This window comes from Diadema antillarum, unplaced genomic scaffold (assembly GCF_040938485.1).
Source record: "Diadema antillarum isolate AM-2024a unplaced genomic scaffold, OU_Dant_1.0 seq00001042_RagTag, whole genome shotgun sequence".
NCBI classification, from domain to species: Eukaryota; Metazoa; Echinodermata; class Echinoidea; order Diadematoida; family Diadematidae; genus Diadema; species Diadema antillarum.
Genome location: NW_027271873.1, coordinates 182,389 through 326,567, shown reverse-complemented (window position 1 = coordinate 326,567; position 144,179 = coordinate 182,389). Strand labels below are relative to the sequence as shown.

Sequence of the window (144,179 nt, the reverse complement as noted above, 5' to 3'; positions counted from 1 at the left end):
CGAAGGTTAACCGAAAGGGTTATTAATTGGAACATGAAAAATTATGTTCGCTTATCCAAATGTGGAGAAACAAGTTAACAACTAAAATCCTCCAATTTCAAAACCTCATAATAACTGTTTTCACCTAAACGAATATCAGGCCCATTCCACTTTTAGAAGAACGGACCTAAAAATAATGATCCTTAATATCTATTTTTCGAAGAACATTTCTAATAACAAACCTCCTAAATTAACTACAATTTTTTTTCCCATTTTGGAATAACAAACCTTTGGACATCGGAGTAACGAATCTTTGGAAGAGCGAACGTATTAAAGTGCAACCTTAAACCTATTCTTAATCATTACTTTTTTTAAACATGTGTTTTCAAAGGAAGCACAATAGCACAAACAAATTGACGATCTCTCTGTCTCTTAAATGTAAAATGAAAAAAAAAATCTTGGAAAAATTACAAATGAATATTGCTTTTCATTGATGAGTATAAAACAACACCATGTGATGATAAGCAGAGGATTTGTGTGTTTTCATCAGACAATAATTGTATACTGAATGATTTTTGTTCGCTTGTGACGGCATTTCGATGAATAAAAAACAAAACATAAACAAACAAACAAAAACTTCTCCAGAGGAATTTGGTATAACGGGAGTGCACTGACAATTCTTTTCTCTGTGTGTTGGAGCTCGATCCCTTCTCTGTTTCTCAGTCATTTTCATTCAACTGCTTCCACGTCCTTTTAAAACTTTTCCGTTTCTTATTCAACACATGCTCATTACAGACTTTTTCCGTCATTATCTTGAATGTGATTGCGTAGGACTTTTCGGATTTGTTTTGGTTTGTTTTGTTTTGTTTTTGTTTTCTGTTTGGTCGCAGCATGTTCAGGCTACTGAGGGAATGAGAGAAAATCGTCATGAAGAGAAAAATAACAATGAATTAAGGCATTTAATATCATGACAATTACAGCGAACGTCCGTTATGGAGACCAAAACTGGATGTGTTCTGTTTGAGACGGCAGCTACCATACTCAAAAGATAAACACTTAGAGCACCTGTCACTAAAAAGTGGCACTGATCCTCTTTCTCCTACTATGTAATCCACTGACTTATTCAACCAACGAACATCCGTGAAAAAAACGTTTTCCGTTTGTTATTACAGGTAAATTGAGTGCTGAACGCTATTCACTTTCGGGTATGAGCGGCTCGGTGATTTGGTAATATTTTCAACTAACATTAATCTTATGTGCAGGGATATATCTGTAATTGTCAGAAATTTCCTTTCTCGGACAGAACGTCCGTGAGCGAAACTTTCAGAACCTGTAACAGTACAAATTGTCTCCAGAACCTCATTAGAAAGAAATTTAAACGCACAGAAATTACAGATTACGCAAAATTCCATTTTCCTATAACTTTGTTTTCAGTGTTTAGCTGTTTTTTGTATAATTAGAGGGCAAACAAGCGTAAAATTGCGAGTAAATTTTCAATTGTTTGTTCATCATGATCGCATAACGCCTTAAAAATTCTGAAACTAACGTTCTAAACTCATTTTCTACTTTGTAAAACTTTATTTGTCGCTATTCGAGCCAAAAGTTTTAAAGAATACAGGACACTTTCGGGACAAGTTATCCCTATCGGAGGGATTGCATACGTCACGGACGTTCTCTGGAATTATCACGGACGTTCGTTCTACTACTAGGGTCATGTTCCAGGACGGATAACTAATCGGCAGAGAGTACCTAGCCTTCCTAACTCTTTCAAAAATTTGAAAATGTATTGTCAATGCAAATTATAAGAAATTTGACATCCTTACAACATATGTATTGCTCAGAGGGGGATCAGGAGGTGAATTTTCAGAGAAAATATTAATTATTTCCTTGGTTTTTGGTGAATTGCATGGTCCAAAAACTGCAGACGAACCTCAGTCCGCTCCAAAAATGGCATGCAGCTCCTCGGCTAGAGAGCCAAAGGTAAAATGCACCTTCGCCATCAAAGCAAGATGGTGTCCCACTCGAAAACGTTTTAATCATCACGGACGTTCTTTTTTTCTTGGAGGTTCGTCTAAAAATGTAATTTCGGTTCCTATTTGACAACGGATGGACAGAAACTCAAAACAAACATATTATCGTGTTGCTAGATCTTAGTTGATTACGACTCAGAACAATATCGCCAATAACGTTTCATGGGCTACGATCTTTATTAGAAAATAGCGGAGGCACGTCCGTGACGAAAACTGAGTATAATTTTGCATAAAAGAATATTACGTCCCATGTACAGCCAGCAGACGTACAATTTTTGCAGGATATGTTCATTAGGTGGAACACCAAATTTTCGTATACGTTACAGTTGGGACAACAAAGTAGAATTTGCAGCAGCGATAGAAATAAAAGCATCACGGACGTTCGTCTGTTCAGGACTTTGATATTTTAATTGTTCTCTGTAATTTTATACCTGCTCATAAAGTTCTTATAATTTTGTGGTACATACCCATGATATGTCAGATCCAGAGCATGGTCAGATATTAGATGCCACGTACCATTAAAAATGCACATCATTAGTTTGAAAAACAAAAATTATTGTGAAAATAGCGTTTTTACCGTATTTTTACGCTTTAAGTCCTTGTGAAATGAAAAATATCAGGCAAAAGTCAACCAAACCATATATTTCCTGAAAGGAAATTTACCAATCTTTGAGATGACATGAAAAAATCTGGTTTCTTAGATCATCCTGGCGTGTTCTAAGGAAAAGAATGTCATAAGGTACGAAAATTGGCAATTGTACATCGTTCAAAATTCTCACCCATATATACAATTAAAAGCGAAACTTGTTCGCGGTCATTTGCCTTCTAAGATCATTCAGATTTTATCATAAAGGAATAAAGTTATCTGGGGATGAAGCAAAGAATCAACCAGTCCCCAAAAAGACAGCCAAGGCACTTCAGAAAGACTTTAGATGCATTACCGGGGATCGTAAAGGTCGTCCCCACCGTGATGACCAATGTGAAGTACTGGAGGAGAGGCCCCGGCCGTCGAAGATGGCTCTATATGGTCAGCTCTAGTGGGTTGTTTGAGCGTGGATTAGTCTCGTTGGTTGTATGCCCCACTAAGGCAATAAGATGCTCGGCATTCTGGGTCGTAGACTGGACAAGTAACCTGTAGAAGTCTATTAACTAGAGACATAAAGCATGATATCGTTCATAAACTTTTCCGCAATCTACATCTCACTACACTGATCAGAATCAGTATAACTTCTCACTTGAGTTTTTTTAGTTTTACTTTTTCAAATAAAAAGAAAACCAAACGGAAGTCGAGGATATAAATATGGTGGCACATGGTATGCAGTAGCATAGCAATTTTCTATATTTTCTGTCCGAAATATGAAATTCAAAAAACGAAGGCAATGAGAGCTTACAGCCAATACATTATCACCGCTTAAAACCGTATTTTGCTAAAATGATGTCCACTTGAGCTAACTGCTAGATTCTATAAATGGTTACGGAACCTGAATGCAAGAGATGAAAGAGATGAGTGGCATATTGGACACGCCCTATATATACCGCAACACAAGTGACACAATGTCATATTGCAAGCATAGATTTAAGAGACACAAGACTTAACTACACTGTACTAATGGCCCATTCGTGGCGGGTACAGGTGGACTGGTGTCTGCTGCCGGGGATGGCTCCGTGGTCGGTCCAGCAGTTGTCCGAGCTTGGATTGGTCTCACTGGCTGCACGTCCCCCATAAAGGCTGTTGGGACACTCGGCGTGGTGGGCTTGTCGACTAGCATTCACCTTTAATACGACAGGCATAAAGTAACCAGTTTATACAGGTTCTAAACAAACAATATTACATAACATAACTTGTAAACATAAAAAAGCATCAGATGCACACATTGTGTGTAGTTTTTTCCTCACTAAGACCATACATCTATATAGTCTACAGATATTTCATGAAGTAAATAAATAGAAAATAAATAGAGGGCTAAATGTGTTTTACTTATAACTGCTTTGAATGCCGGTACAAAGGATCCAAAGTAGACAGCTGCCCGACCCCCGGGAGAGATGATGTCTACGAAACGGCCGTATAGTCCTTCCCGCTCCTCACCGGCATGATGTCGGATGCCTCGCAGCAGGGGAAAACGACTCGTTCCTCAGCATGCACGACTCCTCCATGTAGCATAGACTCTCCTCCAGCGGTGATACAGGCTGGCCTCTATCCACGCTGTCCCTTTTAATTACTTTTCACCAGGGAGGTGGTCCCACCTCCCTGTTTTCACTGAATCTACCCCCTAGCCAATGATAGGAGTAAAAACTCTCTTCAACGCCCATATGAGAAAATCCCTCGTTTTCATTGGTTCTCACAAAATCAGCAGTTTCTCAATATATTCTGTTACGCGACCCAAAGTGGGTGCGGTTAACATTCCTAGTCAGGGATTCCAATCATAAGTCTAATTTCATTCAAATGTATGCGAATTCCCGCCAACTGATGTTATGTGGGGCAAACTATACTAGGAATAATACAAAAGGGGCAAACTGTCCACTGACTGCCCTATTGACAAAATACCGTGTCTTCATTGGTGCTACGAACAAAATCAGCTGTTTCTTAGGCTGGGTTCACATAGAAGTAGACGGTATACGGTAGACGGTATTCGCTATTCGTTATTCGCTATTCGCTATACGCTTTTCGAGTATGGAGGGTCACATAAGGTAGCACGCGTGTCCTACTTTGATGTTCTTTTGGCGCCGTCAAGTTGACCCAATTAGTCCATGGGCCAGGCCAGATGTTGGTACCATCTGAGGTGGCAAAACCTTTTTGGTGTCATTTTGTTTGTCGGGCATAGATATGCTTATCAAGCTATGATAGCATTTCCAAATGAGTAGCTTAGTCATAATAAATGAATTTTTAACCACTTTGGTCTCGTTGTTATATCCCCATGCTTCTGAATCGAAACTAACCGCTATACAAAGAAGAGCACTGTCTTCTGTATGTTCCATACAGCTGTAAAAATATAATGCAGCTCTATGGTATGTTCACAGGTGTTCTGTTGTAAATGCGGTGCGCTTAGTCTTTATTCAAGGCAGCGAAGGGAATATCCAAAGGTTATGATGTCCACAGCGCTTAGTCTTTCTTCTAGACGGCGAAGGGAATATCCAAAGCGTATGATACAGTGTATATCCTTTTAATATCTAAAAACAACAACAAAAAAGCAATTCCTCGTGAATTTTTCCGTATTTTACTATTATTTATAATTTTCCGGCGAAAACCCTACGGTGAAAACGCTAATACTACGCCAATGTCGCTTTATTTCCATCCAACAATATAAGATAATGCAAAAACAATGTAACGGTACACTACGATACATTATAATGAATAATATTGTAAATGAACAGAGTGATTTTTGTTTAAAACTCATGTATTTGTTGATAGGGTAGTATAAAAACAGTATAGATAATCCCTTTTATGAGCAACTTTAGATGATAACGATACATTGGTCTAGATAAAGACTAAGCGCACCGCGTGACAGCTGTGGACATCATAACCCTTTGGATATTCCCTTCGCTGCCTTGAATAAAGACTAAACGCACCGCGTTTACAACAGAACACCTGTGGACATATATACGGAAGACAGTGCTCTTCTTTGTATAGCAGTTAGTTTCGATTCAGAAGTATAGGGATATTAAAACGAGACCAAATTGGTTAAAAAATCATTTATTATGACTTAGCTACTCATTTGGAAATGCTATCATAGCTTGATAAGCATATCTATGCCCGACAAACAAACTGACACCAAAAAGGTTGTGCCACCTCAGGTGGTACCAACAACCCATTTTTCGGGTCTTGGCCCATGGACTAAATAGGTACACCATCACCCGCACCATCAACTCCCTATCCCATGTAGGGAGGATTTCTTCCTCCTACACAACCATCCCAGCAATGTTATTAGCGGTTTCTAAATTGAGATTATATTGGAACGAACCATTTTTGTTACAAGAAAGCTTTTAATTGAATATATGAATTTAAGAAAAAAACTGACCCAACTCCACTGGGGGTCATTTTGGGTAAATCAATTAAAACTGATTATCTTTTAATTTGTTTAATAACATTATATTAATTTTGATCATGATACACAACACTGCATCAGAATATCAGTCTACATGCTTATTTTTGCAAAAGGGCAAATCCAGACCAAAATTTTCATCATTTCATAAACGGGAGATGGTACACACTGCACGAAAATCGAACAAGCACGATTCCCACTATACTTTACTACACGCAGCTGTACGGCATTTTCGAATATTGCCCTCTTATGTGACCCGGTATTAGGAAATCCTATCGTTCAATTCAAGCTATTCGCGTGCCCTCGAAAATGTGCACCGTATACCCGAATAGTATACTCCCATGTGAACTCAGCTTTAGAGTAGGCCTGGCCTATCACACGAACCAAACTGGGTGCGGCTAACATTCTTAGTCAAATGATTCCTTTCAAAAGCTGAAATATATTCGAATGCATGCGAATTCTCGCTAACTGATGCTGTGTGAGGCAAACTACTACGAACATTACAAAATAGGCAACCTGACCACTCGATCGATGCCTTATCGAGAAATGCCGTGTTTTCATTGGTGCCAACAAAATCAGCAGTTCCTCAAAGTAGGCGTAGCCTATCACACGACCCAAACTGAGTACGGTTAACATTCTTAGTCAGTTGATTCCTTTCAAAACCTAAATCGTGTTCAAATGCATGCAAACTCCCACCACCCGGTGCTATGTGAGGCAAGCTACTACTAACATTACAACAGGGGCAAAGCGACCACTTCCTGCCCCATTAACAAAATACCGTGTCTTCATTGGTGCTATCGAAGTCACGCAGTTTCTAAAGAAAAAAAGTCGCAAACTGGGGGATGTTAACAATAGGCGTTTTCACATCAGCCCGATGTTTCGAAATAGCGCGCTATTTTCTGACTTGGGAAATTGGAAAATATCTCGAGCTTGGGTTTTTATCGGGCTGATGTGAAAACGCCTATCATCAAATAGCGCGCTATTTCGCTATCGGGATAATTTCCCAAGTCAGGAAATAGCGCGCTATTTTGAAACATCGGGCTGATGTGAAAACGCCTGAAGTCAGCCAAGGATCAAAACGGTACGGTTAACATTGCTAGTCAAGTGATTCCTTTCAAAACCTGAATCGTATTCAAATGCATGCAAACTCCCGCCACCTGATGCTATGTGAGGCAAACCACTATGAAGAATACAAAAGGAGCAAAATGTCCTCTGGTGCCCTACATGGACAATACCCCGTGTCTTCATTGGTGCTACTGAAATCAACCGTTCTTGAAAGATGCCTATCACGACGTCCGTCTGAGAGGTGTTACAGAAAAAAACGACAATTATTTAAACAATCTCTCCTTTCTTTTTTATACCCCCATATTGCTCCGTGTCGCTTACACGCAAGTCGCAAATCTTATAATTGCTTTGACCATGGACATTCATCACCCGTTAATTATAGTTTCTGTAAAAAGCGTTAAAAATAACATTTTAAACATACTTTCCTACAAGGATCCCATCCTAACCGCCGACAGCCTGCCTGGATAAAAACAAGGAGGCATTTTAGAGCGGTTTGGAACATGGAACACCAAAGCCAGAAGATGCTACTTTTTCAAGTGTCATGCTATAGAGCCTACGCATAAATTTGCACAATCGCGAAGAGATGTCACTTCTTTTCAAGTAACCACCTGTCTGCGCCACCAAACTGAGTGCGGATAACATTTTCTAGTTAAGCGAATGCTTTCAAAAGCTGAATTTTATGCAAATGCATGCAACCTCTGACTGCCTGTTGCTATGTGAGGCAAGCAACGGCGAGCATTACAAAGGAGGAAAACAAACAAACAAGTCTCTTCCTTCAAGACAAAAATTCCTTGTCGTCTTCAGTGCTAACAAACCATGATTACTCTTTACTCTTTATCGGCGCCTGTTGCCTTTGAGGCCAACTTCCTAGTGTAGACAGAACCAAAGGGGCCAGATGTGTAGACCTACTCTCTGCCCTCATGACAAAATCCTTTTCTTCACCAATGCAAATTGAATCAGCAGTCCCCCCCCCCCCCTCCATCAATTAAGCTCTTGTTCATCATAGCAGCCATATTGGAATTCAAAATGGCGGGCAAACCGTTCGTCAGTCACGTTATTCCATTTCCTCACCAAGCGTGTCATAATATTCATGTGCAACTAATTTCAGCGACATTCGTCATTAAGAACTTATAAGATAGGGATTTTCAACTTTTCGTCGAGGCGGCATACTGAAATCCAAAATGGCGAACATTCGATATGTTTGTGAATTTGAATTCAGCATGTCAAAAAGCCTTTGTGTACGAAATATTAATGCCACAAGTCATTTAGAAGCCAAGATAAGAACTTTAAGCCCTAATTGTTTCTTCATGGCGACCATGATATTGGAATTCAGGACCAGTGGTCATATCTCTCGGATCCGGCATTTAAAAAAAAAAAAAATTAATCAGCGCCCCAAAATACCTCTAGAAACCAGATGTCATACTCTTCGCCGATGCAAGCATTTCGACCAATCTTTACAGCTTTATATCTGCGCCATTACCAGTCTTATTATACAAACCAACAGCATGCATGAATTCCTAAATATAATTGCCTAATAACAAGCATGCTATGTTTGGTGCTTTTCCAGACACGAGGAGTCTGCACTAAACATTTGAAGCAAACACCGGTACCCCGTTTCTAATTGTCCATTTTGCTACTATTCTATTATTTCCATTTGCTATTTCGTCCATTTATATCGCAGTGTATTCAAGGGTTTGGAATAAATCGTTCCAGTATAATAAGTGACTATAATTACGGTACTTGTTTCATTCAAATAGCTAACAAATCAGCGATTCCGTGAGATTTTCCATTACTCAGCCCAAATTGCACATGTACACGGTATAACCCCCTGTCTGATAGACCCTTGCAGTGTCGAACGTCACTTATAAAAAGATTCTATACGGAGAATAAATTCTTTGATATCATGCGAAATCAATGCTCACTAATTCTTGGTTGACAGTATGTGAGGCACTCGTATAGACCAATTCGGTTTGCAGGCCCGTAACTAGGATTTTTATGGGGGTCCAAAATTGGACCTTTCTGAGCACCGGCGTAGCCAGGATTTGATCTTGGGGTGGGGGCGGTTAGTATGTGAGGGGGGGGGGCGTTTGAGGGGGTGTCCCACCTCCCACGGTGAGAACTTTTGCATTTTGATGTTGTAAATGGTGCAATTTGATACATGCTTTTCCGTGTTTTATCGACTTGAAACAGTCCCACTTGTTTAAGGTAGAAGTTTATTTTGATGTATATAATTATCGAACAATTTGCCTTTAAAATGGTATCATTTAAGTGAAATTCTTGTATCAATTCTTACAATGAATATCATGAACGCTGTCTGTTAAGCAATCAAACAGAAAAAGCACGCACACGAGTGTGTAGATAAGGGGCATTTCTCCTCCCATTGAGGTGATTTTGCATTTTCAGACCTGAAATTCGGCGATCTGGTGCAAACTTATGGTGCAATACTTAGAATTTTTCCAGCGCCCCCCCCCCCCCAAAAAAAAAAAGATAATGGAAATAAATCGGCCTTTTTTCAGGGAAGTGTTAGAATCACGGAATTTAGCTCTTATTCCGAGTGTGCATCATGTGTGTGTGTATGTACAAAGTCTAGTGAGATAGAACTTAGGGCGAGGGTGTGGGAAGGGGATTCCCCTCCCGCTCGACGGAGCTTCTGCGTTTAAAGCGATCTGAAACACACTCTTTGTGGAAAATTCGGAAATATTCAATTTCCGAATTTTGTCATTCCTCAAAATGTACTAAGTCTATACGAGGGGACCAAGCAATGTGAGGGTGGCAAGATACCTCTCCCATAATATTATTCGAGGGAGCTTGATTTTAAAACTGAAATTCAACAATCTGGCGCACACTTTTGTTGGAATATCTGGAACTTTGTCAATCAGAGATGTGTAGCGAGTCTGTGGAAGGAGACAAGGCAGAAGGATGTGGATGGGATATGCCCTATTTCCCCTTCTACACGAGGGAGATTCTGTATTTTCTGATTGCAGTCAAACGTTTTTGTGCACACATAATTGTGGCATATTTGGAAAATTGTCTATGTTCAAAGTGTAGCCACAGTCTTCGGGAGGGGGGGGGGGGGGGGAGCAGGGAGAAGGCGTGAGCGAGTGCTATCATCACCATTCCCGTACGAAGGAGCTTTTGCCTTTATAAAGTTGAAATTGAGATATCTCGTATACGCATATTTGATGGAATATTTGGGAAATAACAAAAAAGCAACTGATATGGGGGAACTGAGCGACGAAAGGGTTGATTAAAAGGGGACATTTTCCTTGTACATAAGGGAACTTTTGAGTTTTCGGAATAAGTGATAAGTCTGGTGCACTCAGAATTATTCGGATTTGTAAAAATAAAAATCTGAAAAGTGTACCAAGGCTCCTCCCAAGCACGAGAAATTTTGCATTTTTTGAATTGAAATTCAACGATCTGGTGCACACTTTGAGTGAAATATTGAAAAACAATTATGATCTTACTTGATGACAGGTTGAAAGGGAGACCCGCTTCATGTACATGCATACAGTATACATGCAATTTTTTTTTTCCGTTTCCGAATCCTCGGTCCAAATCTTAGGGGGCGACCGCCCCCATCGCCCCCCCCCCCCCTTGGCTACGCCAGTGTTTCTGAGGGAGTTAAGCAACCAAGAGGGCTAAGTTCTCACTCTGGGAGGGGTATTTTTGTTGTTGTTGCTGTTGTTGCTGTTGTTGTTGTTGTTGTTCCAGAGACTCCATACCCCAAGCACCTTCTGATCTGGAGATTCTCCCGCCCGAAACCCCTAGCAAACGGGAGACTCCAAGTTGATGTGTGCGAAGCGCGACGTTCCTAGGGTTCTAGATGTTCTCTGGTGCTATCTAAGGCTTATTTTTTCAACATACGATAGCAATAAGTAAGAAATCCTTTCCACCGGGAGACACAGGGTCAGGGCGGGAGAAATCAACTCTATACAACGGGAGAACGGGAGATTTTGCAAAAATGGGCTTTCGGCGGGAGATCTCCCGTCGAAAACGGGACAGTTGGAGTCTCTGTTGTTCAAGCGGCCCCTGCTCGCTAGCGGGGGGCTGGGGGCCGGGGGGTTCGTTCGAACCCCCTGAACCCCCCCCCCCCCCCCCCAATAGTTACGGGCCTGGGTTTGGGTATAGTGTCTTTTTGGAAATTTCTAACCGGGGGCTTCAAGTATGCCTGACAAAAAGATAATTCAACGCACCTCATCGCATCTCATAACCCATTGACAGTGCTTTTGTTCTTCTTTGGAAGTCCCCAGGGCCCCAGTTATGGCTGCCATAAGCTACAGCAACGGCGTAGCAAGGATTTGATCTTAGGGGGGCGGTTAGTCTGCGAGGGAGCGAAGCGAGCGAGGGGGGGGGGGGGGGTGGAGGGTGTGGGAGGGGGTTGTAAATGGTGCGATTTGATGCATGTTTTGCGCGTTTTCTCAAATTGAAACAGTCCCACTTGTTTAAGGTAGCAATATATTTTCATGTCGATTATCATTGAACAATTTGGCTATAAAATATGGTATCATTTGAATAAATGTCTTATATTCATTCTTACACTGAATATCATGAACGGGACTGAACCCGAGCGAGCGGAACGAACGGGGAGGGGGTGGGGGGGGGGGGGGTGGGTGGGAGGGGGTGTCCCCCCCCCCCCCTCCCACAGTGAGAACTTTTTGCATTTTGATGTTGTATAAATGGTGCAATTTGATGAATGTTTTTGCGCGCTTTATCGACGTGAAACAATCCCACTTGTTTAAGGTAGCAGTATATTCTGATGTAGATTATTATTGAACAACTTTCCTATAGAATGGTATGATTTGAATACACTTCTTGTATTAATTCTTTTCACTGAATATAATGAACGCAACTGAACCCGAGTGAGCGGAGCGAGCGAGGGAGGAGGGGAGGGTGTGGGAGGGGGTGTCCCCCTCCCACGGTGAGATCTTTTTGCATTTTGATGTTGCAAATGGTGCAATTTGATGCATGTGTTTCCGTGTTTTAACGAGTTGAAACAGTCCCACTTGTTTGAAGTTGCAGTATATTCTAGTGTAGATTATTATTGCATAATTTGCCTATAATATATATATATATATATATATATATATATATATATATATATAACTTTTTGTATTAATTCTTACTCTGAATATCATGAACGAGACTGAGCCCCAGCGAGCGGAGCGAGCGAGGGGGAGGGGAGGGTGTGGGAGGGGGGTGTACCCCCTCCCACGGTGAGAACTTTCTGCATTTTGATGCTGCAAATGGTGGAATTTGATGCATGTTTTTGCGTGTTTTATCGACCTGGGGGGCGTTTCATCAACGAGTTCGTCGGAGGTTTTCACCGACAAATTTGCTATCAGCCAATCAGACGCAAGGATTTACACTGACAACTGTTAAAAGCTAATGAAATCCTTGCAAGTGTATCAGCCACAGTCTACTTCTATGCGTGGGGGGGGGGGGGGGAGGGGTGGGCGAGCAGGGAGAAGGCGTGGGCGAGTGTTATCTCCATCCTTCCCGTACGATGGAGCTTTTGCCTTTTTAAGGTTTATACGCATATTTGATGAAATATTTGGGAAATCTTTAAAAAAAAAAAAACTGATGGGGGGGGGGGTGGGGACTGAGGGAGGAAAGTGTCGATTAAAAGGGGAAATTCCCCTTGTACATCGGGGAACTTTGACTTTTCGGAATATAAGTGATAATTAAGTCTTTGCACTCAGAATCATTCATAATTTTTTGTAAATTTAAAAAGTGTGCTAAGGCTAGGGAAAGAGGCACAGACGGGTAGGGTTTGGGAGGGGGATACCCCCTCCCAAGCACGAGAGATTTTGCATATTTTGAATTGAAATTCAACGATCTGGTGCACACGTTGAGTAAAATATTCAAAAATTATGATCTTATTTGATGAAAGGTTGAAAAGGAGACCCGCTTCATGTGCATGCATACAGTATACACGCATTTTTTTTCCGCCTCTCAAATCCCCGGTCCAAATCTTGGGGGGGGGGGGCGACCGCCCCCATAGCCCCCCCCCCCCCCCCCCCCCGGCTACGCCAGTGAGCTACAGTGCTCTGAAGTCAGATTTATCTATGACTATACTACTACCATGTGAGGCGGCTTGCCCTCGGGAGTGCTTTAACATCGCTATAAACTATCTGTTACGAATAATGTGGTATTTTTGGGCAGAACAGCAAGGCCAAAACAAGCAGACATTGGTAGAAGTTGAATCCAGAAATTAAAGAATGTAAAGCTTATGACTATCGAAGTTAGACAATATTGTTTGTGTCATTTCCATCTGAGGAGATGGCTGGATAGCCCATATTCAGCTGCAATAGCTGGTCTTCCATGGGTCCAGTTGGATGTGAGGTTGGACCACTTCACCGGGTTAAACACCCTGCTCTTTGCGATGAATGAATGAAGCGGGATCTTTTACGTGCATGAGTTGTTACTCTCTCATACACCGGACCTCCATTTTATGTCCTATCCGAGGGACATATTGCATTTTCCAAAACTGCAATGGCCATCACAAACACATTACTACTATGTGACGAGGACATCGTCATTGCCTCACAATTGATATCTGACTTGTTTGTTCATTTAAAAAAATATATCTAATAAAGTGTGGTTTTGTTGTTGTTGGGTTTTTTTTAATATCGACAGGGAGGTGTCACCTCCATGTCCATATTCACAATCAACTGTCATTGTAAAGCCGAATGCCCCGTCCTATTAATTGACGCACACTAATGCAAACTGATGTAAACGCAAACTCAATGCTAACCACTAATTAATGCAGTTTAATTAATGGAGTTTTGCGTTGAGTTTGCGTCAATAGGGAGCTTTAGATTTTAGACGCGCGGACGTTCAAAGGGGAAAAAACATGATCTGAGCGTGCGCAGCGCGGGTCAAGTTGACGCACGCTTCTGCGCACGCTCAGATCATGTTTTTTTCCCTTTGAACGTCCGCGCGTCTAAAATCTAAAGCTCCCTAATTTTAGGCGCCCAAGCAAAACGACTGACTGCGCCAAGACTACGACGATACCCCAAACCAATATTGTCGGAAAGTTTTGACTGAAATTATTCTCGACGATACATGACAATCGACGGAAGAACGTGACGTATTACTAGTGAGTCATATTATACTGGGCGATGCTATTACATAGCTATTTTGGCCATCAACGGGGAAAAAAAAAGTGGAGGAGGAGGAGGAGGAGGTAATCTCAGTCCCACATACTGTGATAGAAGTTAGCAAAACATGTTGTGCCCGAATTAATGCAATGGCCAATGCAATGCATGGAAGACTAGGCGAGCTAGCGACGTGACTGAGTAACGTTTTTAATAGTGAGTGAGTGCGTGAGTTAAGGAGAAAGAGGAGAAGGAGAATGATTTATTAGATAAATTCAAACATTGTTTTACAGTCAGTTAGTCCACCTTCCTTCTGTGAATTCTGGTGTAAAATTTAATATTGCGTGCTGTTATCCTTATTTGGCTGCATGGGCCAGCCATGACCACCGAACTAAAACAGTGGAATGCGTGTTCACCCAGGAAATACGCAGCCACCAAAACTTGCTACCACCGCCATTTTGCTAGGGCAATTTTTCCTTATATAGAATGCGGGCTGTGTCTCCGAAGCGCAAGACCATTGTCATGTACAAACGTGCATTGCCATTGTTACGTCGTAATCACTAGCCACTGCTGGACGGCGTACTCTTGCTTGCGCGCGTACCAGTGGCCCAGTCTGACCGCACCTAAGCGTGCACTCCATATAAGGAAAAATTGCCCTAGCAAGAGGGCGACGCAATACGGTAATTTGGCTGCATGGTCTCGTGTATGTTGGGAATAGGGACACGCATTCCACTATGTTTTAGTTCGGTGGCCATGACGCTGGTCAGCTGCAGCTCATCCTCAATTTACTGGTGGTAGTACTCTAGCAGTGGTAGGGGCAAGCATGATGGTATTACCGGACGCATGGTATTGCTGGACACGCACATTTTTGCGTACTACGTACTGACATTCTGTGCGCGCGAGACTTCGTAGATTAGCCTCACAGAACTTTGTGTGGACCGAAATCGCAAAAAACGCCACATAAAAATGTAAAAGCACGAAAAAATTCACATTTTTTAAAACCTCAAATTTATAGTTATAAGTTAGTGACCCGCACCTCATCATAGTTAATATTTATGCATGTTTGAATCACATTTCGCGACTAAAATTCTATGAAATCCCACTCACATGTGTCAGGAAAAATGCTGAAGATTCCAGTACAGTGAAACCCCGTTATAACGAGGTCCGTGGGACCGGCGATATTACCTCGTTATAACCGGTACCTCGTTATAACCGTACGCATCAAAAACAAAGAAAAACATAAGCATGACGTCATATACCCCAATGAAACTTAAGAACATATCCTTTGCGTTGTTATTACACAATTATTGAGCGTTATTATTGAGAGAATAAAGGGAAATTATTTGTGAATTAGACGAAGAAATAGGGGCTGAAATGATACGTTAATTCTTTATTGCAATTCTTGTTTGTTAAGCTTTTTCTAAACACCAGCGCAAATATAGAGTAACATACAGGCCTTGTTTACCGTAACTTGCTAGGTATTTTTACGCTGTTGGTGCCCAGCGGGAATGCGATGATTTCATGAATCATTTTGGCTGTACAATGTATGATCGTTGCGCCCAAATGGATTAAAAATGCGTTCTTTATTTTCTTCCGAAAATCTCTTCGCGTTTTGTACAACCGTTCTTGAAAAATATGCGACAGGATTGAATATGGGAGGTTGTCATCCTTTTTACGCAAATCTGTACCTGGTAGACCATTCTGAAAGAAAGAAAAAATCACCATTGTGAAATGCATTGTTAAAATTGTGATAATGAACAAACCCAGATCTATTCAAACTAATGAGTGCGTTTGTTTCTTTTTCTGATTTAGGTTAACATGCGTCATTCAACTTTTTTTTTACGCTACTGTCACCTGGCGAGATCGCTATGATTTCAGAGTGGTATACGTGCGTTGTTTACCGCTAACTTGCGAGGTATATTAATTACGCTGTTGGTGCCCAGCGGGAATTCGATGATTTCATGAATCATTTGGCTGTAATTTCATACAATGTATGATCGTTGCACGCGAAGGGATTAAAAATGCGTTCTTTATTTTCTTCCGGAAATCTCTTCGTGTTTTGTACATCCGTTCTTGTACTGTTGAATGCGTTTGTTTCTTTTTCCGAGCACCGATAAAGTAGGTTAACATGCGTTATTCAACTATTTTACGCTACTGTCACCCGGCGAGATCGCGATGATTTCATTAATTATTGCGGCCTTAATCATACACTCTCATATCTAAATTATCATTCGCTAAATGATAATGAACAAATCCATATCTATTCAAACTATAATAAATGCGTTTGTTTCTTTTTCTGAACACCGATTTAGTAGCTGAACATGCGTTATTCAACTATTTTTTACCCTACTGTCACCCGGCGGGATCGCGATGATTTCACTAATTATTTCTGCTTTGATCATACCTGGCGGCACACTCGTATTCAAATTATAATTTGTTAAATGATAATGAACAAATTCAGATCTATTCAAACTAATAAAATTGCGTTTGTTTCTTTTTCTGAACACCGAATAAGTAGGTTAACATGCGTTACTCGACTATTTTAACGCTACTGTCACCCGGCGGGATCGGGGCGATGATTTTATTATTTCGGCTTTAATCATCAAAACTCATATTTGCTCAAAACCAGCAAAAGAACTGGAAGTCGGAACTAAAATTTGAAAGGATATAATGATGAGTTGGACACGCATTCCAATTGTCCATTTTTGGTCACAATTGTCGCTACATGAAAAGTTTTTAAATGCGTTATCTATTTTTTTTTTCTCGTTGCGCTGTGGTCTGACCTCATATCACGCACGCGTTTCTCGCGAAAAAGAAAATCGAATGATTATGTTTAATGATTTAGTAGGAACATCAAAAGGTATTCCTGTGTCTTATCGCGTGATTAAGAAGAAAACATGGAAGGAACGGTTCTCTGCAAAACGGGAAAAGATGTGGATAGCGTGAATTCGGTTTTCAATGTTTCGTTTGTCGCGCATTTGAAAACGGCAATTTGGTCAAGAAATGGAACCTCGTTATATCCGATCAAATTGCTTATGTTTTTCTTTATCATGATTTACCGAAATTGTCCTCGTTATAACCGGAATCTCGTTATAACCGAACTCGTTATAACCGATTCGCTCTGCCATAGGTTTACACGCACAGGAAAACGGGACCGACGCGATCACCTCGTTATAAGCGGTTCCTCGTTATAACCGAACTCGTTATAACGGGGTTTCACTGTAGAACCAAAAGTTCACTGATCGATATCGGAAATTTGTAGCTATCGTCCTCAAACGCCAACGATGCGGAATAATTGTGCGCTAAGGGGCCCGCAACTCATCACCCATGCGTGCAGCTCCCATAGACAAAGCACGTAAACTAGAAGTAGAGTCTAACCAGTTGTCAATTTTCTCACAATGTTTTATTGCGTGAACTGTTCGAAATGTTCAAGACAGACATTTTACTGTAAAATACGAAATTTGAGCCTCATTTGCCGATTTTTTCTTTGTCATCCGCTCGGTGAGAATGTGTACGGTGATTTGTGGGATAAATTGTGATTCTGGTGCAAGGATTAGGTGCAAAAGATGTCGATTATTTCATTGCGAAAATCGTGTCCAGTAATACAGTATTCATCGCATAATCGGGCATCTGATAATCGGGAACCTCGCTTAAATGACATACGCTACCCAGAAACATTTTCAATGCATGTTATTTTCACTGGATAATCGGGCTGGGACCTCTGATAAACGGGATAATTTTTCTTCAAGCGATCTTTGATTTTGTTGATATTCTACACACAAAAAAAAAATATACCAAAATACCACAACAATATTTCAAAGATTCCCTATCAGTTGTCGTTTACATCGAACTTACAGGGCAAGCTTCGGACTGGTGTGTTTTGACCTCCGTCCATCCAGTACACGTACAATGTACATGCATAGCCACGAAAGCGCCGTGTATCGCCATTGTGAAACACATGCTTTCGCGAACATTCTTCTCCCCTACATAAGCAAAGCCATGTGCTCGCTTGCAATTCCTACTCACATCCAATAAAAAACATGCCTCGCTCACACAGCTCAGGCTGTGTACGTTGTTTAATCTCAGTCATACACTTTGAGGGCAAAGTCCAAATTCCTCGTCTCTGAGTGTTTCAACTTTCAATACACTGTGATCTGTGTGTACGTCACAATCTTCCTCAGTTGTGAATGAGCTAGAGGGTCGCGCCGAGTGGTAGCGCGGTTGTGTATTTATACATGTACAGTACGTCAGTATGCGTGTGTGTGTGTGTGCACTACATGTTTATGTCGTATGCCGTTAGTGTATGGTGAGTGCTTATCGCGAAATCGGGCACCCCGCTTAAAGGGGCCGTGTTTGCTGCTCCCAACCTGTCCCGATTATGCGATGAATACTGTACAATGCAATTTTGCACCGCGCAAAAAGATGACTTTTGGAGAGGGTTATGATTGAAGCATATTTTCTAAGAACTGGAGTGAAGCAATTGACATCAGTTGGCTGAATTCGTAATTTCCAGGAGTCTGTGAGTATGTGATGTTATTTTTAGCTGAAATTTCATCCTCTTAGTACGGAATTCAAAGCCACGAAAAACTAGTGTCCGGTAATTGGCTGTGCCACCCTACATATATTGTAAATGCCATGGTGCTTTAAAAACATAATACCCAACGAAGAAACATAGTCATAACTGGCATAAGGACTCTAACATTAGTACTCTACTATATGCAATGCTCACTGAGTGCGAGTGAAAAACAGATGCTCTCCCATTACCGCCTACTGGTGCAGTGGTGGATTTTAATATGCTGCGCGATTGCACATGATTTACACACATCTTGTTGGAACTAATCCCAAGCAGGGCAGGGACAGCTACAGTTGCACAGCCCACTTCTACCTTCTGCCTGGGCAGGGTGCTACATAATAACATAGCTTTTTTTTTACCACTTGCCCAATCAGGCAAGCAGATTTTTAAATTGTTGCAGAACACTTGCCCGAACATGAATTTTACTTGCCCAAATAGAAAGTACAAAAATATCAGAAAATGAAATAAAGAAAATCACATGTAAGTTGTACATCATGTACGTGTAGGTCCTAAGCCAAGCTAGGGCTTGACACATTGGAGAATCAAACTCGGTTCACAATTGAGTGTTGGTATTGCTTGCAAAATGTTGGTTAGTTGCTGAAATGAAATGTTAGTGCTTTGTATTGATCACTAAAACAGTCATTGTCCTTGGGCTTCTGTTTGGCTGGCTTCATGGGTTTGAAAGGTGGAAAAATGAAAAAAAAAAAAGCTGGCTTCAAAACATTCTGCTTTCCCTATTCAGGCAAGCATTTTTTCTCATTGTTCCTCTTGTTCATCTTGGAAGAAGGAGTACTGGAAGGCAACAGTTCTTGCAAAGGGGACTATCAATTTTTGAGTGTGCCCTCTTATACCCCTTTTGTACTGCCCACGACTTTTAGCTCGCTTCTGAGGCGAGCTAACTATGGCTCGGGCCAAGTCATTTTATACTGCCATTCTCGACCACCCAAGTTTACATTCGAGACCAGACCAAACACCCCACATCCCCCCCCCCCCCCCCCCCCAATCAACCTGTCCTTCCCACCAGCGCAAAATTCAACCAGTCATCAGCATCCTAAAGTGTATGCACTGCGCTGGTCTATTTTTTGTTTCTCAAGATTTAATCATGCCGTTTGCTAGTTCAAAGAGTTCACTAGGAGTTTTACCAAACAGCGAACAGTGACAGCAGTGTATAAAATACTATTAACACCAGTGCATGTGATGCGTAATACACAGCACGCCAGTGGCAACAGTACAGCAGTAAACATAATACATACTGGCAACCCGGAAGCACCATACATGATTTCTGGTCACGGGTCAGTGTACTTAGCCCGAGCTAAACTCGCGTACCTTTTATACTGAAGTTAGCTTGGACCTGAAGCTGACCTGATCCACCCCCCTAGAGCGGACTAACTTTAGCTCAGACTAACTATTTTTCGACCTTTTATACTGAGATTTAGCTCGCTTCAGGTGCGGACCTGAAGTGAGCTAACGCCCAATATAAAAGGGGTATAAGTTGCTGACTGGCACAGCTTAGTAGTAATAGTATGTTGGATAGTTGCACAGTCAGCCGTCTTATTACAAATATAAAACTTGGTTTGACTCGATGTAACACAGCCTCGCTTTGAGGAGCCATTGTTGCCCTGAATATGGACCTGATAGCTAATGTAGGCTCTGATTTGATAAAGACTTGTATCTCTTTGTTAGGTTTGATGCAGCAAAGTGAAATACTCAGTATCTTAAATCGTATGAATGCTCAGATTCTGCAAATGCATCACAAGATTGTGTATGGTCTAGTACAGACTGGGATAGTTCTAACACTATAGTAACAGTAATGATTTTCTTCTTTTTTTTCAGGTCCACGGAAAAAGAATGACATGGATGGAGAGCTACAATTGTATCTCTACTCTGTTGATGACTACTGGTTGTCGAGAAAAGCCATCATCCATGATCTTTGGTGGTCCTCCAGCTATCTCTCCCTCTTTGATTGTTCTCTTGAACCAATCATCAATGGATTGCCGCATATTTTGAGATTTCATTGACATTGGACCTTCGATGAATCTGAAACCTTATCTCTAGTTGCCATGGCAACATATATAAGTATTTTGCTTTAGTTTTCTGCACGAAAAGTTGCTTGAAGTGGTGACTTTATCAGCAAGACATTCGGGGAGATACTGGAAGTTGCAACCAATTGTGTTGACGAGAAGACTCTGCCATCAGTTTGGGAGCCTCTGATGACAACTTGCGCGCATTAACTCTCATTGCTGTATTGGGTCACATGTGTGCTACCAAGTGATAAATGATGCGCATAAATGAATATTTATAGAATGAAATGTGTTAGCATCCGTGTAAGTGCATTCTAAACCACATGTAGGGAGTGAGAAAAGTGACATCTTGAATATGTTCTTATTATCAGGATTGTAGCACTTGAGGGTTTAGGTGTGAAGAAATGCAGTGTACAAAAATGGTCGCTCGCCTGTGCCATTGTCTTGTCTGTAAACCAGTCTTATGGTGCAAGCAGCTAATCATGTCTTGTTTTTGCAACCAAGCATGCCGAAAATTTTTGCTGAAAGTCATGGCTGTGTATTCCCTCACTTTTTTCCTTGTTCTGCCTTTCTTCTTTCGTAGTCTCCCACTGACAAAATACTACAAATTATTCCATGATCCCCTGAAAACCCTTGATGAGGCAAGAAGAATGAATCAGGAGCAAGCTGACCTAGCTGAGAGCCAGCTGTTCCAGATGTCCAAATCAGAAACAAAAATGCTGTATGAAAAGTCTCGAGAAAACGCAAAGCTAAACCTTGTCATTGGGATTATAACTATGTCTAGGTATGAAGGGAGGGGAGTGAGACAAAAACATCCCAGGTATTTAACCCAGGTCATGTTAGCCTTACATTTAGCCCTTCAACAATCAGGGGGACTACAAGACACAACCATGTTCATATGCAACACCAATCGTGTGCCTAAAGACCACAAGGAAGCAATAAATCTGTCAGAATTCTTTCTCAGTGTGAATAAGCCCACCAAACTTGAGATAAATCGGTATGAGAGAGAGAAGCTAGATTACCAATTCTGTCTTTCTGAAGCATCAAAGTTTGATGCCAGGTATGTGTTACTGCTTCAAGATGATGCCCTTCCCCATCGTGACTTTTATTCCGTTTTGATGTACATCCTAAGAAATAGGCTTGAAAGCCATATATCTCAGGGAGATCAGCACGTAAGCAGCAATGACTGGTTGTGGTTAAAGCTTAACTTTCCCAACTCTCTTGCAAGGTATGAACGCAATTATTACTTCGCCATAGAATGGGTTTCCATCAGCCTTGTTATTACAGGTGTTGGTATGCTCCTCCTCTCAATTTACAGGGAGGGTAGAGGTCATCTCACGAACACAACTCTCAATGGAGGATCTCAGTCGTTACTAAATCACTCAAGTTACTATGATGTCTTTCTTGCCAGCTTTGTGTATGTTCTCCTGGTAGTTTGGTTGCTAGGGAAGCCATACATTAGCTTAGCCCGGACAGCATCCCCTTCCCTGTACACACTCGGGCCGGGTACCTCATGCTGCTTACCGGCCGTTCTCTTCCCTCAATCCCAAGTTCCGGGCATCCTTGAGTATCTCCAGGCCACAAAGCTTTCCAGTGACAATCCCTTAGACTTTGCACTGGATGATTACCACCAGAAGAGAAAGCTGCGACAGTACCTGCTCAGTCCAAACATTTTTACACACATAGGCTTCATATCAACGCTACATATGGTTCCCAGCACTAAGGAAGCTGAAAATTATGTGTTTGCCATGAAAATTCTCAAATGTGGCTTGATGCAGTCTTCTGATACTTCTGATAAGATGGTACAAACTCTAAAGAGATATCCCAAAAGTTATTTTTTAAAATAGACAATACCAAGCATATCTTGAAGAAATTATACAAAGTAATTCACTGTGATATCAGAGTTTCTTTACCTAAGATGCCATTTCTCAATTTTAAATTGCAATGGCTGTTTCAGTAGTTATGCTTCCTGTGTTTATGGAAAGAAGACTTTAAAGAATGTTTTCATTCAACACTTTCATGCAGCTGTAAATAGTAACTGTAGTGTAGAGATTACATTCAGTAATTCACAACTCTGCTTTCATACATGTACAACTCATTTAGCAGATCATCTATCATTTTATTACTCAGGTCATTTGCATACTTATAGAGTTTCATTATTTGTCTTTCTTATGTGTGATTGCATGATCAAACTCTGCTTCTTTTTGTTTTTGTTTTTTGCAACCGAATCATGTTCCTGTGGTGAATGTACTCTAATGGTGCATACTAAGCCAGGGGCGAGGGGAGGGGCAGGCAGCTCTGGATTTGCAATGAACAAACTTGGAACTAAAGTCATCAATGTACAAACTCATGGTATTAACTTTGCTTTCTAATTTCTGGTTCTAGAGCAGAAGATTTTAAATATTCCTTAATGTGGGGGGGGGGGGGATGGGACCTCTAGGGGCCCCTCAAGAGGGACATGGTGCCCATTTGAAGGAATTGAGATTCTATCCCCATAGGGATGCTACCTGCTAAGTTTGGTCAAAATTCATCATGAGGTTTTCAAGAAGAAGATGAACATGTACAATTCAGGCTCCATTACAACTGTAGGACTTCTCCCCATCCCTCTCCTGGGTCCCAAGGGGGGGGGGGGGGGGCACCCCTGATTCTGCCAAACCCATGAACAAACTTGAAACTACAGTCATCAATGTACTAACTCATAGTATCATCTAAGCCCTATCACTTCTGGTTCTAGAGAAGATTTTTAAAGGTTCCTTAATTTCAGGGGGTTTGGGCCCCCTGGGGACCCCCCAGGTGGGCCATGGTGCCCATTTGAACAAATTGAGATACTATCCCCCTAGGGATGCTACCTACCAAGTTTGGTGAAAATCAGACATGGCGATCTCAAAGTGAAGATGAAAATGTACAATTTAGGCCCCATTAGGACCCCTCCCCACCCCCTCCCCTGGGTCCCAAGGGGGGTACCCCTGATTCCCCCATGAACAAACTTGAAACTACAGTCATCAATGTACTTACTCATAGTATCAATTAAGCCCTATCACTTCTGGTTGTAGAGAAGAAGATTTTTAAAGATTCCTTAATTTTAGTGTGTTTGGCCCCCCCTGGGGCCCCCAGGTGGGCCATGGTGCCCATTTGAACAAATTGAGATCCTATCCCCCTAGGGATGCTACCTGCCAAGTTTGGTGAAAATCGGTCATGGGGTTCTCAAGAAGAAGATGAAAATATTAAAAGTTTACGCACGACGGACGCCGGACGAAGAGCGATCGCAATAGCTCACATGAGCCTTCGGCTCAGGTGAGCTAAAAATGTCAAATGTTCAGGAGAGCCAAAAAGCATGGCGGCCAAAGCACTATACTAAATGGGATAGCCTTTCCTTTGACATGTCGTGGTGGCTTCATTTTTTGAGTATGACAGTTGGGATTTGGGTAGGACATAACTTAACCCATTATTTGACCATTAATCAAAACAAGTCATTTTCACCAAAATTGCAGATACAAGGTCTTGTCACCCCAGCGACGATATAGTTTTCAAGGTCTTATTCAATTCAGCATGAAGTGAAAAGTATGGAACTGTACATTTTGTAATGAATAAAATTCACCTATTGTAGTGAAGTCATTTTTCAGGGATTCAGTAAACCTGGCATAAGTTGATATACACAGGATGGAAAAAATCTGTAAACTTATGTCAGTATCAAGTTACACGGAATTCACCAAAATAAGAAAAGATAAAAAAAAGATAGTTCCAGAACTCTCTTCTTGTGTCGACTTACATGATGTAGACTTACACAAGGTTAACTGTATGTGTAGGATTAGATAGCATCATCTAACTCACAAACAGGAGATTCACTTTACCTCAGATTTGATGTATGCATATGAGTGTGTTTGTGAAATAACCTCATGAAGTGTTTGTAACCTTTTGGTAGAATGTTACAGTCCTTCTAACACTCACTGAAGTATGGTGAATACAGTCAGTGCCTTAATGATGCTTGTGTGAACAGATTCATACAATGATGTGCAAACTACCTGGTAGATAACAGAAGGACATCATCTCCTTCAAGATCCCCCATCCCTGGGCTGGTGCAAATCTCTCGAGCTTTCACCCCATACCTAGCTGATATAGTCTCGAAGAAGGCACATGGTATGGAATGTAAACCTAAGCCACAGGGCCTCCACTAAATGCCTAGCTTTTATTAAGATCTTGGTATTCATCATGTATGTCTATTCAGAAAGTATGTACACTGAACTCGCGATAAAGCCTGAAATATGTATAAGGAGAGACTGTATTTCTCTCAATAAACCGTAACTGTAGACGGTTTAGTCTGAAAACATTCTATTATAACTATTGTTCACATTTCATATACATTGTATTGAACTTTTCTTAACATTAATTTTACCGATTCAAATGTTTACAGTGGTTGTTTCTATCCCTAACTCATATTTTAGAACTATTTTAAAGCACTAATGCTGGGTTTTTGTTTCATCTGCAAATGGTAAATTATGCCTTTCAGATGTCATTTTGTTCTTTGCATCTTAGATGTGAATAAGACCTTTTCGCCATGAAAGATTTCATAAATTCTTAGTTTTGTACACTTTAATTACGCTTTTTATGCTTGATTTCTCATTTTGAAAAGGACAACTGAAATGTGGATGTGAGTTTCTCTGTAACAACTTAAGCATGATGTGATTCTGTATCAGTGTATGATGCACATGAAAACAACAATTTTTTTTTCTCCTGTATTTATTAGTTGACTCAGATTTTTGGTTGGAGGGAGATTTTTTGTTGGAGGGGAGGTAGAAGGGGGTGAAAGGGGAGAGAAAGGCCATCTGATAGACAGCTTCTGTTTTTAGAGGGGAAATAATAGGATTGTAATTTAGAAATGAAAAACATGGAGCAAAATGCGTGCCAAGAAATGACATGCCAAAATTATTAAGAAGTTGATCCAGTGATGATTAGTTTATCTTTTAATAAACCATGTAATTTTTTCAGACCTATTTACCCTCAGGGCTTCATTTCACATTGTCATTACATTCATTCTTGTTTAAACATGCATGTGCGTGTATTTTGTCTTAGTGTGTTACAAGATATTAAATTGGTGCAAGTTGTATTATACTAAGCAACATACCACTTTTTGGTGATTATACCTGTCTTTGATGTCTTTAATAAATCATAAAATTATAAAGATTTTATAATTCTGAAGATATTGTTAAGCATACTTTGTACACACTGTATTGGTACACTGCAAATGCTAATGACAGAGCAGCTGAATTACTCTTGAATGTAATTGTAATGTATCAATAAATCCAGTGAAGAAACTCGATGTGATTTTAAAACTGGTTGATGTGACAGTAAATTTAGATCAACTCTCACACACATTTAGCCATCCACTCATCTTTTGTTTATCAATGCATGAGCATTGCTCTTTCATAATTTGAGGATGAAGGTGATGAGAGAGGGAGAGAGAGAGAGGGAGAGAGATGTTTTATAGTGAAAAAAATGGTCAATTATAATTTGATCCTTGGCAAACATACATATAACCAGCAAGAGCACTAAACTACTGTAAAAGTGGAAATTTTCGCGGTGTTCAAATTTTCGCGCATTTCGCGCAACCAGAATCTAGCGCGAAAATAAAAGCACGCGAATATTTTTGCTTGCCATATGTGCCTGTGCGTGATGTCTTGATTCCGCGGAATTAAAAACACGTGAAACTCTTCCGACCCGGCCAAGCGCGAAAATATCCACTTTTACAGTATTAAAAGTCACATGTACATTGTACTGTACATTGTAGGAAATGCAGTTTCTGAACAATTGCAATACATTCAAGGAATAGTTGCTAGAATTCCCTCTCATAATACATACATATCAATTGATTTTTATTTCTTCCCAATGCCATTCCACCTGTCTCTTGTCACTGACAGATTATAAGAGTACAAAGTACATGTAATTTCTCTTTATCAGCAGTAAATGATCATTCATCTATGACAATTTGAAGGCTGTACTGTATGCAGTACTGTAATTTGATGTTGATCAGAATGCTTTGTTGTAAAGGTGATGTGTACGGTGTACTGTACATTGTATATTGTTTACACATGTACATGTATTGCATTGAAATATGCAACAAGATACTAAGTAAAGCTGAATTCTCATTGTGTGAAAAAAAATTATAGAAATTGAATTAAAAATTGTATAGGTACAGTGGTGAATCATGTACAGTATCATAAATTTATGCTGTTGCATCATTACCACAATAAAAAAAAAAAAAAAATAGGTTCATTTCAAACAAGGGCCAGTATTACACATGTATACAGTGCACCCCCGTTATAATGAAGTAAAAATTTGGGCTACAATTTTATCCACTTTATGTATCTTAATTGTTTATTTGTTCGGTTATAATGAAATTTCAATACATGTATAATGAAAGAAAACTGTCAGTCTCGAGGACTTCGTTATTACGGGAGTCCACTGTACCACCATACATGATACATGTACATGTACATACTGTAACTCATTGTACTTGTACACACCATTGACAATGAAGTCCATCCACATCCAGTCGTGACTAAAAAATAACTCACACACAATGTTGGATTTGAGTATGCTATTCAATGTAATTTATTGAATGTGAGGTATAGACTGAACATCACATGTAGTGTACATCTGTACATTCCTGAAAGGAGCTTTGTTTTCATCAGCCAAAAACTTTGCAAATGACTGCACAAATTAACAAATAAGGGATGCATTACATGAAAGCACAATAGGCCTACACTGTACATGCTGTACAAAAATACACAAATACAATGTATAGTTGTACACTTACTCCTTAATTACGAGGGTGGGGGTGCATGGAACATACATCTCTGAGTCTTGATACACTGTACATGTATTGAGGTCATAGTGTGTATATTACGGTATCATGTATGCATGAAGTGCACAACACAGTTCCCTGCAGGTACAGTAGAATCCACAATGAACCCTGGAAGCTCTAGGGTTGTACATAAAGTTATGCTCTCTTGACCTCGTGTTGAAACATTTCACCACACTGAATGAGCTGTTACCCAACATTTTTTTCTTCTTTTTTTAACAGAAACTAGAAATGTCGCTATGGCGACTGGTATGCCTCCGCCATAATGCATGATTTTCCTAATAGGTCTAGATAGTACATGTGGACAGTGTGTGATTACATTTTCACAAAACTGGCAAAATATTGAAATGACAAGTTTGTCACAAATGTGTTGAATGTTCACCTCCCTTGACCTTGGTTTAATTGGATGAAAAGGAGAGCATGTATTTGGGGATTTAAGGACTTTAACTTGACTTTGACCCATTCATACATTTATGCATTGAGTAATTTTCATGGTACCGGTATGGAGAGAGAGTGCAATTTCTGTACTGAATAGTAAATTGTTACCATGTTCATCTGGCCTTTGACCCTAAAATTCATAAGATACTAGTAATCACTTTCAGGTAGAATATGCATAAATATGCAGTAAATTTCACGATAAATTGAGCCACTTCTGAGATATGGAGGAAAAGTTAGTTCAGCACTTTCACTTGATCTTTGACCTTTTGACCTTTGAGACAAAAAAAAAAAAAAAAAACTCTCCAGAGAATTTCAATTAGGTTACACATGCATACACCAAGTGTAAAAAAAAAAAATAATAATCCTGCTGGCATTGCATGAACATGAGGGAAATAGTAAAATTTTGAAGTGTTGCACTTGACCTTTGACCCCTGACCTTTGACCCCATGAACCCTACATTCTCTAGATAATCACTGCCAGTCAGTACATGTATATACTATGTTCCATGAAGATACCTTGAACAATTTTCCAATTTACAGAGAAAAAAAGAAGTTTTAATACATTTACTCGACCTTTTGACCTTTGACCTTTGACCTCATGACCCAAACTTTCACCAGAGAATCTAAATTGGGTAATACATGTATACACTAAGTTTCAAGAAAATATCTTCTGGCATTGCATAGATATGGTGGAAATAGTGAAATTTTATGTATTTGACCTTGACCTTTTGACCTTTGACCTTGAGCACGTGCACCCAAAAGTTGATAGGCACAACTTCACCCCCTAATACACATACATGCCAAGTTTCATTAGGATACCTCAACAGGTTTTGATAGTTACCTTGTCCACAAAATTCATTACGGACGGACGGAAAGACGGACGGACGGACGGAAGGACGGACGGACGGACGGACGGACGGACGGACGGACGGAAGGACGGACGGACGGACGGACGGACAACCCGAAAACATAATGCCTCCGGCACCACTTCGTGGCGGAGGCATAAAAAACAAATCTATAGTCAGATCTTCTGTATGATTGTCTCATTTGTAAGTTTCCCATTTCCAACATGTTGTCAAGTATTTGCATGGTGGTTAAAACGTTGCAACAAGATAAAACCACATCATGGACTACCCCAACCTACAGTACAGTACCTTAGCATTAATGCAAAACAAAGCTGTCATGTGACTTTGCCACTACCTGCATAATACTCCTACAACTACTCTGGCTTCATATGGACGACTACATTTTCTTTTAACAAAACTGCAAAGTGTATTTCCATGTTGACTATAGCCAAGAGAAATCCTGAATAGAGTACAAAATGTAATCAATCATCCTTGAAAAACAACTCAATATCATTCACTTAAACTACATTGTATTTCAAGCTAAAAAATATGCATATTATGCAAAATGGAAAAAGCAAAAAAAAAAAAGGGTAGGATTCATACTACAATGTACCTCTTGAACAGTGACATAAGTGGAATGGCTATTCAATTTTCTCCCCCACAATTTGTCCAACTTCTCCTAAAGCAGGGCTCGACACTAACGGTGGCCCGGTGGCCAAGGGCCACCAAAAATGAAAGTCGGGCCACCAAATTTCAAAAAAGGGCAAATTTGGTGGCCCGCCTCGGGCCACCAAAATTTTTTGAAAAGTATGTCAATAAATTGGAAACTTTTTGCGCCGGAAATTAGCAGTTAAATTTGTTCAAAGGATGGATGAAAAGGACTGAATGAATGCTTGAGAGTGAGTGTTGCAAGTTTGTTGAAGTTTGTTTATGAGTAGATATGTCCAACTTCTAATTCTTACTATCATAAATCTTAAATATTTGACTCATTTAAAAAAAAAAAGGACTTTTAATGTTTTTTATTGTTTTTTTTTTTCGGGACACCAAATTTTTCTCTCGGGCCACCAAAAATTTTAAATTTAAGATTTTGGTGGCCCCATCGGGCCACCAAACAAAAAAGTTAGTGTCGAGCCATGCCTAAAGCTTTTCTGATCTACTGCTTTGAATTGTTACACTTTGTTCCCACCCCCACCCTGCCCCCCAAACAGAAAAAAACATAAGTTTTTTGTAAAGGATTATTGCAATACTCATCATGTGAATTTCTAGCATCACTGAGAATGGTACAGCTTTGGTCTGCTTTCTGAAGCTGTGGCCAAACAACAGCTCCAACCACAATAAGACACTGTACAATGTACAGTATATGTACACTGTAGGTCGCTTGATGGTTCAAACGTCACTTACTGTAATTTGAGCCAATTCCCAATCTTGTTCATATCTGAATGTGGAAGGACAACATATGTGGGTGGGATTGTGCTAAAACTCACAACCTACTGGCACATAGCACATTTGCACAATGCATTTCCCATTTGGCTATAATGCTGAACACTACTTTGTAGGACAGGAATACACATTATCAGAACATGTGTTCATTGGTATCCCAGTAGGCCCACATTGAATTGCATTGGTTGAATTTGGCTGGGGTTAGAAGATATGGTGCATTTTAAACAATTCTGTTAATAATTTGAAAATGAATAGCAACCCCTTATAACTTATCATTTAGTCTCTAACTTTACTTCATTTAGTTACATGATGAAGTACAACCGCAATGACCAAGTCCTAAAAAAAAAAAAAAAAAAAAAACTCTTCATTACGATTACTTGTACCGTAATAACATGTCACTAAAATATCTATGATCTGTAGACAGAGTACATGTATGACCCCTTGTTTTATACACCGTAACCCTAAAAGGGCCGGGGCGGGGCGGAATCCGCCCCCCCTCGACGTTTCGCGCCATGCTATAATTCTGTTACGCGAGAAGGCCTCGTCGCGAGGCTTCTTGACTTTGTTTGTTCAAGTCTCGCGCAACTTTTGAGACCAAATTTGCGACGTCCGCACATACTTTTGCGAAGCCACGCCCATTTTTGTAACGGAATGTCGCCCCAAAACGGGCACAATTTTGTGATTTTGTGTACATTTCCTATGGAAAACAGTGCTCTGTCGTGAAAGTCATAAAAACCTGATTATTTTTACAATTAATCACTTTCATTGATTAGTTTTGTGCTAATTATGGTAGAAAAGTGGTCAGTGACAATTTCCAATGAAAAAACAAAGAAAAAACAAAAGTTGAAAAACAAGGAAATACATAAGAAATTCTGAAAACAATAAAATACATAAGAATTGAAATGAATTTTGGAAGTTTTTGTGATGTACAATCGTTGAATATGCTGAAACACATTTACAGACCAAAAATTAGACTCTCAATGCTTTTAATTAGGCTAAAATATGATCTTGAGCTTAATTTGCATAATTAATTAATTAAAATTAGAAATTGATTGTTTCAAAAAATCTTATGTCACAATCTTGTAGATTATGACACGGGTCTCACGCATACAAAATTTCATCGTGATCGCGCCACCAATGGCTGAGATCTCGGGGGGGGGGGGGGGGGGGGGGGGGGCGGAATCCATCCCCCCTGGCCTGATACTGAGCATAGCCAAAAAAGCCCGGCCCCTAGTTGTATGTACAATTGTGGAGCAATGACAAGGATCACAACTGAACTCTCAACACTCCACCCACATGGTATTTACACCATCTGTTAAAGTGGTGTGATTGGTGAGTTTTGCCTCCTGGATTTGGTTCTCACAAAAATCAATGATGTAAACAATAAATTACAACTTGCCTTTTCTCAGGCATTATATTTGAGAATATCAACCACAAATAATGCAAGCAAACATCAAGTGCATACACATGTACTGTAAGTTGATAATCCTGCTAATTTGATTTCCTACAGTTGTAATTTCTCAGACCACAATACCAGGTGCACAATACTGACATAACAAAAAGAACATACATTGTATGTCAAAAGTTCACTATGTATGAAATGAAGGCAAAATTGGGGGGGGGGGGGGTGACATGGAGACATATTCTTTTCAAGAACTTTCTACAATGACATGGCAGGGTACAAGTAACTACACATACACATTGTATTTACTGAGTGTCATTTGACAATTCTTGTTCAAAATGGTAAATAAACAACAACAAAAAATCTGTACAGAGTTATAACAAAATGTAAAAGTGGAGCACTCTCTCTGCCAAGATTGAAAAGCCAGGCACATTGTTTTGAGTCTCCATCAATAGCGGTACTTTGTTGAGTAGTCTTTTGGTGAGACGACCAAACCCCTTCCTTTTCGTGCTCCCCTGTACACCGTCTCAACAATGTCAATGACCTCCTGTTCATCATCAATAGGCCAGTTGATCTTGTTGTTGTTACCAGTCCCAAGATCAATCATTATGTGCTTGTTGCGGAAGAAAAACATCACAGTGCATGGGTCATACAACTCGTACATCTTGTTGAAGTCCGGCACTTCCGTGATGTCCACCAGATAGACGACAGCAAAATTTTTCACCTTGTCACAGATTTTGTACAGAGTCTCATCCATTTTCATACATGTGGGATCCCAGTCGTGGCCGAAGCGTATCACCACGACACGGTCTTCTTCTCCAAGGATGGCCTGGTCCACTTGCCAGCCATTGTGAAGATGCGGCAGCATGTACGACATGTTGGCGTCTCAAAACTTCCTTTCCCCAGAGAGAGTATGAAAGTTTGATCACTACTTTGACTTTACTTTCTCACAATGGCAAAAAATGCTTGACAAAACTGAACTGGTGTGCAGTCGCAGTGTTTCTTTGTTTTTATTTTGAAGTTCGAGCATATAAACAACGGCACAGTCAGTAGTCACTCACTGAAAATATTGGCAGTAATGGATCTACACTACTAGACTGGTCTGTCCAACGTCAACGAGGAAAAAGAAAGCTCCAACCGAGTAAGAGAACGTAGATTCCGAGGAGTTCTAGCTCAACATCAAGCAAGTCATTGACAATGTTAATCTATTACGATGACACGATGTTCACTGACATATTACTGCATAGGCCTACCCCGTACGTTTGCTTGCGTTTTGGTTGCGGTAGACTAAATAGTGGCGCCTATTTATTCCGTCCATGGACGACGTCGACGCGACGTGGTTCTGTACCGGACGGATGCCGGGGGAGGAATACACGTATTCAAGAAGAATGCCGGCCGGCCAAGGAGATGTAGATGTAGGCCTACAAGTAAATGCAGTGGTGGTGGTCAAATAAAAAGAGTGGTAAAGCTAGCACTCTCTGGTACATATACACGGGGTGCCGGTGGTGCAACGTCGGTGGTGGTTGAGCTCTTTGCAATTTGAGGTTGATCGACTGTTCGCTGTTTAGTATCAAGCTTGTTCTAAAAGTGTTTAAAATACAATATAATTTTGACATTATTAATATTCAAAACCTACTTAGTCTCATTTTGAATAAGTAAATACTATTTTTAATAAATAATGAACTATGAATTTGTATACATTCTGTTGGGTAATATTATCATGTTTTACTAAATTAATCATTACTACATTTTCGCTGTTATTGCCGATCAAAATGGCCGCTCTGGCAGCCACGAGAAAGGTGCCTTCGGCACGTAAGTATCTTATTTTCGTCCATATTCCCTGTTGTAAATCACTTTAAGCTAAGATTGATCACAACTTATACCTTTGTAGATTCTCGGTTTACATGTATATTTGTTATTCATGGAGGAGTTCCTCATACTTTGACTTCAAATGCTGAGTTGTTCTCGTTCATCGTTCACTCAGCTCACCAACGTAAATACGCGATTAATGATTGGGCAGTCCCCCGTGCGTACCCGCATAGACGCATGCGATGTGCGGCACCGCGGGCACCGCTCGCGAGCTATCATCAGCTATCCGCTAACCTATAGGCTAGACCTATGCTATACTATAGCTAGATCTATACGTTCTCTAGCTGTTACTGTTACTACCTAGATAAGTATGGTTGGGTGTCCAACACATCGACACCCTAATGTTTTTCTATCAATAGATAATTTAAAATGCGCAATGAAAATGCGCTTTTGGCCTTTGTGGTATATCATGTATATCTAGTGAGATACCCGCACCTCGTCAGGGGCCCGAATACCATCACCCCGCTTAAAATTCGCTTAAAATTGTTTTAAGTGCACTAAACAAAAATTTATGCCCGGGACTGTGTTCAGTACGCTTGAAACTTGGCAGGGCTACCACAACCTCAGTTCGGGAAACCCACTCACAAGGGGGGCCCCTCCTTATAAGTAATCCGTCCCCCTTATAAGTAACCCCGTCCCCCTTATAAGTAACCCCCGGGGCACCCCTTATAAGGAGTCTCCACGCTTTTTTGCAATGCAACGCGAAAATGAAAGGACTGCGGCAATTCGCTTGATTATGTCCATAAAGCTTCACAAGTTTCCTAGTTACTCACGAAATTTGAGCAAAATCGGTTTGAGGCATCATATCTAAAATCATGGATTTAAATGCGATGTCAAACGACCCATGCGAATGCTGAAATGCGAGCGATTACTGGCGTGAGTGTCGCCAGGCGCGGCGGCGCGGCAATGCTTGAGTGCAGACGTGGCGTGTACTCAGTCGCCACGTCTGCACTCAAGCATTGCCGCGCCGCCGCGCCTGGCGACACTCACGCCAGTAGTCGCTCGCATTTCAGCATTCGCATGGGTCATTTGACATCGCATTTAAATCCATGATTTTAGATATGATGCCTCAAACCGATTTTGCTCAAATTTCGTGAGTAACTAGGAAACTTGTGAAGCTTTATGGACATAATCAAGTGAATTGCCGCAGTCCTTTCATTTTCGCGTTACATTGCAAAAAAGCGTGGAGACTCCTTATAAGGGGTGCCCCGGGGGTTACTTATAAGGGGGACGGGGTTACTTATAAGGGGGACGGGTTACTTATAAGGAGGGGCCCCCCTTGTGAGTGGGTTTCCCGAACTGACCTAGACAGAAAGATCCGTCTGTCCGGAGGACTCTTTTATATTTTGCCATTAACGCTGTCCTCCGTAGACAGACGGAAGGTACCAGTACCCATTGCTGTGTGGATGTTCTTAACCACTGTCTCTATGGAAAATTGGGTGAGGTACCTCACCCTTCTCGATTGCGTCTAATTCACGGCCCTAGGTTGGCAAATTTAAGCTTGAATAGTTAAATCAACTATTCAAGAATAGACTACACTCACCAGATTAATGAATAATCCAATATTTCGGTAGAATTTTCAACGCAAAACACACATCAATCAGCCCGTTGCGTCGTCACGTTCAAACTGCAGAAACATACAGTATGAATCTATTAGCTAATCACATGCGAGGTAGTTTTTACGTGTTTTTTTTACTAAAACACGTACCTCGCATGTGATTGGTTTACAGATTCAAAATGGCGACTTACTGCCTGCGAACGGCAATGTTGCGATATGGATAAAATTTCTGCATTATAACCGAGTTACTGTGAGTATTTCGATTGCACAATGTGAAAAATTAACCCCAAATATTGCTGCATAATGTGTCATGTCATGTCAAACTTGTTTGAATGTAAAAAAGCTGTCAGAAATTTGGTTTATCGTAACGTTTGATCTGTGCGCGTTGCTCCACACAGGAGCTGGGATCATTGACTTCGGTCTGTATACGGAGGGGATCCGTGAAGCCAGACGCAGTCTCCACGGAACATTCCCCGACGGACAGATACAGACCGATCTTTTGGTCAACCACAACCAAGCAAATTGTGGTGAAAACCGAACAGTTTTTCGCGAAAATCTGAAATTTAATCGGAATATGTGTTATAAGTATCACCACTGTCCCCGCACGCATCTTTTACGTGTATGTCTATGGGAGCATCACGGTCACCCGCACACGTCTTTTACGTGCTTTGTCTATGGGAGCGCGGGTGACGAGTTGCGGGCCCCTTCCTTTGCGCGCAACTTTTTCGCATCGTTCACGTTTGACGACGATAGCAGCAAATTTTCGATATCAATCAGTGAACTTGTGATTCCACTGGAATTTTCAGCATTTTTCTTGTTTGTGAGTTGGGTTTCAAAGAATTTCAGTGGGGAAATGTGATTCGAATATGCGCAAACATTAACTATGACGAGGTGCGGGTCACCCAAGTATACACGCTCTAACTCCAAGACCAAGATATTAAACTGCTACTAAGCTGCTTTGAACACGTGGCCTTAGGTTGTTATTTTGATGCGCTCAGTTGCATGCACCCTACTTTGAAACCAACACCCCTACCCTCTATTGGCAATACGTGTGAAATGCACATAGTGCTTTTCCTATGTGCCATTTATAATCTATGGTATCATTGTTTTTGCTGTTGATCTTACAAAATTGTATATCCTTTTTTTCAGTAGTATTTTGACGTCATCAAATCCCCAGTGAAAAATGCAAAACCACTGCGCGAAGTCTCATGCATGAATGTTCGTCCTGTGTGCGCAATGCAGCGAATAGAGGTGGTCGGTTTCACTGTACAGTGTCGATGTGTTGGATACCTACTTATATACAGTCAAACTCGGATACCTTGACGTCGGATAAGCCGAATATCACTTACCTCGGGGGCAAAATGAAAGTCCCGATTGTTCCTATGGAGTTTCCGTGTATTAAAATTCGCGTAGCTCGAAAAAGATAACTCGAAGTTCGGTTACCTCGAAGGGAAATCTAATGTCCCGATCTTAATTAACTTATTGTTTTTCCCAGCATGTTGCTCGAATCGAAATTGCAAACATCACTCAGCATCTCCGATTAAGCGCGCGTGGACAGCGAAGACATGTCACATATGTTTTCACACTCGATTGTAAATATTCTGAGACCAGAACAATCGCGCGCCCAAGGAGAAATACTAGTACATTGTACGTTGTACCTGTACCCGATACACAGCTGACAAGGAAAATCCCCAACACCTACCAACACACGTACATGGTATGCACATAGCACCTGTGCCAATGGAGTGCTTTACGATAGCACTACGCGCTGCCCCATCATTTGCTTTTCTTTAACCACTGTGTTTTGATTTTTGATCGAGACAGTCATACCGTGCGCGTAGATTTCTCAACCGTCGGGGCGCACCTGCTTACGTTGACAGTTATATCTTTGCCATTAATCACGCTCAACTGTCAAAACATCAATCTCCCTCGTAGTGCCTTTTTTTAAACTTTTTTTTTTTTTCACGAAGTTTACTTCCCCGAGAACCCAAGCACTGAAACTTTTTTTTTCCAGCAATGCGATTATGAAAATCTGGAAGTATAGGCCGATCACAATGAAGAATAGAATACACAGGGCTCCGCACTAAGTTTTATCGGGCCACCAATATCATTGATTTTTATTTTCTGGTGGTCGAAAGTAAAATCTGGTGACAAAAACAAAAATCAGGAAAGATATTAGAAAAACTAAATCGGTCCTACTAAACATAGACAAATTAATATTAAGCATTATTGAAGTGATACAGATGCCCATGTCTAAAACAAATGAATAGAAAATTCAATCATCTTACTCTGTGTTTAAAGATTTGACAAATAGGCGTAGAGATTATTATAAAAGTTGATGTCCATATATTGAGGTCAAAACTTACGTTTGAAATGAGAAAATGGGAGCATTTGCTGACATTTGTTAGCATCCGACATTTGTTTTAGCATTGTAAAAAGCCGAAAGTTACCGTTATTCATTTTTAGATGTAAAAGCAAACAACTGATATTAATTTTAGAATCTTACGGAGCTGAATACTATCCTTATCCATTTCCAAACATAAAAGCAAACATCCGCTATTTGTTTTAGCATCTAACTGAGCGGATTAATACCATTAATCATTTCCAAATGTTAAAGCAACAATCTGTTATTTATTTTTGCATCGTACGGAGCAGAATATTACCGTTATTCATTTCAAACATCCGACATTTATTTCATTATCGAACGGAGCCGAATGTTACTGCTGTCCACTTCCGAAAGTGAAATGAATCATCTGACAATTTTTTTTGAACGTCAAGGCAGACATCAGACATTTTGGACCATGAAACGTATAGCTGAATGTTACTGATATTTATTTCGAAATGTACCGTAGCAAATATCCAATATTTTTTTATCATCGTTTGGGGCAGAATGTTACTGCTGTTCACTTCCAAACATGCCAAACGTATAAAAAGCAATCATTCGACATGTATTTTAGCATCTTCCGGAGCTGAATGCTATTGACATTTACTTTCGAACATAAAAGCACACATCCGGCATTTATTTTATCAGCGTACGGAGTTGAATATTATTGTGATTCACTTCAGAACATCAAAGCAAACATTAGACATTTATTTTAGCATCTTCCGGAGCTAAATGTTATTGCAATTTACTTTCGAACGTAAAAGCAAACATCCAGCATTTATTTCATCATTGTCAGGAGTTGAATATTATTGTTACTCTTTTCCAAACGTCAAAGCAAACATCAAACATTAATTTTACCATTAAACGCAGCTGAATGTTACTGTTATTCATTTCGAAATTTAAAAGCAAACATCAGACAGTTATTTTAGCATCATATGGACATGATGGAGCAGAATATTACTGCTATTTTCTTCCGAACATAGAAACGATCATCTGACATCTATTTTAGCATCTTCGGGAGCCGAATGCTATTGCTATTTACTTTCGAAAGTATAAGGAAACATCCGACATTTATTTAACTATCGTACGGAGTTGAATGTTATTGTTTTTCATTTCCGAACGTCATAGCAAAAATTCGAAATTTATTTCAGCGTCTTCCGGAGCCGAATGTTATCCTTATTCATTTCCGAACGCAAAATCAAATATCTAACATTAGTTTTAGCACCATACGGAGCTGAGTCTTATCGTTATTCATTTCCAAAAGTATGAGCAAACATCCGACATTCATTTTAGTATCATACCGAGTCGAATATTACCGTCATTCATTTCCACAATTAAACGCAAACCTCTGACATTTATTTTAGCATCTTACGTAGCCGATTGTTACCGCTGTTCATTTTCAAAAGTAAAGGCAAACATCCGACTTTTTTTTTTTTTTTGGTGGCGCGATCGGGTCACCAAAATCTTTATTTCTGAAATTTTGCTTTCATTTCCGATTTTCACTCAATTCATTCATATAAAAGTTGATTAATTCAATTCAGATTGACAAGCATGCAAACAATCAGTAGGCACTATAACAGACACCATGTTGAACATCAATAAACGTCGAACATCGATAAACATCGGATAAGTCGAAGAAAATTCGACGTACGCGTACCTCGAAATTCGCGTACGTCGAACCATTTTCTTCAGTCCCAACGAATTCGAGGTATCCGAGTTTGACTGTAGTATGCGTACATGTGTGTAGTTTAGTGGTGTGGCCTTGTCGCAGATAATCATGATTAAATTAATGAGCAAACAATCATCAACTGCGAGGGCAGTGGGCCGATGGTACAAGTAACATCGCCAAGGTGACCCGCGAGGTGCAGGTGTCTATCATCAGGCCGAGGCGAACACGGAAGGCGAGGGCTGAGTGATAGACAGTCAAGGCCAACTCGCTCAGGGCCAAGGATCACCATCAGCGATGTTGGATTGTATCCGTTGCCAGAGAAATGGGAGATGATTATTTGCTCTATAGCTATAGCCTATCCCACATCGATTTACAAACTTGAGATTTGATAAAAATGTATTCCATCAACCATGCAGATTTTTATTTTATAATCATGCTGAATGTGACAGCACAGCCGGCAGCCACAGGTAATTGCCACAGGTAATTGGGAGGCAGTGAGCCAGATTAGCTAGAAGATATAAATTTTAAGCAGGCAAATAGACGTACCAACAGCAGCTGACCAAGGACCCCTATTACAATATTTACCTTTTTTTGTGAAAAAAAAAGAAAAGGAAAGGAAATTGATGGAGCAGTGTTTTGCGTACTATATTCTAAAGAGAATGGAAAACGCCACTAAACACAAAACAACAAGAACAACAACGGCCTGAATGCGTTCAGGCTGGTCGCTTCGTGTTCGGGCTGGTCTCACCACAGAAAATTATGACCTTTAAATAAACTGGACTTTTAGCACTAATTGCTTGCCAAAACTGGTAATAACTCTCTATTGCCATAACTTTGATATCTGTCATTTAGTAACAATGCACTTGAGTGAAGATGATACGTATTGCTATTTTCAATGTTGCAATATTTCCCAGTGAGAATGGGTCTGTAATCTGAAGACTTTCCAAACTGGATTCTTTCAGTTTCACCCCTGGTTGTGCGAGTCAGTGCCTGTGGGCCATTGTGTGTTGAACCTCGGCGTTCTAAGGCCACTTACCACCACTCTCTGGTGCCCAAGGGAACAGGGGGCCGGTCTTCCTTCAGTGGAGTTGTTGCAGCCGTCTTTGGAGGAAATGGATTTCTTGGCAGATATGTTGTCAGTAGACTCGGTAAGAACCAAGTTTGTAAGTTTGTAATGATATTAAAAACATTTTATCTGTTAAAAGAGTGAAGACATTAAGATATGATGTGTGCAAAGGCATTTTCTATAAATTTTGATTGTAGTAGAAGGCATCAAGTAATATTTTTCTTTTTCAAGATACCTACAATGTACATTGTACCTTTGTAGAAAAATTAGTACCAAATTAAGTAAATGCAGAGAGAGATTTGACCATTTGAATTATAGTTCCCTATTTTAGTCATGAATCATGTCATTTTGAAATTATTACCTCTTGTCTGAGTAAACTATCAGAAAACAATGACATTGTAGATTACTAAACAAGAATTAGCTTGGTAAGAATTGTACTTCTGTAATGTCTGATTATGATGTCTATTAAAGAACATCAGAGTCTTGGAGCTTACTGGCTCAAATAAATAAGTTTTTAAACAACTTGTGTATGGTTTCAATGAGGGATTCAGCTGAAATGAAATGAGTGGCAGTGCAGTACATTTTGTAGCAAAACTCTGTACTGTTTATACAGGGCTCGACACTAACGGTGGCCCGGGGCCACCAAAAATGAAAGTCGGGCCACCAAATTTTTAAAAAGGGCAAATTTGGTGGCCCGCCTCGGGCCACCAAAATTTTTTGAAAAGTATGTCAATAAATTTGTAACTTTTTGCGCCGGAAATTAGCAGTTAAATTTGTTTAAAGGATGGATGAAAAGGACTTAATGAGTGCCTGAGAGTGAGTGTTGCAAGTTTGTTGAAATTTATTTATGAGTAGATATGTCACACTTCTAATTCTTACTATCATAAAACTTAAATATTTGACTCATTAAAAAAAAAGGACTTTTAATGTTTTTTATTGTTTTTTCGGGCCACGAAATTTTTCTCTCGGGCCACCAAAAATTTGAAATTTAGGATTTTGGTGGCTCCATTGGGCCACCAAACAAAAAAGTTAGTGTCGAGCCATGGTTTATAGTTTGTTGCAGGGTGCATCTATAGAGATGTGTGAAGGCATATCAAGTGTAGTCTTACTCTTGCACACTGTATAGGTTTATGTTATCTACATATCTCTTTATTTCTGCACCTTGAGCATCTTACTGAGGGGGAATTGGTGCATCATGAATTCTCAATAATTAGTATTTATTACCAGTAGGATTTTGTCTTAATTGAGATGAGTAATTGATAATAAGCCTATAGTTTAATGACATTTTACAGGGAAAGTGGACAGCACAGAGACTTTACATGCAAACTGCACTTCACCTTTAAGTGATAATTCAACATTTTATCTTCAGGGGCACTGTGGCATACTGTAAAAGTGGAAATTTTTGCACATTTCACGCAACCAGAAATTAGCGCAAAAATAAAGGCACGCAAATATTTTTACATGCCGTATGTTCCAGTAGTTGATGTCAACACGGGAAACTTGTTTTATTCGGCAGAGCGCAGAAAATTTCACTTTTACAGTAGTGGATAAGAGTCGTGACTTTCAATGTGAGGTCCTGAGTTCAAATCTCATCAAGTGCCTGTATGTCCTCATACATCCTTGGACAAGATGCTTTTACCCACCATATCCCTCTCAACACGGGTGTACAAATGGGTACCTGGCAATGCTAGGGTTGTAATAATGACAGGACCCTCTGGTAGAGCAGCGGCAACACTGAAGATGCTACCATGGACAGAGAATAGCATATTATTTATCATTGAATAACAATCTCATATTTGTAGGACGAGAAGGCTCTCAGATTGTGTTACCTCACCGATGTGACCCATACTGGGTCATGCCAATCAAGCTTATGGGAGACCTAGGACAAGTCATGTTCAGGGTAAGCGAGTGTTGTATTTCTTTCTTTCTCATTACTGCCTTCAGGGCATGTAACATAAGATATATTTCGCCCACTTGCCGAAATTGGCATCTGGGCAGGAACCCCAGTACTTAAAACAGGCAAGTGTCCATTTGCATATCACGTGCACAACAGTGAGTTTTAGTTGCCTTTTGCGGTCAGAATGTCATGTGATTTTCCTGTTTTCCAGTTTTCCTGTGTAGGCAGTAATCCTTGCAAAAATGGGGAAACCAAGTTCACATATAATATGAGAAGAAGGACAGTGCTGATGTCAATTTGATCGCTCTTCAGAATAGTTGATAACCAGATTAAATCTGTAATGTGACTTGCATGTAAAGTTATCTACTTTTTCATATGCTTTGAGTATGCAAGAAACCATTCATGTAAGAGGTCTGGAAAATCCATGCATTTGTCAGCTTGCCTTACCAGAAATCTTGCACAAAATCCAGGAGCAACATTGTGTCACATGGATTATTACAGGATACATGTATGTGTAGATTGTCACTGGTTAGAGCTGTAATCAGGTTGAGAGACTGAAAAGCTATCACATTGGCAATTTCAGTAGTCTATGACTTTTATGTCCTTGCCATGTTCTGATTTCTAGGTTTCCTGCTGAGGTTTTATTAAAAGCCTAGGCAATGCAGTTATGTTGTTTCTTGGTTTTGTTTCCCTCTTGTTGACCCGGTGTCTCGGTAGCAATATGAGCTGAGGGACCATGACCTAATCCGAGACATTGTTTCACACTGCAATGTGGTGATCAACCTACTTGGCAAAGACTTTGAGACAAGGTATGCCTTTCCGTCAGTGCTTGTCTTACACTAGCTTCGCAGTGCAATTCTATACCATGCTCAAATGTGTATTTAACTATTACATTGTAAGATAACAGCATCTGTACCTCCTCCAATTTCCAAATGAGGTCGATTCTAATTTCACTGTGACAACATGTGAAACATTCCATTTCACTTTCTCACGTCAGGTCTGATTGCCACAAAATCTGTAGACTTGTCTCTGCTTCTAGTCTTACTCTATTTATGAAAGCCAACTTGGATGTGGTGTTAAGTTTGGAGTAAAGTTCTAGGCAGTTGGAATTCTTGGTCATCATCAGTATGAAAATACTCGCCAACATCGGTTTTTTTGTTGTTGACACATACACATTTTCGTTGCATGTTAAAAGTTTGTAGCATCAAACTAGTTGAGAATGTTTGAGCAAGGATTCTGTGTGAACTTCTCTACTTCTTACTTTGATTAACATGATATGTACAAACTGTTCTGAGACAAGATTAATCATTGTCAGTGATGAATCTTTTCAGTGCAATTACATCAAAGTCATTTCCAATGCGACTGCAGCTGTTAAAATTTTGATGTCCTTTTCTCTGCTATCATGGAAGGCATTACACCTTTGAAGACGTCAACATCGAGGGACCACGGAATCTAGCAAGAATCTGCAAAGAGGCTGGGGTACCAAGGCTAATCCATGTGTCTGCCCTAGGGGCAGATTTGGCCTCTCCATCCAAGTTCCTGAGAACAAAGGTATATATTAAATGGGTTAGTCAAATACCGGTTAGTGATTGGCTGAACACCGTCACGTGATGGAGGCACATGGGTTATGTTCGCCCATGGGCAGAACATTTTTGTAATGTCCTCCCATGGGAAAACATTTTCACGTAACAAATGACAAACAATACCAAACGATTGAATGATGGTATTTGACTAACCCATATAATATAACAGATGATGACTTTTCTTGTCGGGAACATGTACCTAATGTTCCACCCTCAGGGTTTGAAATGCTCTTGAGGGAGGCAATAAGTCCCTCGACTTCGTCTCGGGACTTATAACCTCCCTCAATAGCATTTCAAACCCTGAGGGTGGAACATTCAGTATGTTCCCTCCCCCACCAGTCATCATCTATATAATATGTGTCAGTCTTATAAGAGGGTGAAGGAGGTGAATTTAACTCATTGTGAATTGAAGAGATCCTTGTTGTCATCCACATTTTCTTGTCAAACAGAAACATTTTAATTGCAGCAACAGTGAGAAAACAAAGCTAAAAACAACAACAACTTCCAGAAGACTAGTAACAAATTAAATATGTACGCCTGTGTAGGTAAAACTTGCAAGTATAGAGTGTCATTTGTGAGACAAAATTGTATTGATAATTTGGATGATGCCTCATGCAGACTCAGATGATTTTTGTTTCCCTTTTGCTTGTATATGTTATGTTTATTGGTATCCACGGAATATTGTATGATCCGAAATACTCTAATCTGATGACTCCCATCATGCTATTATTTATTTAGAAGGAATGGATCAAGAGGGGGAGTGGGTGCCATGCTTATTATCACAATAGATGTTTGACCTTTGCCCTCTGTTACTCTGTGACCCTTCACAGGCTGCTGGCGAGAAGGTTGTCAGGGAGCAGTTTCCAGAAGCCATCATCATCAGGCCGGCCCAAATGTTTGGCCGAGAGGACAGGTTCTTCAACCATTTTGCCAGTGAGTAGCAAAAGCCCTCAGTTTTGATATCATGATGCATATTTAAGGAGGGGTTGATCAGATCTTTCACACAGCTAAACACTTTGCTGCTGATAATATCTATTCATATTGAACCAGTCAGCAATTTTCCTCAAGTAACTTAGATACACATGATAAATTGTGATATTGCTGTTATATATTTCCTTTAGAAGGCAGTATGTTGCCACTCCATTTGTTGATATGAAAAAGAGATGAAGATTACAGAAAAATGTCAAGTTTTTGTAGAGATGTAAGGATGTATGAGCTGAATTCCATGTCTCTTTTTTCCCATCTTGAGCACCTGAAGTCAGTTAGCACACTGTACATAAGATCATGTGTGCACCATCAATCAACCTTTGAGTTGTGGAGTGCAATTGCTGTCCATGCTTCTGATGGCAGGATGCTTGATAAGAATGCTTCCTCCATTACACAGGGATGCACTCCAAGAACAGAGTGTTATGTACCCCTGGCTTTTTTTCCTCAAAACAAGCATGGTAATACAGTGTATTATCTCAAAGACTGTCATATTGATACCCTACTTGCCCTACACAGCCAGTAAAAAGTCTACTAGTGCAGTACCCTCATGTCAGTAGTTGGCTAGATTTTTAAAAACGGATACCGACCTGTTGTCAGGAGATGTATAGTTTGTAAATCATGTGCTATTTTTGTCTTTCTCTCTTCTCTTCCTCCCCTTCTCTCACTCAGACCAAAGGTTCTTTGGGGGTGTGCCCCTCTACCCATCAGCCAGGAAAGTTGTCAAGAGACCAGTCTATGTGAGTATATTTTCCTACATCTGTGACAGATTAATACCTCCACGAAGGAGGTTATGTTTTGCCGGCTTTGGTTTGTTTGTTTGTTTGTATTTTGTCTGTGTGCAAAATAACTCAAAAATTGTGAACGGATTTGGATGACACGTACAGGGAAAGTTTACAGTGACATAAGGAACAGGTGATTAAATTTTGGTAGTGATCTGAGAATTTTTATGAATTTTTGAAGGATTTTCTATATTTTGGCAGATGGGGTCAATGAACCTGAGAGTTCAAGCTGCGTGTATTTTAAGTTTGCATGCGCGCACTAGAGCGTGTGTTCTGCATGGGCAAAGTGTCGCGTAGCTAGAAGCTGATGATGTATACGAAGGGCTTCTATATTGTGAAATTGGGAGCTTTCAGCATGTATGTGTAATTGGTGGAAATGAGCCGCTTGGTGGAGGTCTGTGCTCTACGAGTGCTCTTGTAGTTTGGAGATGTGTTTCTCCTCTGCCTTGGATGGTGTCCTTTTTATGGAAGAATCCTAGTTTAAGTCCTTGATATTTCCAATTAAGTTTTCATGAAGTGCCAAGGTTGTATCCTCCAGGGCTAGAGTTACTAGGGGTGTAACGTACATGATCACAGTTAGCTCCAGCAAAGGGCTTTTTTCTATGAGGTGCACAAGCAAAACTTGACTGCTGGGCGATGAAATATAAACTGTGGAATCAGTTATGAATGCATAAAAACCAACCACCAAGATCTGTAGACTTGAACATTAACTGTGTGCCAATTGGAAGTAATGGTGAGCATGGCTCATTGAGGGATGATATTGTGTCTGAAAATTTGTGAGAGCTGTATTAGTTGAGTCAAAGTTTAGCAGTTCCAATTTAATGATCTCTTATGGCTCATTGTGATAAGTTTCTACATTCAATGGGGAAAATGCAGTGGATTAGCACTTTCCGTCATCTACACAAGTTGCCTTGCATGAGTGTTTATGGCATTTCCTTGTATCCATGTTGAACGAACACGGTTATAACGAAATTCCGGTTACAACAAAGTAAAAATTCAGACCTCCACATTATCCGCTCTATGTTTTTATGCCTCCGCCACGAAGTGGTGCCGGAGGCATTATGTTTTCGGGTTGTCCGTCCGTCCGTCCGTATGTCCGTCCGCTTTCGTTTACGCGATAACTTGAGTAATGTTTACTGGAATTTTACCAAACTTGGTCCATGTATGAAGTATGATGGGGCAATCAGTTGATTAGATTTTGGGTGAAATTGGCTAAAGGTCAAAGGTCAAAGGTCAAGGTCAAATCATGAAATTGTAACCGTTTACGCGATAATTCAAGACTGGATGGAGCAAATTTCACTAAACTTTGTTGGAGGATGATGTATGATGGGACAATTACTTGATTAGTTTTTCAGTGAAATCGGACAGAGGTCAAAGGTCAAAGATCAAAGTCACATCCGAAAATTTATCTTTTTACGTGATAACTCAAAACTGGATGAAGCAGCTTTCACCAAACTTGGTCCAAGGATGATGTATGATGGGACAATTAGTTGAGTAGATTTTAGTGACATTGGCAAGAGGTCAAAGGTCAAGGTCAAATGCTAAAAATGTTGCTATTTCCCCCATATCTATGTAACGCCCGAAGGTATTTTCTTGAAACTTGGTGTGGACATGTACTACTGCGTAAAGATTCTCCAGAGAGAGTTTCATGTCATAAGGTCAAAGGTCAAAAGGTCAAAGGTTAGGTGAAAATGTTGCAATATCACTTTTCTCGCAAATGGTTCAATGTATTTTCATGGAACTTGGTACATACGCATGTACTGTCTGGCAGGGATTCTCTAGGGAATTTAGGGGTCATGGGTCAATAGTCAGGGGTCAAAGGTCAAGGTCAACTCCTCAAAATTTTACTATTTCCCTCATATACTAGTATATGCAATGTTTGCATTATTAGTTTCAAAACTTAGTACATGCATTACCTAATGGAGATTCTCCAGGAAATTTCCAGCTAGAAGGTCAAAGGTCAAAGGTTAAGGGTCAAAGGCCAGGTTTCAATGCCCCCCCCCAAAAAAAAAAATTATTTTGTACCGTTATCACACTCTGTCTTCATACCTTTGAAATTACTCAATGCGTAAACTTCCCCAAAATTCCCCAAATATGTATACCTGCACTCTTAGAAAATTATGGCAAACCCAGTTCAAGACATTTCTGACAAACCTGTCATTTCAATATTTTGCCAGTTATGTGAAAATGTCATGGATCACTCATTGTGAAGACATTGTACCATACGCCTATTGGGAGAATCATGCATTATGGCGGAGGCATCAGTCGCCAAAGCGACATTTCTAGTTTTTTAAAGTGTTTATTTGTTCGGTTATATTGAAATTTCGATATAACGAAAGAAAACTGCTGGTTCGAGGACTTCGTTATAACGGGAGTCCACTGTATCAATTTGAGTCTTTTTTGTGTGTTTCCTTTTGTTACATTTTCATTTTTATGTGTGCATATTCCTTTGCCTTCTTGTAGGTGGCAGATGTTGCCCAGGCAATCATGACTCTCACCAGGGAAAAGGATATAGATGGAAAGTTGTACGAGCTTGCTGGGTAAGTATCAGGTTGTGGCTTATTATTTTTTTTTTTGGGGGGGGGGGGGAGTGTAGGGGAAGAAATGAATATGTCATATATGTCTTATCACAGTTTTGCCCAAGGTAAAGCCAAGTACAGTGTAAGCTGTAGGTACTGTAAGCTTTATTGAAATCTGATAGCACTACACTGTGAAATTCACAGGAGACTCTCTGTGTCAGTACGTATGAGAAAATTCAATTCAAATTCAAAATACTATGAGCTGTTCTGTTTCTTATTAAGTGAATGCATCAATGCTCTCACAATTATTGCCTGTGGCTAGAAAATGGAAAAGAAATATTCCACAGTGTGTAGAAGCATGTTAGTAAAACAAAAAAAAGGTCTTGAAGAATTGTTTTATTTAGTATCACCTAAGAAGTTAAAATGCCGTAAATTGCTTTTGCCTTATGTCAGTGATAGAACTAGCAAGATATTAAAGAGATTGTACAGTACTGGTTGAGGTGAGGATTCAGGTTTGTAACATTTTTGGGCGAGATAATGAGAAACCTCTTATGAAATATGAAAGAGCATATGATTTCAAGAAGGATTCAATGTTTATTTGATGAAAATTGGCCGTAAAATGGCTAGGATATATCCAAAAGAGCGATCCTAATAAAATTGACTGGCCACGACTTTTATAAGAATCTCTTTGTTTTTCCTTGCTTTTAGATATCTCAGTCATGTCAAAACCGATTTCATTAAATAAACTTTTGATTCCCCTTAGAATTCTATGCCCTTTAACATTTCATAGAGTGGTTTCTAAATATCTTGCAAAATGTTACAAGCTGAATCCTCACCTCAACCAGTACTGTACAGTCCCGTTAAGCTGTAATTTTCATCTCACTGTACTGTTTTTTGTAGGTGTTAGTTAATACTTGATTTTTAGCCTTTTCCTCGATGGTTTCCTCCCTCATCCTGTGCATGTCTATACCATGGACTCACGAGATGTGTTTTCTTTCTGTATGACCAGACCCAAGGGCTACCATCTCACAGAACTGGTGGACTTCCTCTACCGGGTCACACGACGACCGTACGTCAGGTATTACGTGCCCCGCCCGATTCTGAGGCTAGTAGCCCGTGGATTTGAACTCTCACCCTTTGACCCCTTCCTGACCCGAGATATGCTTGAACTGGTGAGTCACTTAACGCACAGACTTGCCTTTGTCATATGGTAAAACTTGTCATAGTGGTCACCTATCTTTTGTGGTCCCCTGCTCTTTGTAGCCACTAACAGTCCCCTTTTCAACAAGGAGTGAAGGCCCCTGTGCATTGAGACCATGAGTGTAAATATAGCTGCTGCCCAACCCATTTTGGCCACATGGTCAGTATTCGACGATGTATAGTGGTCACATAGAGTAACAAGATAACATTTGTTTTTGGTGGTATAGCTGAATCATACATAGCAGCCCTTTTATTCGGGCCAATGAAAATGTTTTAGAGCCACAAAGAGAAAATTATACAATTAATCGCTTTACCATTCACATTTGTGATTGTGCACCTCAAAACGAACATAAAGTCGCACACACTGATTTTGCGTGAGGACTGAAAATAAGTGAAATGGGTCAACCGAGCCGAACTTGACTTTTTCATATTTTCTGAAAGAGCGGGTCTTCTTTTACATTATGGTAAAATTTGGTATCATAAAACGGGCAGAAAAGTGTGTTTTTTTAGCAGTTTATCTCGAACATTGGTAGAATAGTGTGATTAGGTGTGTCTTTAGAATCCCTTTTTCATTTCTGAAAAACCTTGTCCACACTCTTCACTTTCAACTCTAATAACTTTTGAAGAGATAGTGCTACTGCTTTGAAAGTTGGCATTAATTATGGATAGAATGTGTTAATGAAGCATGCTTAATTTCAGTTTAATCTGATAATCCCTTCATTGTTGTTACTCTGGTGGTTTATTTCCTGTTTTTTTTTTTTTGTCCCATTCATCGCACAGCCAGCACGGTTTGGTAAAGATTAAGCGCTTGAATAGACACTGTACTTCAGAGCCTCTTTTCTCAGTTCACACTTTTCCTGAGTTTGTGCTTTCTTTCCAATATTTAGATAGGTTAGGAGAGTCCATTTGATTTGGGTTATACATCATTTTTAAGCTTAAAGTCTGCTCTTTCAGAATATGGTCTTAACTAAAAATTCATGTCTGGCGACTTTTTGTTTGTTTTGAGGTGCAGAGTCACATTTGTAGGACTATTTGTCAACGTTTAATTTTCTTTTCATGATTGCTTCCATGACAGAGATACTAGTTGCGTGGGGGCTTGCATACCTTGATGTACAAACATCTCTGTGATGATTTTTCAGGCTGTCCTGTACATTTTGCCTGACATTACTGTACAAACTAGAAAAGCACTCGGAGAGCACAGACCTCCGCCAAGCCAGCAACTCATTTCCACTCTTACACGCATGCAATTTCTCAAAATAGAAGCCTTTTGTTTACGTCATTACACGGTGCCTTGCCCGAGCAATACGCACAGCTTAAACCCCAAGTTCGTTGACCTTTTATGCTAAAATATGAAAAATCCTTCAAAAATCAGTAAAAATTCCTGGATCACTACCAAAATTGAATGAAGTGTTCCTTGTGTCAATATCGACCTTTTATGCAAGTTTCATTTTAATCCGTACACAACATTTTTGAGTTATTTTGCAAACAGACAAACCAACGCCAATGATCACTTTACCTCCTTGGAGGAGGTAATAACTAGCCTAGTCATGCAAGTTGATTGAAAAGTCTCATGAATCACATGGAAAACACTCAAAGTTCATGACCTCAACAAATACGATGGACGATGGCTATCAAAGTGCAGATTGAAGAATAAATATTAAGGAGTTGTTTTGTTTGTTGTTGTTGGGTTTTTTTTTCCAGTAAATAGCATGCTTACACTGAAAGCCATATTGTCTAAAGAATGTGATTTTTTTACTTCTTCTTGCATTTACTTCTCCGTAATAAAGGTACTCTCAGTAATCTTTCAATTTGTTTGCATGCATGTGGTCAAGTACCCCCTGTACTCACTCAATTCATATTTTCACATGCTGGGAGTTATATGCCGAGTGTCTGTGCAGAGCATTGCACGTAAGTACACAACTGCAATATACTTTTCATGCTGAACACCTCGTCCATTGGAATTTTGATTATGTCCTGTTTGTTTGTTTGTTTGTTTTTCATCTTCACATCTTCCAGCAACACACCACAGATGTCCTTCAGGCTGGCGTACCGGGACTAGAAGACCTGGGAGTGACGCCGACCACGGTGGAGTACGGCGCCATCAGGGGACTCAGAAGACACCGTGCCGATCGCTACTTTGATCTTGGAATTGACGAGGTGCAACCAGCCCCAACTGTGAATTAAGAGTGTATAGCTATTTGGGATTTAGATAGAATGGCCACACCCCCTTGAAGACCTATGATAAAAACAGAGACACAAGATGTTAACAACATATTTGAGAGAATGAAGTGAAAAATTGCAACTACTAGCTGTATGTGCTAAACCAAGGTATTGACTTGATGAAATCAAGTCAAGGACTATGGCTGCATAAATAGGGACAAAAAGGACAGGTTAGTCTCTCAACCTCTGGTTCCTCTTGCTTTTAATGCCAAGTGGATGAGTACTATTCTCTGCTTTCTCCAGCAATTGACATAAGATGGAAGATGTATTGATTTCATTGCTATTTCAATTTCTACATCCTGAATAACCACCCTTCCCCCTCCACGCACATGTTTTATCATTGATATACCTATTGCATTTTATTTAAGACTTACGAGAACTGTACTATAAAGAATAGCTACTCAAAAACAAACAAAAAACAAACAAAACTGCAGTGACTTCAACAAAAGGCTCACTGCTAACATACAGTTGTCTTGGTAGTTGCCATTGCTGATAATCTGTCTCTGCAGGTGGCTAGCAACTGGGCAAATCCATATGTGACATTCAGTATTGTGTGACATTCCTCCTTAAGTGGAATTTTTGACTTCACTAAATGATTCATCCTCTCATCATCACACTTTATTGAATTGCAGCAGAAGCCATTCTAAGAACATACATTCTCTGCAGTACATTGGTCAATCCTTGTAGTTGCCTTTTTCAGATAGGGTGCAAGAAATTTGTATTAAACCAAACTGATGCCAGCTGATGCCAAGTGCACCAGTGTTGTTACTATGGAAACAGCCTCTGTATCCTCTCATGGCCAAGTACAATGGTAACCATGGAAACCAGGGCATCATTTCATTATGAGAATGAAACCAAAGCAAGTTATATGTTACTAGGGAAACATAAATGCAGGGTATAGCCTGTGATTTTGATGTCACTCTTATCGATGCAATGTTAGGTTTTTTGAAGTGGTCACCACATGAATCTCAAAACGAAGACGAGTGTTTTTCCTGAGATTAAAGATGACATGTTGTACATACTATAGGAAAGAGATGATTTGTGAAATGTGCTTCACTGCTTAAGTGTCTGCCTCTGATGGTCAGCCACGTCAGAAAGCAAAATAAATTGAATTAAAAGAAGAAACAATGTGTTGCTGTTATCTTTCTTTAAACTTATTTCCTATAAAATATTTATTTTTTCTTTAAAATTTCTATGTCCCATCATAGACTAATAAAAGATGAATCTAGTTTTAGGGCACATGCAGCAGTCATTTTAGCTCATTGAACTGAGACCAACTTGACGTTAGCATTACAGATATCAGATATGTTTATCTTAATGCATTTCTGAGAACTTCATGAAATAATTGTCCAGAGTAGAGATCCGTTCGGAGTAAAATTTGCTTTTAAAGTCTTGCACAGAAGAAAGACAGGAGACTTCACTTGCATGGTGGGTGTGTCTGTCTGTCTGTCTGTATGTGCAATGCACTATGCTGTTTTTGCTGAGAAGTAGGAATGTTTCTATGTGTCAGAATGTGTGCATTCCTTTGCAGAAGTGTTTCAATTAAGAGAAAAAGACATGTGGGCCTCTTGACTGTTCAACTAGAACAAGGTTTTGAAATTGTGTTCAGGTTGCCGTTGTGATGCAGTAGGCTTCCTGTGAGTTGGAAGTCCTTTGGAGTGTAAATAGTAGGTAGGTATTTCAAGCTAAACATAATTTTGCTCTCACAATAGCAAAACACATTCCCACAATTCTCGTTTTGATACACCCGCATACATGAAGTGTATAAGGGGGTATATAGGAACATGGACGTAATATAACATGGACTATTCACGGTAGTCTTTCTTTGATGTAATGATCGTCACCGACACATGATTATGTGCATCTTAATGAGTACATTCAGGTGTCTTGACAATAATGATTGTGTAATCATGTATCGTCACTAACAAAAGAATCGTTTCCCTCATTTCAGTCTGGTTTCGCTGATGTGCCTTTTTTCAGACGGAAATGTCTTTGAATAAATACAGATGATGAGGAGCAGCAAACCTGAGATCATTACAAATTTTGTGTCAAAAGATGGGTAATTGCTGATTCGCACATTTTCGCACACACATATGACCTTGCCTAATGGCAAGATATATCTGTTCTCTACCATTACCGTCCCTTTTTGCTCTGGAATAAGCCGGAGAAAAGTGAAATATTGAGATCACAAATGACAATCATTCTTCCAAAATGTTAGCTTTCTTTTAAAAACTGCCTGCTTCTCCCAAGCGAAATTGTTTGAGGTATGATTTCCTAACATACACCACAACTGCACATTCACTTTACTTGATTTTTGCGAGTTATTTTCTTCTGCGCATATAGTTTTAGATTTCTCGAATCTCCGTCTTGTTCTTCTCCCGGCTTGCTGGCGGTGACGATCATGGGATCAAAGCAGTGAAGCATGCTAAAAATGTCTTTGTGGCGCTTTTGAGATGTACGGGTGCATGAATTAATCAACGATACGATGAATGTCCATGTGTATTAGGTCCATGATATGAATCAGCATGTGGTCGGTCGGTCGGGCGGTCTGTTGCAAATCTTGTGTCACGAACTCCTCCTACAGTTTTGAAGCAATGTTGATGGAACTTGGGTTACATGATGACATTGAGGTGTAGGCGTGCAAGACATGTTTTTTTTGTGTTTGTCGGAGAAAACGTTGCCATGGTAACCACAGTTTCATCAAAACCTTGTGGAGTGAACTACTTTCTTCAGTGTTTAAGCAATTTATTTCAAATTCAGTATGTAGGGCCTGTAATGATCTATAGGGGTAGTTATGCAAGACACTCTGTGTTTGTGCCCGATAAGGTGTTGCCATGGTAATTGCATATTTTCTTCAAATGTTGTGGAGTGAACTATTTCAACAATTGTGAAGCAAACTCACCAGGTACTCACAAGGTACTACACACATGTGTACAGACAGACAGACACACACACACACTCGTAACCTTTTATCAAACCCTGGTTCAATTCTTTTTCACAGGAATCTGGACTGTGGGAGCAGGAGTATTAATCACCTTTAGTGATACTTCTTATTTTTAGCTCACCTGAGCCAAAGGCTCAAGTGAGCTATTGCAATCGCCCTTCGTCCGTCGTCCGTCGTGCGTAAACTTTTTACATTTTCATCTTCTTCTTGAAAACCCCAAGACCGATTTTCATCAAACTTGGCAGGTAGCATCCCTAGGGGGTTAGGAACTCAATTTGTTAAAATGGGCACCATGCCCCACCCAGAGGGCCCCCAGGGGGGCCCAAACCCCCCAAAATTAAGGAATCTGTAAAAATCTTCTTCTCTAGAACCAGAAGTGATAGAGCTAAGTTAATACTATGAGTTGGTACATTGATGACTGTAGTTTCAAGTTTGTTCATGGCAGAATCAGGGGTGCCCCCCTTGGGACCCAGGGGAGGGGGGTGGGGAGGGGTCCTAATGGGGCCTAAATTGTACATTTTCATCTTCTTCTTGAAAACCCCAAGACCGATTTTCATCAAACTTAGCAGGTAGCATCCCTAGGGGGTTAGGAACTCAATTTGTTAAAATGGGCACCATGCCCCACCCAGGGGGCCCCCAGGGGGGCCCAAACCCCCCAAAATTAAGGAATCTGTAAAAATCTTCTTCTCTAGAACCAGAAGTGATAGAGCTAAGTTAATACTATGAGTTGATACATTGATGACTGTAGTTTCAAGTTTGTTCATGGCAGAATCAGGGGTGCCCCCCTTGGGACCCAGGGGAGGGGGGTGGGGAGGGGTCCTAATGGGGCCTAAATTGTACATATTCATCTTCTTCTTGAGAACCCCATGACCCATTTTCACCAAACTTGGCAGGTAGCATCCTTAGGGGGTTAGGAAGTCAATTTGTTAAAATGGGCACCATGCCCCACCCAGGGGGCCCCCAGGGGGCCCAAACCCCCCAAAATGAAGGAATCTTTTAAAATCTTCTCTAGAATCAGAAGTTATAGAGCTAAGATAATACTATGAGTGAGTACATTAATGACTGTAGTTTCAAGTTTGTTCACAGCAGATCCAGGGGTGCCCCTCTTGGGGGCGGGGGGGGGGGGACTGGGAAGGTCCAAATAGGGGCCTGAATTGTTCATTTTCATCTTCTTCCTGAAAACCTCTTGATGGATTTTCGTCAAACTTGGCAGGTAGCATCCCTAGGGGGTCAGGATCACAATTTATCAAAATGGGCACCATGCCCCACCCAGACGGCCCCAGGGGGCCCCAATCCCCCCAAATTAAGAAATCTTAAAAAAATTGGGTCCCTATTGTACATTTTCATCTTCTACTTTAGAATGCCTGGTCAAATTTTAGTAGAGCTGTGAATAATTTAGATTAGTGACTGCGTGAAAGGTAAACTTGCGGTGCGATACTCAGGTGAGCGCTAGACCCGCGGGTCTCTTGTTTCTCTTCATTTTCGAGATCATATACTAACATGTATGTGTGTTTTGTTTCCGTGTGTTCTTGCATGTTGCTGATTACTAAGCATGAATTTTGTGCACAATGGCCCAAATTCACGAAGGTGGTACAAATGAAACCATGGTTTAAACCATGGACAAAAACCATGGAGCGCCAAGTGTCGCATGGAATATTTTGTTGTTTTGAAATCAGTCATTTCGTCGATGAAATGATTATTTTGTCATGAAATGACAACATTTTGTAACTAAAAGTCCACGAAATGATAATTTCTTAAACCAAACGGTCATTTTGTCGATGAAATGACCAATTTCGTAACAAAATATTCTGTGTGACGTTTGGCGCTCCATGGTTTTTGCCCATGGTTTAAACCATGGTTTCATTTGTACCACCTTCGTGAATTCGGGCCTACATGTGTATGTATCCCCTAGAGTCATGTTGCTCAGACAGACAATGAAAATGTAAAGAAAGGAAACAATAGCTAACATGAATTTGTGTGTGTGTTTGTGTGTGTTACCATGCTTTAATCCCAGACTGTTGCTGTTTTGCCAGCCAATGATTACACTAACTGTAGTTCAGACAGCTGGTCACACACAACCAGACAGACCCATAATCCACCAGCAGTCACTGTTTACTTCATCCTTTTCATGATTCATATAAAAGAATACACATGCAGCCAGCCATTGTAATGCTATGGCTTGAAATGAAATACATGCATACAATGTTATATGAACCAACTGTTACATCCTAAGCTTGTGCAATGTAAGTCAATAATCTATTATTTCGATCAAACCCTACTAACATGGCACTTTTATAATTGTACATCAATCACAGAACAGCATGAAATAAAATATCTGCTGACTCACAAGTACACATTATACTCCACATATGCATTCAAGTTTATTTCCTACCCAGGAAGTAGAGGTGAACTGAGGCACAGGCATTTTTTGTAACCGATGGTGTGTAGACTGGAAGTTGACCTTGGGAGCTCATAGATAAAAACATGTTTCAAAGTGGCATTACGTTTATCTACTCGCAGAAGAGCAATCATGGTCTCAAACACGTTTCGAATCATCCTTTGAATGGCATTTCTAAACGCATTTATAAACACGGTTGCATTTTACCTATTGCCCATAAATATCTCAAATGTGTTTTATAGGATCATGAGCTTGCCTCAGAAAATTTTGAGATTAAACGGTGCGTACAGTTCTGGTCGAGGTGAAGATTTAGCGTTTAACGTTTTGCGAGATATTCAGAAAGCGCTCTATGAGATGTCAAAGAGCATGCAGTTCTAAGGGTATCAAAAGTTTATTCGATGAAAATCGGTTTTGAAATGGCTGAGATATCCAAAAACAAGGTGAAACAAGTATCCTAATAAAGTTGTGGCATGTCGCCTTTTATTATTAGCACTTTTTTGGATATCTCAGCCATTTGAAAACCAATTTTCATCAAATAAACGTTGAATCCTTCTTAAAATTACATGCTCTTTCATATTTCATAAGAGGCTTTTCATTATCTCACTTAGGAATGTTCAAAACATGAATCCCTACCTCAACCATGTACTGTACAGTCCCTTTAAATGCACCCTAAGCTACTGGATGACCTCATCTTGCTGTTGTCGGGACTGACTGAGGAAATGCATGCTCCCTGTAACAAGCCTTCCAGGGAGAATAGGAAGCAAGGCCAGCCCGGTCTGTGCCATTGTCGACAACACGACTGTAGAGACTGGCATTAGTGTCACACAGTTAAATCAAGTGGTGACCTGTCACACGCGAAGAGGAAGATGGCCCACTCGGCATGCTCCTGTAGAGACCTGCTGTATTCTGCACCAAATTAACCTCATAAATGCATTGTAAAGGTATGAATGAGCTATAGTGTGATGTGAAAGAATACTATTTACTGTAAAAGTGGAAATTTTCGCGGTGTTGAAATTTTCGCGCATTTCGCGCAACCAGAAACTAGCGCGAAAATAAAAGCATGCGAATATTTTTGCTTGCTATACATTCCTGTGCGTGATGTCTTGATTCCGCGGAAATAAAAACACACGAAACTCTTCTTACCAGGCCAAGCGCGAAAAATTAGTCGCGCGAAAATATCCACTCTTACAGTATATCATAGGCAAAAAATATTAGATTATCTGAAGTTAAGGGGAGAGATATGAACCTTTACGTCCTCACAATGAAGAACCTTTGTGTCATGGAATGTCTCTATCCAATGGCTTTTATATTTTACTGACGCAAGAATCTGGTTATACTGTTTGCTGTATGTTTAGAATAATTCCCATTGGTATGCATGTTGTCATGGGGAGTAGAGCGCATGCCAAATAGTGATACATCCATTGCTGATTTCCACTTTTAGATCTGAACAGCTGTGACACATACTGCTGTTCTTGAGCACCAAATAAATACATTATAGGTAAACCTTGTGCCACTAAAATCCAGTGTATGGCTCATCATGTGGCTCTCGACTGCACTGAAAATAGTCTCTGGAATAAACAGCTGATTCCAGGCCAAAGGAGCACTTTATCTCCAGAACTGGACATCAAGTGACAACGCTCTGTGTGTGCATGGTCCAGCATGATGTGTCAGTAACAATCACATACTAATCTCTGAAGGTCAAAGTTCAATAAGGGAGGATCTTGTCCTGTCACGTCTTCTGTTTCTTCTTGCTGCTAGGTATTGTAGACACCTTGGGGCCCTTGGAGTGGAATTTCCTCTTCTGTTCAGGATGGAAAGGAGCAGAAAGAATATTGGTATTTGACAAATCACCAGTGAGAGTTCAGAAGTAATATGCTTTATAACTGAAAACCTTAACTGCAGGCAGTTCCAGAGACTCCAACTCTCCGGCTTTCGACGGGAGATCTCCCGCCAAAAGCCCATTTTTGCAAAATCTCCCGTTCTCCCACTTGAGATTTAACCCTAAAAAGACTGGGGGGGGGGGCCTAAAAGGCCCCCCCCTCGACATTTCGCGCGATTACTCAGCAACACGCAATGCTCTCGCCGCGATGCTCTATGACTTTTTTCTTTCGAGTTTCCCGCACATTTTGACACCAAATTTGTGACGCCCGGGGGTACGGTTCTGAAGTTACATAACTTTTTGTACATGCACGTGAGACCGAAAATGGCTCAAAAATGTGATTTTGTGTACAAAGTCAATACAAATTGAGTTTTATCACATGGTTCATATAAATATGCTTATTTTTACTCTCAATGGCTAAAATCAATTTGTTTTAGTAGTATTATGCTTCAAAAAGGGTCTGCCACAAATTTTGCTGAAAAAAACAACAAAAACAAAATGTCGTAAAAACAATGAAATACATAAGAAATTCATAAAACAATAAAATAAATAAGAAATTAATTTTGATACCGAATTTTTTTTCAAGTACATTTGCTAAGAATGCCACAAAGAATATCTAGACCAAAAATGAACACTTTTGGAGCTTTATTTACTGATTTAGATCAAAAAGTCTGATTTCTTGCATAAATTATCATAATTAATCAAAATAAAATAAAAGAAGACTATTTTGGAAAATTTAAATGTACGATCTTGTAGATTACATCGCACACTACCATTGTGCAAATTTCCGCGGCGATCGCGCGATCCACGGCCGAGATCTTAAGGGGGGGCCCTTTAGGCCCCCCCCCAGTCTTTCGAGCTACCAAAATAGCCCAGTCTTTTTAGGGTTAACCCTAACTAGGCCGGGCTATTTAGGTAGATCATAGACCTGGGGGGGCTCCCAGGCCCCCCTCCAGATCTCGGCCGTCGACAGCGCGATCGTGGCGAAAATTGGCACACACATTGCCTATGATGTAATCTAAAGTACCATGAAGTTAGATTTTTTAAAAATTATCATCTATGCTAAATTATGCTAATTTATGCATAATGATGCATGAAATCAGACAATTTGGTATAAATCACTAAATAATGCTCAAAATGGGCACATTTTTTGTGTAAATATTCTTTTTAGTGTCCTGAGCAAATATAAGAGAAAAAAATTGTGCCATCAGAAAAAATTTCTTAAGTATTTTATTGTTTTTTGAATTTCTTAAAGGACAAGTTCACCTTCATAGACATGTGGGTTGAGTGAATGCAGCAATATTAGTACAACACATCAGTGAGAGTTTGAGGAAAATCGGACAATCCGTTCAAAAGTTATGAATTTTTGAAGTTTCTGCTCAGTCACGGCTAGATGAAAAGACTAAGTTAGGTTGTGATGTCACATGAGTACAACGATATAAAGAAAATTCAACATATTTCCATTTTTCTCGCATAACAAAAGAACACTCAACTTCTCTCTTTCAGAAGGCAGGGGGAATAATATTACCCTTAACATACGTCAGTAGCAAGTTGAAGAAATGTTTTTTTTTATTCAAAAAGTAAAGTTTTGTGAAATTCTCTTTTTATTTTCCTTATATAGTTGTACGCATGTGACATCATACACTGTAGTAGTCTTCTCATCCAGCAGTGACTGCGCAGGTACTTAAAATATTCATAACTTTTGAACGGATTGTCTGATTTTCCTCAAACTTTCACTGATGTGTTCTACTAATATTGCTGCATTCTCTCAATCCTAATGTATATGAAGGTGGACTTGTCCTTTAAGTATTTTATTGTTTTTTGAATTTCTTATGTATTTCTTTGTTTTTTCGACTTTATGTTTTTCATTGTTTTTTTCTATGAAACTTGTCCGCGACATTGTTCCGAAAAAGAAAATATGTTATTAATTGATTTTAATCTATGAAACCCCAAAATAATCATGCTTTTATGAAATTTGCCTGTAAGCACAGTTTGCATTGAAATTGTACACGAATTCACGTTTTTGAGCAATTTTTGGTCTGACATGCACATACATTTATGCGCAACTTCGAAACCGCGCGCCCGGGTATCGCAAATTTGGTGTCAAAAGATGCGGGAGACTCGAAAGAAAAAAGTCATGAAACGTCGCGGCGATAGCTTTTCGCGTTAGCGATACATTGCGCGGAATGTCGAGGGGATTGTATGTTCAAAAACAAGCCTTAAATAGCGCGAGAGAGCATCTAGAACCCTAGACTGCAAGGGACTTTGCGCTCGTGATGTGCGCTTTGCGCACATCAAGTTGGAGTCTCCCGTTTGCTAGGGGTTTCAGGTGGGAAAATCTCCAGATCAGAAGGTGCTTGGGGTTGGAGTCTCTGCAGTTCCACAGGGAACCCCCCACAACAAACAATATCTGTTTTGAACAGGACTAAGAACAGAATATGAAGGAAGGAAACACATAAGTCAAATTAAAGATTTTCAAAATGTAAACTCTGATGAATGGTTACAACATTATGACCTGGGCCCTGTTGCATAAAACCCTTACCGCTGGACTTACCGCTCCTTTCTAGCGGTAAGTCTTCAAATTAGCGGTAAATTCTATAATCCTTGATGCTGATTGGCTGTGACGCCTAATTTTGACGGTAGTTACCATTGAAATTCAATAGTAAGTTTTATGCAACAGGCCCCAGCTGGACATTCCAAATGTTTACTGATTTGATATTCAGGTTGCACATTTCATAACTGTGGTAAATATTGTTGTATTTGGCAGACAGAATTACACAATCAACAATGAAAATTATCATGCATATGAATTGAATTATACAGTACTACCATATCCCATCAAGTACATATTCAGGGTCTCCCAACCAACATGGTATTCACATGATATCAACCAGACTGGTATATAATCACATGGAGTGAATGAGTATGGGAATGGTAACAGATGAATGATCAAACTGTAAGACAAAAAGATCAGTTAAAAGTCATCATGCTTTGAGAGAATAAAAACAACAAAGGGAAAATTGTTTTAAACAAAGTGTTGTCATCTTTATACCTGTTTTATTGAAATTGAAGCAACAACAAAATAAAGGTACACAAAATCTGTTGGCTGTACCCATCTTCCAAACTGATACCATATGAATTTCATCCTTTTCCTATCACAAGCCCCCTCCAAACCCCCTGCCCCAAAACACTGATGTCTATTACCCTCCCTATACAAGCCATATCCCAGAGCCATTAATTGCCCAGTGGTTGTTCTCTTAGGATAATCAAGTACTCATCTAGAGGGGTCAAAGGTCAAAACATGCACACTCTTGACATTCTGCACTGACATTTAGTTACCTGGGACTGCTTGATTTTTGCCTTGAGCTTCTCGATGTCCATCTTACTCTCTTCCCTGGGAGCTGCCTTCTTCTCGGATGCAGCGGCTTCCTTAGGAGGGATGAATGGCTGTTGACGCTTGTCTTTCCGCCTTACTTCAGCTTCTGCCTGTTTCAGCTGTCATTGGAAGATGGAAGAAGTGTAAAGAGGTGACAGACTGCATCTAAGTGACATCTCAGCAACTTACCATGAAAGGAAGGATCTCAACCTGAACTTCATCATACTGAAGACATCCATAAATGCACACAAGTGTGGATTCTTCTCAGGGACAATTTGGATCTGGAACCACCTACCTAGTCAAACTGTGCATGCCACAAATCTGACAACATTCAGATAGGCTGTTAGAACTATTACATCTTTACAGCCTCTCATCCAGAGTTTACTCGCACAGTGCAGACTCTTATTGTCTAAATAAGAGATTTTCACCATGGAACCTCCCCATGACACAATATAGTTCATCTCAGTATTATAGATTCTTGGAGCTGCAAGAGGAGTTATTATTCCCCTTGCATTCCTATTTCATCAAGTATCTAGGAAGCATCTTATATGCTTTTGCAATAAATTGAAACATATCCACTAAGATGTAACATAAAGCCAACAATCACATCTTGGGGTCATACCCCTTACAAAAAAGGGGAAAAAAAGAAAAAAAATTACAGTGAATTCTACCCAGAGTTTTAACTTTTGGCAACAGCATTGTGATGGTGGCAACTGTCGGAACTTCCAAACTTAGAAGTGTTTTCCCATACTGAAAATAGCTTTGGTTTCATCATTGGCAAAAAACACTGTACAGTAAGGATATTACTCTGTACGCATTAAAACCATCTCACAAAGTGGTCTGCCAGAGTATGGCTATGGAGTAGCTACAGAATAATTTGGTATGCTTTGGCAGTATTCCTCTTCATTCTTTTGTGTTCTGTTTTGTGCATCTTCTGGTAAAGATGTGAAGCAACCATGTCCCATTTGAAGGGGGAAAGAAGAACTGTTCAAATAATGTCAATATTGACATAATGTGGCATAAACCATGTCATATATTGTGTAAAGGGGATAGGACTTACTCTCTTCTCCTCTTTTAACTTGGCTTTTTTCTGTCCTTCTCTCAAGAAGTATTCACCAGTGGCCAGCTCCTTGTCAACCTGCAATTTCAAGAATAATTGCAATATACATGGAAATCACAATTTTCATAAGCACCATAACATGTTTCATATACAGGTTTAAGATGCATTGAGCTCAAATAAAATCTGAGCCACACAAAACATTGATAATCAATAAAAAATAAGAGTGTAAGATCAATCTCAAAAAGCATTGAAATGTTGTGTTTTTTAAAGATGAACCAATACTCAAACTGATAATGCCTACGTGATTGAGGACAAGTAGGTATAAACATGCTATTTTTATCACATTTTCACAATTTGGCCAGTTTCTCCAACCAAAAGAGTGAAGTTTGCTTGCAACGATATGATTTGTATATCTATGTTTTAAACTGCTTGATACTAAAGCTGTACCTTGGTTTCTGGCTGAGGTGGAGGGAAGGGTGTGTACTCCTTCTTCTTCCTGATCTTTTGAGGCTGCTTCCGCTTCTTCAGGTTCTTGGACTTGAACTTTGGCAGGAACCTATCCCAGGATTCATTGCGCAGTTTCTCATCCTTCATTAACTCCCGCTTTATCATCAGAATCTGCCAAAAACAGACAAGAAAGAAGACAAGACATGACACTTCAATCATTCATGCCTCTGCTGCCCTAGCTTTGCAAAAAGGACGCAAGCCACAAATCATCCAAATCTGAGTGAATGCCAAAGGTCTGTCGAGATTTCAGAAGAGTCCAACAAGACGGGGCCTATTCCAATATCTGAGGCACTTGCATTTTCACTCTCGCCAACAAAGACAGATGTATCAGCTTAATACATTGGTTGCATGTTACCCACTCTCAAACTACCCCGACAGACTTGCAGATATCAAAGCTAAGAAAACCGCAAAAACAAATTCATATGATAGAAAAAACTATGAAAACTTGTCACTGGTTTTTATCTAAAATGTTTAATCATTACAAGAACCTTACTGAATTTCTAGCATTAAAACATTTTGAAATTTGATGTCTTTCTTTTTTAATGAAAGCTGTTGCAATGGCATCTAACACTGATCTATTCTGCTTAAATCTTTATTCTCTGGCAGGCTGGATTTCCTCTAAACTTAAAGCCAAGAATCAAGAAAACATGTTTATCTGGTGGTCAGGCTTTTTATCACTTCTACAGAGGTTTCTGAAAATGTACTGGGGAACTCATACATCATTAGACATCTTGGAGTTTGGAAATCTTAGAGATATCAAATCAAGAAAATTAATTTGGTGACATAATAAGCTCTTGCGGTGATGGGATGATATATATTTTATGTGCAGAGAATGATCTGATCCTGTTGTGCAAGTCTTACCTTGATATTGTAGATTGGATGGACGTTGTTGAGGGTGTCTGTCACAATCTTGTTGACGTCACGAAGGCCTCGGTGGGGTCCTACAGCAGCCACGGTGTTACCCTGCACCATGATGTAACACTTGGTAAGCAGCTCTATGGCCTGGAGTGGGAGAAAATCCAAAAGTGGGCGTTCCTTTCAATTTGTGACACTTCAAGTAGAAGTATAGTTAGAGTAACAATACATTCCACAAATGTTGACTGGGCTTTTTTGGCTATGCTATATCAGGGGAGGGGGATTCTGCCCCCCCCCCCCCCCTTAAATTTCTTTCACTAACATGCAAACATTATGATGGTTGATCATGTAAACAAACAAGATTGTGATTTTGGTTGACAGCAAATGCTCAAGCAGGCAGACAATGTCCTGGTCACATAACTTTAGTCACTATGAATTTCTGAAAGTGGACTGACAAAACTTTAAGTGGGACTTTCATTTCAAAGATTTCAGCTGTGTTTGTTTTTTTTTTGAGATATGTTTCTTTCATACCTTTGTTGTGATTCATTCATCAATTTGCATAGATGTCCTAAAACTAATCATCTGTGAATATAGGTTACCTCCTCCAAATCACTATAATATATCATAACTTTTGCATGAGATGGTGCCATCATTACGGGTATTTTGGTGTATGTTTCATCACTGCATTTCTTTGTTTATTTTGCTTTTTAGTTGTTTCGTTTTTGTCTGAAAGGGATAATTTTAAGCCAATAAAATAGCTTGGCAAGTATTAAGTTAACAGCTAAGTGCATGGGCAAATCAAAGTTAGACTTACTTTGAGAGTGGATCCATTAGGTCCAATGAGTCGCTGTCTCCTCTTGACAAACCTCTCTCGGTTCCTTACCATCCGACCGATCTTGATGACCTCCGCGGACACATCGTCCTCCAAGACACGAATAGCCTGTCAGTGTCATGAATATTAACACACACGAAATTATTGAATGGGAATGAATAGAGTACAGAGGTAATGATGTCACAGTCTTTTGTTATAGCTTGGGCTGGAACCAGGTGCTGCCTGCACAAACACTTGGGCCAGATGAGATTGTTTAGATCCCGTTTCCATAGAGATGAATGGCTACGACAATCACACATTAGTACTCCATATGGATAACAGAACCCCCTTCACAATGTCCTAGTATAAGTCTCCACAAATGTTTTACCTGTTGTTAGCCGCAACCACCATCTTTCTCTCTTGAACAGATATACTGTATACCCTTCCGATGTCAAGAGTTTGACACTTTACAACAATTGTCACAAGATTTCAAGAGTGGCCGAATAATATAATAAAATATAATAAAATAAAATAATTGAGAATCATAGAAAAGGAATGAGAAGTAATCATCCCTTGTCAGGAGAGCAGTTTGTGATTTCCCGACCTAGAGACGAGATATAGCACATATTTGTTATGGGAGACAATTGAATATTTGCATGTTGTAAATTTTGAGGATATCAGTCATCTCACAATAAGGGGGAAAGAGTCTGTTCTTGTTCTTGCTTACTTTATAGTCTACAAATAAACCTCTGCCTTTCAAATGCAGTCAAACCTGTCTAGAGTGGCCACCCATGGAAGACAAAAAAGCGGCCATTAAAGACAGGGTGCTCCCTGCAGACAGGGTCTTAACATGGTTTTTCTCTTGAGGGGAATTGTTTTAGCGGCTGCATACAGCAGATGGCCACTACAGACAGGTGGCTGCTATGGCAGGTTTGACTGTACCTGCTCATATGGAACACTCCTGGCAAGCAGCTTGATCATGTCTCTGGATTTGATGATGATAAATGGGTCCCACGTCTGTCGAGTTGTCTTAACAGTCATGCTGCCCTCTACGAGATCCAGGTTAGCCTTGATGCCCTGTAAGCCAAGTAGTGGAACGTGGCATGAAAATGATAAACTAGCTCTCTTCGCCATATATTACGCAAGTCTAATTTTTCGCAAATCGGGATGTCCTGACAATTTTGAGAGTGATTAAATTTGCAATCATTAAAGGACAAGTCAACCCTTCATAAACATAAGGATTGAGAGAATGTAGCAATATTAGTAGAACACATCATTGAAAATTTGAGGAAAATCGGACAATCCGTTCAAAAGTTATGAATTTTTGAAGTTTTTGTGCAGTAACCGCTGGATGAGAAGCTACTGCAGTGTATGAATAACTTAGATGTCACATGCGTACAACAATATAAGGAAAATATAAAGAGATTTTCACAAAATTTCATCTTTTGAAAAAAGTACACATTCCCTTGACTCGTTACCGACATATGTTATGAGTAATATTATTCCCCCTGCCCTTAGAAAGAGGCAAGTCAAGTGTTCTTTTGTTATGCGAAAAAAGTGAAAATATGTTAAATTTTCTTTACATTTTCTTTATACTGTTGTACGCATATGACTCATAAGCTATAGTAGTCTCCTCATACAGCGGTTCCAACACAAAAATTTGAAAAATTCATAACTTTTGCATCGATTGTCCAATTTTCCTCAAACTTTCACTGATGTGTTCTACTAATATTGCTGCATTCTCTCAATCCTTATGTTTATGAAGGTGAACTTGTCCTTTAAGTGTGTACAGTGGACTGCCATCATAATGAAGTCCTCGGGATCGGCAGTCTTCTTTCATTATATCGAAATTTTGTTATAACCAAACAAATAAACAATGAAAATACATAGAGTGGATAACGTTGCGGCCTGATTTTTTACTTCGTTGTAACCAGAATTTTGTTATAACCGTGTTCGTTATAACAGGAGTGCACTGTACAGTAATATAGTAAGACATGTACACGTGCACATCGCATTCACGCTGAGATCAGTGTTAATAATTCTGTGTATTGTTAAATTCGCGAAAAGCACCTGATTCATGAAATTTGCGAAAATAAAAACCTCACAGAATAAACAGCTATACAGTAAGCTATGGGGACTTGTTTGATCTTTACTGAAAGAACTATTACTGAATACAGAACCTACTTATAAATTTTGTCTCACATAATATTCAAATAGGATCATTGTCACATGCATACTGCTCTGTCAGAAGGAGTCCCATGTCACGCTAGGAGCTTCCACATTATGGGCGAGAAATTTTGTAAAATCACTTCCATAGTTAAATTGTCATTTCCGGGGCAACTTTTCATTTATAACCTGTCTGAAAAAAAGAATGAAAAGAAAAACAAAATATGACATGAACAGTAAGTCTTTATACAACTTCTAAAAAGAATGTACAATGTAGCTATCTGATTGGTCAATTGCACATCATGTGACATGCAGTTAGAAGTACTGACATGCAGTTAAAAGTACCATTGCCCACAGTTGCTGTCAGCCGGCAATTCTGTGCAAGAAAAATGGATATGGTATGGCTGACATCACCAATTACCATTGACTCCCGTGTTAAACTCACGATTGACTCAAAGTTTTTGTTCCATTGCATGGCTGTGATGTCACAATATCTCTGTGAACGCAACAATTACAAGCATGATGCTTATAAGTGTGTATTTTGTCACTCAAGTTTTGTAAACAATTTCAACCAGTTGGTTTCGGGTACATATGTGTACGTACATACACGGCTGACTGTGACTGTGGTGCAGCTACTCATTCACCTTTCAAGGAAAATGATTGCCATTTCTGTGCTAAATTCAAGTATCTGTGTGGATATGTCTATTGACGTCCTTGAGGTGTTGAGGTGAGGTGTTGAGCTGTAATATCAAACAAATAGTGTATGGTCTTTATTCATGCAATGAAACAAGATTTCGCATTCGGTGAAAGATGAGTCACACTTTTCAACTCAGCTTCACATCGTTGAATAGAGCGCCTCTATCTTTCACCTCATGCAAAATCTTGTACCATCGCACTTGTGACCATTCGTATATTATTACACAGCTCTGCTGTGCCACATTGGATCAGGATAACATATTTCACCTGTTGGTGAAGAGCTCATTTTGCTGTACACACATTTCCCATGGACTTCTGCCCAAGTACATTTGGGACTACTGGTCTTCAACAGGTTGACCTGTTTTGAGGTAACCCTTACATACAGGGCCTTTGACTTACTGTATGGTCAATGTTTATGAAAAAAAAAATGGTCTGTAAATGTGAATAGCTATTTGAAAATTGTTGATTCACTATAATGGTGAGTCTACTTACACAGTGTACAAGGATATGGTGGAGAAACAAACAAAATCACTTATTTCAAGAAAAGCATCTTATTTGTGATAAAATTCTTTTAGTCAATCATGAATAAGACACATCACATAACTTTTGATACTAGCGGAGATGGTTATTTTTCTCCTCTTCGTCATTAAGAGAACTAAGTTAATGTTCCACTCAAAGTTACGGCCTTCTTACCGGGCATGTACAGAGGGTAGCAGTGAATGAAAAAACATCTCCATGGATGCGAGTACTTAGCGACGTGCCCCACATAAACCATCCTTGGTCCACACCTGTTCATCCTCTACATAAATGATATCATACAGTCTGTCACATCAACAACCAGGCTATTTGCTGACAATTGTATCATCTACAGGCCAACCCTAAGTTCAGAAGACAAAAATTCTCTCCAGACTGACCTCAACAATCGTCTAAATTGGTCTAACCAGTGGGGCATGAAGTTCAACTCTTCAGAGTGTAAAGTAATGAGAGTTTCCAGAAAACAAAATCCCAGCAAGACTGACTACCAGATGATGGGTAGCCCCTGGAAGAGGTTAACAAGATCAAATATTTGGGAATCGTTACCCAGAACAACCTGAAATGGGGCAAGTAGTTTGACAATGCTGCTACCAAAGCAACCAAGATGCTCAACTACCTGAAAAGCAATTTCTCCTCCTGCTCAAGAACCATGAAAGAAAACCTCTACAGGTCCATAGTTCAACCCCACCTGGAATATGCCAGCTCAGCAGGGAACCCCAGAACCAAGAAAAATAGGGACCTCCCACAGAAAGTGCAGTAGAGGGCAGAAAGGTTCGTCCTCGGAGACATCACTCCTCAGTCCAGTGTAACCAGAATGCTTGCAACACTCAAATGGGACAGCATTGAGAAAAGACGCCTAATCCAAAGGCTAACAACACTTAACAAGATACTCAATGCAGAACTGGATTTACCACTAGAAGATTATCTTCAGAGGAAAAAAACTGGATTTACCACTTCAAGATTATCTTCAGAGGAAAAGTCTAAGAAGTAGGCGAACACATGACAAGCAGTTAGCTGTGTTTCAATGCACATCAACACCATTTGCAGAATCCTTTTCTGCAGAAGTCATGAAGCTCTGGAATGATCTCCCCCTGCATACCGTGGACATCAAATGCAGCATTTTTTAAATCTAAGCTTCAAAATTAATTCAAACTGTGTAATCATGTAAACTCCACTCTCATCATACCCCCAAGTTAAACTTCCAGTGGTAGTTCCTAGACGACCTTTTGGAAATGATGAACAAAAGGTAATAGGTACAAAGTATTTTTTTTTTTTTTGGACTGTGCGTGTTCACATTCAAAAAGCAATAAAGATATCATCAATTGAGGAGCAACATCAATGACTTACATGTTCATTAAGAGCCTTTTGCACCAGAGGCCAGCATTCCTTGAGATATTTTTCTCTGTACTTTGGAAACAGTGTCGCAAATGAACTTTCCTCCACTAAACCATGAGGGTTGTCTTCTTTGGTGAACTTGTCCTTCCAGTTTGGGGGCACCTCGTGGGCTACAGGCTCACTACTCACTGCCATGGCAATCTCTCAAACCTATAAAAGAAAAGCACATAGATCTAATATTAGCAACTAATATTAAGTTTCTGATTGCATTAGCAGCGATATTGCTCGCTAACCTAAGAGTGAGTTGTTTTGTATTTGAGCAATGACATGAAAATCAATTACCACGTCAACATCAACACTTCCTAATAACCAATCTGCTTCAACTTTATATGAGTGGTCGGGAATAAGCCATGAACAGTAAGTATTTCCTGTGACTTTTGTGCCATTTCGGTGCGTAGAATTTGAGATGGATACGAAAGTACACTGTACATCAGTGCAAGAGTGCAGTGAGGGTTAGAACTGTATAAATTTAGAACTTTACAATATGTAACTCATGTACACAGGTATGCACATATATTGTTATCAAGATCTCACTTCATTTATTCATTGCAAAGAGTATGAACATTCGAGCAGGGTGCATACATAAAGTACTTTGTACTTGACTAATGAATAGGTCTACTGCTAAACTTGGTACTTGGTAGAATAATCCTCCAAAATACTCCTTGTAGGGGTTAAAAACTGGAGGTGCATGTAACCCACCATCACCTGTAAATTTTACCCATGCAACTAGTATATTAGGCAAGAGCTCCATATGTACTCCCCGTTAACTGAAAAAAATAAACAAAATGATATCTTATAAGTAACGTTAATATAATTAAATTTGTGATATATATTTAGGTGGCTTTATAGGGTTAGGGTTAGGCCAGGGCCCAGGGCCAGTTTGGGGTTAGGGATATAGGGTAACGTTGATCTCGGTGTCATAGGGTCACATGGACCCCGGAGTCCTACAACACTAATCTATTGACCGATTCTGTGACGCGCTATGTGTATTATTAGCATAGGCGCAGCCATAGTGGGTGTATCAGCAGACCCCCCCTCCGCACTCCCCCACCCCTCTCCCTACGTTAGCATGCGCGCAGAATGAAAAACTGCTTTAGCCAATGGGTGTCTTGTACTGAGTGCGCGAATGCTTGCTTAGTGCGCGAACCTTTGTTACAAGTGCGTGATAAACATGTTGCCCCGGGGTGGGGGAGAGCAGGGTGGTCGCTGATACACCCACTATGGCTGCGCCCTGTGCCGTAAAATGTCTGCTGCCCTCAACGAACCCGAATCGGTCAATAGGTTAGTGGGGGGGGGGGGGGGTAAATAAATTACATATGGCACTCTTTCCCTATAAGGCGATAAATTGAGGTATTTTACGACGAGAATGCTGATGAAGAAGTGGTCTGTCGCGGCTGCGCTGGTTGCCTGCTTGTAAATCTCGCAATCGCTAATAGGCAAAAAGTACCCGGATGTTGATTTAAGCGTCATTTACGGTGCATTATGGGATAGTTTGGGAAGCCAAGTCACTTCCGTTCGTATGTGTGATACACGAATGCTCCTTGCATACAGCTTACAGCTACTCTGTATACAGCCGGCCGACTGTATTCTGGCGTGTACTTACTGTTTCCTCGACTTGAATTTTAGCGTTTGTTTTGAAATTTCTCCATTCTAGAGAAATTGCTGTAAATACAACTATGGGTTGTTACTGCAAAGCTGCTAATAAAAGTGCCATGTGTTGGTCGTACTACAATAAACGAAGAAGTCTACAGAAATATCCCTGGATGCGAGAGGTGATGTGGGTGAACGCTGTACATTTCAGCTTTCACTGTCCACTTTCACTGCCAGTGATTCAAGGTCAGGCTTGTGTTTTCCACGACAAGGAATGCCTCTTTATGTCAAAAATGCTTTCAGCTGGGGAACGGTCATTCTCTCGAAGTTTCGAGAAGGACCTTCCATGACGATATCCAGGGGGGAGAATATTTTCAAGTATTATTTTTAGTGTTGTTGTGGGGTATGCAGAGATGACTGATGTGCAAGTCGATCGCTATGATCGAGCAGTATGTCTACGCTTGTCTGCATACAACTGTAAGTGCAAGGCCTAGGGCAAATACAGGGGCTACGCTAGGGGCCTATCACAGGCCTGGCTCAGGTACTGGCGCCTATCCGTGGCGGGCAGGGCGCGGTGCTAGGCGTACACGTACACTATATGCAGGCTAGCGCTGTGCAAAATATGCCCCGCACCAGAAGTGCCCAAGTCCCTGAAGTGCAATAAATCTTGACAAAAAAGCGGCAATTGTGCACTTTATGGCCCTATATTATCGGTACCTCATTCGCCGTGTGCTAAGGTGATATCCCATAAACCATCCCGCACTGAGCAGCTGGCGAGCTTCTCATGCTGTATGGAACATCGTTTGACAAGTGATAAGGTCACTAAAAGCCCGCCTCACTCACGGCACTTCTGCGGAGCTAGCTGACACATTGAACAATGTGCGATCGCGATTTTGCGTGCCTTTGCTCTCCGCTGCAGGATTATCAAGCTTTACAAAATATACAATGTTGCATTGCAGTAAATTGCCATGATCATAGCACAAAGTGTAAGAAAGTTTGCAGTAGTCTGTGATACAATAGATTCCATTTTTGAACTTCCTAGCTTGCGCCGCTAGCTCGCCACAACAGTTACATGAATACATGTATTTTCATGCCTCTTTATCCATCCCGATCCCAACCCATCACAAATCGCGCAAACCAACCATGCGGGCAAGGCTTATGTGTGTGTGTGTGTGTGTCCATGTAGTGGCTGCCCGTAAATCGGTAGCTATACACACTTCACATGGCATCTGGTCGGGCTCGTCAAACGGTAACTGTGTAGACAAAATAAACACTAACAGACTGACGAATCACGATAAGATTTGGGGGTTTTTTGTTATTATTTTACAGAATAATTCCGCCAAGGCCGCCAAAGCGGACATATGTCCTCCACAATAGGTTAATTAGTGATACCCTGCTTAATATATAACGCAAAATTCATTCATTTAAAGTCATGATTGAAGCACAGAAGTTTACCACTCCTTGCATTCTAATTGTGTGTGTGCCAATGCACAGCTCGCGCTCGATCATGCCGCGCCGCAGAGGCAGCAGGGAAGGGCGTTAGAGCAACCATGTGGCGTACCGTAAGAGCTTTGCATCCCAACTCGAAATCTCACACACATGTATACAGTACAGTGCCGGAAGACCCGCTGTCGACCCGCGGTGCCTGTGGAGTGATAGGAACTCCAATTCGTACGCACTGCTCGATTAAGGTAAAATCTCGCAGCGATAATATAGGGCTGTAAAGTGCACAATTGCCAAAAAAAGCCACATCCAGGTACTTTTTTGCGTATTGGCCATAGCGAGATTTGCGCTGCGCTCTGCTGCTGCTGCGCGCGCTGCCACCCACCACCAACCCTCGTGAGTCATCAATCATGCTCTAGCCTGACCAGACACTGTGCTGCGCACAGGGTCTGACATGTGTTAGTGTTTCAACGTTGTAAACGACCGTCACTATTGACGGCAAAATCACATAAAATACCTTTTATTTTGTATGATTTGAAGAGTAATATAATTTGCAACACTTACCTACAGCGTATTTTCCTGATGGTTGAGTTGAATTCGGCGTTTTGTTGGTATCCAGACCTTATTGTTGAATTTTTCGGAGTAGATCGTGCGGTGGCATCTTTTCCTTCGAGAGCTTCACAAAAGCAACAAACTACCACGCATGCGCATTCAGAAGTGGTTGCTTTTTACGTACGCCCGTGCGCCCGTGCGTTTCATGTGTTACGTAAAGCTTGTAGTAGATCCGCGCGTGCTGCACCGGCAATGATTTGAACTTTTTTAGTCGGGGTCATCCGACTATCTCATCACTTCCGCCCCGACTACCTACGTTGTAGTATACGAGAGTGAATGCCATTCATATAACACGCAGATGAGGAGTGAAGCAGTAAGGACGTTTACAGACCTGATTTCAGCCATAGATTTCGGTAAGTTTTAGACGTAATTAAACAAAAAATCGCATACCGGTTATTGAATGATGGTCATAGATTACGATAATTCCTTATATTTTAGTTTTCCACGATTAATAAAGATATTCATGAAGGAAACAGTGAACGATAACAACGTCCGCGAAGGAATAGAGGTGCAGCGCTGTCGCCAGCGCTGCGTGTAGTTAATCATGCTCATGCCTCATATCCGGTCCCAGCACTGGACCCCATGGACGACGTGCTAGTACAGCTAAATATGGGTTATCCAGACATCTTTTTTCAGATTGAAAATGAAACGTTAGATGTCTACAGTACCCGAATCGCGGTAAAGGCAGGCCGCAGCAGCTAGCAGCGCAGCGCGTGTGATGATACATGTTAAAAAGGCCGAAGAGCTATGAGCGTACATTACACACACAGAATAATACATCTGGGACTATCAGTATTCGTGTCGGATAACTCCACACACAAGCACGACATCTTCGTGACTACCACTAACATTCTGAGAGTAACATACACAGAGCACATACACTGATGAACTACATTTATACTGTCTATTACATATGTACTAAGTCTTACAATTTAAACGACGATTGACCGCCGATGTGACAAATGAAGTCCGAGCTTGTGCTTGCCCGTGGTCAGTTTTCTATTAGTGTTACATGGTCTATCTTCTTTCGGTGTCTGCAATATAAAACACATGAGCATAAGAAATTGGCAATTATAGTCCTACAGATTAGAGTTTAGATAATGCATGTATATTATCATAAGAATATATGATATTAATTATTTTACTTTAATCGACCCTTGAAACTATATTAATAATATGATTGTTTAATTTTGGATTCAAAAGAATTTTAATGATTCAATAAAAAAAATATTGTATGAAATCGCTACCAATCATTGCCAATTTTGAAATCAAGTGCGTTTTGCCGATGCTTGTTGGATTTGCGTGAGGACTGTATGGACTTTATGTAGTGAATGAATACTGTGTGTAGTGAGTACAGTACGTTGATGATCAGGCAATCGCGAATGTGTTGTGGCTATGAGATGATGATCCATCCGTAAGGAACAGATATAAATCGAAAGTTACTAGCAACATTCTCACTTATTCATCATGGATTGGTTGATGGGGTAAGCATATCCTTCTTTATTTCTCTGGAATAGCGATGATGGTTCTCCCTTCATTTGTATCTAGTGCGGGAAAGCAAGGGCATTTGTTATTATTGTTTTCCCGCAAATCGCCGGTTTATCATTCATATCAACACAACGCACAACATGCAACACACACAGCATGCACCGGCACGAGAGGACGTACACTCGCAGTCCTATTCCTTGATCCTCCCAACTAACTAGGCTCCTGCATAATTCGTGCTACGAATAGCTACTATGGGAAACTAGGGGGACTACCCTTCCATTACCATGTCTATTATCATGATTATTTAAGCAGTAGTAACGGTACTAGTACTAGCTACTTCGAGAGTCTAGTTCAGTTCGGGAAACCCACTCACAAGGGGGGCCCCTCCTTATAAGTAACCCGTCCCCCTTATAAGTAACCCCGTCCCCCTTAGAAGTAACCCCCGGGGCACCCCTTATAAGGAGTCTCCACGCTTTTTTGCAATGCAACGCGAAAATGAAAGGACTGCGGCAATTCGCTTGATTATGTCCATAAAGCTTCACAAGTTTCCTAGTTACTCACGAAATTTGAGCAAAATCGGTTTGAGGCATCATATCTAAAATCATGGATTTAAATGCGATGTCAAACGACCCATGCGAATGCTGACATGCGAGCGATTACTGGCGTGAGTGTCGCCAGGCGCGGCGGCGCGGCAATGCTTGAGTGCAGACGTGGCGCATGGGTCGTTTGACATCGCATTTAAATCCATGATTTTAGATATGATGCCTCAAACCGATTTTGCTCAAATTTCGTGAGTAACTAGGAAACTTGTGAAGCTTTATGGACATAATCAAGCGAATTGCCGCAGTCCTTTCATTTTCGCGTTGCATTGCAAAAAAGCGTGGAGACTCCTTATAAGGGGTGCCCCGGGGGTTACTTATAAGGGGGACGGGGTTACTTATAAGGGGGACGGGTTACTTATAAGGAGGGGCCCCCCTTGTGAGTGGGTTTCCCGAACTGAGTTAGTAATGATCGTAATTTATCATATGATGGGATGGAAAAAGCAGGGACCATAGGGGTCCGCCGTACACATCCAGGTTATACAGGACTCGGGATCAGCGGAGTTTCAGGAGTTCCAGAACGTCTTCACCTTCACTCCTCAGTCAGATGGTAATGCGCTATGGACTGTGACTGGCTATCTGCTAACTGCTAGAACCGATATTCAAGAATACTTCTCAATTCTCCCAATCACCCATATCCCAGTTCTGTTGATGACCTGCGTACCAGTAAATTTACGCAGTATCATCGACACATTCACCCCTCACACAAGAAAACGGGCGAAAGATGCCACTGCCCACCCCTTTTGGTTCGCTCCATGGGGCGAACCAAGGGCTGAGGGGTTGGCGTCTTACAGTGTAGTTTTGCCTTGTTTTCTCCCCAGGTGACTAGCATTGTACCCATAACATGAATAGCAATAGTCTGCAATTGCAAATGGATCAGGCATGTGCATCGCATTGTGCCATACACAAACTTGTAAGCTTGAATGAATTGCATGATTTCATCAGCATACAGAGTCAGAGGGTCAGGGCTAGGGCTGAGTCTTATTACTGTAGTTTTCAAGTTCCTGCAAAACAATTCTTGCACAGTGGATAATGACTATGCAAATGAGTGAGCTTTATCATGTCATGACCTTACACACTTTTCCTTTGATCGTGTCCAAAAAATAATGATGAAAATTCAGTGTTTCTGTCACTTCAGTCTGTAACATGATGCTATTCCTGGTTGAATAACTTCAGAATAGTATACCAGGATTTGAGCCTTGGGCATAATTGCGTTTGAGTGAAAAACTGGAAATTTAAAAATTTTATGTACAAACTATGTGGCAAGTTGTCAGAGAATGACATGCTCTCTTTGTCATTTGCCTATATTCATAATGGCCGTTCAAGAACTGTTTCCTGAAAAACTAGCGAAACTTCAAAATGTCATAACTTGCTTATTTTTCATCCGATTTCAATCAAAATTATACGGTTAAACTCGTAATATTTTATTCTTTCTTATCAGACTAACTTATATTTGGACTGGATTTCCCCTTTAACCCAAATATTATTAGAATTCATCAAATATTATTGTATTTATTAGAATACATCAGGACAAGGTTGAAGAAATCGGACAATCCATTCAAAAGTTATGAATTTTTTGACATTTTGGTGACGAGACTGTTGGATCAGAAGACTACTATACAAATATCGACTGCGACTGAGGGAGATGGTAAAACTATTTGCACCGAGGTGATTTCTCAACAGTGCTATGCCCCGAGACGAAGTCGAGGGGCATAGCACTGTTGAGAAATCACCGAGGTGCAAATAGTTTTACCATCTCCCGAAAAAAAGCAGTCGATATTTGTTTTATATCCCTCACGAGGGATTTATGCTTTCAAAGAAACATGAGAAAGAGAAGTGATGACAGTGAGCCTACCTTACACGCGTTTCACGTACATTGCATGCATGCAGCGCTGCAAAGTGTGCGATGTGAGAAATTTAGATATCGATCGCAGAATCGGCGATTGCGTGCAGATCGTGGATTCCCAAGTGCTAGATCACGCGGTACGCTCACGCTCGCGCTGCTGCTGAGTACCGTAGATCATCGCATGATGATCGCAGTGCATGCACCGCACCTACGAAATTTAACAGGCCCTATTTAAACATTAGAGATCTAACGCTAGTCTAGGTCTAGTAGAAAAACCGGGTGATTGACTTACCAGTAATCAGTAGATCCGGATTAAGAATAGATCCCTTCTTGGTGTCCAGAAAAGGACGATTCATCACAGTCTTGTAGATTCCACAGAAACGTTTTCCATGTCAAATTAACACTTTTAACAGCGTCGAACTATGAAATCTCCAAACAAAGTTAACGTAGAAACAGTTTGTCTCCAAACAAAGTTAACGCAGAAACAGTTTGTCTCCAATTCCCAAACAAAGTTAACGCAGATGCAGTTTGTCTCCAAATGCAGAAACATGAACACATTTACAGTGACTAAAGCATCACAGGTGGCATTACTAGGTCTTGTAGGCAAGGCCTATTTGTTGAAAATATTGACGGTACATCCGTGGAAGTGGTATTCTGGGCGTTGGTTTTTCGTAATGTTCATCGTGTAGGAGGCTCTGGTGGTGCTTCCAGTAGTGACCGTGGTGGTGTCCGTGGTCTGCTCTTGTGGAACACATGGAAATGAACTATTATTGGGTACTTGATCAAAAACCCGCTCCAACTGACTATCAGTTAGTGGTAGCACATTGTCAGTCTCAGGTTCAGCACCCATGTCCTCAGTGAGAGTTATCTTTGATGTAGATGGTTGTTCTTCAACATTTGTCTTCGGGTACGTGGAGTAGATTCCTGACAATGTTTCTGACATCTTCTTTTTCTTGGCTTCACTTGTGCGGGCGTAGTTCTTAATAGAACTTTCAGCTCTATGGCCAGACACTGTCATTATGTCTCGAGATGGATGTCCTGCCTCGTCCAGAATTGAGATGCTAGTTGCTCGCAGGGAGTGATTTGTGTAGATTTTGCAGCCTGCTTCTTCGCAGATTCTCTTTAACATTGAGCCCAATGTATTCCTCCCAAGAGGGGCATTTGCGTACCAAACGGCATCATCGGTTAGCTGTGCTTTTGATTTTGGCCTTTGCCACATCCATTTACAGTTACCATTCAGTTTGGACAGGTACATTTTGAGGCTGGCTACAGGGCAAAGTGGATTTCCCGGCAAAGAACACATCTGTCCTCCCTGGCTCTTATCGTCATCGTCTGCATGGTTCTTGGTATGCATGTCACGGAGTGTAAAGTACTCACCGTCACTTCCATTAGCTTCATGAAGGATAAAATCTTCTGGCGTCATATTCCTCAAATTCTCCATACCTCTGTTGGCAAAGTAAAGCATGGTGTCAAGGAAAACCTTCTTCTGGAGACCATCGGGAGATTTTAAGTCTAGACTTTGCAGAATCGTTGTCATGTCATCCTCCGAAATTGCAGGGTGATGTTTCACAGCAGCATGGCCTGTTGCTTTCAGATTTTTCACTACGGCTTTGAAAGTTTTTCCACTTCTCGAAAAGGATTCATCCTTGGTAATATCCACGTTTCTTGTCTCCAAGAAATGCCTTTGTAGGCTAAATCGCAAGGCTTGCATAGTTTTCTTGCTGTAGAATTCTCTGTTTTGATTCCGAGCTCCCGCATAGAATTGGGAGAGAAGAAGGTCAAGAGCTTCGTTATCCAGATTATCGACATCGTCGTCAAAGTTGGTGTTTATTTCCTTACAGAAATCCTGGAAGACAGAAAGTCCGTATCGGATTTGTTTCTTTGTGCTTTTGCTGTCGTTTCCGTCGTTAAATTTCAACAATTCTTCGACATCTAATAGGTGAAAACGGGGCTGGTTGTCGGCCATTTCACCACGGTCACTACTGGAAGCAGCCATTTTTTCGATTGGTTGGCTGGATTATGGATCGAGATCCTGCATGCACATGCTAACTAGCGCTAGCTATTGAGACGTCTGCGCGATACGTTGCATGCGTACCGAAAGCGCGCATTCTGGCTACCCCACCGCTCGCTAGATCTGTACGTCTATAGAGTATACACAGGGGTCTACACACTGCCAACAACCAAGTGGGCCTATGTTACGCGACGCAATTTGCGCGCATTTTAGGCAGTGCAAAAAATGTTAAAAATTCAGATATCGATCGCAGTATCGGCGATTGGGTGCAATTCGTGGATTCCCAAAAGTACTATATCCCGCTGGCTAGTAACCAATTGCACCGCATCCAGCTGCTCGTAGCTAGCTAGTAAAACTACACCATGTTCGTGCGCTGTACAAGCCTATGGCAAGAAGCTTTACATGAGGGATATAATACATACTATCATGACATTATATGCACTACAATATATGATGCAATATTTGATTCCCTGGGGTACCAAATGACAATTTGCCATTTTGTTGAATTGTTATGTTGGGGGTTTTTTTTTAGCACTGTACTGTACCCTGGGTTACAAAAAAAATAAAAAAATAAATAAAAATAATTTTTAGTATTATAATGAAAAAAAAAAATGTTTTCTTGTTTGTGATTATGCAACAATTAATGCCTACAAATAATTTTTTTTTTCTCATTTACATGCTCATTCATGCACAAGCGCAATGCGTACAGTACAGGAACTACAGTACTTATGGGAATGAGTGGTAATGACAACAGTGATTGTGTAATAAGTGTTACTGAAAAAAAAAATAATAACATTTGATAAATTCTTGAATAGTTATTCTGTGAAATTTGTATTATCATTGTGATTAGATTACACAAGTTGACATGGAAGGAAAATTGGCATTGGGATCATCAGAAATACTGTACATGATTCAGGGTGCTGCAAACTACTTGCCCACTATTTTGAGCAACTAAAGCTAACTCGTGTGCAAGTATAATTAATAAGTACTTGCATTTTGGAGTATGGGGCCTTTGTCAATAGTGGATTGAGGCAACTGATGTATTTACAATTATGGCACACAGAAATATTGTCTTCCCTAACATTGAGGGGTGGCAGTTTTAGGCAAATGAGCAACTTGATACTCTTGCTGCCTCACAACAAACAGCTTGGCTTATGATGTAGAGAAAATTGTTTGATCCAAAGGAAAAATACATGGTGTGTACATTTACAGTATGTGTACAGTATGCATGTGTTACAATTGTACCATTCATTTGCTAGTACAATGTAAATATTTTGGCTAAAATCCATCTCATGTTAAAGCTGATAATAACACAGGTTAGTCCAACAAATAGGGCAAGCGCTAAAGTTTCACTTCAAAATAATGATTTCACATACAAATGTATACACTGTTTATAACAATGATACATTGTAGATGAAGTAGTAATGTCAGTGCGTCACAAACCTCCGAGTGTTTTACACACAAATCTTTATTTGATTTCAGATTCTTGATAAAGGTGATGAATTAAGTCTATGGTATTTATCAAAAATGATTTCATTGACAAATTATTACAAACCAATTTAGGACTATTGTCAGCTTCAATTTTCACTTCATTGTCTGCAACCAATATTGCTTTGTAAAACCCAAAACCTAAATTTCATTAGAAACTTTTCTAGTCTTTTTCCTCCATCAGTATGTCAAATTTCAATGAAAGTTCTACTGCCGTGTATTGATTTTACTCTGTTCAGTGATGTCAACTGGCATATGGAGGGGCTTTTCAATTTGTAGCAAAAGATTGTCATACAGTGAAGTTTCAGCTTTTGATTCTAGAAAGCAGCAGAGAGTGTGGATACTCTGTATTCCTGGAAAGGATATGATATCCCTTGTTAGAAGACATTCTTGAGCAAGAATCACAAAGGTTTCATCTAAGGATAGTACAGTACACTGTAAACTGTATGATGAAAAGCACCAATGTGATGTGACCACCAAAGAGCTGTTATTGATTACCACTACTGGGCAAATCTTAGTTGGCTATTATTGCAGAGTGCTACACATCCACATACATTGTACTGTACCTCCCTGCCCAAGGCAACTTAAGGCACGGGTAGACTGCCAAAAGATCTAGCAGTTTAAGTTTAAATTGTCTAGTGAGCTCTTTTTTTTTAATAGTTTATTTGAAACTCTTTTTGTGTGTGTGTGTGGGTGTGTGTGAGTGTGTGTGATTACTGTAGGTGTGTCGTAGAGGTCCCTTGTATCTCTTAAAAACCCTGACCGGACTTTTCACGTTATGATGTTGCTACAGTACATGTAGTGCATTGAAAGTGAGTTTTAGTCATGACTATGTACAGTGCTTTAATAATGAGTGTACAAGATTTCAGTTTAAAGGTTCTGCTTACCATTGGGAGCAGTGATTTTAAAAATGTTCAAGTTATCACATTTGATGCATATATGGGTAGGTCAGTTGAATCACAAAACAACTAGCCATATTAAAAAAAAAAAAATTGCAATAAAGCCTAAAATATAAGGAGATATCACTATTTTTCTCACAAAACCATTGTACAGTGTGGATGGTTTTAGTCTGGAAACAGTTTTATTATTGTTCACATTTTGTATTCATCACAATACTTAACATTGATTACCAGTATACCAATTAACTTTTTTACACTGGTTGTTTCTATCCCTAACTCACATTTTAGAACTATTTTGATGTATTAAAGCTGGGTTTTGGTTCATCTGCAAATAGTAAAGAATGTATTTAATCTTATGATCACTTCATAGTGATTGTCATGGAATTTTGCATCCTATTTTTGTCCCTTTTTTATCTCATTCATTGCTGGATGAGATGAAGCACTTGAATAGACCCTTAACGTCAATCCTAATTTCTCAGTACGAGGTAAATGCCTTGTCCAAGAGTACTCTTTGCATCGTTTGGATGAGTTTAGAAAGTCCATTTGTATTGAGTTATACTTTATGTCATTATTAAAGTTCAGAGTCAGGTCTTTCCGAATCTGCCTTAAGCTAAAAATTATCTTGTGACTTTCATGATGGTTTCATGGTGTAGAGTCGCATGCTTGCACAGTACTTGTAGTGTCTTACACTGTATGCTGGAATTCATGTCATTCAATCTCCAGAGATTACATAGTACATGTACAGAGATTACATACGTGTACAACACAATACAAAGGGGATGTGTATTGTGTGTTCACTGCGGTTCTTAAAGGGACTGGGGATGAGTGTTCGGTTGTGCAAAACATGCGAAAGAGAAGGTGCTTTGGGTATAAAATGAAAGGTAGATATGTAACTTAACATGTGTGAAAATATCTTGGAAATCGGAATCTTCTCAAATGTTTTAAAAAGCGAAAAACAAAACATACTTTTCTGGAAAAAGACCCTTCGATACGATGGCGATACGTATTTGAATTGCGGAATACTGCTTGTTGACTGCGAACATCAAGCCAACTTACAGCGAAATCAAGCCAACATGCCGAGTGAGCTGCGGAACTACTAGTAGTTATACGTAGAGCAATTGTGGCTAGCTCTACGGCTGGCTGTGCCTATGGGCGCGGCGAGCGCTGGCCGCACTTCACTTGCCATAACTCGCATCATCATCATACACAGTGTCCAGTGCTAGTGCTTCTAAGCTCGAGCTGCTGTACGATCTTGCGTGTTTTCATTTGATGAGAGCGCTAACCTAAAATCAAAGGACTCCTCCTTCTCTGATTCACATGTCCTTCTTCCAAGATATTATGAGAGCTAGTTCTATCGTCGGAAGACTCGGTAGGCTACGTATCCTAAAAGCCATCAAACTCCATTTATTACAAGATTCTTCGTTGAGAAGTACCGAAAGCGGGATAGGTGAATGCGGTACAGTACGTAGCCCGACCAGACGCCGGGCGGGCTATATGTACAGCGACTGGGCTGTGCGTGTACGTACATAGAAACTTTTCCGGGTAAGGACGGACACAGCCGGCCCAGCGCTAGGTCGGTACCATGTACGCAGTAACTGCCGTGCTTCGCACGGCGTCTGGTCGGGCTACGTAGAAATAAAAATCAACGAAATCTCAATTTACAATAATTTACAATTCATGTAATTATTACATGAAACACAAACGGGTTGTGTTATTACATGTACATGCAATTCAATGCAATCTTCATGGCAAACCCATTTTTTTTTTCTTCAAAGATTTGAAACACAAGTGCCGAGTAGGCCAGAGAATTCGAAGTACCGTGGTATCCGGTACAATGTTATATCTAAACTTGCATTGGAACTAACCAATAGTTCATTTTTATTACCGGTACAACTTGTCATGTATTCGTAATTTCATGTGACTTTAATAGTTGTAACATTTATTGTGGATGATTTTCTTAACAATTGACACATGCACATACTAGGTTAGAAAGTTGGTCATTGGTATGGCTTAGGCCTACCTATTTTCTGTATAAATAGGGTTAATTGGAATTATTTCACAGATACACACAAAAATGTTGGGGATCAGATCATTTTCAGTCTTCTAGACTGAATAATGTGATACCTGTAATAATAACCAATCCAACAATTTCTGAGGCTATCTTATACATTTTCCTATTTATCATACACATTGTACAATGCAACCATGCATGATGCAATGTCTTGTTCACCTATACAAGGAGAAAATCAAGACACAAGGAATAATCTGTTCAAGTCAATTATTTCCACATAGGTCAACAACATTCACTCAGTTTTTATCTAGAACCCTGATTAGGTTTCTATCATCCAAACACATTTTTTTTCTCATTGGTAAATTGATGCTTAACAATTAGGCCTGTATACACAGGTACGGTAATATCTTGTTGTGATATTTCAGTGAATTTAAATCTAACACATTACTTATGTAGGGCTAGGGTTCACTTAGCTCTCTAGCACTCATCACACTAAAAGCAAACTAGGGCAGCACACATGTGTTACTTGGAAGGAGTCCCCTGGCTAACTAACTTGTAGCCAGTTTATTCTTCACATAATTTGGCATGGGTTTACATGTAAATGTGGGTTGTTACATAAATATTCATGCATACACAAAATCAACATAACAGAACATACAAATAAAGAAACAAAGGTTAAAACTAAATATTCATAATAATATGTAAATGATGTGCAGGCTTGGGTGATTTAGGCATGATTTCAGTATTACAGGGAACAATGGGTGAGAAGTGAAAGAGTGGAAAATGTCATGTGATATGTGGTGTGTCTGTGATACAATTGTAGGTGGGGTGCGTGGATGCCTGTGGATGTGAATACCGGTACTACTGTATGTGTGGGTTGACGTATTTATGTGTAGAGGGGTGGTACCTGTAATAACAGAAGGGGGGATACACTTATAATAAAAGGTTCAAAATAAATCCCTACACTTACATTATACTACCATGCATAAATACAAATTTCATGTGCACATATAAATTGCATGTGTACATGGGACCTACATTAGAAGTTGTGTGTACCAGGGTACACTGACCTTACATTTTCTTTTATCTTTGCATGTATATTTGCATTTGGTGTTGCATCATGAGCACAGGTTCTAATTGCAAATGTGCTACATGTATTTAGAAACTGCTCTCACAGTAATGTGATGTGATGTACAATGTAGAGATAACAAATCTGTGCTGGCTACTTGCATGTAGGCCTATATATTTTAAATATAAAATGTCATAATAGAAATAGTTGTAAAGCAAAGATTGCCAATTGACACAGGTAAGGTAATCATTTGCAGAAAAAAAAGAAAAAAGAAACTGCTCAGCATTCTGTCATTAGTCAATTTGGGCATCTACACATTATACTCCTATCATATTGAACAATTATGATAATAATACTATAACATGTAAATTAAAGAACCTTACAAATGCAACCACTTTCAAATAACTTGCACATTTGCAGGGAAAAAATATTGAAGTGAAAGTCCAAGAATCAATGTCACAGGGTTAATGACTTCAAGTACAGTGTACAAAGAACACTATACTATTTCAGTGTGGAGACCTTCTACATATTGCATTGTCAAAACACAATTGGTTTAGGGTTTGAGCATATACAATTATATCAGTAGAACATCATGTAGGGACCTACCAAATGTATATTACAATGTATTTTTATATCTATGTGAATGAAAACTGAACATCTTGTTTGAAGCACTTCCAACACATTTGTTTATCAAAATTCATACTTTTTTTTTTTTTTGGCCACAAAATATAGATGCAATGAATATTACAAGGGCACAAACTCCATTTACCACAAAAATATTGTCCTCATAATAATGTGATTTGATAGAGTTATCACAAAATTTTGTGCTGAAAAAGTGTCTTCCAAAATGCTGATGGACAATGCCACTGTGTAGGACCTGCTGTGCCACTTGAATGTAACACATGGCATGATATCAGTGATCACATAAATGAGGATAATAATCATTATGAAGATGATGATAGTAATAAAAAATTAGCAACAACAACAATAGTAGTAGTAATAATAATAATAATAATTAGAGCAATAATGAAATGTGTGAAAGGCCCTTCAGTGATGTACACTGTTGTGCATGACAGCCCTGCTTAAGTTCACTTTAAAACACTGATGCAATATTTTATTGTAACGGAGTAATTGTAGTTTTTCACCTCTGAAACACCTGGGAAACACAGGGGGAAAAAAGACCAAATGAAAAAAAAAGGACAAAACACTTTGTGCCTGGATATTGCAGCCCTTTCAGTTTCCAGTAACAGTTTAATGCACATGCAGTTTAGGAGTTTACAGGATTTATTTTCCCTACTTGCTACATGGGGCAAGAACAAATTTTCCAGGCAATCAATTCACTGTTTCATTCTGATTCACACATTTGAGTACTAACATGTTTGTTGTTACCTCACAGGAAAGACAGAAATAGAGAGTTCAGAGATATAAATGTAGTGTCATATCAGTTATCCCTGCCATCACATGAATGTAGTCTATGATTGGAATTGATGTTATTCATGTTCAATGTGCATTTATCAGAATCCCCAACAATCCTGGTACAAAGGTGCAGCTTTTTCATTACTAACATGTCTTTTGCTATAATACACAATGAAGGCATAAATTGACAGTAGGCTTACAGGAAGAACTGGTGTCAGAGCTATTATCATTGCCATCACTTGGATGCACTCAACATAATTATGATATTGAAGTCATCCAAGTTCAGTTTTCAAACATTTGCCAGCCACAAAGAAGAACATGAGAGGGGATGTCACTGGCTTCATGGAGCTAAGTAGTTGGGAGGGCTGGTTCTGATTGATGAGAGGGGATGTCACTGGATTCACTGAGCTTGGTGGCAGAGAGGGCTGGTTTCCACTGGCGAGATGGACGTCACAGGTCTCACCGAGCTGCGTAGCCTAGAAGAGGCAGTCTTATTTGGCGAGAGGGGGTGTCACTGGCTTCAACAACCTGGATATCTGTGATGGCACTTGGATGTGATGCTAGCTGTTCCACTGCAATAGAGGCCAACAAGCACATTCTATTGATCTCTCATCTAATGACTGAATGTTGGTAATAAAGTAACTACTACACATTTACAATGAAAAATTATTTTACTACTCATATAGACTCAATTAACTATTCAGTAATACACATAGTAAATATTCTCTTTAAAGACTATCATTCAAGCAATGACAAGTTTAGTACTGATGAAAGCAATTATGTTATATGCTGAAAGTCCAATGAAAATAGCTCATTTTATTTATGATATTTACATAAAAATTCCCTAATATGCATGCCAAAGGGACGTCTTCATCATCTACTGTAAAAGTGGAAATTTCTTGCGGTGTTGGTTGACATTTTCACGCATTTCGCGTAAGCCGAAACTAGCGCGAAAATAAAAGCATGCGAATATTTTTGCTCGCCATTTGTTCAAGTAGTTGATGTCTTGATTCCGCGGAACTATAAACATGCGAAACTCTTCTTACCCCGCCGACCGCAAAAAATTAGTCGCGCTAAAATATCCACTTTTACAGTAACCTGTTATCTCCTTACATCTGCCCAGGCTCTGATAAAATCAATATCTGTCAGCACTCTCACCAGGTTTTGATCCACTTCAATTTGACCCAAGTCCTTTCCTCAGAGTAGCATTTTCCTCCACAACTAATTGGAGAAGGCAACGGCATTCATGAACTTGTCCTTTTTCCATTTCACAGGGGCATCTGGACTGGAGTTCATATGTATATCAGACACAATGAAAGGCATTAACACTGACTTACAATTAGGATAGTCCCGTTAGTTCTTCACCAATCTGTAAATTTAGTCACAGAACTTGCTATCCCATGTATTTCAGTGTAGAGTCTACCAGGTAGCTTTATCTTGTAGTGCTCACATACATGCAACAGAGAAAACTCCATGAAATATGTTAGAAATAGACTGTCTACTGTAGAACTTAAATAGCAAAAAGGAAAATAAGACCTACAGAGACCCTAGCCAAATTTTTGATGAGTTGACACTGCACATGACGTCGGGATGACCTCAGCCTCTCATTGTGCATCTGGGTAATTCTGTGAAGTTGGGGCACGAAGTGTGACATTTTAGCATAACTCAATACTAATTATGCTATACATGTATTGTTTATAGGCTTTGCAATTGTATTGAGACCATACATTTTCCTGGAAATTTTGTGCCATTCCGACTCAATTTTGATGAAATTATTAAAACGATATGTAATGGTGTCCTGTAGCATCGTGACGTGTCCATGTAGCATCGTGATAGTAAACATTTGGTCCTAAAAGACAAATTAAGGCAATTAGCTTGACCAAAATTTGATATAATATGCATAATTACTAGATTAGTCAGATAGCTAAATATCTTAACTCTCCTTTCCACAGTTTTACACAAAAAAGGACACCGCATAGCATCGTGATACATTTTGTAATTTTCTTTTAAAATTGAAACTGTGTACGGGAAATCTGAGATATTTAGCTATCTTATTCATACCTTGTAAATATGCATATTGCATCAAATTTTGGTCAAGCTCATTGCCATAATTTGTCTCTTTGGACCAAATTTTAAAATATCACGATGCTACGTGGACATGTCATGATGCTCCAGGACACAGTGTTACATATTGTTTAATAACTTCATTAAAATTGAGTCTGAATGGCACAAAATTTCCAGGAAAATGTGTGGCCTCAATGCAAATGTAAAGCCTACAAACAATAAATGTATAGCATAATTGATATTGAGTTATGCTGACATGTATTTTGTCAATATCACGATGCTACATACATGGACACTGCCCCAACTTCATGGAATTACCCATCTACAAAGTAGGCCCTATTTATTTATATGTTGTGTATACAACCTCACATCGGGCCTATGATGTCTTTCAATCCAGCCACATGCAAGGGATTTGGGGGTCTGTATAATTCCACATACAATCATATAGTAGGCCTATATGTGGCTGCAATGTACAAACTATGTAACTTGTAACCCTAAAAGTAATGATCAAGACAACCATAATCTTATTAACCACTACCACAGCTTTGGGTTTAAAAAAAAAAAAAAGTTATAAGTTAAATTACAGCAAGAATAAGAACAGCATCGTTTGAGAACACAGAGTTATCTAACAATTTATTGATGTTTTGTGTACTAAATATCAAAATTAACTTTCATTTGCAGGTTCAAAACAGTTGTTGGATCTAGGTGTATTAAAATAGTACCAGGTAATTAAAGTTAGTTTGTACAAACCTTTTGTACCGACGGAAGGGCTGGTCTCAATGGGCAAGAGGGAATGTCACTGGCTTCATCAAGCTGGGAGGGCTGGTCTCGACTGATGAGAGGGGACATCACTGGCTTCACCAAGCCGGGTATAGGCTACATTGTAGCTGGTCGAAACTGACGAGAGGGAATGTCACTGGCTTCATCAAGCTGGTAAGCTAGGAGGGCTGGTCTCAATTGATGAGAGGGGATGTCACTGGCTTCACCGAGCTGGGTAGCTGGTCAAAACTGATGAGAGGGAATTTCACTGGCTTCATCAAGCTGGGTAGCTGGGAGGGCTGGTCTCAACTGACCAGAGGGGCTGTCACTGGCTTCACTGAGCTGCCTAGTCAGGATGGTCCTTGAATGCGATGCTGGCTGTTGCCCTACAAAAGATACCCACAATAATATCTGACAGACCTTTCTCAACAATTAGCACCTACTGTGCTACAAAGCATACACCATTAACCACTACACTATAGAGACTGAGTGAACTGCGCTACAATGCATATACGCCATTAGCCACTTATGTATGTACGCACAATAGATACACTTCAATCAACATTTTTGCAATGCCATGTGTACCGGAGACAACAAGGTACCTTACCAAACATGTGAATTCACGTTTTTGGTCCGATCATAGCTGTGATGACAACATATACACAGTTGAGTCAGCCACAAAGTATTTTGTAAAAACCGAGAGTTACCAGATTCGCTGACACTTTCATTCATTCAGTGTCGTTTCGTAAAATTGGATTTCTCGCCTATCGCCATTTGTAACAAACGTCAGTTCTGATGAGTGTCGTAACTTTCTTATTTCGACATTTTGAGACCCATAATTTGACATGAAGGTAGAATAGGGCAACATAATCCAGAATACGGTAAAATAGGAATTCGCATATTTTCATGCAAAACACAAACAGCGTGCCATTTCTTACTGTGAACAGCGATTTATGTGTAATAGAGAAGCATATTTCAAAAAGGAGAAATGTTGAGCCAAATTTGGGATGTAATTCATAGGCAAAAAAATTTCCAGTTATGGTAACTATACACAGCCCAGTTGCTGTACGTAGGTACATAGCGACAGGATTCGCACAGCGTACTTACAGCGTCTACCACTCCTAGTCCGAGGCCCTTTTTCTCTGCCATTTTATAGCTGTAGCCCGACCACACGCTGTAAGTACACTGTGCGAATCCTGTCGCTACGTACGTACAGCGACTGGGCTGCGTATAGTTACCATAACTGGACATTTTTTTTGCCTATGAATGACATCCCAAATTTGGCTCAACATTTCTCCTTTTTGAAATGTGCTTCTCTATTAATTACACATAAATCGCTGTTCACATTAAGAAATGGCACGCTAATAAAGTGTTTTGCATGTAGATACGCGAATTCCTATTTTACCGTATTCTGGATTATGTTGCCCTATTCTACTTTCATGTCATTAAATTATGGGTCTCAAAATACAAAGGTCTAGGATACCTACCATACCTCAATCGCATTCTGAATACACCTTTTTGTGAATCTGCATGTAGCCTTTCTCCACATATGTGAGTAAAATCTCAGGCAAACTCTGATAGGCCTATCATAAGTATATCTTTTAGTTTAATAGAAAAATGTTAGGGTGTGGCATAGGGGATAGGACACCTAACAAAATTACTAATCTAGGCCTACTATCAGTATTACTAAATAGTAGGCCAATAGTGTGTGTAGATCCTCTAAAGTGACATCTCTATCAATTAATGTTACACTAACAACACTAACACTGTAACAGTTGTTATAGGTCCTACTCACACTGAACTCTATGAGGTCTTCCGAGTTTCACAAATTTATTACCGATCCAGCCGAAGTGAAATGACATCTCTGTCGTTCAGCCCCTTATCTTCTAGTGTCTTGAGGGGAATTGGGACTCTACATTTTATTTTTCTGTCACCATCTCCATACTCTGTCACTGGTTTTCATGGTCTTCCTCTTCTTGGAGACAGATCTCTCGCTCTCCTCCTGCGGCTCCATTGTTAGTGTGGATGGTATTTATACGCAGCCAGCAGATCAGAGTTCAAGCGGACCCGTGCTAGCTAGCTGCCGGGCAGATCCCGGGAAATGCACCGATAACGCTCGCTAGCCAGTGAACAGGCACCCGGGTTTCGCCTCGCAATCGCGGCGATATCTTGGGCTTGCTTTTCGCCGAGGAGAAGGCAATACATTAACGCTGTGCCAAAATAGGACAAAAGAGGGAGGCAAAAACAACACTTGAACGGAGAGCCTCTAAGCCGACCCCCCGTGATTTTGACAAGCGTTACATGTAACGCTCTTCAAAAAATCATAGATATCTTCATAATGCCGTATTTTTCATCGATTCTTTTTCACTGCTTAGTCCTTTCATAGGCATTGGTCCTTGTTTTTGCCTGTTTCACTTCATGAAATAGCACTTTTGCATTTTGGGTTCCAACACTCCTCCCCAGTCCCTTTAAAGAGAGCATTAGGTTGAACTCTCCTTCTTCCCTGAAACCGAAAGTACAATGCATGCATTGCAATGTTGTTGAGAAATGCATTTAGTTGTGAGCTGTACAAGAGCATGAGTGGGCTGATCATCCTATAAATTTGTATGTGTACAATACTGTAAAAGTGAACATTTTTTAATTTATGTGCGAGTAATTTTTCATGCTCGGCTTGGCAAAATGAATATTGTGTGTTTTTTATTCAGCAGAATCAAAATAGATTATGTAGTATTACATGTACATGTAAAAAAGCAAAACAAAAAAATAGTGTGCTTTTCTTTTTGTTCTACATGTACATGTATTAAAATTTACACGTTACATAAATTTCCACTTTTACAGTAAACTGTTATCCCAGCCACTATGCACCCACCCCTCAAACATCAAAGAGGGGAAAAAACAACAGAAGATGCAGTAGGAGTACTCTCCCCTTTGCTTACATGTCAATACGATGTAAAAGCTATGTTTTAGTGGATTCTTAAGAAATGAGAGATTGAACTGTCAGAGGGTTCAAGAAAGACAGTGAACACATCTCCCATTTATGCAAAATGCACAATTTCAAATTCTATTTGTCTGAAAGATGATGTAGTGCTTGTACACACTGTATATGGACAAAGTACACATGCTGTACGTACATATTTCAGAGAGCTGCCATCCTTGAGTGAGAGTTTGGAATGAGACACTGGAAGGGAGCAAACCAACCATGCACAAGGGGGGGGGGGGGGGTTGGGAGAGATGGTGTGGACAGGGGTGTCCCCCGTTGCAGGGTAAATTATCACAAGCTTTAAAAAAAAAAAAAAAAAATCAAGCTGAATAGATCTTTGCACTGCTCAATATTTAGGCCTATTACAATGTCCTGTTAACATAAGTGGAGAATTTTAAGGAAAGTTTTGTATAAAGAAATTTAAGAATTGATAATCATAAAGATTTCGTGATTTTCCCATGGCATTGCATTTTTATGCCTCCGCCACAGTGTCGCTGGAGGCATTATTTTTTCCAAAAATTTATTTAACAGTGTAAGTGTGAATGCTCCTATTGCAAGTCAGTGTATTACAAGGAACTGTTTGTGAAAACAAAAGACCAGTAAGGAGACAAAAACTGCCCTTGGGAACAACATTCCAGTGTGGTGGTTGTGAAGAAAGGAAGAGAAGAATAAAAGATGCCATTCTTATTCACATGATGGCTCTTCTATCTTATTAATGCAGTAGCCTATTTACAGGTTTACAGTACATTATAGCTTTCATATTATTATGATTACCCTAATTTGATACTGTCATGAAAATGTGAATGGATCAACTATGATTTTGTGATTTTTTTTTTTTTTTTTTTTTTGGGGGGGGGGGGGGGTGAAGGGAAGAGGCAGGGCTAGCCATGTGATTCTTGCAGCACAGATGTCCAGCACTCAGAAAATGATGTACATACAGCATAAACTTCATTTCTAGCCCCCACTGTTCAGGGGGGGGGGGGGGGGGGCATTTCATGCTCAAAGCATTTTGTCAGACAAAGTTGCCAGACAAATTTGCTCTCAGCCAATCAGATGCAAGGATTTCCGTAACTTGTAACAGTTTGTCAGAAAAATATCCGACCAAAACGCTTCATGAAATGCCCCCTGGTGATGGCATCACTGTATGTACACTGTACACTGGATACATACAGTACACGTGTACACTTGTACATAGTATAGTATATGTGTATCAAGTGAACAGTATCAACGTATCGAGCATTGCAGCATCTGCGCAATAATGCCATGATACTAATCAAATTATACCCTGCTCTGATAGGCTTAGATTTAAATTACAGAACCTCTGAAGGGGGTGGGGGGGGGGGGGGGGGTTGGGGGTTGAGAGAGGAAGACTCACTCATGGAGAAAATACATAGTGTAGAAGTGGAAAGTCATTTATAGTGTCAAGTCCCTGAAGAGGACTCAAGGAATTCTACTCCTGCCTATCAGTAAATATTATAAGAATTTTCCACCTCGATTACAGACAAATAGATTTGAAAAACTTTATATCTTGTGGTTTTTCTCCTAGTCTTCGTAGATTATCTTTGCATCAAAAATTAGCACCAATGTATCCATATTAAACTACCACTGATAAAACATAGTGCTGCTGACTGCATCAGTTACCATGGATAGATAGTAACATGTCCACTAGACCATGATTAAAAAAAAAAAAAAGAAGAAAAGAAAGACAGATGGTGTTTAATGTTTGTGATAGTAACCATGACAGGTAATAACACCTCATACGCCATGTACAATTGATTGTGGAACTACAGTATCATAGAGCGCATAGAGACACTACGGTAGTGATGTGCTATATATAAGCACTGTATTATTATTATTATTGTGATTTTGATGATGATGATGATGATGATTATTATTATTATTATTATCATTATTGTTATTATCAGCATAATCTTATGTGACCTAATGTGTGCACCATTCGTAAACTTGCGATCTAATTAAGCAGTAAATCCAGCCAGCACTGTTCTGAAGGCCAATATCCCAGTCTGTGCACTGTAGCGACTCTTCATTTAAAGGGACTGTGCAGTACTGGTTGAGGTAGGGATTCATGTTTTGAACATTCCTAAGTGAGATAATGAAAAGCCTCTTATAAAATATGAAAGAGTATGTAGTTTTAAGAAGGATTCAACGTTTATTTGATGAAAATTGGTTTTCAAATGGCTGAGATATCCAAAAAAGTGCTGATAATAAAAGGCGACATGCCCCAACTTTATTAGTATCTCTTTGTTTCACCTTGTTTTGGATATCTCAGCCATTTCAGTACCGATTTTCATCGAATAAACTTTTGATACCCCTTAGAACTGCATAATCTTTGACATCTCATTGAGTGGTTTCTGAAGACCGCACTGTGAGTGTGATGCTAAACTAGTGACCATTTCACACTTCAAACCCTAGTTCTGGAAACCTGAAATAAACACTGTTCTTGTGGTCATTGTACATGTAGTACATTGTGTATGTGAATACCCCATAGTGAGTATTCCATGACTGATGTCATTCTACACTAGCGCCATAGAGGTTAAATACCATGTTGTGGTTTCACACTTTCCTTCGAATTCATGAATCAACTCCATGCCAAGTCTATCTTGAGATGCTTCCCTTGCGTGATATTGTATTTGAAAGAACTGCCATTACAGTGTGTCCAAGCTACAAAGTACAATGCTGCTTTGAAGAAAAAGAGGTGTAAACTAGGCATTAGGGGGAGGGACCTGGGAACTTACAATGTATGACTCACCAGGCACAAAGTATGCATGTTCATGAGCATGCACATGATGTTTCTTTAGCACTCGTCTTAGTCATTATGTACATTTACTCAGTCTCTGTACACAATGTTGGATTATGCCTTATCACCCACATACAGAAGATCTGTGCTGGATCACTCCTGTCCTTACAACTGTAAGTCCATCCATCCCCATAGTTTGTAACAGGAAGACCAAGTGAGAATAATTCATTCAAGCATATTATTAGCAAATCGTGTGGGGACAGCGTAGTTGAAAGAAATAGCTTTTAGTGGATAGGGTTATGGGATGAGATGATAAAGAAATGGTAATTTTTTGTTTTGATTGAGATGGGGGAATCAGATTTTAATTTTTGCAAGATGATTAAAAACTACTAATGAAATGTGAAAGAGCATACAATTCTAAGAGGGATTGAAAGTTTATTTTATGATTTTTTTTTTTTGAAATGGCTGAGATATATTAAAAAAAAAAACAAAGTAAAACAAAGAGGTTCGTTAAGGTAGGTACCACCTCTTATTTGGGCCTCTTTGTTTTTGGATATCTCAGCCATTTCAAAACCAATTTTCATCAATAAACTTTGAATTCCACTTGTTTTTGTATGCTCTTTCATATTTCATAAGCGGTTTCTTATTACATGTACACTGTATCTCACACAAAGTTAAAAGCTGAATCCCCATCTCAACCAAAACTATACTATCCCTTTAATCTTGTATGAGCAGAGTGGGCACAATACAATATACCCCCTTTGAATGCTCTGTTATAAGAAATGGTATGTAAACAGACAAAATGACAAGAGGTCATTTCAAATAGGAAGACAACTTTACTGATGGCATTGAAACAGTCAAGTGCATATCAGTGAAAGTACAATTTGTTACACAGAAAGTACAGACCATTTGGACATTTTACATGAAATGTCATCAGATGTCAAGACCCTGTACACTGTACATTGTATGGATACAACCATATTGGTCACATTTCCTTTTTTATACACATAAGGTCACTAATAGACTTACATCGTACATCATACATTTTGTACATATACCATATTCCAATCCTAATCATGATGGCAGTACCATACATTTCTAGGAATTTAATATTATTATTATTATTAGCATCATTATTATTGTCCTTATTATTATTACTATCATCATCATCATCATCATGTTGCTTAGAAAACGAGTGAACTGCCTATTAAATCAACTGTGAAAGAAAGAAAAAGATTAAATTCAGGTCATTTTGCAAATGTTCACATGTGCAAATTACAAACTGCTGTACAAACATGTACATTGTACACATGTACAGGAACTCATTAAAGATACAGCTTTGATACACCATCGTGCACCATGGCGGAAATCAATGCAACAAGGTCAAGCTACATGTGTGTGCGCCATCTCTTCACTCAGGGTTTTAGAGGTTACATGTACATGTACATGTGTTCACACAATTTGCAAAAGTGCACCCAGAATCAAGCAAAACTCTAATTAGTGAATTTGAAAGCACCTACAAATGTAAGGAACTGGAAAATGACTGGCCCTATTTGATTTTAGAAATAATGCAAGTTTGTGTTCAATAGTAGTAAAATCAATCAATTATTATGAAACACACAAAATACCTTCAGATGCAATGGGTCCTTTTCTATTGTCTAAAGTTTTCAAAGATTTGAATTTACATGTACACATTGTACATGTATCTCTATACATCCTTTATCTCCTCTGCAACTGACACAGATCGTGAACCCTCCAGATTGACTCGTCAGAAGAAATGCCAAGCCGAGATTTGATAAAATTACCCTGTAGTGGGTATTCTAACTGGTACTTTTAAAAATATAACAGTGCAATTAAATTACTCTTATCCGGCCAAATGTGCATTTCGTGTTCTCATTTTGTGCTGAACGAACTCATTGCAGTTGTAAACAGGAAGATGCGCTTAAGTTGAAAGTTTTTTTTGTATGTATTCGTTAGAGCAGCAGCAACTTTATCGTCTCCTTGTAAGCGAAAATTGATTGACGAATCTGGACTGTGTAACTCATCGCCACATGCTTTCTATCAGTGGGATGAAGTTGAAGACTTGTTTTCTCGCGTTTATCTGACACCGATACAGCCCTTTCCTGCTCCAGAGGACAAATGCTTGCAACAGCTGATGTTTTCAGTGGAAATTGGAATCATCCACGCAGAAAATTGGTTTGGAGTAAACATCCTTTGTAGGGAAAAAATCAATATGTGCTATAGACAGCACACTGTGTACCGGCAGTACGAATTGTATGTATTTGCTACAGTGAGATGTACCTTGAACATTATTCAGAATGAGAAAAATGCAGTGCAGCTGAAAATCATGTACATTTCTTTACAATTTGCATGCATTTCTACAACATATGGGATGCAGTGCGCAGCTGTGTTTCACACTGCATGTCAGTATTTCCAGTTTTGAAATATGACAGGTGTCAAGAAAATAAAAGGGATAAAATCTATCGTACTGCAATTGCACTGCAACTACACTCTGGAAATTTCCACTTTAACAGTAGTTTCAGAAAAGTTTTAAAGCAAATCTGAAGTACAGTATATAGTTCTACAACCCAATGCAGGGCTCCTGCCATAAAATGTGACATTAGTGACCTACATGTACTGTGCAGGAGACTGTTGCCCTGCATAATGTTTGGAATTGAAATGAAAGCTGAATAAGATTACATTGAATGTCAAAAGACCTAGTTTATCAAGTCATACTATTATACCAAGTCAAATTGCTTCAAATATTAAATGCATATACCCCCATCACAAACTGTAAGTGATGACATGCTCCAATTCTTTACATACAAAGAAAAAGGCAACCAAACCAAAATCGGAACTGCAATGTAAGACAATAAGAAATTCATCTACAGGAGAGGGGTGTAGGGCACACTAATTGAATGGAAACATTCTTACTTTAATTTTTTCACCATAGGGAAAGAGGTACATGTGTACATGATTTTTGAAATTATTCCTTTGACAGATTTAGGCCCTACTGATCACTTCAGTTGTAGGACACACTGCACAGGTGCTTATTTTTCAGGAGTAAGCATTTCACAAAAGCAATGAGATGTTCACCAAGACATGAAGAAATATAATATTTAAAGTGAATATTTTAAAAGTACATGTACATTGTAGTTGTGTTGTGATACTGTTCAGTATGATCACACAGTGCATTCTAAAACTCAACAGTTGACTTCTCATTTTCCATCAGAAAGTCATTACCTTGTCACTTTGAATTATTTCCTTCACCTCAAAGTCTATATTGTACACGTACTTGTATGATGTGAGCAAAATGATTTGTGTGTGTGTGTGTGTGTGCGTGCGTGTACACTCTGTATGCCATTTAATGGATTTTGTTCAAATGTATTTTGAAAAGTCAAGGAGAGAATGTATGAATACTTTCTGTCATCTCGCCTTCCCTGAATCTTGCAGAGCCTTTAACATCAAAAAACAGAGAGAGCGAGTTGGCTCCTTGCGCCTGTATCAAGCAGTCCCCAACCCCATGGGGGGACATCAGATTTACATAGATTTGGTAAACAAGTAGAGGAAGCATTTCATCGGTCACAGGGGTAGTAATAATTTCCTCCAAGTCCTTCGGGGAGCAAGGGGGGGGGGGGGGGGGTTGTGATAGGAGAGAAAGGGAGAGAGAAGAAAGTGCTTGCTGGGACATCACTGCAGTAACTTTGTTTAAATTTGTTATGGATAAGTCCAGATTCTCTTGCACTGAGTATAACATGTACAGTTATCATTACAAAAGCAATGAAAGAACTTTCCCACACCTCATTGCTTGAATGGGGGAGGGGGTGGCCTCTTGAAGCCCTTGAATAAAAAGAAATTTATTGAGAGTATAATAGGCTTGAATTCTTAGAAATGTCTGCAGTTTTTAGTTTTCTGACACCATATATTTGGGATGAATTACATGTATTAGTAAAAGTTGCAAGGGGTAGTCATAGGTTTACAGCCCCGGGACATTGCCCAGTGGCTGTCCTGTACATAGTATTTGGATGTGGTAGCCATGATAAGAATGTGAAGGAAAAAGCTGGAGGGTGTCATGAATTCTTACAGCATCTTCTTTCTGGGTCATTTACAAAGAGCAGATATGTTGCCTGATGTTTTTGTATTTGTTTTTGATTTAGTAATCAGGTATAACAAGGGTTAAAGCGATTGGGTCGATGTTTTGGGGTGGGTTCAAGGGGGGAGGGGAGGGAGGAGAAGGGAAGGGGGAGAGAGTGGGTAGTGGAGTGGGACGGGCTTTGAGCTTCAGTATCAGAGCCTTGATGAATGAAAAGGACACTTCAAGCTATCCTGACGTGATATCAACTGGATACTCATTTGTGCTCCTCTAATTGGTTGGCACAAGTTGTCACCTTGGATGAATTTATGCCAGTACGAGGGTTGTGTGTGTTGTGCGGATTCTCGAATTGCGGACATTCTTCTGTGTATCACATTTTCATTGCACGTCAAAAGAGAATCACCAGTAAAGAAAAGAGGCTGATTGTGAAAATCCCCAGACAGAGCGCTTGAGTGCATCTTGCCTTCGTCTTCTCTTCGCCAGTGAGTTTTTTCCACCCAATCCTTGCTCTTCTTCATTCATGAAATACATAATTGGGGTTCTGTCCTCACGTGGCTAAAAGACACCCACTTTAAATACAGTAAGGGGCTCCGGCGCACAGTGTTTGCAGACTCGTGAAGAGCTTGTGTTGCTCAATCGTTCACTCTTGCACTCGTCTATACCTGAGTAGAGTTTTTCCAGTGCTGGCTTTCCTTTGACATGATGAGTTTTCTGTGGTAAGTCATCTATTCTATTTTGTGTTTGTTTTTACATTTTTATTATTCTCAAGTTTGTTTTTCTATGCTTTTACGTATATCTAAATGTACAAGGTTTAGCTTTTCTTTATTGCAGACAAGGAGTTGCTGTTGTCTTATTTTCTATTAGTATTTAATGTTTCAGACACAATTAAATGGGTTTGAGTACTACAGACATTTGACAGATCTATACATTGCAGCATGACATCCTACAGCTATCATCACAGCCATTCTATAGTGTCTTGCGTGACACTGATAAAAACCTGTTTTCAAAGTGATCTATTTGGGACATTGCTATTAGAGTAAACAAAACTCATACGTTTGAATCAAAATGAGTATACCCTTTAGTAAAAGTAGATAGAAGCAGTGGATTGCTTTAATCATATCTTTTTTAACATGGACATCAACCCACAAGCTACTTTATTTCTCCTAAAACTTCATTCTCAGTCATGAAAATGTAACTTTTTACAAAAAGGCTGGATTCCAAAGATACAGTGTATGAGATAGTGAAACATTTTACACATTTTGTACTTCCACTCTTCATGAAAAATAACATCCAAATATTGATTATGTTCTCTGCATTTTTTTTTCCCATACAGTGTATGATAATGACCCTTCCATGGAATGGTTCATCAGAGCCAGACATATTAATGGAACTGTGAAATACTTGCTTCACCAATGTATTCATAAATGACTTGCTGTGCTGACATTGTAAGGCTATGAGGCCTATCTGTATCTGTGTCTGAAAGGCTGATACACCTAAGGTGGTGATGGCTGCTTGTGATGCCTGTGGGGAACTGAAAGCCACAGAAGTATTCATTTGGGGTCACATTTAACAGTTTTTGTTTTGGGATCTATCTGGCAAAGGAATGGACGGTTGATTAACTTACACTGTGTATCATTCTATTTGTTTTCTGTTTATATGCGTCTGTGCATTACAGACAAAATTTATATATAATGAGATATTACTATTCAAAGCAATCAGAATGTACTTTGATCATATAATCCTGCAGTGACTGGTCTGTAAATACCATCAAACTGTTAATATTAACTTCATTCTTACAGAATATTGTGACCTTCTTACAGCAATTTTTGCTATGTCTTTTAATAGTCAGATATATATGATTTATCTGTTAAATAATACGTCATCTAATCACGCAGTATTATACTTAGCCATGACACTGTAAAGATGATTATCTCTGTGACGCACGCCCCATGCGATCCTATGTCAGACTTTGGTCGCGGACTAACAAGTGCGTATCCCTTTTTCCTCACCATTAAAGTACAACCGGACAAACAAAGGGGGGTTGAAGTGTTTGAAGGGAAATACTATGAACGTTTAGGATCAGACTCAGAGATAAACAGAGCTGTTTGCCCTCAGCTTCACACACATCCTGCGCTTGGGATGCTTGCAGCCATTGACACAAAGTTTGATGAAAGATACCGTGTTTATTTAAAAGCGAATATCAGGTAAATCTGAACCTTCGTCTTCATTTGCCCAGTTTGGCCCTTCTGATACCAGTGTGGTGGTGTGCGTACCTGTAGAAGTGACTTCACTGACCGCCATCATTTGCAGCAACATCAGCATTTGCTAGCAAGAAGAGATGTGCTGTTGAATGCACTCACCCCTCGTAGTACTGTGAAAGTTTTCTCTGTTGATGAGTGCATTGTGTACACACTGTCTGCTTGGTATCGCAATCTGGAATTCAGACTTGGCTTTTGTGTCACGTCGAAATCCTTTTATGGCGGGGATATAAAACTTCTCAAAGCACGAGTCTGTCTGAGGACTACATGTACATGTACGCTGCTGTACCAGAGTGGACTGGACTACGACCTGAATACCTCCGTTACTCCCAGGATAGTTTTGAAGACTGATATAAGTGCATTAATTGTCCAGGGTATCAAATGTGTTGCAAATCTGAACTTCCAAGATCTGTTTGCTCTCTAAGATCATCCTTGGTGCTGTTGTGGATTATACATCGATGTGGTGTTTTACACAGGCGCACGCTTGGCATGACAGTCATCCTGCATTATGACAAGCACACCTGATTTCTATCACTTGTGAATTGCGATGAAATATTGAAAAATTGTATCGCAGCATTTGACTGCACACTAAAATTTACAAAGTTTTATAGGCTCTGATGATTCCAACAACACTATTCAGAGCTTGATGGCAAGAATCCTGCCAGAAATTCATAAAAAGTTAAGAAAAATATAGGGTTATTGGACTAACGTAAACAGTTTCTGTGTGCATACTTCAAAAGAAAACCTGCCATTGATGGAGGCATCCTAATGAATTGTCAATAAGAATGTGTGCCGACAGCACAACCCTGTACCCTCAACCTCTGGGTGTGTACGAGGTCCAAAGCATCAAGGAGTCAACTTGTTTCAACTTAACGTAACTGTTTGCACTCCATTAGTCTTATACCCAAACTATTGGAATAACCGTGGCAGAACAAAGAAGAACCGAAGGGTTTCTGATCAGCACATGAAATTGTGGCCGAAAAACACCTATCTACAGCCCCAGATTGTGTGGTTTGGCCTCCGAAATTCTGTCATCGCCGAGCGAGGCGACAGCGGTGACAATGATGGGAGTTGTGAGACAGATGAGTGCAGGGGAGAGAATCTCTACCATCATACGTGTCGTGATGCACAGGTATATAGAGTAACTGCGTCAGTATGCGGCCGTGCAGCCGTTCGCGGCAGGTACAACATACACGGTAATATACCGCTAAACACAGCATTGCACTGTTACATGCACACTACACATACACTAAAACACTAGCAATCAACAAAAACCCACCGATAAAATGGGCACGATCTCTGACGAAAGTGAAATTTTCTCACCTAAATGACAACATATCGCATCCAAAATGAAATTTTCGGTACTTCTTAACATAACAGTTAAGAAACAATGGTCCAAGAAACTGGATTTTTTGTCGTTTTCTCGATGTTCATGGATTTTGAAAACATATCCTCACGTAAAATAGAACTTTGGCGAGCTGATGTGGGCCGCCATTTTTTTCGGAAAGTGGATGTTACCATCGAAAAAAAATGAAAAAAACACGAGAAAGACATCAACAACACCGCCAGAATTGCGATCTTGTTTGCGGCCAATGCATGTGCGCCCGCTATTTTCACGTGCTTTCGCAATGGGAATTGGCGCTTACGCAATGTTCGCGAGACATGTGAAGGCGTTCAGCTAAAGATCGCGGAGCACGCGCGTATTGCATAGGGATTGTATATCGTGCCGCAAGCAGAAATACTACGTCGCATATCGCCCTTATCGACGAAAATTGTGCCGGGTTTTGCCCTGGTAAATCATGAAAACTGCGTTGGTCAATGGTAAATTTCTTTTATGAAAACAATTGCGTTAATGAATAATCTTGTCTATGATATATGAAATGGTTGAAAATAATTTGCCTGATTTGTTTACAAGTTGGAAAAACCCTTAACAATGCTTAAACTGCCGCAAACGGGATATTTTACTCTAGAAACTGTTTATGGCCAGTGTCACTCATGAACAGTACTGTAAGAGCTGTTATTTTAGGGAGGGTGTGATTATTGCAAATTTCGCGAATCATTGTTGGACTCCGAATTTAACAGCATGCAAAAATATAGTGATCAGACAGGCATTAGTGCACTTACCATTTTATGATAGCCTCTGTGTCAAATTGCAAAAGAAGACATCACAAAAATATCTATGACCTCTGCGAAAATATCTGTTCGCAAAAATAACTTTTACAGTACATTGTATAAACCAGTTGATCTTGACACTAAAAGAAGTGATTACAGACTTAGAAAATGAGAGAGAGAGAGAGAGAGAGAGAGAGAGAGGAAAAGAGACATTAATATCAAATGCAGTCCTTACTCGGTTGTTCATCAAGAATAAGAAGGTGTTTATCTGTAGGTACTGTACATGTAGCTGTACACTGTACATACAGAAAGATATTATGATATGCAATTGATTGACAAATTGCCCTACATCGACGTTAAAATAAGCACCGAATTGATCAGTGTTTTTTAGTAGTAGCCATGATAAAAAATCATGGGCGTACATACTCGAGCAGGATGTACGCCCATGATTTTTTATCATGGCTACTACTAAAAAACACTGATCAATTCGGTGCTTATTTTAACGTCGATGTAGGGCAATTTGTCAATCAATTGCAAAGAAAACATCTCGACGGAAGAAATTCATGAATTTGGATATTATGATAATAATAAATTCAGAGAGAGAAAAAAGAGAGACCAGCAGGACTTAGAGAAGGAGAGAGAGGTAGAATAGAGGGGCGGAAGAGAGAAAGAGAGACTTAAGAAATTAAGTGGGATTTTTTGTGAATTCAGTGGATTTTGACTGAAAATAGTGTTTTTTTCCTAATAATATTTTCATGATAAGAATTAAGGTTTTTTTCTGGTGAAAAGGATATGTAGTAGGCATGACAGTATCCTGTGTTTCCAATTGAGTAAAATTTTGCACACGCACACACACACACTATATATGCCGGTGGAGCACTAAAACAATGTACATCAACACATTCTCAATAACAAATTAATCTGCTTGCATTAACATACCGGCAGTCAGACAAGTCCCAGTTCACAAAATTATATGGTAGATAAATGCAATATACAATGTAGATTACCTTGCAGTCATTAGGGGAACTGTCTGAGTGTGTGTTGTCGATATTTTACAGAGTATTATCAATGTTGTCCTTGAAGCCACCATTATCGTAGATTGGATGCCATTCCGCAACAGACAGGTGAATATCCTCAGCTTCAAAAGCCCATTCAACATGCGACAACAGCTGTCTGTAAGGAGATCAGGGGCTACTTAATAGAATCATAGAAATATAAATCTTGTCAATATAATCCCCAGTTCAGGTCCTTGATAGGTAAAGACCAAGTGTGGGTAATCTGTTCCAGTAGTCTAGCTGGGGGGCCCTGTGTAGTTTTTATGGTAATTTCTGTAATTAAGCATTAAAATACATTATGTATGGTATAAAAAACATTGAATAGGCTCCTAATCAAGTGTCTGCATAATGTACCGGTACACACACATATGGGCAATTCCACGGTAACTGACGTTACGCGTAAGGATTTTCATGAAATTGTTTACTTTGTAGTTTTGTGAATGAAAGCACCTGGGGCTTGCAATTAGCATTGATGAATAAGTTCATGAGAATGAAGAAATAGGAGGAAAGTTTTTCTCTCAAACTGAATTTCTTATCACATAGCAAGTGAAAATGTGTCGGTAACTGACGTTACAGAAAAAGGACATGGGAAATTATGGTGTAGATTTAAATGGAAATATCTCATGTCCCTGACTTTTAACCTTTATGTGTTTAATATGGCAATACACTTTAGGTTCTTGGGAACAGGTGTGCAAAATAATGTGCACTTTAGTTGTCTCCCTTTAGCACCATGCCAGTTTCAGTGAAGGCATGACGGTAACTGACGTTACGTAACTGACGTTACGCTTACATTTGCCATAGGGTTTACACATGCAAAATCATGATTGGGAATAGTTTTGTGATATTTCATAATTCTGACCATTCAGAATGATTTGTTTGATATGGAGTCATACCTTGGTTCATCAGTCATAAATACACAAATGAAATGAAACAATAGTCCATTTTCTTTGTGTTCTATGAAAACTTAAAGGTAAACATGTCAGTAACTGACGTTACGTAACTGACGTTACACATACTTTGCCATGGGGTTTACAGAGAACTAATTTTTTTAACAGGTTATTATACTGCTGCAATATACCAGTAACAATCCCAGGCAACTACTAAGCAACAAATTAAAACAAAATCTTAAGACACAAATGGGTTGCCCCCCCCCCCCCCCCCCCATGGCATAGCACAGTTGGGCAAAAATAAAGTAAATGCACAAGAGGATATTTCTTGACATTTGTCTGAAGATTGAATTCTAATTCAACATTTATGATTACACAGAGCCATTGATAGATTAAGCAGTTCCAAGTATAAATACATGTATATTGACATAACATTGTTTGTTTGTTTGTTTGTTTTATTCAATGAACAGGAAAGTTTCTATATCTAGAGTGCTCCACCCATCATACCTTGCAGTACCGTACTACACAAAACATGGATATTTTTGTGCTTGAAAAAAAAATATCAAAATATATTTCAGGTCATGGAAAAACAAACTTATCAACTCATAAATATGCATAAATATGTATGAAATCTATTGTGATATATTTCTTCTTCTTTTCTTTATTTTACTCTTTCTCCTTCAAGGCATTGTTAGGGCCATAAATAAAAAAAAGGTCTCCATCATCAATCGATTTAAATGAAAAGTGTAGCACTTTTAATATTTCTCTGTGAAGAAGAAAAATAAATGCTTTTTTGGTCAAAAGATCATTATTGGTTTATTCCTTGCTTGAAGTAATTTAACTGTTTTTCTTTTCCTTTACACTGATATATCACGGCTTGCAAATACATTCCAGATACCAAGAAATCGGACTTTGCAACAAAAGAATTCTAAGATCAATTTAAAAAAAAAAAATCTTCCTGTTCATAATTATCATGCATTGTATAATGTCCCTGCATGAATAGAATAAAGTAATCAACAAATACAGTGTACTGTATGAACAATTTTTTTAAACCCTAGAATCCCCTCTCACTTTGAGCAACATCAGTTTAAGTTTCAAACAGTAATGAGTACATGCCTTTAATACGTACCATAATACAAGATGTGCCATGTTAACTACTGTACACCACACATTTAAGTTCAAGAGAAGATATCTGTTTTAAGTGCATTTGCCTTGAGGTGGAAACTTGACTATTAACTTTCCAGAAAAAAAAAATGCTGGCAAAAGCAAACATTGGTGAAGATTGTAACTGTTGGTACACTCTGTATAAAGCTGTGCACAAGTTTGCATGTTAACCACCTTTTCTACATGTATAAAAAACAAACAATCATGTCACTGATTAGGCCTACAAACTTTGGTAGCTTTATCATCCCGTAGGACTGGGAATGTTTGAGTGCATATACTGCATGTGGCAAACTAAACTTCCAGATGATTTAGCCTTAAACTTGTGCTGAATCAAAAATTGAAAGCTCAAGCCCCCTCCTCCCCCCCCCCCAAAAAAAAAGATAATCATGGTAAATGAGTGAATAAATAAATTTAGAAATAGAATAAAATGAAAAAAATATATCCATGGACATACCATGGTAATGACATAATTCCCTATGAAAGGGATTGCTGCTCTTTGTTGTAAGTTGACTTCCCAGATGTATTGAAATGGCCAAGAGTCAAAAATTTTGCCTCAGTTATAATTACTGTCATGGTAACTGACGTTACATACTCGTGTACGACGTTTCGGTAACTGACGTTACACATTTTGTAGTGATCAGTTTGACTCTCCAGTATGCCAAGTATCCTTATTTCTGGTATTGAAATGAAGGCATATGGGCATACATTAGAAATCCCAAGTTACATCATAAAGCTCACTTTCTTTGATGAATAAAGTTAAAAATTCCTTGTTTTTGGTAACTGATGTTACATCAATCATTGTCAAAGTAATTAAAAGTTTTTATCAAATTCTTTAAAGCAACCAGCTTTTTTTTCTATCGTGTGGTAAAAGACTCCTCTGGTAACTGCATACATGTAAAAGATTGTTGTTTAGAGTACTAATAAAGTGGATATACAGAGAGTAAGTTATGCCACAATCCACTCTTTTCACCATTGAGTTATAGGCATATTTTGGCAGCCATTTTGAAAATCAAAATGGCCACTTTTATTGAAAAACATAATGATTCTTAAAACTTCAACTCAAGTACTGCCTGAAAAAGTATGGTGTTTGAAACAAATATCATTTTGAACTTTTGGCAACTGTGTCCTAGTTACCGTGGAATTGCCCATATACTTTGTACACACGCACTCTCGTAAGATGCTTCAACTGGGGATGTGATAGTTTGCTCAAAGTAACTGGGCATATTCCATTTTATATGTTTCTGAAAAATTATTTTTCTTTTCTTTTTCCCTGATAAATTGACTAATTGAAATTGGAAACCATTAAAAAAAAAGTAGTCCTTAAATTCAGTTTAGTTGTAAAGTAAAAAATCAGGTTTCATGTACAGTGTATAGGTGCATACACAACATTCAAGGATATATGCACAAATTTTTAAATATCCCCATTTGAATAGTGTGAAAACCTCTTTGCCTACATACAGGTCCTAAATATGCAGAACAGGCAGGTGCATTATATACTGTACTTTTTCATTTGTTTTAAATACTACATACGCTGAATATTTTGCAAGGTTCTTATTTTCGCGAATTTCGCAAGTCAGCTGCTATTCCCGAAATTAAAGGACAAGTTCACCTTCGTAGACATGTATGTGGGTTGAGTGAATGCAGCAATATTAGATATCAATGAGAGTTTGAGGAAAATCGAACAATCCGTTCAAAATGTATGAATTTTTGAAGTTTCTGCTCAGTCACGGCTGGATGAGAAGACTACTATAGCTTGTGATGTCATATGAGTACTACTATATAAAGAAAGTATAAAGAAAATTCCAGATCTTCTCACTTTTCTCACATAATAAAAGAACACTCGACTTTTTTCTTTCAAAAAGTCGGGGGGAATAATATTACCTCTAACATAAGTCAGTGTAACAAGTCGAGGAAATGTGCACTGTATTCAAAAATTCAAGTTTTGTGAAATTCTCTTTTTATTTTCCTTATATCGTTGTACGCATATGACATCACAAGCTATAGTAGTCTTCTCATCCAGCCATGACTGAGCAGAAACTTTAAAAATTCATAACTTTTGAACGGATTGTCGGATTTTCCTCAAACTCTCACTGATGTGTTCTACTAATATTGCTGCATTTACTCAACCCACATGTCTATGAAGGTGGACTTGTCCTGTAAAGACACGAAAATATATGACGTACAGTTGTATACAGTACTGTAAACAAATGGGCATATGCCATGAAACGTATCCCGGCTAGTTGCCTTGAGTGGCACGCTACACTTTGTGCGATATCCCCGATTGAAGCTGTGTGCGAGAACACACAAACAGACACACACATCCACACATATGTACAGTGTACATGTACACGTATGTATGTGGATACAATGTACAAGTAGGTATGTGGATACAATGTACAATTTGTAGTTTAGAGTTCATTGATTATCCCATTTTAATGGCATATGAATAGGTGTGCTGGAATTCAAAATGGTCACCATGATTCTCTACACTTTGGTCATATCTTTGTAAAGACTATTAGTATGGTTTCCCTCAAGTGGCCTTATCTCATTAGCATCGGCTACATGTACATTCATGCACGTTAGGTACTTGATTGCAAACTATTCATGATATGTTCCCTGTTGTCAAAGACTGCTGCTTGATATGATTGATAATTACTTGTGTCAGTCACCAACATCTGCATCACCATACATTCCTTCCCACAGTTCATCCCCTGGGAGTTCAGCTCTCAAACTGTGTGTAGCAATGTTGTGCATTATGACAATTGTGGTCATATATATTGGCAACCATCTCATTTTTTCAAATATGTCAATACATTGATGTAGAGGGGCATTTTGCAATTAATTGTTGTGGAAAGCCAAAGTCGAGTAACTCAGAGTTTATATTCTCCATGTTTGTTTGTTTTGCATGCCACATGCTAGAATTCAGAGATGTGACCACCTACAGAATGTACAACCATACATTTGGTAGATTACTATGTACAATATGTATGCGTATTGCAGTGCTCTAAATTGACACTTACATGTAATTAGTATGTGCGGGGTAACCAATTTTAATGTATGATTTGGTTGATAGATCAGGCAATCAATTTATATGCATAAATTGTATAACACAAATTGACAATGTACAACAACCCTCCACCAATTTTACATATATGGTTGTATGGACTGCAGGTCACATCAGTGCTAGTTTGTCATTGTGTCTGTGTTTAATGAGATCTGTAAAAAAAAAACAAAAAAAAACCAGTAAATTGGTTGCTAGAAAAGAGGATGCTTCGGAAACACCATGTAAACACTGTGCACAGTTACATTGTACTTCTGTGTGAAAATTAAGTTCCTCTGCAGTTGTTTAAAAACAGTGATTGTAAACAGCCCAAATCACACTAGACTAGGACCCAAGACTTTCTTCCTCACAAGGCTGTTTTAATAGTTGGAAGAGTTTGTGACTGATGCAGAGTTCCAATGTTTGAAGTTGTCATGGCAGTAGGCAGGAGGCAACCATTCAGCTGGCAGCAGTCAAATTCATAAAAATTCAGCAAAAGTTACTGAGCAGTCAGTTTGATGTTGTCTTGTGCAGTGTATCCCAATATGAAAGTGGTCTCCGGAGGTATCCAGACTCTTCTGCTTTGAACACTGTTAGATTGGCTGCTGACGTGCAAGCATGTCCCCTTTGTGGAAATGTTTCTCATGTCATCGTAAGTTTTACCACTCATGTAAAGAAGATGTATATTCAGTATGTTGCATTAATCTCTGTGTCTCTCTGTTTAACATCTTTCTGTCATGATTCAGGAAAGCGCGTAATAAAGACAAGAACAAGCCACCAGCAAGTCCGACGGAAGAGCCCAAGCCGTACCTCGATGCCCAGAACGTCAAAGCACAAATCATAGAGTTCGACATCAGAGAAATTGTGTGGTTACCCCACGGTCTAGAACAGAATGAATGGCTCTGTACCAATAGTAAGTTTGCATTCCCCACCTCAAGTGTTTGAAGTATGGACTGGGCCCAGCCCCCAGACTTTGTAGGGTCACAGTCACAGGGCAGCTTTACAACTATTGCATGTTTTCAAATGCTTTGAAGTTTTTTTTAAGCAATAGCTGGGTAGCAGCCTACATGTATCAGCAGTAAGTGCATGTTGGCTGTTGCCATGGTAAATGCAGTTAGTGTATAACTTCGAATAACTGCAAGCTTCTTTTCACCAAGCTGTCAAACATGAGTTTGAAAAAATCAAATTGTAAATTGGTATGGTATGGTATGGTATGGTGTATTAAATGAAATGTTCTCGCAGCCAAAAGGCTGAATTGCAACATTTGTTCACACAATACATAGTTGATTAAAAAAAGAAAGTATTTACAATTTTCAAATCATTCATCACTATTTAAAGAATAACAATTAACATCATTTACAACATTATTCATTATAAAATATATTACATTCACTACATTCAACACACTGTACGTGACGAGTAAACATAAACTGATTAAATGGGGCCCATGCGGTTACTTCCTTTTCTTACATTGTATTCACATCTTTCCCCTCCCTCTCTCTCACAAACGCACACGCACGCGCAAACACAGGTACACTCATAAACACATACACACAATCATCTCTTCATCACATCCAATAAGTGACTCTCACACACATAAACACATACAGACACTACAAATTCTCATTCTCCCACCACACGGCATTACTGATTATAAGTGTACATTCGTCACACTTAAACTGCGTTTTGATCACATAATGTTTACAAACAGTCAAATGTACAATGTAATGAATGTTTACAAATATTGATCGGAGTACAACAAAATTATAAATTCTACATCATTAAATAATCTGATGCGGTGTGATATCATAAAATATGCCTAATATACTCTCATATACTCTCATAATATATCTCCGGGAATTAAAACAGTATCAAATGAACAAATTCATATTATCAACAGTTACCACGGAAAAAAAAAAGATGGCTGCGCAAACCTGTTGAAAGGTTGTATGTTTTCCAAGTAAAGTAATGAGAGCAAAAAAAAAAAGAAGAGGTTTTGTGTAAATTAGACATGAAATGAGAAAATTGCAGAATTCTCAAGTGACACACACATTTTCATGAACCACAATCATATATAATGACTGCAAATTGCATGATATATCATCATCTCACAAGTCATGTTAGTCTGAACTCTAATATAGTCTTAAAGTCTTCCCTAAGTCTACGTCTTTGAAAAAGAATTATAAAGGATGAAACATTTTTTTTTTCATCCATTGATTGCAGATGAAATGCTGTGTTCATAGCAATTATGACTTTCAGGGAAACAGCTGTACTGCTAAATTATAGACCAAAAGATGATTCCTCCAATATTATGTACAGTAGGTGCCTACCAATATGAGAGTTTGAGGCAATAATGTGATCACCACATCTTGTAATGTGCATACATTCTTGAACAGTATACAGTCAAACCTACTCTAGTGAGCACCTGTCTTTAGCGGCCACATGTCTATAATGGCTACCTTTCTGTCTCCCGTGGGGTAGCCGCTACAGACAGGTTTGTCTGTATGTGGTTACAAGCAATTACTCTTCAAGATTCCATGACTTATTACCTCCGCCAAGGAGGTTATGTTTTTGTCAGTGTGGGTTTGTTTGTTTGTCTGTTTGCTTGTTTGTTTGTTTGCAAAATAACTCAAAAAGTTGTAAACAGACTTAGATGAAACCTACAGAAAAAGTTGATGATGACACTTGTAAGGAAAGGATGTTTAAATTTTTGCGGTGATTGGGAAATTTTTACGAATTTTTGAAGTTTTTTTTTTTGTCTTTTGGCAAATAGGGTCAATGAACTTGGGAGTTCAAGCTGCGCGCATTTGAGGTTTGCATACGCACACTAAAGCGCTTGCTCTGCTTGAGATGCCGCGCAGCAGGAAGCTGTTGAGGTAAACACAAGGCTTCTTTATTGGGAAATTGGGCAACTTTCAGCTTGTATGTATGGGTGAAAATGAGCTGCTTGGCAGAGGTCTGCACTCTGCGAGTGCTTTTCTAGTTTCATAAGTCATGATTTGATAATTTAAGTCAATATAATGTAAAACCAGAAATATTGGCAGCATGAAACTTTTGGTAATTGCTACTGACGTTCAGTGTATTGTGTAACTGTGAATTTTTTGCGTGCATTTTACTTTCGCAAATCTTGGCTCCTGGCGAAATTCACAAAAGTTTCATACATGCGAAAATTTCTTGTTTTGCAGAACTGTGGATTGCTTTTCACATTCATTCTAAATCAGCATGGTGCAAGATGTACAGCACCATTAGAGTTACTTCAGTGGTTACATTTTGCTCGTGCATCATATTTGTCTTAGCCCCCCCTCCACTGATTTACATGTGTATGTGCAGTTTTCAGCCTTGCATATAGCTGACACAACAAAACCTGGGTGCTATACTGTCCCCACATTCACCAAGGATCTGTGTAACAATATCACTTCAGTGAGCATTCATGCAGAACACTGAATGTGATTGCACCTTGTCAGTTTTCCAATGGAATGGGGCACAGAAACACTTCAAAATGTCAGAGTGTGTGTGTTTGTGTGTGATATCTAGACATGAAGGCACACAAGTGCCATTGGTGTTGAAAAGCAAATGTTTTCTCAGAAGTCTCTGTCTCTAAATATAGACTTTGATTCTGAAAGCTACAATTCGTATGTACCTACTCAATTACACATACAGCGTATGTACAGGTAGCATGCACACTTGCAAACACAAAACACACATAGAAAACCTGTTTTTGACTATTTCCATGTGAGGCCTTTTGTGAAATAACAATAATGATATGAAAACAATTATAATTCTATATTATGGATCTACAACATCAATGTTTAAACAATCTGAATTCCTTTTTAATAGGTTTATGGGATTGGAAAAGGGTAAGATTGATAATTGATATTAAAAATTGAAAATCAAAGTTCTCTTGTTAGGTGTATGCTCATTCATACCTCTGCATTTTTTTAATGGTTTGCATGTAAACTCAGTGCTCAGCCATTTAGTCATGATTGATGACCTTTAACCTTCACTTGCAATCATTTAAAGAATGGAGGTGGGGCTGATGAGATACACTGCACACTGTATTTTGCAATATGTTAAAAATTTTTACTGACCATTGAATGTATCTCTTTTCCCTCTCTTATTTTTTTTTTTTTTTTGCAGCTCTCTCTTTCTTTAATAATGTCAACGTCCTCTATGGTGTCTTAGCAGGCCAGTTTTGTACCAATGAATCCTGTACAAGTATGTCAGCACCCGGCAATGTGTGAGTTGGAATATCTTTATTCATCCTCCTTTACTCATTAGTGATTATCTCCTTGTTTCACTAAGTGACACCCCATACCAAAATCACTTACAATTCCCCTTGCAAAGAGTACACAAAGAAACAACAACAACAAAGGTGCTGATATCAGTTTTCTAATTGCATGATTTTTACATCCTGGATGGACGGATTGGTATGTTAAGAAAATACAAAACATATTTCCTTATTTTGATTATCCTCATGTACATTTGTATCTTTCAAGAAAAAACAATGTTCTGAAGTCATATGATATCATGCTAAGCTATCGTAAAATGATATGTGATATGATCTAAAGGAGTTTGTGTATACAAAAAGTAAAGGAAAAGAATAAATACAAGATTTGATTGAAAGGGAATTACCAATGACTGTAAGTGGGTTACCTGCACTTAAAATTGCTCACATGTACCTTCATTCTTTGCATTTTATAGTTTACTCATTTGATACTTTATGCAAGTTGTTGTCTGTATGATCATCTTCATTATCAGTTTACTGCAAACTTCAGAAAGTATGAGTAATTGTTCATTTTGGGGAAGAGGAAAACAAATGTATTAGTAAGAAGGAAAATTTGCTTTGTCACAAAGATTTGTAATAGTTGTGTACATGTACGTTTATATTGGTGATGGTTTCAATCTGTCATTATCTTTTGGTTTACTCGCAGACAATATCAATGGCACGACGACAGAGGGAAAAAAGTGAAATGCACGGCACCGCAGTACATCGAGTATGTCATGGTATTCGCTCAGAAGCATATAGACGACGAGGGGGTATTCCCCACAAAGTATGGTGAGTCCGTGGAAGGATGTTATGTTAGCATTTGGCTGTATTTGAAAGACGCAAAATGACTGTGCGCAGTAATGTGCTCCTGCAGCTGAGTGCAGTGTCTTCCATACTGTATCTTATCTCACTGCTGCCAAAGTTCTGACATTTCTTCTCATCTATGAGGTACAGACAACTCCCATTACAACAAATTCCTTGGGGCTGGCGGTTTTCTTTCATTATATCAAAATTTAGTTAACGAGCTGAACAGTAAAGTACATAAAGATTTGTAGATGATGATTTTGGGACCTGAATTTTTACTTCCTTGTAACAAGAATTTCATTTTAACGGCGTTTGTTAAAATGGGAGTCCACAGTATGAATTTCTTGGCTCCTCGTACATTATACTTGGGATTTTGCTTCATGTTGCTGAGGCATAAAGACATCTGTTGTCTCTCCCTGCACGTCCCCAGGTAAAGTCTTCCCAGCCGACTTTGAGTCGGTGGTCCAGCGGATCCTGCGGTTCCTGTTCCAGGTCCTGGAGCACATCTACTGCGCGCACTACGACCACATGATGCGGCTGGACCTCCACTGCCACCTCAACACCATCTTCACCCACATGGTCCTCTTCACCCAGGAGTTCAAGCTCCTGGAGCGCAAGGAGATCTCGGGCTCCCTGGAGGACCTCAAGGAGGCTCTCCACATCAGTCTCTCGCTCTCCTCCTCAACCTCCACCTCGCAATCACAGGGCTCGTCGTCGTCGGCGTCGTCAAATTCGCAGTCAAACCTGAACACAAATCCGTGACGATGGAGAATTTCTTTCTTTCTTCTCCCCCTCATCTCCTCGTCCTCCCTCCCACTACGCAGGGCTGGCTAGTGAGTTGCGTACAGCTAGGCTGTCGCATGTCAATGTCCTAAAGGCTTGAGGCCTTTTTCAACTCTTCTCCAATGTGGATGCAAACACAAAATAGTAGCAAAAAATCATGTCACTCTACCTACATGTTGAGCAACTGCACATCATTGCCCCTGGTTCATGCAAACTAAGAACAAAATGATTACAAAAGAAAGATCAACACAGCGCTGATATAGGAGTCCAAGTATGGTTTACCGTGAGATCGATGGGAAACATTTGATCAAATGTTTGTGCACTTTGAAAAAAAAAGTACAAATGTTTGCTTTTAGTGCTGCAATCTATTCCAAACCTTGTTTACAAGTGGTATGGCAGGTCTCTTCGTTCTTGTAGCAGTTATACCAAAGAGAATTGTTTTTATATTGCAACTGATTGATAATCAGTTGCAATACATTATTATATATATAAACCAAGCATCTCAATGCAAGAATTATTAATTTGCTCAAAGAGATTTTGTCATTTGGATGTTTTGTTTTGTTGTTTTTTGGAGGGTTTATGGCTTGGTTATGTCTTTGGCAGAAGATGTGAAAGTAATACAATAATTTGCCAAAAATTTGAGGTCTGGTAGTGAAACAAAAAACAAAAATCAAACGAACTATGTGAGCGTCATGGACTCAGCTTCTGTGATGTTTAAAGGACATATCAGATTATCACTGAATTGGCCATTTGACTTGAGCGTCTTGAGGAGAACTCCTTACCTGGCTTCGCACACTCTTTTTTCTTCAAAACTTTGTGAAAGGCAGAGCCTTTGTGCTTACAGTATTCTGCCCATTTGAATGTTCACATGTGATATTGAGTGGAGAGACGCAGAGTTTTAAAGTCCCTGTTGTTGTTTTTTTTAAAGAAAATTTCCTGTCAGTGACATTTCGTTGAAAGTCATACGACAAGTGCCACCCTAGTGATGTCTTTGTCACATGACCAAACTGATATCTTTGCAGCGCTTAGTTGGTAACGTCCTGAAGAATTTTGTTGATGATTTTTCCAACTTTGTCAATCACCTTCCCAAAGGCCGTTAGAAAATGGTGCTGTGCTGGTAACTTGATCTGTGCTTTAATGACAGTGTGCTAGGCTTCTTGTTATGTTTTTGCTACCGTAATTTAGGGGAACTTTTTGTTGTTCAACCGTTACTTTCTTGCCATCGCGTGCATCACTGATCGTAGAGTTATTTTGAGATTTATTAGTTATTAGCGTGGTAGCTTTAGCATATGGGCCTGCCAAGATTTTCTTTCTCAGTAATCTGGCTATCTTTAACAGTAGTACCTCCATGTTCTGGCTTCATTTTTAGGCAAAGCAAAACAAAACCAAAAAAATCCAATAGCTGTGCTTATGGATGTGTGCATACCAACACTGTTCCAGTTGCTGCAAAACTGTTTTTAGGTGCACTGCTACAAGTGGTGTAGACACACATGCACTATGTCTGCAGTAAGTCTCATCTTTTTATTGCCATGAGGAATGAAATGAGTCAACACAATACCCACAACTTTCTCTCAGTCCCATATATACTGATTTTGAAGTACAGAGTGCAGTAGTAACTTTCAGCATTGTATGGAGGTAGGTCTTACGTCAACTGAGAATGAAAACTGGCTAAACGAATCCAGAAACTTGTATCCCCTAGAAATTTCGGCATGCAAAGATACTGGCTTGCACATAGTGATGGACACCCAGTAGACCTGGCCATCTTTATTGAAAATGGCACTCCTTTGCATAGCGCAGTTGTTGAAACTTTTTCCCATAACCTTGCCTTATGCATTACAATGCATTACAGTCTCAACGATGTGTTAGCGGTGCTCATTTACCCAAAGGATGCAACCAAAGACGTTTGCAACTGTGTCATCATTATGGCAAGAGGCGCCAATGAAATGAAACCTTTGTGGGGGATTTTGTCGTGACAGAGAAAATCTTTAATCTGAAAACAGTAGGGGCCTGTATGCTGTATGTCATTCACTACCAGCCCTGTTCCATTGCAATATAGTCCGGGGACATAAAGTGTGTGTATATGTGTGTCTAGTTTATGTCGCCTCGAGTATATCTGTATTTATTTATTTAACCTAGTTTACCTAGCATGGACAGATTGTTCACATCCAACTGTAAAACCTATAAAATGAAAAAAAAAAACATTTAAAAAGGTTATATTCATAAAAAAAGCAAGAGCAAGTCTGTTCTCCTGATATTTATTTTTTCATGGTTATTACTGTGTATATGGACATGCCACAGTGTTGTATGTCAGTGCAGTGTAGATTTAAAACAGTAAAATACAAAGAACGTGTAAAATCTCTGAAACCTTTCTTTGTGTTCTATTCTTTGCGATTTAAAGGCTGTATTTGTGTCCTGCTCATTCGTATATACTTACAACATCAAACAACTCATCAGAGGATGGACAATTAGACAGTATTTATGAGTGGGAAGTAGATTCCCAAGAATGGAAAATAATCCAAGCCATTGGAAAGTTACCATTGTTCATTTACAATTTATTTGTTTAGGTCTTTTTAACCTCTTTCATTTGCCTGTTCACCTACTGCACTTGCTCTCATTGCAAAATATGTAGCAAAGTTTGATACGAAATGGCTGGGCAGCTTGCAGTGGGTTTTAAAAAAAATGGCCTCATGCTCCATATGCGCACATTATACAGAGTTGCCCAGCTTGTATCACTTCAAACGCCAAGGCCAGTGCAGCAGCAAGGGTTACGACAGTGTACGGGGCTAGACCCATTTTAAACATCCGCAGCTAGACGCCTTTACGATACACGCAGTTGTTTCTTCACACACACACACTTTAAAGGCAAATGCGAAGAAGCGGCACTCGCGGTTGTGTTTCTGTGCATTCGCTAATAGTTACTATTATATTTCAGTGTGCAGGGATGATACAGAGTTATGTATTCAGTGCCCAGGTATGTGTGTGTGTTTGTTTGTGAGTGTGTGTGTGTGTGTGCATGTATGTTGTGTGGATGTGTTTGTTAGGGGTAATGCAAAAATACATTGAAATTAGTTAATTTTAGGGCACTTATTTTTTTTTTCCTTGATTTCAAAGTGAAGTCACAGTAATGATGTATAATATATGACTTGTTTTCTTTTGTTTTTCTTTCTTTCTTTCTTTGCCAGACAATCTGAGTGTCCATTAGGTATGGACAGTTTGGACAGTTAGCAGGAAAACAAATCATTCATGCACATGATTATGAAGTAATTGTAGGCCAGAAATGACTTGACAACATGTAACCCCATAGTGAGTCACACATAGTTCTTGCTGCCAGGGATTCATTGGAATGACAGTAGCATGACATGTGCATTTATTTTTATAGAATTGCCCATTAATTCATTTGAGCCTGCTAGCTGTCACATTCTAGGTGCATATTTTCAATTGATACACTTGTACACTAATGAAAGTGTACCAGTGGTGACACTAGAAAACGTCAAAGTTAATATGAATGCTAACCCTTTCTGTTTTTTTCAGCAAGGTTAACATACAGTTAGTGTTGAACTACTGTACGGTCATTTATTCAGTTACAAGTATAAACACAATATTGCTAATCAAGAGTGTATACTTATTCTATGGTGTGTAATGATCCAAGTGATAGTGTAGTGAAGATGGAATATTTTCCACATGAAGGTACTCATAAGTGCACTCCTGGACCCCATTTCATAGAAGATGTTTGGGCAACAACTTGCTAGAATAGCAACTTCCCATAGCAACAGCCAATCAGGAAGCTGGATTCTTGTCATCACCATGACACTTGCCATTCCAGCAAGAGTTGTTGTCATAGCAACATTTTATGAAATGGGCCCTGTTGTGCCACATCTTGTTCTGCTATGTATATAATAAGTCCAGATGAATCCAATGTTTTGAAATACATGCTGTTGTCTTTGAATTGTGAGGCTTACGCAAAATCAAAAACAGGAAGGGACGTATATGCCAAGTGCCTTTTATGATGTTGTATCTGTTGTTTACCAAATAGCTTGCCTATTGCAGTGAAAAGTTGTTTAGGCATGTTTTCTGGGTTGATTTGTGATGTAAGTTATGGATTCAGGGTTTTCAATACTTCTGTTTTCTTGTGATTAGTGCTATTTTAACAGAGGAAAAAATTAGTCAAGACAAATAGAAGATTAGCAGTTTAAATCATCGTAAATAGAACAGGAGTAATCTGAGTATATTGCTAAAGGCCATTCATCCACTTTTGGGTAATCCAGCTTTGAAATACCACAATTTTTTTTTTGCATGGGTCATATCACGCGCCCAGCATGAAGTATCTCGAGTGAGACTTAGATGTGCTAATTGCTGCCGAAAATTACACTCTACATGCAAACTAATCAATAGCAGAGCATGTAGCATCAGTTCAACAGAATTTGCACACTCACATCTCGTATATCCGACAAACATTTTGCCCAAATGACTTCAAGAGAAAGAGGTACATCCACAGTTAAACAGGCAGTGACCTTTCTCGGATTCATGCTATAGAAAGTATCACTTAGAAACCATGGTCGATAGTATAACTCTAGACAAGTGGAACCAAGATTGTACAAGAAAAATATTTTAGTATTTTTGGTCCAGTTTGGCTTAATATTGAAAATGAAGAAACACACACACACAAAAAGTTCACCCTAAAGAGGTAGTTACAAAAGGGTGTCTTGTAGCCATATACTTGCCTTAGTTTTATTGGCTCAAATTTTGGACAATAGGACTAAATTAATGTAAAGTGAATAATCAGCAGATAACATTTCAGGAGAAGAAGTAGGCAAATGGGCTAAACCCAAAGAACATTTTTTTTTTTGGGGGGGGGGATTTAAATTATGTGATGGAATGGATTGGAAAGGAATGGAAATTAGTTCTGAAGTGACTGAAATACGGAGGGGAAAAAGACTTATTGTGAATTGAAATGAAAGACAAATAGGTAACCTTCCATATTCATGCACATCAACAGCCAAAAAGAAAAAAAAAGGGAGAATATGCTTAATTTGATATGATTGCAGCACAAAGCAGTGAAGTAGAATATTTTTATAGGGAGTTGTGTAAATCATCAATGAAGACATGTTGTCAATCTTTTATGAGGTTGATCAAGAGGGGAATCACCCCAAAGAGAAGTGTAGCTTGAATGAAAACTCAAACACAAACCCAGTCACCTGATGCACTATCTGTAGAGGGCGCTACATCAATAATCTGCAGACTATAGCTGTGTGTCCTGAAATATTAGATAAACACTGACAAAAAATAATGCACTCAAATAATCGCTGTCACAGCACATTGGTAGATTTCCACATCATATCGGCTCTGCTAGCAGCTTGTAATTTGCTGTGTTCTTCATTACAAATGTATTCCTGTGCTAGAGTGCTAACTACAACATGGCTCAGGAGACAGTGTGGGGTTGAAAAAAAAAGGTTTTGCCTTCAGTAGTCCATATATATTCCATGTATGTAAAGTCTTAGCAGTGATGTGCTGTGTTTGTTGAAGATTTACAAAAGATACTGTATTTGTTCAACCTCCATAAGTACTGTATACTATACATCTACAAAGTGCAATAAATGTGTTTGAGGTGAACATGTACTAGATAAAGGTTGTGTACAACTACTATTTGGGAATTAGCAGACAGAAAAAAGAGAGACATAGAATTTCCGGTTATAAGTTTTTAAGTTGGGTTTTTGTGTATATGAGTAGCATTTATTTTGTTTATCGCCAGCATGTTTTCTATGTCAAAAAGGTAATGGGTAATGGAGTCTTCTGGGTGCAGCTGGTTCATGTCTCATTGTTTATTCAGCACAGTGTAGATTCATAGATGGTCCTTACCAGTATTGACAATGAACAGTGCTTTGACACCATCATTATATCTTTAACACTGTACCTCCTCCCCCTCATACATATCGTAGCATAGGAACTTGTAAAAGTTGTACATTTTCATTCCAATAAGATTTAATCAATTCAGTGTAACTCCTGAATGGTCAGGTCCTGTTGCAAAAATGTAACAAAAATCATATTCTAGAGTCCAACATGACTTTAGCTCTTGTGAATTTCTGGCTTGAACGTGGATTCCTATTGCCTGATGCCTCGTTACAAAATTTTAACTTTGGATTCTTATGATTAACGCCACCCATAATCATTTATTTTGTGTGTTTGGCTGAGTTTGTGCATTTCAGCTGATTTTTCACTCCCATGTGTGTGGATGGTCATTCTATGGCAGCTAACATCATCTCTAGCATGTGGGACCACAAAGCACCACATACTCCTCACCAATGGCAATGACATGACTGCATGAAGGGTTGTGTGTGTGCAGGCCACTGATCTCTATAGGAGGTAACTGGATATCTCATAGGCCAATCACTATGAAGGCATCGCACTGCCATCTTGCCACGTACATCACCCATTCTCCTGTGTACGAAGCTCATGTTATCACATGATCTTGGTGACAGTCTCTGCTGGAAAATATGTGCATGTCCCCATAGAGTGCGCCTGGTAAGATGGCCGCATGGCGGCTTCACTTCTTTGTGCAGTGTAAATGGGCCAATGAGATATCCAGGCACGTCCCGTAAAGATCAGTGGTGCAAGTGTATGTTGAAAGTCAGTGGGAAGAATAGATTGTAAATACCAAGCTTGAGGCTGGCATTTCAAAAATGCAAAGTTATACTGTATCTACATACATGTGATATGCAGTGGCAGTTAGACCTGTGCTGTTGGGTAATTTCCATCATGCCAACTATAAGTTGTAAGTACTGTGTTGCCTGTATTACTGGTACCAGGTAGTACAGAAGTTGAAACATTGGGAGGTGGCAATGTAAGTTTAATCCTAAATAGTTTCTGACAAAATAGAATGGTAGGAAAAACATATTTTGTGTGTTCTTTGGAGACATTATAAAGAATGGTGTGTAAATGTATTCAGATAACATTGCAGGCTTCCATTCGCCACTAAGAAGTTCATGTAATGCATTGCTGTGACTTATATAATTGTAAGCAATTACATGTAATGTGCAGAGAAATGCAGGATTCATGTTGAAAGAGGGTAAATAATAATAATGATAATAGTGGCTATTTGTCTCATGCACAGGTCCACCTTTCGGTGCTCATGGTGCTTGTTTAAGCCAAATTGTTATCTGCAATGCAAAGGGACTGATGAATACAATATTCTATTATTAGTTTTCACAGTACCTACAAAGAAACAAGCAAAAGAAAAATGTAAATGTTGCAGATTCATGACAGAGTTTCCCATGTTCACTCTGTTCCATCTATAATGCAGCATGGTCTGTTAAAGTAAGGTAACATCCTCTTTGATTACAACTTGAGACCATCATGGTTTACCCTGCCTGTAGACTACAGAATTGTCTTTATTTTTGTTTCAGAATGTAATGTTGCCCCATCAGTGTTGCTGCAAAGACCTGAAACCATTGAATTAAAGACAATTGTGGTTATATGTTACACATCATAATATTTAAATAGCAAGTACATAGAAATGGAAATAACATTAAACAAAGTTATCACTATCTAATCTCTTGCAGTGGGCCAGCAAAGTGACTGTGGAAAATATCATGTTTGTGTTCAGATACTTGGATAGCTGGGAGTTTGTAATATGCAACAGTATGCCTTTTAAAGACATCTTCTAGAATTTATTTGTACCTCATTGATATCAGCTTTTGATATGAAAGAAATCAATGTATAACCTGGTTTGTGTACCAATGTTTAACTAGCTTGAATGTGTCCATGACAGTTCACATATAATTATTTAAAAAAATGTAAGTGTCATCTCCCATTTATTTCTTACTATTATGTAACAGCTCTATGTATTTCAGGGTTTTATTAAATGTATTGTACAGTTATAAAGAAAATTGTAAGCAAGGTACACACTTAGGCATGAAAATAGCAAATGTTGCATATCAGATTTGTTGGGATATCCACCCTCCCTGCAAATGCCATTAGTTTACTGGTGAGACTTAGGATGTGTCAGCAAGAGAAAATGAAATAATACTTATTCTCTGTGACCATTCCACAGTGGGACAAAAAGAACTGATAGTTCATATGCTAACATTTATATGTTTCTTCTCGACGAGCAAGTGATGGCAGCTAGTGTGCAGGATTGTGGTCAGTTATTGCTCAGAGAAGCAAACAATGCAATAATCTAACAAATAGAAACTCTGATAGTACACCTGTATTTGTGAATGCAAGGGTTTTTCTTCTTTGGAGTTTTTCTTGGTTGTTTTACTGAAAGGAAATAGTGATATACTGTGGCAGAAAGGATGCAGAGAGTAGAGGAAATATGATATTTTACTGCAGCCTGTTGTTTTCTACACTGTATAGTTCTGCATAAATTTTTAGTGCAGCAAGTTATTGGCTGACAGTGCTGGGATATAGAGTTATATTTTTGTATGTATGGAAAGTAATGTCCTCAGATATCTGTAAGTCTTTGATGTATTCCTTTTTTTTCTGTGTGTTCATTTGTTCTTTTGTTTATTGTCTTTTCCCCTAGTGTTTTGTGAACGAAACCATTTCGAAGCAGAACTTGATGAATATTTGCATACAGACTAAGCATATCTAGAATTATGCAGTCTTTCACATTGCAAAGCATTTAAAGATTTTCTGAATATAACACCTGGAATTATTCTCTTGAAAGAATCTAACCCCTGAAATGAGTTTGTTTAATAAAAAGGGGATAGAAGAAGAAGTAGAGATGGCAGACACATACTGGCACTCCTGCTTTAGATAAGATAAGGGAGTGATATCATGGTCTCAAAAGAATTACATTCATTTGCACACTAAATTTGTCTCTTTGACAGGAATAACGTGGAAGCTTTGAGGATATCATCCATTTATCAAATCATTGAATGTTATGAGCATGGATGACTTTTTAAGCCAGGTGGGGTCACAATTGTTGATTCCCTTTTTTAGACTAAAAGAAGCATCTTGCAATATTACTCTGCAGTAACAAGGGGGAGAGTTGTGAGCCAATTAAAGGGAAGCAGTCCTGAGATTTTCACTGTACTGATAATTAAGAAGAGTAAAAAATATAACCTTTCACCAATTTATACGCGTGGACATCAAAAATTGTCTCTGTACGTGATTTTTAAAAAATAATTCCTGCAAGCGATCGTGTAAGAGCCTGCCAAAAGGTGCAACGTCATTGATGCCCCACTCAAGTTGACAGCCGTGCCTCAGAAAACCAATTTAAGTGTTCAAAATGATCGTATCTGATTTTTTCATAAAATGTGACAATATGTGGTTTTATTATTTCAAACAAAATATTTCAAGCTTATTTATATATACAATTAATATAAAAATAAATAGTAAACATGTATTTATAAATAACTAGGGATGACGAGCAGAACACCGCTGGAAAGAGTTGTGCATCGATGACGTATGACTCTCCGCCAAGACTTGCTCATTTGCAGAGTCACACTTTTTTAACCGAAATGTACGAGCTTATTTGGTGATTTGAAAGTTTGTTTTTGATGAAAGTAGTTCATTGGAGGTACCAACAACAACATATTTTTTTAAATTTCGTGAGGACTGCGTCCCTTTAAGTTTATGCCCTTGTTCAACCCTTACTGTTCTGTATTCGCACAAAGCACTTTTAACCTGTTCAGGACGGGCTCATTTCCCATAGACACCTGCCGGAATATACTCGGGACTAGTCTTCAATGGGTTAATGGAGTGCTGTTGTTTTTCACTGATTGACACAACTATCTAGTAGAAACTAACCATCAGTGAATACAGCTTACCTAATCCCTCACATTTCTGTCTATCCCTACCATGTCGTGATGACCTCTCTGTTGTTATGCTTCAGTGGGCTGTCTAATTACAATGAGCTCGAGCGTTGATGGTTAAACAAATGCTAATGAAGAAGCCTGGCAAGTTATAGCAAAGTATAGTGGTCACCATCAAGGGTCGATGTAATATGTGATTGTGATCATTATTGTAATCATTAAGTCTTTACTTTTATGTGACTGAAGTTGATTGAACATGTACTGTTCTGTTTGTTTTACTCTCTTTTCTTTTTGGAAACTTGTTCTTCTGAACTTGAATTGGACTTTCTTCTGTAGGTGGAGACTAAACGTGTGTATTGGGCGTTTCTCAATTCCAAGCACTTTATGATCTGCGTATATCATATTTTACTGCTACTAAAGCCCCAGTAATCTGGCGGCACAGGGGAAAAAGAAAGGAAAGAAAGGAAGGGATATACTGATATGTAAATGTTATTCAGGTTTTCATTATCGTGGAAATACATTCATGTTTGAATTCTCATCTGAAATGACAGTGTTCCGTTCTTTTGTTTAAAGCTTTATTACTTTTCATTGTTATTTTCTATCAATGCCTCTAGAGCATTTCCAGCTGCGTTCCAGAGACCACTTGTCTTTGTGTTTGGATGGGATATGATAAGACATAAGCTGCCACAAGAATTTAGATATGTGATATATATTTTAAGATGGTATAGACCATACCCAGCCGCAGTAGAAGTTTATAATGATGGTTACAATAACTGAAAGCAGTAAAGAAGTGATAGAGATAAATGCCAATATTATCTAGGATTGTCAGTGGCACTGCCCCACCAATGGAGCTCTGTCTTGATGAGTTGTATAGGATAAAGTTCCTGCTGATTCATGTAAATGTCCGCAATTCAGCCTGTGGGCTGCAATGGACGTTATCCAATAAATACCTGTCAAGCGAGCAATGGTTAGTGACAAGTATTATTTGTTGTTACAAAGACAGTATGGATTCATAAAGGAAAAACTGGTTGTAAATCAGCTGTAATCCAGGTAAAATTTTGAAGTTCTAAATGTACTGATATTTTAATTGAGGAATGAGCATTTTTGTTTTGTTTTGTTTTTTTCACTACAGATTTTCATCAAAGTGTAAATTCTAACTTTGTTGTCCAGAATTATCATTGAACTGATGAGATTCAGGTGTATTCTGTCTCCATTTTTAGCTATACTCAGAACTAGGTGGGAATGGAGAGGGAAGTGATATGACTTGGTCTGTGGTGTTACTTCCCATGTTATTATCTGTAAGAAATTTATGGACATTTGATTCCATGCATGTGTATTGAGTGTTGATTATCTCCCCGAAAAGTGACAGATAGCCATACCGACTTTGTCACAGTGTAAACAGTTTTGTTGCCCGTCCCTCATGGTCTAAGTTTATATAATTACTCTCGTTACTTTAATTTTTGGAGAAGTAAAATAAATAAAAAGGGGATGACTTTTTTTTTTTGCAGCTGCATTTTAAATCCAGATATTTCTTGTCTCTCTTGTTAGCATACTTCTAACAAACTTCCAGTAAAGAAAAGAAAAGAAACCAACCCAAAAAGTATCATAGATATGGAAGCTATCTACAAATCCCACGTGTGGGGAATATGGAAGATATGTTGGCCAGAAAACCATGACTTATGTTCATGTCTGTACTGCCTCAACCCTGCATACTCACAATTGAATTATTAAGTATCTGTAGACAACTGTATGTGTTGTTGTTTTTGTTTGTTTGTTCTTCTATTTTTGTAACTGGTCCTGCTCAACATCTGCTTCGTGAAGTTATGTGGAAACTGTTCTTTTCGATATTAAAGCTGCGATGGTGTTTACTTGATGTAACAGGTTACTTGTGACAGCTGATTGTACAGTTTACATAATCTGAGAATATAGCCATTGATTGTGAATTCACTGATAATGATGTATACCGTGATTTTTCAGGCATTGTAGTGTATGTTGCCACCCTTGACGATAAATTGCATTCACACAACTAACTCCCATGATAACAATGATATGAACAGACAAGTGTACACTACAGTAATTAAAGCATTCGCTAGACGTACTTATGCAGGTGGTTGGTGAATTTTATGTGTATGTTCATGTACCAATGATTAAAAAAAGATCTATTTATCTTGCAAGATGTATAAAGACTACAAGGTTATGTAAGAAAACGATATGACAATAGGATTTGACAAATTCATATTCTTATGATTAATGCAGAGAATAAATGATTGGAATGTTAGTAGCTGATTGCCTCTGATAGTTCTCATTTTAATAGTGTCTTGTACGAGCAGTGTAGATTCTTACAAGCCTTCAAAAACCACCACAGCATTTAAATGGCACTGACATCTGACAAATATCAGTGATAATGTAGAAGGAGCAATGTGTGTATATCTTGGTGTGTTTGCGTGTGTGTGTGTGTGTGTGTGTGTGTCTGATAACACCTGAGAGTGGACTGTTCCAGGGATGCTATCATTAGTTTCATTTGTGGCTCTATGTAGTTGAAGCATCAAACGGGTTACTCAGTTGACAAGAGCCACGCAACCACATTCGTATCAGGTACCATACTCGAGAACTGAATCGCATCGCCATTCTTTCTTTCCAAGAACTGTAAGGAGCTGGAATTCCCTGTCGTCAGAAATTGTTTCAGCGCCATCTGTGGGATTATTCCGTAACTGACTAACGGTTGATCACAGTGGCTAGTTATTTTTGTCAAATTTGTTAATGTGCTTGTAAATATCTGTAAATAAACTGTAAATAATGTAAACAGCACAGTCTGCAAGAATCTTCAGCCTATTGAAGGAGGCAGACTTAATCAGAAGAAGAAGAAGAAGAAGAAGCAAACAGGGCATTTTCTCAAAATGCATTCAAAAATGGTCCACATCATGCTGGGTATGGTTAAATCTGTGTTAAGGATGCACAATCCACTTCCTTGCCAAAATTAATTGTCTGCCAAGAACTGTTGCACTGTCGACTTGTTGCACTAAATAAAAACTTACATTTGATATCAAACAGAAAAGAATCAAGCATAGCTTGCTCTCTGCCAGTCAGGATCAAGTATTTAGGACTTACATTTGATGTATGTTTATGCAGAGCTAAGCCACTAAAATTGTTTAAAATTAGTGCATTTTTATGTGATGTTAATCTTCTATGCACAGAAGATACAGATTTCACAACCCATCCACTGTTGTGCATGTGTGGGTGTGTATGCTCACGTTAAAATTTATACTAAGATCATAACTCGAGAACCTCTTCCATGTTCAAGTTTGATAACTGCAATGAATAAAGTGCAATCTAGCAAGTAGAAAAGTTGACCTTAAGAAAATTAGGTCATGGAATCATACAGTGTAACATGATAATGATTAGAAAAAGATGAAGGAGGAGAATATTTTACAGCCATAATTAAAATGATAATGATATAAAGACCAATAGGGGAAAGAAAGATAAACTGTATACAAAGTTAATACATTTCCAAATTCCAAAACAAGTTAGTCTGATAAGAAAGAGTAAAATATTACTAGTTCAACGGTGTAATTTTGATCGACATCGGATGAAAAATAAGGATGTTACGACATTTTGAAGTTTCATTTTTTTTTTGGGGGGGGAAACAGTTCTTGAACAGTCAATATGAATATGCAAATGGCAAAGTGAGCATGTCATTCCCTCACAAGTTACCTTATAGTTTGTGCATAAAATTGTGAAATTTCCAGTTTTTCATTCAAATGCAATTATGCCCGAGGCTCAAATCCTCGTATATCTAAGTCATCACTATTCTGAAGTTATTCAAGCGGGAATAACATCATATTTCAGACTTCAATGACAGAAACATTTGATTCTGTGAAAATTGTGAGGTTATGACATGCTTAGCTCACTGATTCACATATTTATCCACTCTACAAAAACTGTTTTGCAGAAATTAGCAAAATGTCATTAACTTCCTTATTTTTCATCCGATTTCAGTCAATTTTTTTTAATGTTGAACTAGAAGGATTTTACTTTCTTTTTTTTTATCAGACTATTAGGAATGGATTTCCCCTTTAACATGGTCAACGCCTTTTTTTTCCCGCGCTTTTTTCTCCTTCTTCTTCTTCTTCTTCTCCTTCTTCTTCTTCTTCTTCTTTTTTAGTTTAGTTTCTTGACCAAAGTGATCGTTTCTGGATTTCGAAGCAGTGGCTTGCCAATAATCCCTGCTATATGAGACAGGCTATAGGGCTTTAGACAGACAGAGCACCTGAGCATATTGTGATTCCACCACAAAGATTAGAAAATCACCCTGTAGGAGAATTCGAAAACACTGCATATCAAGCGGAAAATGGAGTTTATAATTGTTACATTCATGAAATTCAGGATTTGAGAGTGGACTAAATAATCTGACAGTTTCTAGACGCCCTCTGAGTTGTTGATCAATATCTTGTTCTTGATTCGGCTTGACTCGAGAAATTTCGTCATTCGTCGAGATCTCCCGAACAACGGGAAAACCCGACAGGGCTATATGCACTGGTAACTTATGAATAAACATAAATGATAGTCTGTAAATGTGTCTTCTGGAACACCCAACAAGTTACAATAAATTGCAGAAGCAGTTTCCTTACATGAAATATTCGTACTTGTGATTGGTTTGTTCTAGTATTCCTTTTCATCAAATTCAAGTAAGCAACTAATGATATTATACTTCTGTTTAAAATAAATATTTTCCCTACAAGTTAGTATCCAACCTGAAATGTACGACTAGTTCTGCCATTGTCATGACGTCACAATCATGATGCAATTTTTTAGCGGATGTTGAGGGCGGCCTGTCCCTTTTTTTCTCTCCCTCTCTCTCTCTCTCTTTCTTCTCCCTTTTTGCCGGTGCGTCACGACGACCGAAATTGCGCACACGTAATTTACGGTCCATTCGCCTTGCTCAGCTCCCGCCGTAGCTCTGCAGGGGGTATCACGTACAAAACGTAACGCGACAGGCTCTGGTTAGTACAGTGTACTACGTGCATATTGCTATTACATATCCATATTATACGCAACTCGGACCCTACACTCCACATACACTATTCGTCACCATGTCGCCGATATTACAATCAACAAGAAGTTCCTAGTCAAGAGCAACGTACGGATAAGTTGAGTTTTTCACACCATTATATCTATCCATATTTTGCACAACAGAAATGGAAGTTGAGAGCCTACTGCTGTGTTTGACGGCATTACAAGTGAGCAAGTATTTCATCGTCAATTTTAACAACGAAGCAGAGAATGTACACGATTACATGATCACCAAGTTTGTGCATGGACTTGCATGCAACGAAGACGCACTCGCATTTGTCGTTGAGAACCAGCTGTTACCTTGTGTGAGTTACCCGAGTTTGAGGAAATGGACTCCGCACGAAAGATGCGTTGGTAAGCATACGACTGTCCATAAAAAGGGACCTCCTAGGCTCCATCATCCTGCCGTCAAGATGAAGGCTACTTGGCAGCAACAGTGTACCGGTATACCTGCCTTTTGATTTTGAGGGCACATTGACTTACAGTGTACAAGTGTATGCTTGACTTGCATAATATAGGACCATTGCATTCATTGTCATTGACATTGCCTTCTTAACGACACGTTTGTACTGTAGTTTGGAGCAAGTTGGGTTGGAATTGTCTCATTCTTGGTGAGTGATATTGACTTTCATCCTGTGGCGCTGTATTGCCTGTCCGGGCTGTAATCATGTCTACAATTACTGATGCAAGAAGATATCCCAGTGGCCACTGCTGGTCCAGGAAGCTGCGACCGCCACAAGCAGACAACATGAGCCCAAATCCAAAGAACAATAGACCACTGCCCAACAACAACAGCAGGCAATGCAGGCGTGGTGATAGGGAACAGCATTTTCAGCAGGACGAGACAGTTGACAGACAACGTCCCTATAAGCAGCAGAATATCAGGCCATCATACCTCCGTCTGGATAGCTGTGGCGAGAATTCGTCAGCTGGTAGTGGCAGTGACGAAATGGAAGTGAGTCCTGGGCTTTCCTCCAGGGATAGAAAGTCGCCACACTCCAGGCAGAACTCGTGGAGCCACAGGTCAAGGCGCTACCATAGGGAGTCCCAACCTGAATTACAGGCATCTGAGATGCAGCAATCTCGCTGTGTAAACGGATTGTTTGACAGAGTGAGGACCATGTTTTCTGAGTTTGAGAAGCCACATCACCAACGCAGTCGTACTGGGATGAACTTTATTCGTCAGGAAGAGCATAGCGCAGACTCCAGACTCGCGGACTTAGATTCTGTTGCAGCAAAGTTTACTAATCTTTCCTGTGATATGATGAGTGGGAACCAGTGCAACACCTACCAAAATATGGATGGCGCGTATCCCCCAAAGTGGATAAACAACCAGGGATATGTGAATCATCATCCTCAACAGCGAAATCCACCTCCATTTTTTCATCCGTATTTTAGTGAGAATTTATATAACCAACCAAGCCTTATCTCTGCAACGCAGAACTATAAGAGGACTTACTATCAGCCATGGAACCCCTACATGAACAGGCCAGGGCCTTTTATGGACTATTCACAAAGGGGTTTCAATAACCAATGTGATCATCCTGGTAGGTGGCAACATCATCCACAGTTTCCACGGCAACCATGGTTGATGCCTCATGTAAGAATGATGCAAGGGCAGTACAATATGGAACCCGGTGTACATGTACTATATCCCCAGGAACGGAATAGGCAACCACAATTCCAGAAATATCAGAAGCATAGAAGGAACAGTCAAAGAGACAAGCGCAAGCATTCAAAGAGGGACGTTTCACAGCAAAATAATAATTGTTCATCCCATTCTTCAGATAATGTGCAAACGGCTCATTCTCGCAGCAGGGCTCAGAGTGACTCACAGAAGCTTGAGGCAGATCAAAATGGTGGTGTCACAATTACCGCAAATAGTGAACTACCTGCAGCCAGCAATTACCCCCAGGAAGCGAAGGTGTGTGGAGAACCTGAAGATCTTAAAAGTGCAATATGTGCTGTGGCTACTGAACAGACCTCTCACTGTGAACAAGTGCAAATTAGTGAGGAGAGAGAAAGTAGCAATGCTGAGACTAGAGCAGTTGAGCCAAGTTCAAATGTAAGCAATGCCAGTGTACCCTCCAGTCGTCATTCCTCTATTAATCTTATTCTAGCTGACTATGAGTCGTCGTCAGTTCTGCATCCATCTGAGGATAGTGATTTTAGCGATGCAAATTCTGATCTCAGTTTCTCAGCAGATGAAAACGTGGATCTGTGGGACAGCTTCTGTGTGAATGATCCTTATGACCCCCTGCGAGGATGGAGTTGTACTCCAGTGTCGTCGACCCCGTCTTGCTTGAGGCAGATGTCGGTTGAAAGCCACGTGGACTCTGGAACCGATGAAGGTGATGTCCTGACAGACTCCGAGGATGAGGTTGACGACAGCGACAACGATCTCGTGGATGGCAGTGTGGAAGCGGGCAGTGCTTCATTTCACAAGTCGGGGCTTGACCAGACTGGACCTCTCAAGCTCAGCATGCCTCAACTCCAAACAGCATGCAAGAATTTCTCCTCTACACCAAAGCAAGCATCGGGCGCTACCTCTCCTATTCACCCTTCAGTAGCCTTCATTTTGGGATCGCCAGCCAGTTCTGGAGATGAGGATGAGGATGATGAGGAGTGGGATACTCTCGACGACTCGTGCAACCTGCATGACGATCTCCTGTGGAACTCGTTTCACAAAGCAAGAGATCCGTACAGCCCAATGGATGCATGGAAGCACAAGGACTCCATTCTGTCTTCCACAGAGCAGAGTTTGAAAACTGAGACCAGCGTCCCTAGAACAGATGAACACCATACCTCTCTGTGTGATGTGCTCAAAGATGTTGCCACTGCCGAGAAAGCCAGTAGCAGCTCACCTAACTGTGCAGCTGATGAGACTCCCACATTTGAGATTCCCACAGTCTGCTTGTATTCCTCAAAGGACGACATCGACTGCCCCTCAGGAAGTCCACTGCCAGACGGAGTGGGAATGAAGCGAACATCCAGCACCAGCTGCCTGAAGAAAGCCCAAATATCACCTCAACTGAGAGCACAGAAAAAGGTAACTTTGACAATGTAAATCACAGACCTGGCTGTGTAAATGTTCAATGTACATTTTTTCATAATTAAAAAGAAACAAGTATTTTACCAATGAAGCTAGCTAGTGAGGTGGGAAAAAAATATATTTCATATGCAGATATGTGTATAAATGATGAAATTCATACTCTTGCTTAAAAAAAAAAAAAAAAGAGGAAAAATTGATATGTGCCACAGTCGCATTCTGAAGGTAATGTTACAATACAATGTATGACATAGTTTTTCAAAAAAGTTCTCTTAACAAAGACCATGTGCAATGTATACTTTAATGATGCTTTCAATTCATGGGAAAGTTGTTCTGTGATGTGTTACAAAAGGTCAGAAGCTACAACCTTATGTACATGCAAGTGATTGCTCAAGAAGTCTCTCTGAACGAATTGGCAATTTATGTATTGTATGCAAACATATTGCATCAGAAGATAAGAGAGAGGGATAGAAGCAGGCAGAGAAGACGGCAAAAAATAGGAAGATCTTGCAAAAGTGAATATGCAGTATATTACCAGTATGTCGGTATTTTCATATTTTACTTTTATTCCTTGATATGTGTGTATTGAGTCCTGTACACTCTAACAATGAGTCACTGTTTACTTGATTGCATAAGGGTGATGAGAGCAGAATTTAGCTAGGTAACCAGAGTACATTGTACCTGTTTATGAGCTGAAAATGCTGTTACTTTGTACAGCGTTTAAAGTTTTTGGTACGCCATTGTTCAGAGGCTACTGGTAGATCCATTGACAATTAGATTTGATTAGTGTTTCCTTTGTGTATAGTATCGCTTATGGATGACATGGCAAGGGTAGTGTAAAAACTTTAAGCCTTCACTCTCCCTAGCATGCTGTCAGTAAAATCGAATTTCATTTCTTAGTTATGTATATTATCTGACTTATTCCCCCATTGTAATTGTTGCCTTGTAAATGTAGGTCCGCTTCTGTGCTGATTCGTCCTTCATCGTACTGGTTGAGAAGGACTCCCCTCCTGTTCAGGCCTCAGACTCTGATCCCCCCGACTGGCAGACCTGCGCCAGGGACCGAATGCGGTTCCAATCCCGTATTGCCGAGGTCGCTCGGGCTCTGGATCCAGTGCTTGCACCAGCTCACCGAATGCAGGTGTTTCAGTCTCACTTTCCACCGAAAGAGGTGTCCCAAACATGAGAATGGGCAAGGAGCATCTGCATCCTGCCTAAAACTCTTCCTGTAGACCAGTAATAAGTGCCTCACTGTACGAACTTTGATTCTATGCTACCTTATAAATGAATATTCAGTTACTAACCATGGAATGAAGCTGTGTTAAAAAAACATGACCTTCATATCTGTATGCTGCATATGTTATTTAAAAAAGATATTTAGTTGTGGACATTGCCAGTTTTCTGAACTTCTGCATACCTACAAATGAACCACAACATGTAACATTTCACATTATCAGTGTTTATGTGTTTATTTGCTTGCTTTGCAAATCATTCAATGCTGTTTTAAATCTACATGTATGAGAGGGGCTTGCCCAAGAATTAAATCTCCATTTTTTTATTTCAAATACAATGCCAGAATTAATGTACATGCATTAAAATCCATGTGCGGGATAGGACATTAAAAAAAAAAAAATCGCTGATACTGTGACCATGTCCATTGTATGATGAATCTTAGTACCAGTGTAGGCTTGACCCTTTTTTTTTTTTCTTTGTGCTCCAACATCCATTTTCACTTGCTATCACATACTATGATAATACAATGTACCAGCACTTTGAAGTTTTTTCCATCCAGGAGGCTGGCTGAAAACTTAAATAGTATGTCGTCATGTCTTGGCAACACAATAATGAAGTCTCTGTAATTTGGGGAAATTATTTTGGTAGGGAGATACATATTGTATTTATAGCACTCAATGACCTGCCTGGTTACTGTTTTGGACCTCCATGATTTATTATTTTTTTTTTTTAGACATTGTTGGCAGCCTGTAACGTGGCATAGAACCTTTCCACCAAGGAACAATGTATTCAGAATTCACCATACCCTTCATTGCAAGGAAATCTACCAAAAAGCTCTTTTAAGTCTTCCTTGAAGCTTAGTTAATCATGAATACATAACATCCCAAACTGTATTCTTGCTGTTTTAAGGGAAGGTGTCATTGAATATTGTCTTGAATAGATGGTTTGAACAGATGTTTGATGAAAGAGAAAAGTTTGCCATACTTCGAAGTTTCTCGAGAAAATACAAGTCCAACACCTACATCATGAGTGAGCTGTGTAACACTGCGAAGGTGATATATAATGTACCATGTATAAATCCAATTTTGCCATTGGGGACATCATACAATTACACTGTATTGATTTTAGTTGCTGTACTTGTGACAGCTGGGTAAATATTTAATGCCATCATTGAATTAAGTACTTTACTAGAGATAAGGTTACACTGGCTGTGTTCAGTCAAAAAGCACACAGTGTCAAATAAGTATAATTCAAGCATAAAATTTGTACTACAAAGTCAACGCAAGTCGATGTTCAGAAAATGGAGTACATGTACAGTTGTACACTTACATTTGTACATGTACATGCAACAAGTGTAATCATCCTCAACTTTCAACCACGTATTTCATAAGTTTCTCACAGATATGTACTGGTATGTTGTGAGCTCTGAATAGTTACTTCCAATGTTACTCATTCTTAGATACTTGTTTACAGGTACATCCCTCCTCATTTTCAGAATGACTTTGATATGTCTGACTCGTGCTTTAGATCGAAAAGTCTCAAAATTACCGAACCTGTTTTAGTTCTGGTACATGTACAAATTGTAGGTTAGATGAAGGATCCACAAGAAAGCCTGCAGAAAGTAAGCTAGCATGTACCCCTGTCAAACTAGTATGTTCCAGTTTAGTCTCATTTCCTTATCTGGTATTATTACCATTTATGACTTTTGATTGCAGAAATTCCAGGTAAAGCTATAGGGCAGGGTGTGTATGCATACACCTCCCTTCCAGTCAGTTTCATGCTGAGGAGAATGCAGATGTGTCAAAGTTCAAAATCTCAGCAAAGGAATCTGTTTGAGTTGAGTCTTGTATTTGACATTGATGCTGTGTTTGACTTTTATGCTATTGGCATTGCGAAAGAAACATGACTCAGCAGAAGATGTTCTGGTTCTATTTCTTCCCGCTTAGAGATTCTTTAAGTGACTTTGGCATAACAGTTTGCTGTCAGGTATCAGCTTTGCTGCTGTACAATGGTTTACAAAATATCAGTCAGGATATTTCAGATGTACTTGGCTGTTTGTACTGGAGTAGTAAAACATAACCACACACACTCTTGCAAAACAGATATGAAAGGAAAAGGAGGCATTTCTGGGTTGTTTACAGGAGAATTTACTCCAAGGTGAAATTTTCAATGCATGAGTACATGGACATAAAGATTAGTGAAAGCTTTAGCATTAGGTGAAGAGAGGTACACTGTACATACAAATTGTATGACCAGTGATGAGTCATGTGGTTAGCTCCCTAAGGTAGCAAACTTGGTCACATGACTGCAGCATGACATGTGCAATACACTTGTATATTGACAACAACAGAAAAAAATTGCTACTGTATCTGACTTCTTCTTTTAACTTTATATTAGATTCTTTTAACTTCATATGAGGTTATGTACTGACTTTGAAGATGCCCAACTTTCTTTTAAGTGCAGTGTGCACTACCCCTGTTTTGCGTAAACATACATGTGTATACCTGCTGTTGTGTTTTTAAAGAGGAATTCTCCCGTAATTTCAGCCAGGTTTAATCTTGATGTCTGTCAGTGCTGATGTCTCTGTACCCAATGAGTAGGGGTTACAACATGACCAATTTGCTGGCAGTGGAATACATATGTATAGTGTATTGTACCTGCAATATTTCAGAGTTTGCATGCACCATTAGTGTGGTTGCTGATACTTTGTACAAAGTATACTTTAGAGACTCTGTGTACACACACTTCTCTGATACTCACAAGATTACTTGTGCAATTTCAGTTATCTTTGTGCAGAGTACCAGTAACTGGAAATCTGATGCAATAGTAACCTGTTATAGCTCCAGCTTACTGATCCCGGAATGGCAGAGAGTCAACCTTGACTTCTGCCCTTTTGTTAACTGGCAGGATGCCTGCATAAATATGTAGCTGGAGGGAAAATGTGGGACCTTTCAATCCCCTGAGAAAAACAAAGGTACATATTGTACATGATATAATGGATCGATGCTGGCCTATGGGAGTGTTAGTTCCAAGTGTATGTTTGTCTAATAAAGAGGCACCACCATTGTACCTTAACTTTATCCGGCCTTTGTATTCACACAGAAATGTGAGTCTCTGTCAAAAATTTGTTCCGGGTAATCAAAATGTTTACTTTCTTCCTTGTTGATTTTTGTGTAGGGAGGAAGCATTTTGTGACATAAGGTACATTGTAACTGTTATTTCATGTACACAAGAATGAGCATTGTTACAGGGTTTGAAATGAGCATGAAATGAGATCAAAATTTGTGTTGTTATATTGAGCTCTAATGACACAAGGCAAATATTATACATACAAGTACATAGCAAATGCTGGTTCTCAGGTTGTCTTTCTTACTTGCCCACTTGTGTAACATTGTTTTAATGCGTTGAAATTTGTCATATGTGGCTAAAATTTATTTCAAGCATGCATTGCTGAAATTAAGTCACTGTTATAGGCTAACCAGCTAGTCCGATTATGACTTGTGTGCATTGCCTCTTATACATGTAGGTCATGAAGTCATGGGGTAATTATGCAGCAGAAATCATCATCATAACTTACATATATTGGCAACTCAGAAATGTCTTACTACCTGTACTTGGAGAAAGATAAGATAGAACCAGTCAAGTTCATTAAACTTCTGCTAAATCAGGAAAAAAAGATTGCCAATTTGAAAGAAGAACATTACGTTTAATCTTGAATGTTCCCCGTTTAAATATTGGGTAAAAATGTAGTAATTTACAGGATGATAATAATGCAACTGAAATAGCATCATATGACCAAAATGGGGCTTAAAAGAAAAAAGAAGTTACTTCCACTATATGAAAAGCTAATACACTGATGAATTACGGAAATTCTAATGGACAAATGCACCCTTAAACCACAGATAATGTGGGTTGGTTCTGTTTTGTTTTGTTTTGTTTTGTTTTGTTTTGTTTTTTGTTTGTTACTAGATGGGGTCATGGAAAAGGCGCTGCTGGTGAAATTAAGATTTTAATGATTGACTAGGCACAAACAGCTGCAGTGAGGCTGTGACTGACATTGACATAACATTATGTTTCCATAGCCTAGTGTTAAGTACAATATACATGTTTGTATCCTGCTGTGTGTTATGTACATTAAGTCTCAATCTCAAGGAAACATTCATGGTGATTACAGTAGACTGCTTGTTAATCTCTTCATGTATGAACTCTGCTTGGAAGTTTTGCCCATTTTGTGCACAGTCCTTCACACGCATTTTGCAGATAAAGGCACTTAGTAGTCAAGGAGGAGTCATACAGGTCTCATAATTTTCTGCCAAACTTCATCTCTACATATTATGTGTTACATCGCATGTGAAGAAAATGTTTGCTCTGAATTGCTTGACAACTTTTCTATAAAAAGTCTAGAAGTATTCATTTGATTTTTTAAAACATTTTCCCCTTCAAGTTCAAATGTCTTCCAGCCATGCATAATCCAAATCATTAATCAAAGTTCAGGTGTATTGACTTTGAGGTGATTTTCTCTGTTAGTGTATTTCATTCCATGAGATGTCATTGTAAGCACTGAAGAGGTGGATTTTTTTTTTTAGACTCCTAACAACATGCATTTTGTAAAATGGAAGTTGGCATGTGTAATACTGTTTCTGCATCACTGTTTGCTTAGGAAAACAGGGGATCTGTACAAGCCCCTATTGCTTGAATGCATGTGACATTATTTTAGTAGTGCCTATTTGTTGCTCTATGATTTTTATCTTTAACCATGGTATACAATGTACTAATATTTAGATTACAGGTGCAGGTATTGTGTAAACTTTCTGCTGTGTATCTTCTTCTTTTTTTGTGGGGAAAGTTGTATCATAATTTATGTGTATGAAGTTTTCTCGAATCGAACTGGAGATATTTTATATGATATGTGACTTGTATAAGAAACATGATATGCTTTGAAACCCGTGAAGATTCAAGTACAATTTGCTAATACATCACACTGGTCTTCAGATGTCTTGTCATTGTAGATAAAAAGATTTATGTACAATACATCTGTAGTTCTAATGAGTGATACGTACACGTTGTGTGTATATGAGATGAGTGTGAATACAGTAATGTGCTGCAAGTGATGTGAGCCTAGAATGCGCCTTGTGTGTGTGTGTGTGTGTGTGTGTGTGTGTGTGTGTGTGTGTGTGTGTGTGTGTGTGTTCCTTGCTATTATGTACACACATTTGACTACGTAGACAAAAGTTGGATAATGTTGGTACAAATTAATGTAGGTCTGCAAATAACTTGACATTTTTGGACTACATTTTTTACATGCAGGCGTAAACTGGCAAGAATTCAGGACGAGTATGGGTTATCGATAACAAATGTAACATACGAAGTAGTCTAGACTGCAAGAAAAAAATCAATCTGTCGACCAGCATGCTTGTGCGATGTAGGGGGCCTACATACAGCCATATCCACTTGTGTCTATCACTGAATAGAGCAAGGATTTTTGATACACATTTCTACAAACTGTTAACGGGGGGGGGGGGGGGATCTGTATTCTGTTGTTACTTGTCTGTTCTCAGTTCTGATATTTTGAAAAATTCTTCGCTCACATAAAGAGAAAAAAGTAAACAATATTATGTGTTGATTGAGTGGATGCAGAAATGTTGGAACAAATTTGCGGAAAATCGACAAGCCTTTTTTTTTTTTCAAATGAAAAGTACACACATTTTGTACATATTCCTTCTACCTGGTACAATGTATTGACATCTTTTGTGGGTAATATAATTCCCCTTCCTTCTGAAGGAGTTAAGCCAAGTGCTGTAGAAAAATGAAGATACACCATGTTTTTTAATTCTTTGATTGTTGTCCGCCTGTGACATCACTAATTGTAGTCTTCTTATTCAGCAAGGCCGCACCGGAACTTTAGAAAATCAAAACGCAAATTGTCTGTGATTATCCTCAAACTTCACCTATATAGTATTTGTTCTATATACTAATATTTCTGCATGTTCACTCAATCTACGAATTATATTTGGGGTGGAATTGAGATACATTTATCTTCAAAAACGATTTTGATTGCCTTCGTAATGTTTGTAAGTGTGTAGTCTTCTTGGCTTGTTTCAATGATGTTAGAAATAGGCCAGGATAATAATGTGCGGGCAGAAATCACGAATTGACAGGTGCAAAGAAAAGGTTTGTGTTTAGTTTTTAGGCTTCATGAATGCTGTGGGTGCACTGAAAAGAAATCGTCTCGTTCTTGCGACATGAAGCGATCCTATTGGTGTAGTTTGATTTTCATGAAAGATTGTTTAATTTATGCTTATCTTTACCTGTATTCGGTCAATTCACCACAACAAAAAGGTACATAGTACAGTACAACCAATAATGGTATTTTAATTTATATTAGCTATGACCTGTGAACAGTAGACATTTACAGGGAGAAAGAGAGATTAATCAAACAAGTTGCGCACACTAAACAATTTAATGTAGGCCGTACTTCCGAATGAAAATGGACAAGTAGTCAGTTTTATAATAGGCCTATACATTGTAGGAACCCCACACAGCTCATGCAACTCTGGCTTTTGAAATGAACCTGATGTAAATATTTTTCTGATGGAATATTCTTGGATTCCTATGCCATTTCTTCCTAGAGAGAGAGAGAGAGAGAGAAAGAGCAGGGGCGGATCCAGGAATTCCGTAAAGAGGGGGCGCGTTTACAAAATTAAAGGGGGGCGCACGCACCCCTCCCCCCCCCCTATTTTTTTCTTTTTATTTCTTTTGTTTCAACAAAAAATAAAGGGGGGCGTGCGCCGGTTGCGCCACTGAAGAGAGAGAGAAGGGGGGGGGGTTAAGCCTGCTAAGAATTCCATATCAGAGTTACATAATCATGGTAGACTGCCTGCTGGTGTTAGTTTGTGTGGAACTTTTTTTTTTTCGTGTTTTTTTTTTTTTTACTTGTCTTTTTATAACAAAGTCCCTCTCTCGTTTGTCTTCGTTTCAGCTTCATTCGTATTTCTTCAGTTTATTTTTTTCGCCCCTTCCACCCCCTCTCTCCATCTCTCTCCCTCTCTCTCTCTCTCTCTCTCTTCTCTCTTTTTTTTTTGGGGGGGGGGGGGGAGGGGGCATCAGAGATGAACCCTGAGCACTCTAATTGTGTTGTCTTCATCCCGTTTCAGTGCGTTCTTTTACTAGTTTGCTTTGACCATAAGTATGATTGATGCCGAAAGAGACAAAAATAGAAATGATACGTACCGGTATATACCAAGGCGATGTTCGATGGGATTGAACTTCACGAACTCATATGTATTCCTACTATGGACTATTCCTTTGGTTTACTTCTCTCTTTTTAACACCTTATCACCATCAGATTTTTTTTTTAGCTCACCTGAGCCGAAGGCTCAAGTGAGCTATTGCGATCGCCTTTCGTCCGGCGTCCGTCGTGCGTCGTGCGTCGTGCCTAAACTGTTTACATTTTCATCTTCTTCTTGAAAAGCCCAAGACTGATTTTCACCAAACTTGGCAGGTAGCATCCCTAGGGAGTTAGGATCTCAATTTGATAAAGTGGGCACCATGCCCCACCCAGGGGGCCCCAGGGGGCCCGAACCCCCAAAATTAAAGTATCTTTAAAAATCTACTTCTCTAGAACCAGAAGTGATAGAGCGAAGTTAATACTATGAATTAGTACATTGATGACTGAAGTTTCAAGTTTGTTCATGGCGGAATCAGGGGTGCCCCCCTTGGGACCCTGGGGAGGGGTGGGGAGGGGTCCTAATGGGACCCAAATTGTACATTTTCATCTTCTTCTTGAGAACCCCATGACCCATTTTCACCAAACTTGGCAGGTATAGCATCGCTAGGTGGTTAGGATCTCAATTTGTTAAAATGGGCACCATGCCCCACCCAGGGGGCCCCAGGGGGCCCAAACCCCCCAAAATTAAGGAATCTTTGAAGGACAAGTCCACCTTCATATACATAAGGATTGAGAAAATGCAGCATTATTAGTAGAACACATCAGTGAAAGTTTGAGGAAAATTTGACAATCCGTTCAAAAGTTACAAATATTTTAAGTATCTGCGCAGTCACTGCTGGAAGAGAAGACTACTACAGTGTATGATGTCACATGCGTACAACTATATAAGGAAAATAAAAAGAGAATTTCACAAAACTTTACTTTTTGAATAAAGTGCACATTTCTTCGACTTGCTACTGACGTATGTTAAGGGTAATATTATTCCCCCTGCCTTCAGAAAGAGAGAAGTCGAGTGTTCTTTTGTTATGCGAGAAAAATAGAAATATGTTGAATTTTCTTTATTCTTTCTTTATATCGTTGTACTCATGTGACAAAGACATCACAAGCTATAGTAGTCTTTTCATCCAGCTGTGACTGAGCAGAAACTTAAAAAATTCATAACTTTTTAACGGATTGTCCGATTTTGCTCAAACTCTCACTGATGTGTTCTACTAATATTGCTGCATTCACTCAACCCACATGTCTATGAAGGTGAACTTGTCCTTTAGATACCCTGGTATCTACTTCTCTATAAATAGAACCAGAAGTGATAGAGCTAAGTTAATACTATGAGCTCGTACATTGCTGACTGTAGTTTGAAGTTTGTTCATGGCGGAATCAGGGGTGCCCCCCCCCCCCTTGGGACCCAGGGGAGGGGTCCTAATGGGGCCTAAATTGTACATTTTCATCTTCTTCTTGAGAACCCCATAACCCGTTTTCACCAAACTTGGCAGGTAGCATCCCCAGGGGTGTAGGATCTCAATTTGTTCAAATGTGTACCTTGTCCCACTTGGAGGGCCCCAAGGGACCCCCCCCCCCCCCCAATTAAGGAATCTTTAAAAATCTTTTCCAGAATCAGAAGTGATAGAGCTAAGTTGATGCTATGAGTTACATAAATAACTGTAGTTTCAAGTTTGTTTGATAGCAGATCCAGCAGATCTACGTGAGAATGCCTGGTCAAATTTTGGTAGAGCTGTGTGTATTGTACTGTAGATTGGTGACTGCGTGAAAGGTGAACTTGCGATACTCAGGTGAGCGCTAGACCCGCGGGTCTCTTGTTTCTAATTGTTTCAGGAGTTGCAGTTCGTTATTCAGAAGGTTCGTCAATCCGAAAACGAAATAAGGTTCGTAATTCCAAAGGTTCGTTCTTTCATTTTTGGATATTTCATCTCGGTCTCTCGAACCTTCGGAATAATTAATTACACCATTTTCCAATCCACAAATTTTCGGAATAACAATTTTATTTCATTTTGGACTTACGAACCTCCGGAATAACGAACCTTATAAATGCCACAAGTTAAAGGACAAGTTCACCTTCATAAACATAAGGATTGAGAGAATGCAACAATATTAGTAGAACACATCAGTGAAAGTTTGAGGAAAATTGGACAATCGATGCAAAAGTTATGAATTTTTAAAATTTTTGTGTTGGAACCGCTGAATGAGG

General features: G+C 39.3%; 6 protein-coding genes across 7 annotated transcripts; 4 read left to right on the top strand and 2 right to left on the bottom strand.

Moving 5' to 3' along the window:
- Window positions 1-21,618: 21,618 nt before the first annotated feature.
- Window positions 21,619-23,074, top strand: LOC139743041 (post-GPI attachment to proteins factor 4-like). Its single transcript, XM_071653550.1, has one exon. It carries the CDS (start codon window positions 21,645-21,647, stop codon window positions 22,653-22,655), a length of 1,011 nt encoding a protein of 336 aa, XP_071509651.1. The 5' UTR covers window positions 21,619-21,644; the 3' UTR covers window positions 22,656-23,074.
- Window positions 23,075-32,188: 9,114 nt separating this feature from the next.
- Window positions 32,189-32,881, bottom strand: LOC139743040 (thioredoxin-like protein 4A). The gene has a single exon (XM_071653548.1). The coding sequence runs from the start codon at window positions 32,666-32,668 to the stop codon at window positions 32,240-32,242; it is 429 nt and encodes a 142-aa protein (XP_071509649.1). The 5' UTR covers window positions 32,669-32,881; the 3' UTR covers window positions 32,189-32,239.
- A 6,822-nt stretch (window positions 32,882-39,703) lies between these two features.
- LOC139743022 (NADH dehydrogenase [ubiquinone] 1 alpha subcomplex subunit 9, mitochondrial-like) lies at window positions 39,704-52,591 on the top strand. Its single transcript, XM_071653527.1, has 10 exons — window positions 39,704-39,737; window positions 40,233-40,418; window positions 42,139-42,236; window positions 42,951-43,042; window positions 43,643-43,784; window positions 44,647-44,749; window positions 45,473-45,540; window positions 48,046-48,122; window positions 49,111-49,273; window positions 51,318-52,591. The coding sequence occupies exons 1-10, from the start codon at window positions 39,704-39,706 to the stop codon at window positions 51,483-51,485; spliced, it is 1,131 nt and encodes a 376-aa protein (XP_071509628.1). The 3' UTR covers window positions 51,486-52,591.
- Window positions 52,592-58,592: 6,001 nt separating this feature from the next.
- LOC139743021 (KRR1 small subunit processome component homolog) lies at window positions 58,593-74,806 on the bottom strand. Its single transcript, XM_071653526.1, has 9 exons — window positions 74,717-74,806; window positions 70,095-70,285; window positions 66,294-66,428; window positions 65,355-65,480; window positions 64,547-64,687; window positions 63,626-63,796; window positions 63,179-63,256; window positions 62,082-62,237; window positions 58,593-58,664 (listed from the first exon to the last, which is right to left on the bottom strand). Exons 2-9 carry the CDS (start codon window positions 70,275-70,277, stop codon window positions 58,593-58,595), a joined length of 1,062 nt encoding a protein of 353 aa, XP_071509627.1. The 5' UTR covers window positions 70,278-70,285; window positions 74,717-74,806.
- A 348-nt stretch (window positions 74,807-75,154) lies between these two features.
- Window positions 75,155-120,292, top strand: LOC139743016 (MOB kinase activator 2-like). Of its 2 annotated transcripts, none has more exons than XM_071653522.1 (5): window positions 75,155-75,271; window positions 110,531-110,697; window positions 113,922-114,021; window positions 114,716-114,840; window positions 115,286-120,292. In XM_071653522.1, exons 1-5 carry the CDS (start codon window positions 75,255-75,257, stop codon window positions 115,615-115,617), a joined length of 741 nt encoding a protein of 246 aa, XP_071509623.1. In that variant the 5' UTR covers window positions 75,155-75,254; the 3' UTR covers window positions 115,618-120,292. The 2 variants fall into 2 exon arrangements, with proteins under 2 accessions (XP_071509623.1, XP_071509622.1); XM_071653521.1 differs by lacking the exon at window positions 75,155-75,271 and adding an exon at window positions 102,599-102,658.
- A 10,827-nt stretch (window positions 120,293-131,119) lies between these two features.
- Window positions 131,120-135,143, top strand: LOC139743015 (uncharacterized). The gene is made up of 2 exons (XM_071653520.1): window positions 131,120-133,512; window positions 134,468-135,143. The coding sequence occupies exons 1-2, from the start codon at window positions 131,131-131,133 to the stop codon at window positions 134,696-134,698; spliced, it is 2,613 nt and encodes an 870-aa protein (XP_071509621.1). The 5' UTR covers window positions 131,120-131,130; the 3' UTR covers window positions 134,699-135,143.
- Window positions 135,144-144,179: the final 9,036 nt, after the last annotated feature.

What these genes read in the sequence shown, in the direction of transcription:
- LOC139743041 (XM_071653550.1), top strand. Translation starts at nt 21,645, where the DNA reads ATGTTAGCCTTACATTTAGCCCTTCAACAATCAGGGGGACTACAAGAC.
- LOC139743040 (XM_071653548.1), bottom strand. Translation starts at nt 32,668, where the DNA reads ATGTCGTACATGCTGCCGCATCTTCACAATGGCTGGCAAGTGGACCAG.
- LOC139743016 (XM_071653521.1), top strand. Translation starts at nt 102,609, where the DNA reads ATGAGTGCAGGGGAGAGAATCTCTACCATCATACGTGTCGTGATGCAC. An exon ending in ATACGTGTCGTGATGCACAG is followed by an intron (nt 102,659 to 110,530) that starts GTATATAGAGTA and finishes GTCATGATTCAG; the next exon opens with GAAAGCGCGTAATAAAGACA. An exon ending in TGAATGGCTCTGTACCAATA is followed by an intron (nt 110,698 to 113,921) that starts GTAAGTTTGCAT and finishes TTTTTTTTGCAG; the next exon opens with CTCTCTCTTTCTTTAATAAT.
- LOC139743021 (XM_071653526.1), bottom strand. Translation starts at nt 70,277, where the DNA reads ATGGCAGTGAGTAGTGAGCCTGTAGCCCACGAGGTGCCCCCAAACTGG. An exon ending in AAAAGGCTCTTAATGAACAT is followed by an intron (nt 66,429 to 70,094) that starts GTAAGTCATTGA and finishes CTTGGCTTACAG; the next exon opens with GGCATCAAGGCTAACCTGGA. An exon ending in CACCTCAGCCAGAAACCAAG is followed by an intron (nt 63,257 to 63,625) that starts GTACAGCTTTAG and finishes TTGAAATTGCAG; the next exon opens with GTTGACAAGGAGCTGGCCAC.
- LOC139743022 (XM_071653527.1), top strand. Translation starts at nt 39,704, where the DNA reads ATGCTGAATGTGACAGCACAGCCGGCAGCCACAG. An exon ending in AGCACAGCCGGCAGCCACAG is followed by an intron (nt 39,738 to 40,232) that starts GTAATTGCCACA and finishes GGATTCTTTCAG; the next exon opens with TTTCACCCCTGGTTGTGCGA. An exon ending in CCAAGTTCCTGAGAACAAAG is followed by an intron (nt 43,785 to 44,646) that starts GTATATATTAAA and finishes GACCCTTCACAG; the next exon opens with GCTGCTGGCGAGAAGGTTGT.
- LOC139743015 (XM_071653520.1), top strand. Translation starts at nt 131,131, where the DNA reads ATGTCTACAATTACTGATGCAAGAAGATATCCCAGTGGCCACTGCTGG. An exon ending in AACTGAGAGCACAGAAAAAG is followed by an intron (nt 133,513 to 134,467) that starts GTAACTTTGACA and finishes TTGTAAATGTAG; the next exon opens with GTCCGCTTCTGTGCTGATTC.